Source organism: Leptonotus elevatus, chromosome 1, assembly GCF_054856555.1.
Source record: "Leptonotus elevatus isolate MCC_2025b chromosome 1, RoL_Lele_1.0, whole genome shotgun sequence".
Classification (NCBI taxonomy): domain Eukaryota; kingdom Metazoa; phylum Chordata; class Actinopteri; order Syngnathiformes; family Syngnathidae; genus Leptonotus; species Leptonotus elevatus.
In genome coordinates this window covers 17,762,988-17,907,166 of record NC_141239.1, presented here as the reverse complement: position 1 = coordinate 17,907,166, position 144,179 = coordinate 17,762,988, and the positions used below count along the sequence as shown (strand labels likewise).

Here is a 144,179-nt window from a genome sequence, read left to right as displayed (position 1 = left end):
GTGGCCAAATTTTGGACAGCATGAACAGTGCTCCCAATAAAGGCACACAAAATTAAGGTCAATGCAGTATAAATGAAAAAATAAATATATACAATCAATTTTGGGACATTTTTTATCGGGTTTGAATTATAGTAAATGAAAATCTCGATTGTTATGTGAATCGATTTTTTTGGGCACACCTCCAGTGTGAATGCTTGTCTCTCATATCTGCCACACAATAAGCATTGTCATCCAAGAATCAATGGTGTTTGAGAAGACAGGAGTTTTTGATTGTGTTCTGTTTTGAATGGAGTGTCTCTTGATGGCTTCTTGATTAAGCTGATGTCACCGTCACGCTGGCCGGGTCACACGGCGTGCCATGGGCCCGTCACACGATGAGCGCCGCCGACGCCGAGCTCTCCTGGCACATCGCACTGCGGACACCGACTGGTGGAACTACGTGACGTATTTTGCATACGATGGCACAGATAAAGGAGGAATTTGCGCGTGGGTGGCTTTAAATGTGCAAAGACTTCCGCAGTGACATTTTTTTCGCCATTCACTATGCAAGGTAGAATGAAGGCTTCTATTGCATGCATCATTTCAATTCCATAATAGCTTGCTGTTTGTAGCCATGAAAAAACAACTCAAACAAAAAGTATTCAAACTAAGGCCTTTTGCAATAATGACAGCATTGTGGTCGACGTCTCATCTAAAACAACAGGAAAAGCCTCCCTCGCCCTCCCTGTTTACTTCCTGGTAGGCTGTTAGGGCAGCTCTTCCAAAAATGAGCAAGATTGAACTAGTTCACTGTTGTCTTTGCGTGGTGCCTCTCGGACCTTTCTTTCTTTCACAAAAGGCCTTAACTCGTTCACTGCCATCGACTGCTATAGAAGTCAAAAATTAATTTGAACTATTTCTATTAGTTTAACAATTTTCCCACTTTTGTTAACAAGAGTATGAATACCTATTTTTTTTTTATCGTATTAGAACAGATGTAAAATGTGTGATTAATTGTGAGTTAACTAGTGCAGTCATGCGATTAATTACGCTTAAAAATTCTAATCGCCTAATTTTTAATAATCTTTTCTTAAAAAAAAAAGATTATTAAAATTTAAAAAGAAAAGATTATAAAAAATTAGGGGCATCAGGCGATTACAATTTGTAATCCTAATTAATCGCATGACTTCACGAGTTAACTCACGATTAATCACAAATGTAATATCTGTTCTAAATGTACCAAAAAAAATTCTAGGCTTTCATACTCTTGTTAACAAAAAGGTAAAAAAAAATAATAATAAATAAATTGAAACTAGTAGAAATAGTTCCAATTAATTTTTGACGTCTATTGCTGTCAATGGCAGTGAATGATTGTGACTCCCATTTCAGACACTAAATTACACTTGATTTTAAAATTCAAACGTCGACTCGATGCGTCACTTTTCCCCCAATTTAAAAGCGACAGTCAGGCAGCTAAAAACGAGTTGCCTGCTGTGTGATTCTACTATGATGACGTGACAAAAGCTCCATCCTCAAACATCTCCTCAGTGCAGACTTTGAAGCAAGCATTGTGCAAGTTTTACACAAGGGACGCGGCGTTGTTTTGTTCCTTACGAGTCAGCTGCAACGAGTCAGCGAAAGTAGAGGAAACAGCCGTTTCCTTGAGTCTCGACATCTTATTTCCCCTTGCTAAATTCAGTTGTACAGGGCCCTGCAATCCAATGTGCACTGACTGACCGCAACAGCAGGTACGCCATAGTGCAGAGTAGAGATCCAATCCAGTACCAACACAATTTGATTGGATCTCTGGCTACGCCCCCTGGCCTTAGGGTCTTTTCCCTTCAGGGGTCGCCACAGCCAATCAGTTGCCTCCATCCAACCCTGTCCTCTGCATCCTCTGCTCTCACACCAACAACCTTCATGTCCTCTTTAACTACGTCCATAAACCTCCTCTTTGGTCTTCCTCTAGACCTCCTCCTCCTTCCGCCCCTGGCCTTAGTGTAACAAATGCAAACCGTGACTTTAAAACCAAAGTACTGTATGCACCAAATGTGCAATTGGAGATTTGTGCGGTCTCATCATCACAACCAGACTCTTGAGGGCAACCATAACAACGATTCCTTGCGGCCAAGTGGGTTATATTACAACTTCATTGTGAACACTGCATCCGCATCATGTTTTGGAAAAATATATATTTGGACCACTCGATTGCAAAACTCGAACAATACGCGATTGTTTCTTCAGATTTTTGTTCTCACGCTCAGAGTCTTTGTCTCCGGTTTCATGCCAGTTTTTCTTTTCTGCTTTCTATTAGTCTCTATGCACCGATACAGCAACGGAACACTTGTAATCAGATAAGGTAGAGAACAGCAATAGAATTTTTTTATTTTATTTTTTGCGTAACAGGATGTTAAAATGAATAGCAGGCCTCAGATAATGAAATGCTTGAAGCAATCATGAAAAAAATAGGGAAAATATTGGAGTAATGAATCCATATAAATGACATATGATTTGGTGGATGGGGGGGGGGGGGTACTTTAAAAAGGTAATCATTACAGTTACAAGTTACTTGCTAAAAAATGTAGTTAGTAACGTAATCCAAGTACCATAATATTAAAGTAATGTAACTGGATTACTTTTGGATTACTCCAATATTGAGTATGCTCATGAAGACAAAATAAAAATAAATATCACCACAATATATATTCTATACAATGTGCTCCTGCTATTTGCGGGTGATAGGGACCTGCCTGCAAAAATCCTTGTGTAATTAAAAAGCATGTAGGCTATTGATAGATAGATAGATAGATAGATAGATAGATAGATAGATAGATAGATAGATAGATAGATAGATAGATAGATAGATAGATAGATAGATAGATAGATCCAACGAGGATGACGATGCGTGACATAAACTGCAAAATGAAATTTTATCCCAGTCACAAGTTTAGCCGTGTATATGTTGTGTATGATGTTTAAATCGTGAATTGGTGAGAGGAAGATTTGTTTGGAAGGTGTAACTCACATTATGGTTGTAGGCTAGCGGGCTAGCTAGCAAGAAGCTACAGCGCGTAGCATGCCGCTGGACTCTCAGCTCAAACTTTCGCTCCGAGTAAGTTCCAGTTGATACCGGTCGCCATTTCCTCCTCCCGTTCGTGAAGCGTTTTCAAACTGCCCGCGTGTGGAGGACACGACGAGTCAGTTCGTTCGTTCCCCCCTCCCCGACATGAAGCTAAATGTACATGTAATCTGATTAAATGTTCTCTCCCGTAACTGTAATGGAATACTGTTTAAAAAAATTGCAAGCCGATTACGTAACGGCGGTACATGCATTCCGTTACTCCCCAAGCCTGTCAACAAGCAAATGCAAAATGCAAAGAACATGTCTACCTTTTGTTGTGTTGTAAATGTTGATCTATTTACATTAAGTCCCTGGTGATTAACGGCGGTGAACAAAAGCTTCCCTTGAGTTACATAACCGGCTTTGAGGCCAACGTTTATCTTAGAAGTTGTGGAGCTGTCATATGGATTGTGTTAAGACCATCTCAAGAACATTTCTATGTTAATGTTCTCCGGACAAACTTTGAGAGAAGACGTTGCAAAGTGTACAAGCTCACGTGGCCATTGGGGGAAGTCGATGCATTAACATCATTTGTTTTTTGTGGGGGTGTCACAATGTGTTGGGTGCACAGGAACAATCAAACCAGCATGAGGGAGAAAAGGGCAAAGCGGACAATAACCAGGCTGTCCCCCCACCACCACCATCACCACCACCCCCACTGTCGGCCCCACGCCACATAAAGACCTGATTATCCAACCTCTTCTCTTTTCCTCTCCTGTTGGTTGGCCTGGCAGAGTGGACAGAGAGTGCTTGCAGTCTTTCCTGTCTTCTGTGGAGCAGCGGGGACTCTCATGGCGTCTCGGCATTTTAAAAGCTCGCTGCAGCATTGGCGAGCCACTGTGGGAAAGTCATTAAAATGTAGAGTGTCACTCTTTTTTTTTTTTTTTGTTTCTAAGGGATTCCTGAAAAAAGGCGTCCATAAAGGCAATGGATGCTAATGCTGGTAGCCGCTGCCATGGTAAACCGTCAGACTGACAAAACACTGAGCTGGTCGGCAGCTCGATACTTCCTCTTTTGTACAGGTGGTCTATACGTTCATGAGGAAGGACTTTTCAGGGCGACATGAGCAAATGTCTTAATCAGTCAAGAGATACTTTCTCCCTTCAATGCATGTTAGCTGCACAGCTCACTTAACAGTAGCAAAAGCAGCTGTTATTAACGCAGTGTTGGGCATATAAGTTACATCTCTGAAAGTCATAAGTAAGTCTCATATATATATATATATATATATATATATATATTAGTGATGCACCGAATATTTGGCCACCGAAAATTTTCGGCCGAAAATGGCTATTTTTGCCATTTTCGACATTCGACCAAAATAAAATTAAAGCCGAAAGAATATGAAATATAATATAAACTAGGTTGTGGTGACGCAAGCAAAAAACCACTGCAAGCAAGCATCTGTTTGAATTAAACAGCGAACGCGGGGGTGAGTGTCCCCTCGCTTCTCGCTGGCTTTTCACCGTGTGAGTTTGCACCGGTCGGTCGCAGCAGCTCCCAGGGTCATTGCGCACACCGGAGGAGAGGGGCGTCGTACAACATTTAAGTGGGTCGAAAAAAGACAGAACTGCCGTGTATTGCAGTACAGGTGAGCCACTCTTTCTCCTGCAGCGCCTTCCCTTTTTAAAAAAAATAATAAAAGCCCCTCAAACGCTTCCACTTTTTCACCGGCATCCCGTCGGCCGTGCTAATACTTTAGCTAATGCTAGCACTTTTGCTATCAAGAGCGTTTTAAACACGGAATCACTTAGCGCTATCTCCGGGTGGCGACACACCTGCACAGGACGCTGTGTGTGACTTTGCAGTTTGTTCCCGAAGACGATTAGCTGGTGCGAACAAATGTATGTTTATTTTTAAACGTTGGTGAATATGTGAATGGGTCGATTTTAAGTGCGCCGCACCTTGTCCCGCCGCACGCGTCCGGCCCCGCCTGCGTGAACTACATTGACTATAAAGTTGCAATCGCACCGCCAGAAAATGCTCAACCCTCGTTTGGTGTTTAATGTAACATTAGCCAACATGTCTGCGGTGTGGGCCCATTTCAATTTTATATTGTGCTTGGTTAAAATGCCAGTGCTAAATAAATCTTTTATAATAATATTATAATTTAAATTAATTATAATAAATGCAATGATAGTAAAAATTGGCATAGTTTTTTCCCCCCGTTTCGGTTTTCGGCCAACCATTTTCATTTCGGTGCATCCCTAATATATATATATATCCTGATTATCATGCCGACGCATAGCCCCTGTCTTGAATGCTGACATGACAGCCATATTGGATGTGGCAAAATGAAGGCATCTGTGACTGGACATGTATCAATGGTTTTACTGTGGTATGGTAAATGGACTTTCTCTTATATACTGCTTTTCTACCTTAGGTACTCTAAGCGCTTTAACACTCTTCGACAACCACCTGAGCCATGCCGCTCCAAACTCATGGGATTACGATTTAACCATTACTTTTGATTGTATTTTTACACCATTTTCCCAAACTATTTTGTGACTTATACTATGGGTTAGGGATAAAAGTAAAGGGGGGGGGGGCTGGGGAGGTTTGGGTTAGAGTTTGGCTCCTGTTATTTTATTTATTTATTTATTTTTAAAAAAAAAATTGTAGAAAACTGGCAACATTTGCATGGTGGAGTGTGAAGGATCCAAGAGCAAGGAAGTCGGGAGCAGGAGTAATCTCAATGAAGAACTTATTATGGCATGTGGAATAATAAAAATAATAATAATCAAAAGTAAGTAAAGAATTTAAAAAAAAACCTGACGAGACCACAAGGAACACCTGGACAAGACAATGGCTGAGGGAGCGAGTCAACACAAAGAGCATGGCTGACGAGAACAGGTAGAAACGAGTAAGACAAGACACAAACATGAAACAAAATTAAATACAATCTAAACAACAACAAAACATAGACCGTGACAAAAACTAGTCAGGTTGTATTTTGGAATGTGCTTTTAAAAAACAACAATAACAAAAGGTACTACATATCAGTTTTTGGACTCCCAAGTTAAACTAGACGATGCATTGCAAAGTATAAAATGTTGCATTCTCAAACAAAAACGACTCACATGGCATGACAGACCACCAGTGCAGAGCATAAAAGGACCAAGGTTCACTAAGTGGCCTATTTGAGTTCGATTGACTGCTTAAGCTGCTTCCTGTGCCACGCAATAAAACAAAGCTTGACATCATTCATATGCTGAATACGCATATGACCACCTCGATGTGGAGCAGAGAAACCAGTCTGAAGCAGTCTGCAGAGATGAGTTTCTCATTCTGTCACGGGGGCTACTGTGAGAAAGCAGAACCCTCTGCTGGCGATTACTGGCATGACATGTTGTTTACCAAGCCGTTACCACCAGGAGGGCCCAATACACTATTCAGGAGGGGGCTCGTTTTGTTCTGTAACGTGTGTCACAATGTACAGTACACGATGCACACGTTTTCACTCCACAAAAGTTACACAACTTTTACTTCAATGACCCCATGTCACAAAAATAACAGCGCTTTAAATATAGCTTCTATTTTTGGGTCTGTGTCGATTGGATAAACAAACCACAGGCTATAGACAAATATCATACAAGATAACATTCAAAGAACGGGTCAACGGCATCGAGTCAGGCTGGGGAGGCGCGTGCACAGCTGTCCGTGGAAAGCATTGATTTGATAAATGCTTGTCAACGGTCATTGATCCGTGCATCGCGCTATTAAAGCATTGCGAGTGGATCTCATGTGTGCCACTTCAATTCTCAAATATGGGGTTGCTGAAATAACTGAAGGCCCAAAATAAAACAAACATTAATCGAGGTTGAATAAACGTGTTGGGAGAATAAACACTAAATAAAAATGTTTTGATTTGCTACAAAGTTTGTGTACACTGAGTCTTTTCTGGGTCAAATTTGACTGGAATTTTGAAACTGTCATGTACAGTGAGGACGATGTTCATGGGGGAATTTGAAACAGTCCCAAAACTGACTTGTTGGTCAAGTGTATCTCGAAACAGTAAAAACAAACATTTTCTCTAAAACATTGAACATTTTATGAATGTCCAACAGATGTTGCATACATTATGAAAAAAAGCTATAGTTTCTAATGTGATGTAGACCAGGGATGGGCAACTGGCGGTCTGCAGTGGTCCCTTAATTGATTTCAAGGATCTTTGCAATGGTCTTTGCAGGGGTCCGCACACTCTGCTATAAAGGGAAGATAAAAGCTGATAGGTGCAGTCAGAGTAACACAGTCAGGGCTCTTCGTACTCATCTGGGCATTGGTGGAGCATGCATGATGTAGAAAAAGCTGTAATATTACCTTTTTAAACTGCACAATACACCTTTAAAAAATAAAAATAAGGGGGGGGGGGAAATATATATGTATTTTTCAAATTGTTATTTTCTACAAACGCCCAAAAATCTTTAAAAAACAAAACAAAAATGAAAACAAAACCGCTGACAAACATTCAATAGGCCTCCATGAAAATGGGGGGAAAAATATTGCAAAAAAAGCCCCTCCCTCCCTCCTCAACCCCGAAAAAATTGTGAAAAAAGTCTTGATGTATTATTTTTATTCTATAATTTTTTTTAAATCTGCGAATATGCAAATCCACGCATGCCTAGCTGTGAATATGCAGGGATCGACTGTAGTTTGAAGTTGTAATATCACAATTCACCACTAGATGGCAGATGTCTTAGTTGCATTTACCAGGTCTTATACCACCCTATACTCCAACATGAGTCTAATTTTTTTTAATCATACATAGCACCTCTACAATATTACAATTCTTAGTGAGTTGATCATTCTTGCCAAAATAAAAAATAAAATAAAATAAAAAATATATACAAATTATTGCACTTAAATGACAGTTTGCTGTTCAGCAGTTTTGTGCCATCGTTGAATAATAATTCTTATGCAAGACTTTGCACTGGGGGGGGGGGGGGCTTTATGTGTCTAATTTGTTCTTCCAAACCCTTCATTGTTATACATGCATAGAAAAATGCAAAATGTAAATAAAACATACAAGCATGTATTTTGCAAATATGCATACATTTTGTTTAAAGTGGCATTGTTGTCATACATATTTTGAGGAAGTGCGCGGTCCCCTGTGAACCCCCCAGTAGCACTGATTACAAATTGTGGCCCCCTCCAGCAAATAAGTTGCCCATCCTTGATATCGACAATTATTTTTTAGGATATTATTGGCCCACAAAATGAACCGTAAAGGGTTAAATATATCTTCTCAAAGGTTTCGTTTGTGAAATTGGTCCTACAATGTCCTCTGAAGAGTATTTTGGGGTCAAGAAATGTCCACAATCTTGAAGATACACTCACCGGTATCAAGCACGCAACGTGCGCTTTCATCATGCAATGCAACACGACACCTTTTGTTTGATTTGAATCCGACAGTGCATTCAGGCCTGCTTCATTTCAGTCCCATCACAAAGACTCATCAGCTCCTTCCACCCGCCCTCCCAGTCTGGCTGCAGAAGCGGAGTGAACTGGGTTAGGCTTATATAACCAGTGTCTGTTCTCATAAAGACCCTCAGCCACTCGTCTTCCCCTAATCTTTTCAGCTTGATTACACTCCCCATCCCTCCGCCCATCGCGTGTTCTCACACACACAGGAACAGTGCGGCTATGGCACCACACGAACTGAGGATCCGGTTGGGAGCGGATGGCGGTGGTGGTTGTTTTGGGAGCGTTTGGGGGAGGGGGGTGAGGGGTGGGGGGCTCGCACGATTGCGCAGGTGTGAGTGCAGTGGTTTGTCGTGACAAATATGGAGCAGGTATATCAGATCTGAGCTGTTCACAGAATATCTGTCGGCTTGTAATAGGGATTATGTAAGAAGAAAATAAAAGTGTCAATATTTACTACCACAGTTACGGCATATGTCATGTTGAGCTCGTTACTAGAGCCAATAAACACTTTTATGAACTGGACACCGACACTATGGCTATGTCATTTTTTCCCCTTTGTTTTCTATCTACAAAGATTAGTGACAGGTAGTATTTTTTTCACTTTTTCCCCCGTTTTTTTCCAGCTAACTAAAGTTGATTTAAAATCCTTTTTCGAGCATTTATGGCTCAGCCAAGCCAAGGCTATCCGGTTCAATATGTAGGGCGATGAAGTGCACATTTGACAGCAGCCTAATGGGACTCAGCAGGAATCATGTTTTTTTTTTTTTTATCGCCATTGTTCCTCTGATGCTTAACCACAAAAAATCCAATTATATGCCACTGGTATGTGACAGGCTCATTGTCTTGGCTGAGTTTTCCAACCTTGCTAAGCTAGTTGGAAGCCTCAAGCGTCCATCTGCTTCATCCAACTCTTTGTATTATGTTTTTATTTTTATTTTTAAGCAGCAATTTCCGATACCACTTATATGCACAAAGTATCGTTGGCTGATATTGACAGCCTTCACAAGTACCCAATACCTTGAAAGACATTGTCAGACTTGTACTGATACCAGTATTGGTACTCCGTAGTAAATTAATCTTTAACATATTCATACCTATGGACAACCCAAGACAATGTAGTGTCCTGCTTACTAAACTTAATATGCATGCTCTAGAAGTGCACCCGGAACACTCACACGAGCACGGGGACAACATGTACAGATAGGGAGGCCCAAATCGAGAATTGATGCCCATGAAACCGAAATAGCCAACACAAAACACACAGCTGGTGCTATCTGCAATATTTGAAAGGAAATAAAGCACATTTGTATTATTCCCTTGCGTCACATAATCGGTGTGAGATGTATTTTGTGTTGACAAAAAGGCAATTTGTCAGCAAACTGACGTTCCCACCATGATAATGTTTATTGTCTGCTGACATCTACAGGCCTGACCTAAAATAACAGCCATATTTGAGTGTCAAAGACGCAGCTCTGCCGCCCACTAGTGGTAGAGATGAATACAACCAGATGGCCAACGGGAAAGGTCGTCATTTACAAAACTGATTTTGGGACAGATTAAGACAAATATTTTATTTTACAGAAAATTAATCAAGCGCAAATTTGATTGATACTGTATGTATGCTTCTGCCTTACCTGCCTCCTCACACATTAAAACACACAAAACACTGTAATTTATCTTGTTAATTTTTAATAAGAAAACAAAAGTAACAAATTTTCACAATAAAAATAAATAAATAGTGCAATCTTGTAACATTCAGGATGTATTCAAACCCCCCCCCCCCCAAAAGTATGTGATTTTTGGTAGGCTACCATAAAAAAATAAAATAACCAATTACTTGTCACATTCAATTTGAAAGTAAAAAAAAAGAAAAGAAAAAAAGAAAAAAAAGAAGCATGAAGCTTTTTGTTTTATCCACCCACATTTTAAAATAGTGTGAGGTTTTGTAACATTTACTGTAACAATTTGTAATCTATTTTTATTGCATATATATATATATATATATATATATATATATATATATATATATATATATATATATATATATATATATATATATATATATAGCTTATATGCATCATTCATCTTTTAAAATGTAGGATGATTACATTTGTGATTTTTTTTTTACTATTTAAAATCATGTGACAAATGTTCATTTTATCCATAATTTAAATCAAACAGTGTGACTTGTAACATACATTTTTTTCCCCAGAATACACATTTAACAAAAAAAAGTGTGATCTTTTTCAACGTTTTAAGTTTTTCTCACAACCTTCTGATGTTTGATGACGACGATGTTTGAATATGCCGTGGGCCAATAAAAAATGTGCATCAAATGGCCCCAGTTTGTAGAGCCCTGCTCTAAACTGTCTACTACTACCCATCCACCCATCATCTAAAAATACTAGTTCAATTTGTTCCGTTTGGTGTTCATGAACAAAAAATGCTAGCAATAGCTCAACTTCATTAAAACGTGAAGTACACTGAAGACTACTGCAATTTTGGAAGAGATTTTAGCAAAACACATGAAGGAAATGTACAAGTACCTCATTTTTTTTACTCAAAGAGCATTTTTATTTGCAAACATATAACCATTTATACATACATGAGCTTGTTATTAGGATTTCCAAAAATTGAGCACTACAGCACTACTGTACTGTATATCACAGCAAATACAGATCACAAACAGGCTGCTTGCATTTTTCCATAAGAGTGAACATGCAAGAACATTAGCTATCGGCAGGAGCTTTTAACTCGAATCACAAATAGTGGTTCATTCACTGCCATTGACGGCTATAGACGTCAAAAATTCATTTGAACAATTTCTACTAGTTTAACATTTTTTTCCACTTTTGTTAACAAGAGTACGAAAACCTAGATTTGTTTTTACATTAAGAGCAGATATAAAATGTGTGATTAATCATGAGTTAAATATTGAAGTCACGCGATTAATTGCAATTAAAAAATTTAAGCGCCCGACGCGACTTAAAGATTATTATTATTATTATTATTATTAAAATGTTTAATGGTAATTAATCGCTTGACTTCACTAGTTAACTCACAATTAATCAAAAAAAAATTGTATCTGTTCTAAATGTACAATAAAAAAAATCTAGTCACAAATTTTACATCTGTTCTAATACAATACAAAATCTAGGTTTTCATACTCTTGTTAACAAAAGTAGAACAAAATGCTAAACTAATAGAAATAGTTCAAATGAATTTTTAACGTCTATAGCCGTCAATGGCAGTGAATGAGTTAAACGGGGAATGCTGGTATGTACAAGGCTGCGACTCCATATGCACCCACTGGACACTTCATTAGGTACACCTGCACAATCAAATGATCCTATTTTGTGACAATCAAAAGAGAATGATGCTTGGATACTTTATTTACATCACATGAGCATGACATTTTGACCGTGCATTTTTCCCCCTTTTGATAGTAAAGCAAAATTCATGGCATCCCAACAAAGACTTCCGGAAACAACGTGAGCGTGTCCTTTTGCTGTAAAATAGCCCTCTTTAATTGGATCCTTATAGCTCAATCTAAGGCAACGTCGCTTTCACAAGACTTCCAAGTCTTTGGGCAGTCAAGTGTGACAACAAGACGTCCCACGTCGTTTGGCTCACTTGTGTCAAGAAGCTGAGGTTTAACTCCAAAAAGTCCAAAGTCAAAAATCTGCCCTAAAAATGAATGCAGTCAGTATTAAGGCCAGTTATCATTCCATCTTTTTAAAGGAATGAAAATGCAGTAGACACAGTTTTATAGCATGGATATGATCAAAAGATGGCAACATCAATACATTTCTGTGAATACCAATCCTTTTACATGGTATTCAAAATGGCAAATGGCACTGCTAATTCACATCGACAAGGTCGCTCCTAACCTTTGGCTTCCAATCTTTGACATTTGCGACAACACAGACACGCGGTGGCAGTTGAACACTCCTTTCCGACAAAACACGAAACAGAGGTCCGCAGACCCCGATTGGGAATATATACGTCGGCACAATCCATGACGTCACTGTGTTTTGTAACCTGAGCTTGTGTTGCGCTGGACACGAGTGGCGCGAGCGGACACATGCTGCGTCGCCAAACACAGTAAGAGCAGTTTATGCACACTGGCTGATTTTCTCTCTGCCATGCTGGTTCTCTGACATTGTTTTTTCTCTCCAAATTTAAAAAATCGTTAGGTCTGTAAAGACAAAGTAACACTCAGTAAGCTCTTAAGAAGGTTAAAGAGGGGTAAGTCAAGGATCAATCCCGGAGCCACTACTTTTCCTTCTTTATGCGAACAACATTTTAAGTGTTTCTAAATTGTTTAAATGTCTCGTGTTTGCATTATTTTATGCTGGAAAAACTATAAACTACGTACTGCAAGTATCCGAGAATGAGTTTCAGAATATTGTGAAGTGGTTCAACGCTAACAGACTGAATGCTCATATTTGAAAGCAAGTGGAATGCTTTATTATAATAATAATAATGTGAAATGACATTGAATATAACGAATATTAAATAATTGGACAATGATTAAATAAAATTGAAAATAGACTAAAATCTGCTCCAATTAGGGGATTCGAACACAGATTTATAACACATGAGGCATGTGCACTGCACGATTGAGAACTTTAAAGTATCTGGGCACTTCCGTTGAATTTGCACGATGCCAAGTTGAATGAATGGATTTTGTCATTGAAAATCTGAAATAATAATAATAATTTAAAAAAACGTAACTCATTCACTGCCATTGACGGCTACAGACATCAAGAATTCAGTTGAACTATTTGTATTCGTTTAACATTTTTTCCCCACTTTTGTTAACAAGAGTATGAAAACCTAGACATTTTGTCTTTAAAAATCTTTTTTTTTTTTTTAAGAAAAGAGTATTAAAAATTAGGGGCAGAACAGATATAAAATGTGTGATTAATTGTGAGTTAACTATTGAAGTCATGCGATTAATTACAATAAAAAAAAATTATCGCCTGACGCCCCTAATTTTTAATAATCACTTAAAAAAAAAAAAAAGATTATTAAAAACAAAATGTCTAGGTTTTCATGCTCTCGTTAACAAAAGTGGGGGGAAAAATTTAAACTAATAGAAATAGTTCAAATTAATTTTCGACGTTTATAGGCGTCAATGGCAGTGAATGAGTTAATAATGTGAAATGACATTTAATATAATGGATGCTAAACAATTAGACAGTGATTAATTGCGAAATTGAAGTTGGACTGAAACCCACTCCACCCAGAATTTGAACCGCATTCGCCGCGGCGCAAGCCATGTGCTTGACCACGAAGCTAACTGACTTGTTAAAAGTCATGGCACGCTGCGTGTATACAAATTGAACAATGTGGTATAATTCAAAGCTATTGTTGAAGCTGAATGGGAATACATGCGTTTAACCATTTAAGTGAAATCATAATGCACTTGTCGATATGAGAGTCAGTTGGTAAACACGTACATCACTCAGCGGAAAGGCCATGGATACATCTGCAACGTACGGTCGGAGGTGGGATTCGAACCCACGACCTCCTGGTTATTGGACAATGCAGTTTCCCAACGCTGCAGCTCTCTCAAACCCATGGGAACGCTAATAAGTTGTAAGTAAGGGAATGGAAAATTGAACCGTCCCATTGAAAAATGGAAACAATTTTATATTTTACGTTAAATTGTGCAAAAACTACATTAGAGGAATGAGGAAAAATATAAGGCGGGTTGGTGTGAATTTTTGGAACAGCGTAAAAATCAAAAGTGAGGAGAATAATAAAGAATCCGAATAACACACAATTAGCCGAACCAAATGAATGTTTTGTTGGTGTATTTCCTTTTAAATAAATAAATAAATACATACATACATAAATAAGAGGAATGAAATGAAAGTTATGTACACTGCTGGAACTCTGTGGAGGTGGCCGCTTCTTCTCTTGGCAGGTTGAGCCTCACCTCTCCTCCCGAGGCAGCGGACGCCGAGTACACCGCGCCGATTGAACCCTCGTTCTCCATGGTGAAAAGCTTGCAGGTGCCAGGCAGGGACGTATCGGGAGCCTCTTTTGCAGGGCTCGATCCCCGCGACGACGCGGGCGAGGACGTGGGGCTGAGCTGCACGGCCGTCGTGTCCTGCAGAGTATGCTCGCTGGTCTCGATCTCGAACGCCGCGCCCCCTGCCAGCCCGCCGTTCCCGATCAGGTTCATGCCCGTCTTGGCGCCGTGCGAGCTGTGAGGAGGAGGAAGGCGGCTGCACACGCAACAGGCCCCGAAAAAGGAGACGGCTACGAGCAACAGTATGGGTCCGATGACGATGGACGGGTTGGCAGAAGGCACGAGGGTCCGGAAGGCGAACACTCCCACCAAGGTGATGTTGAGTCCGGCCAGCATGATGCACAAGCCGCAGGCGCAGCACAGGGCCGGAGAGGGCAGGCCGTGAGGACGCGATGCTCGCCGCTTTTTGTCCTTGGGTGGCTCCTTCTTGGAGGCAGAGCTGCCGGCGTTTCTGTCAGTGATGACCATGGCGTCACCTTTGGCCTCCCGCTCGGTTCTTCACGCCAATGTCTTCGCCATTGTGCTCTTTTACAAATCAATCCGATTCACGGTGAGGTAACACCTTGCGTAAATGACAAAACGTGACGAAAGTCAGATATTGTGTCGTGTGAAGGGTTAAACAGTTGACCAATAATCTGTGACAAGGCAAGGTAGGGGTGTCAAACATATGGCCTGCGGGCCAGAACCAGCCTGTAAAGGGGTCCAATCTGGCCCGTGATGACAGAACACAAACAGCAGCTTCTCACCTAAATTAACTGTTGTTGCGAATTCTGTCCATTGGAGGGCGCACTGATGACAACCACTTAAATGGCATTCAGAAATGTGGCCGTTACTGAAGATTTGATGCAAACAATTTCCGCACATTTTTGTTAAGCAATTTCAGATTACTCTGCAATAACATAATGAGAATATATTCGGAATGTACGTGTAATTATTTGCAGCAAAAAAAAATTAAAAAGAAGTTAATATTTGGAACTGTCGTGATTTATAGGTTGTTAGGCCACGGACATACTGGGTGAAAGTGGCCCCTGAATCAAAATGAGTTTGACACCCCTGATTTACTGCATATAGTGCACTTCTTACACAAATGTGCTGTAAAAGAATATATACTCAACAAAATTATAAACGCAACACTTTTGTTATTGCTCCCATTTTTTACGAGATAAACTCAAAGATGTAAAACTTCTTCCACATACACAATATTATCATTTCTCGCAAATGTCATTCACAAACCAGTGTAAATCTGTGATAGTGAGCACTTCTCCTTTGCCGAGGTAAACCATCCCACCTCACAGGTGTGCCATATCAAGATGCTGATGAGACACCACACAGTTGCATTGCTCAAGGCTCAGGTAACAACCAATCACGGATCACTTTGCAAATGTCACATGCCCAAGCTCAGAAAACAGGTGAGCTGTGATTGGTCGCTACCTGAGCCCTTAGCAACTCTGATGTCATTTTCACTTGACAACAAGTGGTAAAATGGCCGCCGCCTGAGATGGATAAAAATGGGTGGATTTTTGCTGCTTAATTCATATTCCACACAAACACGGCATTAATCAGAATGCTGTGTTTAGACTAGTGAAGGCACATAGAACGTATTTTTTGGGTTGACTTCCCCTTAAAAGCCTTTTTACACACATTTGTGACACCAGTCCTGGAACCTTTCTGACACATTTTGTGTAGCTATATTAAATTTTGCGTCTCTGAGAGTAAATGACTCTGTCACTGACTCATACATTTTGTATTATGTGACGCAGCTTCATAACATTTGAAAAGGTTAGTATTACCATTTCGTATTGTAGCCATTGATTCTTTTTTTTTTCTTTTCTTCTTCTTCTGGAGAGCTCAGTATTGTTCATTCGGTAATTTTACCGATTTGACATGTCATCTTCATTACTCTCTTTTTAAAAAATGTTTTTAAATTAATTTGTATTTTGTATGTGGGTGAGTATGTGCATGTGCGTGCGTGCGTGCGTGTGAGTGTGTATTCATTACCTAAAACCTATTTAAAAATCCCATACCGTTCACCTAAACCAAACACTTCAGAACCCAGCCAGAGCCGTGAGGCCGTCAGGAGACCCGAGGAAGGACCAAAGAAAAGAAAGGAAAGTGAAATCCAGCACCGACCAGACACCACCCACCGGGCCACCAACCAGAGTCCTTCACCAACCCCAGAAACATCTCAATTCCAACAAATCAGGGAGACCTCAAGAGACCAAAGGAGAGACTGAGGAAAGGAAGGAAGGACAGACGAAGCCGAGTGAGATCCACAGACACCAGCCTCCACCGATTCAACGACCAGAGGAAGAAGCAGATTGTGTCTGAGTTTCGATAGATGCTGGTGTGGTGGATCTGGCATGCATGAAAATCTCCACCAAAGAGGGGAGCCGTCGACCCCCGCCAGGACAGAGCAAGCGCAACACCTCAGGGCCCCCCAGGCCACGGCAGCGCCAAGGGACAACCCCCGGGCCCCGCAGGGGCCACCGGCCAGAGAGCAAACCCAGGAGCAGGAGTGCCCCCCACCCCAACACGGCCCGCGCCCCCAACCCAACGCAGCAGGACGGGGCACTGCAGGCCCGCCAGGCACCCCACCGGTCCACAGCCGGGAGCAGGTGAGCCGGAGCAGAGGGAAATGATATCCCCACGCTCCGATCCACCTGCCTCCCAGTCACGTTAGTGAGTGTACGTGGTGCATTAAAATAAATAAAAAATAAATGGGGGGGGGGGGGGGGGCGCTGCGGGGACACGGACAGGGGATCGCAGCACTGCTCTATACTGCGGTCTGTCCCAACCGATGCCCCCCCACCCCCCAGTTGTGTGGTTGGAGGGGAGTTGTATGGCGAAGACGGTGTCTCCACCCTACCCCAAGCCCCCAAAGTGTGTTATGTGCCCTATATGTCTATAAACAAAGTGTATTGTGCAAAACTAGTGCAGTGAGTTAAGAGGAGCGACCAGCGGGGGCCCCCCCCCCCAACTGGGCGGGGTCAGGAGGCACACCCACCCACCAAACCCCCACCCACCCCAGCCCGGTACTGGGGCCCGCCCGAGGTGCCAGGAGGTCCACCGGAGCGGGGTGGGCACAACACCAAGGGACCCACCCACCCAGGGACCCACCCACCCCCACCAAACCCACCCACCCCCACCAAACCCACCCCACCCACCCGGCCCCCGGAGCCCCGAGACCCGGGCCACGGATGGAGCCCCTGGCCCAGGGGAGGAAGGCGGACAGGGGAGGGGGAAGGGACGGGGGAAGGAAATCCATTGGTTCTGTATTTGGTGTCCATGTGAGGAAACGGCTCTGTCTCTGGCTCTTAATTGTATTACGTCTTGCATAATTTCATTGTGGGAGCTACATTACAGATGCAGCTGCGATGGGTGAAATATAGACGAAGAGATTAGACATTTCGCTTAAGGGTTACATTTTGTATGTAGCTTTTGTTCAAGTCAACAGTTTTGTTCCATTTTGTGTTTATTTGTGTTACTTTATTCACTAACAAGTCCGTTCAGCAAATCTTCCTCCCGTTTACGTTCTTGTGACCAATAAGAGATGGTTTGCTGTGACACATTTTGTTTCTTTTAGCAATATCAAGATAAACCAAGTTATTTTGGTCAACTGTATTTGTGATTTTCATGTAATTTTCACACTATTTAATATATAGTCACGTGATGATAACATATCTCAGAGCAAAAAGGTTCATACCAGGACACCAGGTCCAATCTTGAAGTAAGCATAAATTATTATTTTCTCTTTATGGCTACCTTGGCGGCAGGAGTCCAAAAAACATAATGCTAGGTAAAATGAAAGCCAAATCACACATGGGTTTAAATGATTTGTCTCTATGTGTCAGGAGTCAGGACTGCTGACCACTTGCTTTATATTTTGAATATTTTTTTGAATATTTATCCTGGCAGTTTTGCTGAAACAACTTGTATGTACTAGGATACTGGAGGTGGTCACAAACTAATGATGTGCTGATTTATGAAAACATTGAAAACTTCTGCAGTGCGTTTGAATTTAGCCTAAATTCGTCGGTTGTTATGGACAAGCAACATTAGACGCAGGGGAAAAAAACACCCCTGCTCTTTCCTCTGTACTGTACTCTCATCCCTGCCCTCATTAGTGGATTAGTCATTATAGTCAACATTTTCCTTATGCAGCCCTTACGAGAAGCACGCTGCATAAAGTATAAAAATCTGTCACATTGAAACCTTTTTTTTTTTGTCGCTGCATAGGTGTGAGCATCAGAGCCAACATCTGCTTACCTTTTATGTCCAATGACGCTCCATTCTTCAGCGATGTTTTTTTCCCCCCTCCTTCCCAATGCAGTCACCCGGTTTGAATAAATCAATCAATTTAAAGGATAATTGTATGGGTGAAGGTTCGCACATCGGATTTTGCGATGTTGGTTCCGAATGCTGCTCTTTGCCTGCAACTGTGCGGTCCGGTTGGGCGCAAGTCATGACACGCGGCTACGAGGCGAGCGGTGACCGGCTAGTGATGCGCCACATCCGAACCGATCACTCGAGCGCCGCGCGAATGTGGCTCAGCTCAACCTCAGAAAAAAAAAGGGAAGGGCTCCTGAAAATGTGGAGCATGTGCAACATATTCCCTCCTTCTGTCAACCTCTGGATGTGTGGAAGTGCGTGTGCAATGACGTGTTTTTTTTCCTATCTTTCTTTTTTGTTAAAGAGGAACGTACCCGGAAATTGAACGCGCATTCACCCGCCGACCACAACATTAGGGACACCTGCTTTAGAATGACGTTTTGAGTGCTGATAAGAGAATTGTGCATAATGTTTATACTTGTGTTTCTTTCTTTTTTTTTTCACATTTTTAACACATTTGGGCTACCTTTGAACAGTCACCTAAAATGTTAGTAAGTTGCCGAGGCACTTCCGGTGGCAGCGACAGGAGATGCCGGAAGTTGTACACGTACACCTGACAATCTGTTGCCATCCATGTCACAAAAAGTGAGCCAAAGAAGATGATTTATTTGTCTGGCATAGATAGGTGAACAAAGTTACATTACACACATATATAGAGCATTGTTATAGAGCACAACCCACTCCAGTACACTAGCAGGACAACCAGGTGTTGATCAGCTGCTCAGCATGCTGCCATTTATGTCAGGCGGCAACGATCCCCATCATGCCGTTTTCCATGACGTCTCCCTAATCTGCCTGTGATGTCCCGGATATCAATTGGGTGCGCACAATGGATGTCAGTCACTCTTTTTGTTTGCACGCTGGCTTCTGCACACAATACATCTGTGATGTGCGCGTCAAACATGAACCAGGCCATGTAAATATCTTGCATCATGTACTGACATCCTCTTCATATAATAACCGTAATGGTTTCTTAATTGTGGAATGAGAACACGATGTGATGAGATGAGCTGCAGAGAAATGGAACTACTGGGCTTAATTTGTTTTAATCAGCGTCAGGAAATCGAGAGGCACTGTTCTAGGAATCTTAATTTAACGCGGGGCCAGAGTTCAATTCAGGATAGGTTTATGAAACTTACATCAATAAAATGTCATGATTCATTTACTGTAAATGTAAAAATAAAACCACAACCCTACTTGACATTAAAGTTTAAAGGGGAAGTCAACCGTAAACATTTCTTGAAAATACAGTAATATGTTATATGTGACCTCACAAGTCTAAAGATTACATTTGTGGAATATGAGTTAAGCATGAAAATCCAGCCGTTTTATCCATCTTAGGTGGCGGCCATTTTGCCACTTGCCGTCGATTGAAGATGACATCACAGTTACTCAGGGCTCAGGCAACGACCAATCACAGCCTATCTTTTTTTCTGAAGCTGAGCTGTGATTGTCTCTCTAAAATATCACCCTGAACAACCATCCTAGCTTAAGTCAATTGATCACAGTAAAAATCACAACCGTTTGCAACCGTGATATAGTTAGCAGATAAGCTAACCGGAGAGCTAGCCTAGCTTCTTCTATTTGTTCTTCTTCTTCTTGCCTAGCTTCTTCTTCTTCTTCTTGACATTGAGAGTGTTCTTAAAATAAATGGTGGTCTGAGTGCCCCCTTCGACGTCCGGAGGGGGGTGAGGCAGGGCTGCTCTCTCTCGGGGATGCTTTATTCTTTGTCCATAGAGCCTCTGCTCCACAAGTTAAGGGAAAATTTAGACGGTGTGTACATCCCCCAGTGTTATATGTCTGTCTGCCTATGCCGATGATGTCGTAGTTTTAACTAAGTCACAAGAGGACATTGATACTTTCAAAAAAAAGTTGTGACAGAGTTTGGTATTATTTCGTCTTCGCGAGTGAACTGGGGGAAGAGCGAGGCTCTCATGGGGGGAGACAGGATGAAGACCAAGCTCAAATTGCCGGGCGAACTGGAATGGAAAATTGCGGGGTTTTAAATATCTGGGCATCTTTTTGGGGGATGAGACCTACAAAAAGAAAAACTGGGATAATGTGTTGGAGACGGTGAGGGGGAGGTTAAAACGGTGGAAATGGTTGCTGCCAAAAATGTCTTACAGGGGCAGAACCCTCATCGTCAACAACTTAGTCTCGTCTTCTTTGTGGCACAAACTAATGGTCTTGGACCCTCCAGCCTCTCTCAACGCATTTTAATTGATTTCAGGAGGCACTGGGTTCCACAGAGCATCCTTTTCCTCCCTAAAGAAGAAGGGGGGGGGGGGGCAGGGCTTGGTGCATTTGGCCAGCATGGGCGCTGCTTTCAGACTCCAGTTTATACAAAGGCTCCTGACTGGCCCCAAGGATGTTCTGTGGAGACCATTAGCCCGATGCACCCTGCAGCGTTTAGGTTTATGTGGGCTGGATTTCAGTTTGTTTTTAATGGACTTGTCTCGCACGAGCACAGCTTCTCTTTCCTGGTTTCTACCAGAGTGCTTTCAAAGTCTGGAACTTCCTGAGAAAACAGCGGGCGGAGCAGGCCGACTCACTGTACTGGCTCATGCAAGAACCTGTCCTGCAGTGAACCCTGCTGGACTACCCTAGCTGGGGGGAAGGGACCGACTCTGTCCAAGACCCTTCAAGCTGCAGGGGTCGCAACGCTTGGCAAGGTGGTGGAGCTGACCGGTCCCAGTCTCGAGGACCCCGCTCCGCTGGCCTCCATTCTGGGGATACATTCCTTGAGGGTCGTTAAACAGCTGCTGAACCACTGGAAAGGAAGACTGGCTGGACATGAGCGCTCCCTCCTCAGTCTGTACGGCAGTGGTTCCCTAACTCCGAACCCAGAGGACGGCTTCCCCCACATGGGGCTGCTCCCAGACTTGGGTGACTGCGGCGGCCCCCTGCTGGAGAACAATCCAGCAGTTTCTTTGGGAGCCGCGCCCGGAAAACAATTCTACCGAACAATGGTTAAAACCTTACATAAAAATAAACTTAACCGACGCTTGGACACTCCATGGAGGAGAGTTATAGGTGATGAACTGCTTTTCACAAGCACGCTTTTATTTATGGTTTCAACCACAAGGGCCAGATCAAGAGAGAAAGCCGGGTTTTAAACTTTGTTTTGAGCCAGGCCAAGATGGGCGTGTGGTTGTCCCGTAAAAGGAAAGTTGACGATGGGGTAGAAGTCGATCCCACGGTTCTATGCAAAAAGTTGATAAAGTCCAGACACTTTATTGATTTTAGTTTTTACAAGAGAGCAGGAGATTTGGATAGTTTTTGTGAGATGTGGACTGATGTAAAAGCATTTTATTTTTTTTATCTATTTATTTAATTGCTCTTGCCGAGCTGTGTGATGAAAATAATGTAAATAAGAGCGGTAAATAAATGTCATTTTTTCTAAATCAAATCTTCTTCTTGCCTAGCTTCTTCTTCTTCTTCTTCTTCTTCTTCTTCTTTTTATCTTGAAGGGTCTAAAGCCAACCTAGCCTCTAAAGCTCATTTTTACTCTATATGACTTAATGCTCATCGAAATACGACTTCTTCGTAAACACGCCAATATGTATGTTTAAATAATGGCGTGTATCAGATGTGGCTCTTCACAAACGTGTGGTCTCAATCCGGGGTTACCATGGTGACAACATCCAACGAGATCATTCATTGCACCTGTTAGAAAAAAGTCCCCATTCTCCTCTAATTGGGTCGGGCAGGCAACAAAAACGCTATTGTGCTGGTTGTTATGCTGCGGTATAAAGGCTGTGATTTGTTAATTATCCTTCTGTTATTATCAGCTCAACGAAGTTTCATAACTCACAGACATGTTTGGGCCATTAAAAAATACACTTGAGTGAAATTGGCTCCCAGTAAAATATTAATTTAAGGAATGATTTTGTTGTTGCGAGTGGAACACAAACTCAATTTAATCTCGCGCACAACCCGAGAGGTGGTCCGTTTTTCGAAATTGGGGCAGCACAGTGGCACAGGTGGGTTCAAATGTCAGTCTGTGGTAGAGTTCCATTCCCCCACGTTGAAGACTCGACAACCCTAATGAGGATTAGCAGTACAGAAGATGGACGGATGAACGTTTACCCCGCAGACGATGCAGTCAAATGACATACTGTGTGCAGATGGAATGTCAATTTGGGAATACATTCAGCATTCAAGTTCTGCATCCATCTGCTATTCTCTCCATTCAGAGTGCAACTGGTGCTTGTGTGACACACTCAAAGGCATTAAAAGTGTGTACCAAAAAGTGTGTTCTGTTGCCAATCGAGTCGAACCGGAACGTAATAGCAGAAGCGTTCGGGCCTGTGGTCCTCTCAGTGGCACTTGCCTCCGATTTAACACTTATTGATTCCTCCTTATGAGCGGCGCAAGCTGGCACTAAACCCTGGCAGGTCCTTGGAAAGGGGGCTGGGGGGAAGTGTGCGGGGGGGGGGGGGGGGGGGTTGCTGTGAAGCTTGCATCTGTTCAAAATGTCATGAAAGTAGTGAAGGAGTGAAAAGATTCTGCCAAGAACACTCTGTTCAAGCTCATTAGTCAGCTTGCGTGTCGGACGGTGTCATAACGCATGAAGCCCCCAAAAAAAAACACATCATTAAGATTGGCACAGTCAATATCTTGTCAAGCTGCCGCCTGCTTTTGAATCACCCATCTTCATATGCCATATTGAAATGTAGGCAGAACGACAAATGAAGCATTCACAGGATTTTAAGACGGAAAGCCCTGGTGACTCTCAAGTCATGTTGTGAACAGAAATCTTTATCCCCCAGCATTGCCATCATATGCCGTTATACTGTTACATGGTGTGTGTTTTTTTGTGAACGACAAATGGAAGATGTCACAGATGTCTTTTCTTTTTTTTCTTTTTAGCAGACTTTCATATAACGTTATACAAAAGTGACATCATTATGAAAAAGAACCATTGCTCTTTTTTGATATCATCGTTCATAGCTGGATGTGCAAATGAAACTTTTGAATGGGGTACAGTGTGTGTGTGTATTAGTGATGCACCGAGTATTCGGCCACCGAAATAAAATTAAAGCCGGAAGAATATGGCCAAAATAGGATGTTGTGGCAAAGAAGAAAAAAAAACGCTGCAAGCGAGCGTCTGTTCGAATTAAACAGCGAACGCGGGGGTGAGTGTCCGCCTTTTCTTCTCGCTGGCTTTTCATCATGTGAGTTTGCACCGGTCGGTCCCAGCAGCTCACGGGGTCATTGTGCACACCGGAGGAGAGGGCCGTCGCTTGGTGTGCAACATTTAAGCGGGTTGAAAAAAGACACAACTGCCGCGTATTGCAGTACAGGTGAGCAACTCTTTCTCCCGCAGCACCTTCCCTTTTGATTTTTTTGATTTTTATAAGAGCCCTTCGAACGCTTCCCCTTTTTTCACCGGCATCCCGGTGGCCGTGCTAAATACTTTAGCTAATGCTAGCACATTTGCTATCAAGAGAGTTTTAAACACGGAATCACTTAGCGCTATCTCCGGGTGGCGACACACCTGCACAGGACGCTGTGTGTGACATTGCAGTCCGTTCCCGAAGCTGATGAGCTGGTGCGAACAAATGTATTTGTTTATTTTTAAATGTTAGTGAATATGTGAATGTGTCGATTTTAAGTGCGCCGCACCTCGTCCCGCCGCACGCGTCCGGCCCCGCCTGTGCGAACTACATTGACTTTAAGCAAAGAAAATGTTCAACCCTTGTTTGTTGTTAAATGTACCATTAGCCAACATATCTGCGGTGTGGGCACATTTCAACTTATATTGTGCTTGGTTAAAATGCCAGTGCTAAATAAATATCTTATAATATATTATAATTGTAATTAATTATAATAAATGCAATGATAGTAAAAATTGGCATCATTTTTTTTCGGGTTTATATATATTTATATATATATATATATATATATATACTAGTAATGCCAAAGTGAAAGCCTTAATCACAAAAAATTATTGCATTAATCATGTATTAACGCAGATTAATCATGATGATCCTTTAGCTTGACAACGGATGTTTTTTTAAAGGTAGCAGAGGTTGTGTTTGAGCAATAAACATAACTACATGCATTAAAGTAAAAATATTTAATAAATGTTTGCGTATGACATTCAGAATATATGTCAAACTATGGGGGTCATTTTCCCCCCATTTTAAACGATGCAAGTAATTAACTGATTAGAAAAAAAGTAGGCTGAGCATGTGCATTGGATACATTTTTTTAAAGATGTCCTCGCAACATTAAACGTCGAAAAAATTAACACATAGCAGATGCTCTTTAAATTTGGCGGGCAAAAAATGTTGATAAAAAAAAATCATTTTTAATTAAGTGTAGTAGGTAAGGAATAAGTATAGTAAACTTAGTCCTATCTATTGTATAGAGGAAGAGCTACTGCGTATGTCAATCTTTTAATGACAGTCAGTGGGTTAAGATTAGCACGCCAGAGACTGGAAATGTGTCACAAAGTAATAAAATACCCCGTATAGTCTTATGCTACGTTTCTGGCGGTGCGATTTCATTATAGCCTATTTACAGGGGTGTTAAACAAAACAATCGATTCTGCAATAAGTTGTTATTTAAACATCGTTTTTTTGATGGAAATATTCAACAAATATATATGTGTATATATATATATATATATATATATTTAAAAAAAAAAAAAAAAAAAAAAAAAAAGAGCAATGATGATGACATTTCCGAATGAACAATACTGAGCTCTTAAAAAAAAAAAAAAATAAAAAAAAAAGGAAATATTCAACAAAACGTCTTACTTGGTTTCTAAATTTGAGTTAAAAAAAAATCACAATAATCGACTTATAGATTCGTATCGGGATGAATCGGCATCGTATTGAATCGTGACCTATGAATCGACATACAGATCGAATCGCCAGGTTTCAGGCAATTCACGTCCATACATAGTATATATTAGTTTTTGAGCACACCAGTCTGTCACTCGCCCCCCAGAAGAACTTGCTTGAAGCGGTCGCATTCTTTTACAATGCAGTTTCAGCCATTGAAGTTGCCATAGGAATAGCATATCCATGGCAACGGAGGACACGAGGCTAAGCAGTACAACCCCACAGTGAATAAGATGACAATTTATCAGGGGTCTGTTTCAACAAAGCAGGTTTAGTGAGAACCCTGACTGAAGAAATGTATTTCATAAAAAGAGGTCATTTAAAGGGGAGGTCTTTAGTTTTCACTTAGAAATAAACATTTCTTAAACACTGGATGTAAACACATGAAATCCTTCTCAATCAACACCTCTGGACTTCTGTTAATGTGTGGTGGTGATTTTGTCATCATCCACCACCACCCAAGCCTGTATTTTGCCATTTTGTTGCGTTTTGCCATGAGAGGGACGTTTGTGCCAATCACAGAGCGGTGGGCGTGTCACCGAAGGCAGGCGCAATGTTTGACGAGAAGAGTGGGGGTTGAGCCATGGGAGGAGTCAGTTTTGAATTGTTTTTTTTTTTACAAACAGGTTTTTCACAATCAACCTCGAGGTTTTCTCTGTCCCCGCCTCCATTCAGCCACACGCGACATTTCATTTCCTCATTCATAAAGTCCGTTGCGGCGAGTTTTTGCGTGAATACGCTTATATAGTCTATAGCGTAAAGTCCACTTTCGTCACGAACATGACATTTCTTTTTGACAATGACCCTATTGATGAAGGTGCCGCTTTATTGCGCAGAGAATTAAACATGTATCGCGTTATCAGACCGCGCATAGATATGCTGGCATTATCTTCTTGAGCGGTCTATATTTAAATTTACACATTGACCCGACACCCGAGCAGCAACGTGCCACCGCGCCGCCTTCCTCTAGGGTGAGCCTCTGTGGTGTTGCACTTTTTTTTTTTCTTAAGAAATTTGCCCTATTGATCGCATTAAGATTTCCAGTTGAGAGGGGTAAAAAAATGCGGAAGCAGAGGGCAGCGCAGCGCTCTGCTTCCCCGTTGCCATGGCGACTCGACGAATCGGGGCCCCATTGACGTGGTCTTTTTAGTGTAGTGGTAACGCAAGGTGAAACTACTCTGTGAACGGGATTATCATAAGCATTTGTAGAATTCCAACGCTCGTATCCTCCAAGTACTTCCGGGTCATCTCAATCGGATAGGATCACGGACTTAAATATATGGACTGTCCATAAGTTAGTCCGTGGATATGATCGGAAATGACATTTCCTCTGCAAAGACGAGAATCTGAAGCGGCCCGGGGTCTCCGGAAGACAAAAAAAACAAGCGTTGTCCATTGCCTGGTCAACGAGATTGCAACCAACACCGGAAATATTTTTGACGCTAGTGCCCCCTAGTGGTCGGAGTCACGCAACTCGCCACACGTATTTGTGACTCTTGCACGGCAGGACTGTAGCAAAAGTCACATGTGAGAAAACAGCCAATCAAGAGGCGCGGTGTTAACTGTGTGTTCATGCGTACAATTCAGTGTACGCATTTGCACACATTTGTGACTTCAGTTACACATTCGTAGATTCTCGTTACGTATTTGTGACAAATAGTTTTGACATATTTGTGGATCGAAATACGCATTTGTAAATCCTTTTGCTACAATAATGGCCCCATATCATGGGTAATGATAGTTGTTGATAGATGAATGGTTAATCTGATTGTTGGTGGACGCCTAACGGCATTAGCGCACAACAAGCAACGCGTCATTCCATTAGTGTTGCCAAATACTAATGGAATGACGCGGGACAACCTTAATTAATTTTCTTTTTCCTAGCAGCCTCCATGACAACAAAAAAAAAAGTGTTACGGGCAAATTTGAGACACTCAAAACACCCACTGACAGGCAACTTTTGCGGAGCATTGCATTTCGTCTGTCCTTCCTTCCTTCCTTCCTTTCCTCAGTCTCTCCTTTGGTCTCTTGAGGTCTCCCTGATTTGTTGGAATTGAGATGTTTCTGGGGTTGGTGAAGGACTCTGGTTGGTGGCCCGGTGGGTGGTGTCTGGTCGGTGCTGGATTTCACTTTCCTTTCTTTGGTCCTTCCTCGGGTCTCCTGACGGCCTCACGACTCTGGCTGGATTCTGAAGTGTTCGGTTTAGGTGAACGGTATGGGATTTTTTAATAGGTTTTAGGTGAACTAATACATACACACTCACACGCACGCACATGCACACCCACATACAAAATAAAAACGTATAAAAAATAAATACAATTTAAAAAAGAAAAAAAAAGAGAGACCAATGATGATGACATGTCAAATCGGTAAAATTACCGAATGAACTGAGCTCTCCAGAAAAAAAAAAAAAAAGACAACCATATAGAGGACATCAGTATGTTCTTTTTAATGACAAAAATGTTTCTGTCTCGTCTTCATGGGGAGATGTCATTTTCCCAGCGATGACCTTTAAGTTAACTGCACCATTCCCAGGAACGACAACCTAAGCGACAAGATCATTTAATTAAAGTAGCAATGGCAATTAATTAATTAATGAATTAAAATATGTTCGCGTGTCATGAGGGGACATCGAGAATGTACTTACATTGGGTTACTCTCTCTCTTCGGTTCACGCACGTTATTCGGCTGAAGAAATGAGGCCAGATGCACTGAACATTCCTGGTCTCTCCTTCTTTTACAAATATTGTTCCAGATTCTTGCAAATTGTAGTCGCTCTTGTACACATCAAGGTCCACTTGACAAAATGCTTCTGCACAAAGTAAAAAAGGACAAATTGTAGCAATTTCATTTATGCATGCAAGGACCATAACAGAGGTGTCAAACAAAGGGCCCGCGCGACACTTTGAGTCCAAGTAGAGGTCAGTCACCTTACCTTTGCATGTAGGTTGTTTTGACCAAGTTCCATTACTGTAGCACATCACTTTCTTGGGCCCGATCATTTTGTAAAAAGCGTTGCACGCATATTTGATAAACTGTGAGTTACTTTGCACAACATCACCATTTGGGACACGTGGCACATGTCCACAGTTGGCAACTAACGTGGGGGAAAGAAAAATCTTTAATCAATGATGGTTGAGTTGTCAAAAAAGGAAACAAAAAAATACATTGCCTCTTAATTCAGATATGTTTTTTTCATTTTTTTTTTTTTTAGCTAAAATCAAATTACTATTATTATTATTATTATTCAGGAACTGTCAAAATAAAGACGCCAAATTCTCATTAGTTACTCACAATCTTAAACAGAAAAATTATCAATGTACAGTATATGACTGTGAACGATGAATTATTTACCTGCTGTGACAAGAGGTGATCTTGTGCTGTCGGTCTTGTCAGAAGTGGTTTCAGATCCTTGATCAGAGAAAACATTTTTTTTTCCCAGTTAGCATCATAATGGCCCTAATTTGATCTTCAATACACAGTGTGGGTCAACACGTACAGCTTCGGAACTCATTTTTCAATAAATATTTTTCAGGTAAAGTGTATTCTTGACAACTTTCTACATTGAGGACGTACAGTCGATTATTTTTTTGGTAGTGATTTAAACAACAATAATCCCTGACAGTTTGAAGCGGATCGGCTGAACACTTGGCCTGGAAGGAACGTAGCGACTCATTTGAGCTACCGGGGCCATCTTGTGTAAATTCTCATTTGAAACGAATACAGATGATTAAGAGAATCATTCATCTTAAAAGCGTCTTGCAGATGGATTATATCAAAGCAGCTGGTCAGAGGGCCGCCCATGCCGTGCCACGGTTCTGAAAAGCAGTTCCATTGTAACCCGCTTGGCCCCGAAAAAAATTGAACGGAAAGCCAAGCATTTGGGTTGTTGTGAAAACGCCCTGTATATCATGATTTCAGCATATACTGTACTTTTGTGAGCTTTATTTCAATTATTTTTGCCTCAATAAACACTCATGTAAACAGCTGTCTCCCACAGATGTCTTGCCCGAGAACCTTTTCCGTCGCCTACCTGTTTTAATCACTTTGATTGTGCGAACATCAGTACTGGCACCAGTGGCATCCCCAGTATTAGCGCCACCACCTCCTCTGCCTGACAGGAAAGGGAAAAACATGCTCAATTTAGGAATGAAATTCGATGCATAATCAATGTCAAGATTTATTGGAATGTTTTAATAAACTACTTCCGTCAGCAGGTTTTGCAATGTCATCTGATGTGTCTTCATCCTCTCCAGGAGCTGGTTTGGATATTGCTTTGAAAAAAAAAAAAGGAGCTGGGAAAATTTGAACATTATTGGTTCAACTTGGGGCATTTTTTTAAACTTACTGCAGCTTAAAGGTTCTGACCAGACCCCAGCATCGCAAAAGATCGACTTCCTAACGATCGCTGTCTCAACACTATATCCGTCCTCACATTGATATTGGACCTCAGTACCGCCCGCAAATATGTCCTGGTATTTGTGAAGGATAACAGCATTAGGGATTTTAGGGGGCTCATCACAAGATTTTTCACTTCCTGGAAATAAATACAGCAAATATTAGCAAGTAAGCTATAAATGGATTTTGTCAACGTGATGGGACTTACGCTCACAAGGCGGCAAATCGGACCAAGCTCCCTTTTGACACGTGGCTGTTGCTCCCGAGGATTTGTGTTTGTATCCTTCGTCACACTTTATCCAAACGACTGCTCCGTCATTGTACCACAAGCCTTCAGGACTCGGATCGCATTTCCCATTTGGAATATTTGGCGGCAAGCAGGCCTTTTCATCTGAGGAAAGCAAACATCAAAGAAAACAACAACAACAAAATACTGTAAATAAATGTTAACATTCAACTTCTGTTTTAATTCTTCTTAACAAGTCACAGTGTCCCATCAGTGGTGAGATAGACCTACTCATGTTGTCCTTGTGGCTAACTAGTGCATGCTGGCACCTCAACATGTACACATTATTATTATTATATATTTTTTTAGCCCTAGATAGTATGGAAGCATGGAACTGCCAATGTAGAAAAAAAACAGTTTTGACTGGGCTGTTTTGTCTGGACGTACTGCAATGTTGTTCAAACATAATAATAATAATTACATATTGATAAAATGCCAGCTAAATGTTAAAATGTAACTATTAAATTAATTGCATGTTGTGCATACACAATTCAATACGTTGTGGTTTTATGTGAACAAATGTAATATTTTTTTAGCATTTAGCCAATGTTTTACCACATTTGAACGACTATCAATACGTTCATACGACTTTGAAAGACAGTCAAACAATTTATCAATACGTTCGAAAACTACCCACCGAAATAGCCCAGTCCAAAGTGCTTACTCCACACTTAAAATACTAGAGTAACCAAGAAGGATTTAAAAACAAAAAATCATTGTTGTATGTCATTTTTAATCAAATGAGTCATGACAACTGAGTCATAGTGAATTGGAGTCCATCCCAACTGATTTTGGCGAGGCGGGGGTCACCTTGGAGCGGTTGCCAGCCAATTGCAGGGCGTAAAGAAACTATTTACAACTCAATGACTCACATTTTTAATAAAGATAATTCAGTTACAGCAGCAAAGCGCTTGAATTGCAAATATGCAGTCTATATATAGAGTATAGAATACACTGAACCCCCCGTTATTCACTATTTGCTGTTGCCATGCCTCATATGAAATGATTACTTTGGCGCCATCTGGTGGCTATTTGGTGCCAAACACCTTCGTTGAACTGAAGGGAAGAACTTCAGCTCAGTCCCACTACACAGTTTATATCAAAGATTTTTAGCATGTTTAATCATTAACTCATTCACTGCCATTGACGGCTATAGACGTCAAAAATTCATTTGAACTTTTTCTATTTCTATTTTCACTTTTGTTAACAAGACTATGAAAACCTAGATTTTTTTAATTGTACATTTAGAACAGATATAACATTTGTGATTAATCGTGAGTTAACTAGTGAAGTCATGCGATTAATTACGATAAAAAAATTTAATCGCCTGACGCCCCTCATTTTTAACAATTTTTCTCTTTTTTTTATCGCGTCAGGCCCTTATTTTTTTTAAATTGTAATTAATTGCATGACTTCAATACTTAAATAAATTAACCAAATTTTATATCTGTTCTTAATGTACAATAATTTTTTTTCCTAGGTTTTCATACTCTTGTAAACAAAAGTGGAAAAATAATGTTAAACTAATAGAAATAGCTCAAATGAATTTTTGACGTCTATAGCCGTCAATGGCAGTGAATGAGTTAATGGTGAAGAATACAAGCAATTAAATAGTCGCTCGTATGCCCCCTTGAATCAGTTGCATCGCTCAAGAAGAGCAAAACCTGTTCATTTATTGCAAGCAAGTTTAACTTGTTGGTCTATGAATTTCTAAAATTACGAGAAGAAAATTATATATTCATTGTTTAAAATTTGCTTGCAAGTCCATTTATTCCCTTGTTAAATTTGAGTAATATAACAGTTGGACTTTTACTCTTTTTTTTTAAGATTACAGCTTTGAGAATAAAGTTGTCTTTTCAAGGATCAAAGGCGCAATATTCCGATTACAACATTGTTCTTGTAAAAAGTCAAGAAAAGTTGACAAACTGAAGTTTTCTCTCTCCGTGTTTAAGCACACAAAACAAGAATCAGTCCTACTGACGAGGACTTCAAAAACATTAATCAAGCCCTAAAAAAAAAAAAATGGATGTCATCATTACGGTGTCCTATGAGATAACGTTTATGCTAATACTAGTCGAGGTGACCCGGGGTGTTGCATTAGTCACACATTGTAAGCAGGAAGATAAAAGAGGTGATTTGACGCAGCACGGCAGCCTGCAAAAAAGAAGAAGCGACCAAACTGCATACTGGTAAGGCCCCTTAAGTTGAAAATATTTGATGCTTACTTACTTGTATGCATTACACTCACCAATACATTGCGGCGTGTGAGTCCATAACCCGTTGAGGCATACACTGGTGGCCCACCAGCTCTCAACTGGTGGTCTGTATCCGGTGCTGCAAGCGTACGTGAGACGGCTTCCATGCGAATAGGTTTCTAGTTGAGGCAGTAAAAAACCTCCTTCCAGCTGGGGAGCCAGACAGTCCTTGGCTGAGCTATGGGCTAAGAAATAAAAACAAGAAAACGGCGTGAAAAGCCAGAGGGAGGCTGCGAGTCATGTTGGAAGTCAACATACCATGACATTCTCCGGGACAAGACAAGACGAGGACGAATCCAAGAAACCTGAGAAACATTTTGTCAGGATTTGTAATATTCTCTGACAAAAGTTGAGAAAATACTCTCAGTCAGATCAGGATTAGTTAATAATTATTCAGTTGCCCCATCAGCCACTCAGAAAGTAAATACAGATCTCCTGCGTAAGAGATCTTGATGTTTACTTTGATGAGCAAAAGTGTAAAGGGCATTTTTCAGACATTTTAATCCTATTTATACTAGTACATCTTTAAGCACGATTTTGAAATCATACAAAAAACATTTGCAAACAAAATATTAAGAGAGCACAAAAAAGGTTGTACAGCGAACCGATCCCTAAAGAAATATATATATATTTTTAAACTAATTAGCTCACATTATACAGTAACTAAATAAATAATCATACCCAAACGTGTACATTATAATATGAACCGACAGCCGTCACTTTCTGTAGGCGTAATAAACAGGATGGAATAGAATTTGAGATGCAATAATCTTCAGAAAAAAATAGGCTAAAATGAAATACGCCCCATTTTCATTCTTCTATCAAATTTACGGTGTCAAACAAAAGTGTGCCACCATCTAGTGGTCAACACTGGAATCACACTCAAAATAAACAGGAGGCAGAACAGAACATGTTACGTGTTTAAAAGAAATAGGGCTGTCAAAGTTAAAGTGTTTAATACACATTGATTAATCACAAAAAAAATTATTGCATTAATCGTGTATTAAAGCAGATTAATCGCACTCGTATAGCCGTTTCTTGCTATAGGCCAAGTAGGCGGTTGCCTAGGGCCCCCAAGCCACCAGGGGGCGCCCAAGCCACCAGGGTCCCCCCTAAGCTCTATGTATAGTCTTACCTGAAGACAGAGATGGGAAGTACTTCTTCGTTTTCTCGTTACTGTACTTGTACTGTACCTAAATATTTTTTTATTCTGGTGACTTTTTACTTTTACTGCTTACTTTTCAAACGCAAATATCTGTACTTTTGACTTCTTACTTTTTGAAAATGCCGTCGTTACTTTTGGGGTGCGTGACGACACAACGTAAGACACACTCATGCGCCGTGCACCGGAAACCAGACGAGTTGCTCGTCAACGATCACACACGCATGTTTGTCAATATGCCGGCAGTTTTAAAGCGTCTCACAGGAAGTGGTGATCGTGTTCACTGGGAGACTTAATAACATTTACAAAGCATGTGAGCTGTCAGTCATCCCGAATGCTAGTTTTATCATCTGGGAGTTGGTAGCACATTTATTTGTTCAAAACACTGAACATTAAACATACAAAAAAAAAGAAAAGAAGTTAATTACCTATATGCCTTTTTCAGACTAAAATAGCAATAACATAGGCTGGCATTCACATAGGCAACATGGCAATTGTGTTTTTAAAGAATATTGAAGGTTTATAATAATAAATTTAGGTTTGTGTGAAAGCCATATGTGTAAGCTCTGAATCTTTTGGGGAATTATGTTTCTATCTGCTTCAGGAGCTGAGATATCAGTTATTTAGTAGGCATTGACAATATTGTTGAATATCCAGGGGGCGTGGCCGCCGGGAGGGGGGAGGGGTAACCGTGGCCATTACTGATCGCACTATTCATTTTGACCGCAGATGATCCTTTAGCTAAACAGCGGATGGTTACGTTAAAGGTAGCCCGCATTGTGTTTGAGCAATTAACATAACTACATGCATTTAAGTAAAGCATTTAATAAATTATTTTATAAATTTATTTAAAATTTTTTGTATGACATTAAGAATATTTGTTCATGTCAAACTCTTGGGGTATTTTTTTTCATTTGAAATGATGCAAGTAATTAACTGATTCGAAAAAGAGGGTGATCGTGTGCAGTGGATAAAAAAAATGTTGAAGACATCCTCGTAACATTAAATGTTGAAATAATTAACATATCAGGTGCTCTTCAAATTTGGCGGGCAAAAGATGTTGGTTAAAAGCCTTTTAATCGTAATTAATTCGAATATACGATTAATCTGATCCAACAAATTAATCGTTTGACAGCTCTAAAATAAATAAATAAATAAAAATTGTCCACAAACCATTTTTCTCCGGTTTCGTCCCACATTCCAAAGACATGCATGCAAGGTAAATTGAACACTCCAAATTGTCCCTATAGGTGTGATTGTGAGTGAGGACGGTTGTTCGTCTGTGTGTGTCCTGCGATTGGCTGGCAACCAGTTCAGGGTTTACCCCGCCTACTGCCCGAAGCCAGCTGGGATAGGCTCCGCGAACCTTATGAGGAGAAGCGGTTAAGAAAATGGATGCATGGATGGATGTCCACAAACCCTGAACTTGTGATAGAGGGGGATTACTGCCCGTTCATTGCCAAACAAGCGGAAAAGGTATCGAACCAGAAGCAAATAAATGACATCTCTGACTAGTAATACAGGTCATTTATTACATACATTATTTTTGCGGAAATTGGAAATTGCATTAGATTCCTGAGGATAAGGAATAATACAAATTATAAATAATTTACACATACATTATCCTGTATATAGTGTTTTTCCAAATTATGAAATAATAAAAGAATGCACTAAAATAGCAGACCGAATTTGGGACCATCAAGGACACGTATGTCGAGGAAGGACGCATCTGTACTTGCTCCTTTAACTACATTGCTGCAATATGCCTGGCGGAAAAAGAGCTGACGAAATTGAGGAGATAAAATCTTCTCTTGCAAAACTCAAAAGAAATGGCCACCGAATTACTTGAAATGAAAAAGAGCATCGAGCCACTTCTGCAGGAAATTCAGCAGTTGAAGAAAGAGACGAGAAAAAGATCGACGCATTGTCGGCTTGGAACAAAAAGTGGATGATTTGGAACAGAAATGTGATAGTTACAGGTATCCAGAACAAACCGCGCCGCGGCCCTCAAGTGCAGTTGATTCTGACCAAGCTCCAGCGAACGAGACTGTCGAACAGCAAGTGACAACTCAACTCAAGAGATTTGGGATTAATTGTGGATCCAGCGCACATCCAGATGTGCTTTTCGCGTCCAACTGGGGGGACACGACCACCGGCAGTTCTGATCAGGTTTGTTGACAGTCAGAAAAAGATTGCTCTCTTGAGAGATAAAGATAAACAAGTCTACGTCAATAAAAATCTCACAAAACGAAACGCTGACATTGCCAGAAGGGCGCGACAATTGAGAAAGAACGGATTTATCGAGAACACATGGACACAAAAAAGACTGCCGGATCTTCATCCAATCAAAAGAAGACTCATCTCCTCTGAAGAAAATACGGATCCTGAAGAGTGGAAGAGTTGGCGGAGTTTGAGAGACAATGACTGCTATCTAGGGGTGTGCCCCAAAAAATCGATTCTCATAAGAATCGCGATTGTCATTTAGTACAATTCAGAATCGATTTTAAATGTCCCAAAATCGATTTTATTTAAATTATTTTATACTGCCTTCCCTTTGTTTGTGTGTGCCTTTATTGGGAGCACTGTTCATGTTGTACCTGATTTGGCCCCTTAGGGGCAGTGTGGTTTTACGCGGTCAATGACTATCACAATCAATGTATATGACTGACGCGTATAGTAAGAATCGATGGGGACGGGTTACTAATAAGCCATGGCTTCTACCCGTCAGCCCTTCTTTCGGGTGCCAATGTTGCAAATGATATTATGTGATCGATGTAACCTGTAATAAAGTGTCCGAAAGGAAAAAATTAATAAAACAAGCATTACATTCGCCATTCGGTGGCGCTGCGCTACAACTTTGGTGTTCAAATGGGGGTCACGTGTTCCAGTGGTGACGAAAGCGCCAACAGCCGTCTTAGTTAGAACAGCGAAATATACTCAAAAATACAAATAATAGCCTACAACTTAACGTTTGAGTTAAGATTATGGTTATAGTTAGGTTTAGGCTTCGTTAAAAAAAAGAAAGAAAAAAAGACAGCATTGGAGGTCACGTGTTTCCGGTAGAGCTCCACTCACCCATGGTCTGCAGCTAGACCGGGGGTGGGCACACTCTGTCCTCGAGGGCCGGAGTCCTGCAGGTTTTGGATGCTTCCCTTCTCCAACACAGCTGATATATGATCATCAGCAAGCTCTGCATAAGCCTGATGACGATCCTGTTGATTGGAATCAGCTTGTGTTGGAAGTGAGAAACCTCCAAAACCTGCAGGACTCCGGCCCTCAAGGACCGAGTTTGCCCACCACTGAGCTAGACCCTTCTCATATGGAGTTAAACGAATAATAATAATAAAAAACAAGTTTGTCCAACAATGGACATATGGACGCCATCTTATTACCCTGCTGAAACAGAGTTGTCCAAACTCTCTCTATATGCGGCTAAAAACAGAAGTGAAGTCAGCCTCAGGTTAAAAACGATGCTATTTTTCATATTACTTTGAATAATATCTTTCAAACATTTTATAGAATCAATTTCAACATATGGTAATGTTGAAAAGCTGTACAGAATGGAGTGATTTTGCAGCACGATGGTATTATTCCTTCCTAAAAGGAATGGTTCCAAAGTGAAGCACCAAGACGTGAGGATTATCAGGACAGAAAAATATAGCCGACATTCATACCCGTCTTTTCTTTTGTGCAGTTGATCAGTTTTAGAGCTCAAAATGAATCAGTTGAACTTGACATCGAGACACTTTTACAGAAACCTGAATTCGAGCTGTGGATGGCTTACGAGTCGGCCCTTTTCTATTAAATTCTACGCAGTTCATAAACAAACAGTGGCACAAAGGTAAGTTTCTTATCGGCTTTATTGTCTTTTCAAGTGATGACTTCGGAAACCACATTTCCCCTCGGCCCTATGACGACATCAACAAAAGAAACTGCAGCTTGGAACGGGGTCATCGTATGGCCGAGGATCTAAAAAAATGATGCGTCAAACAGCCGACAAGAGCCTCCCTCCCTCTAAATTGTATTAAATCCATTTTGTCTCTGCTCCAAAGCGCTTCCGCTCCGTAGCCTTTTAGCATGTATATACACCAGACCGCAAAACAAAGGCGCAAACGCAGTGGCAATTGTGATTTTGCCAAATGGTTGAGTCACACAATTCCTCTTCACTGAGACCAGACTCAGTGTTTTTTTTTTTTGATGATTGATTCCACGGTATGTCATCTTTTGGATAGAAAAGCAATTTGTATGTTTGCCTACATTGGAACATTAAAAAAAACAATCCCAACACCTCCTGCCCACCTCCCCTTTTAAAATCTCCTCTTTGTGAAGATTTGCATTACAAGATGCCAGGCGATCCCTTGGGGGCTCCATTTTTCTTCTCCTGGGAGTATCGCGGTGGAATATGGGATGGCCGCTCAACACGGGTGGAGAGGAGTCGAGTGGGAGTTGAGTAACAGGAGCGGAGGTTTGATTGGGATTTCCTGGTTTGGGCCGGTGCGATCAGAGTTTAAAACCTGAGGTGGGATTTGTGTTTCACCATGTACCTGGAGGACAAAGAGACAAGAGAAGAAACGCTTGTGAGTTTGTGTCTCCAAATTACTGTTGAGTAGATAGGAGGGTCCCAAAATAATAGATTGCACTCTTGGTACCGTTCCAGGGCTCTCAAAACTTTTGGCGTCCAGGGAGAACATTTTTCAAGGACAGGGTCAGAGGAGCGAATGACCAAATAACAGATAAACAATTAGCTTGAGATAACCCAGGCATAGATTTGTCAAGTTAGACGGTAAGTAAAGTGTTTGCAATGCCACCGTTTCCCGGAATGCCTGCCCCCGCTGCAAAAAAAAAAAAAAAAAAAAATTCCAAGAGGAAGCGCTCTGGACTACAATATCATTAGTAGCTCGCAGAGTTGAGTAAACTTGCCGCCTCTTTGACATCAACTACCTCCATTTTCCCCCTCGTTCTCCTCAATCAGAGAGGGAACGGAGGAATGTAAGATAAAAAGAGAGTTACGGTTACACAGATGTCTTCTGATTCATGTAAATTGTCCTTAAAAAAGAAAAACAAAAAAACGCCATGTTGCCAGTATGTAGCATTTAGCCTCAAGGACAACATGAGTTGCCGACGGGTCCCTTCTAAAAAATTAAGAGAAGAATGTTGACATTTATTTATTTATATGTGGTACACATTGCTCAATGTACCAAATATACAATATTTTGTTTAAAAATAAAACTGAATGTGTGCAATGGTAAAACAATGCTGTTTTTATTTACTTAAATATAAAAAGTTTTGATTTGAGCTGTCATTTTAATACCATGATACCGTGGTATTTTTGCTCACTGTTAACATACTGTCAGAATCTAATATCAACCCCATGCCTAATACGAAGCTAAGAAGTTGCCTATTTGCGGGGAAAAAAAAAAGTCAGGATGTTGCAATGAATAATTTTTAAATGAGCCGTCTTTGAATCGTATTGCACCCCATGTATCGATATGCCCGGCAAATTGAAAGGGGCCTTTATTCATCTAATAATTGTCCGTTTGTTGTAAAAACAACAATTTTATTCATGCAGAATGTAAAGATGTGAAATGTCAACATAATATATTAGCGCCTTTAACTCATTCACTCCCAGCCATTTACACTGAAGCAACCCTCGTCGCTCACGGCTGTTTTAATGGATTTTGACAGGTTTTGCAAGGTTCACAGAAGCCTGTTGAAAACACTGGGGAAAAAGCTTGTTGCCGGCTGATCTCTTATACTCTGTTTTTTGTAATAACTACCATTGTTTTAAGCGACCTCTTCATGTCAGAAGCTGTATTAAAACCTTCTGTACGCTTTAGCAAAATAAAAATAAATGTATAAATATGTTTTTGGGAGTGAAGGATAAAATATAAAAAAAATATATTTATATGTTTGTGGGTTTGAATGAGTTAATTGGCCCAAAGATAAGTTGATTTGTTTTTTGCAAAATCAGTCTCCACATGCAAGTATGCACTTTTTTTTTTAAAAACACACCGAAATAATTTTTCTCAAATTATTACGTGGATCCCCGAGCTGCGGCTTACGAACCCCAGTTTGAGAACCTGTGCATTTAAATGGTTAAACGGCTCGTTGACCGGTCAGCAGATAAGTACGATAACCCTCCTCGTTTCCAAAAAGAAGCCATTTGACAAAAGCTTGACACCTGTCCAGGGTTTCCCAAAAGCGCAGGAAGACAGGCCGGTCCAGATGGCGCCTGTGGCGGCTCAGCTCCAGCACCGTCACGTCCCACTTCTGCACGTTGGGGTCCGTCTTGGCCTCATCATACTTCAGATGAAAGGCTCGAACTGATGGCGGCACGTTGAAATGGAGTTTGAGGACGGGCAGCTTGTGCGTTGCAGATAAATGAGATGGTGAACCACTTACTCTTGGCGAAGATGTCGACAGGAGAGCCATCAGGCAGTAGCCAGGGCCAGCCCTTGAACTGCCAGGCAGGACCCTGCACAAACACGGCCACCACTCGGTCCCTGCAGTGAAGAGAGAGAAAAAAAAAAGAAGGAGTGTACGCAAGCTGGTCAGCAAAACATGGCATGAAACGTGTACGAACATCTTACCAGTCCTGCGGTGCGAGTTTGAGAGGCTGGTCGATGACTCTGTAGGGGACGGTGACGGAGATCGTGTTGCCGCCTGGTTGGATTTGGTCTTTGCGTCTTTGAAGGAGAACCTCATTGTCCCGCTGGATGCCTTGCTTCTTCTTCTCGTCAGATGTGACAAACCTGGCGGGAGGAGATTTTTCATTTAACCTTTATTTAAGCAGGTTGGTCCCATTGAGATTAAAAACCTATTTTTCAAGAGAGACCTGGCCAAGACAGGCGGCAGCAAAAGAACACAAAAGTTACAGACATACAGTACAGAGTGGGACAAAAAAAACAAAAACATGTACAACATTTTGGATTAAATGATCAATAAAATTGTTCAAACAGCCAAGCTAAAAACATCGACACTGTATGGATCTTCTTCATCTTTCAATTTAGATTTAAAAACATTTAAGGACTAGTTGTTTGAGCTTTAAGTCATTCTGCAGAAGATTTCAGGCTGATGGTACACAAAAGTTTTGTGTTTTTGTTTTTTTACCAATTTCATTCCGTATGTTTGGGACAGAGAGCAGAAAGAGGTCCTGCAAACGCGATGAATACTGTCCGCTGCTTTTCTGCCTGGTAACAACACAAAGGGGAGCAGCCCAAGAATTGCCTTATAAATAAAGGTGTGCCAGTGAGTTAGTTAGTCTGCGGGTTGACAATGAAGGCCATCCGACCCGAGAACTCACAGTGGGGAGTCAGAGCTTTACAATTCCTAATAAAGATCCAACTGATTCCCCATCTGCCTCGTTTTGGCTCAAATGAGACCTCTTGGAAAGCTAATGCGAGTGTGAAACGTACTTGAGATCTTGCATTAGATCCTTGGCATTCAGCATCGTGATGAGTGAAGTGGTGGCGGCCGGGATGATGATGATGGGTGTGCGCGAACCTGTGGGGACAATAAGATTGTCATGTCATCCTAACAAATATTACACTCAAGTTTGAACTTTCTACCCATACAATTATTTATGTGAACAAAAATTGATCATTAGAAACCTCATGGAGAGTTTAATTGCATAGATGCCAAAGTTAAAAAAATATAAACTGTGCTTTTGAAATTATTTGTTCCATTTGTTGTCAATATTGCATATTAGAATTTTTCTTCTGAGCAATTTAATAATAAAAAAAAAAAAAGAAGACTATAGTCATCCCTCGGACCATCACCATAGCCTATCAATTTTTGTGGTCTCACGGTCCTGCAGTTTTTCTTTTTACATTTTTTTTCATCATGTTCAAAATAAACTCAAATCCCCGCTCCAGGCTCTGTTTTAGGAAATTATTGGGTTGAAGAAATTAGGACCGATACCCAGTCCCTGTAACTATGCCACAAAGTATGATCTTAAACAGTTTATTTTCCAGTGGCCTAGTGGTAGAGTGTCCGCCCTGAGACTGGGAGGTTGTGGGTTCAATTTCAATCTGGGTCATACCAAAGATGATAAAAATGGCACCTATTTGCCTCCCTGCTTGACTCTCAGCATTAAGGGTTGCAATTGGGGGGTTAGATCACCAAATGATTCCCGAGCGTGGGCCCTGCTGCTGCTCACCACTCCTTCAGGGGATGGGTCAAATGCAGGGAACGAATTTTGCCCCACTTAGGTGGGCGTGACAATCAGTGGTACTTTCACTTTAAATTGATTTGACAACATTCCCTTTAAGAATATTGACTGATTATTTGTTTAAAAACAACAACAAATGCACAGGAAGTGCTCGTGCACGTGCGGCAAAGGTTTATGACCATTTCAACAACTGAGACTAAGCTTGGCTCCTCCCACAGTTACATTTGCCAATATATAGGTAATACAATACTTCTACAAATGTAGAAATGTATCACTTCAATTAACGTAATTGAAAAAGATTACTGGACTATTTTCCTATATAAGCAGAGCTTGGCGGGATAGATTTCACAGAAAAAAAGACAAATGGGTGAATTTGTGAATAATGAACCACAAATAGACGCTAAATTGCTGTAGTGCATTGACAATGTTATTTTTTAATTACCTTTTTTCTGATTCGGTGGTGGTCTGGCTTGTGAAACTAGAAGACACACAAAAACAGATGCATTTATGAGTATTTAGCATTGCCTCAATCAAAACCAACAAAACCTGAGAAAGTGTGGAAGGGATTTGGGTTCATCAAGCGAATACATATTCCGTACTCACCCCTACCGCAAGGAATCGTTAGATATCGGAATATTGTACTGCTTTTTACCAATTTCCAAATTATTTTCTGGTCAATTTTGAAATGTTTATCAGATTTTCCCTGGTTCCATGTTGCTTAAACAGTTAACGGCAGCTTTACAGATGTCATGTCTGCAGCGCATTACCTTACACATTCATACTAAAAGGTAATTACAATCGCCTTGTGGCGAGTGATGTTTAATCCGCACATCTTCTTCATAAAAAAAGAAAGAAGCCTTGTATTCTGTATGGTGGTTTAATCTGAGGTGTAAAATGTTTTAATTATATATTGTACAATACAGTTCAAATGAGTGAAGTATCAAAAGTATCCATAGTTTATTTATTTTTTCGAACACTAAAAATGGCTGTTATATTGACAAACACTGAGCCTCCTCAACACAATAACTTCTACATGGGAACCTATTTAATTAATGCTGAAGGTCTACACTTAACATCATATATTGATTTTTTTTCCCCTCTTGAAGGAAAAAAAAATGCCACTATGGTGATGAGAGAATTGAAAGTTGAAAAACAGCATACACGCATCATCATAAGCAACGAGCTGTTGTTGCACATTGTTGAACTCACCTGGGCGTGGTACAGGCTGTAGTGCAGGGGTCTGGGCCTTCCGGGCAGATGCCCCTTCCTGAAAAACAATGCCAAAATCTCCTATTGTCATTGCCATTAAATGTGATAGTAGGCTTCAAAGATTAGGAACTGGAAATTTAAAGGGGAAGTAAACTTGAAACATTTCTTGACAATGATATGTTTGTTATATGTGACCTCACTAGTCTAAACATGACATTCTGATGTGTGGAATATGAATTATGAAGTAAAATCCAGCCGTTTTTATCCATCTCAGGGGGCAGCCATTTTGCCACTTGCTGTCGACTGAAGAAGACATCACAGTTGCTCAGGGCTCGGGCAACGGCCAATCACAGCTCACCTGTTTTCTGAAGCTGAGCTGTGATTGGTTGTTACCTGAAACCTGAGCAACTGATGTTATTTTCACTTGATAGCAAGTGGCAAAATGGCCGCCTTAACTCGTATGCTACTAACAATATTAACCAGAATACCGTATTTAGACTAGTGGGGCTGCATTAAACACATTGTTGTCAAGAATTTTGTTTTTTTTTGGGTTGACTTACTCTTTAAGCAAAATGTAACTTTCTTCTAAATAAAAGTTTAAAGAAAAACATTCTGGATGTCATGTTTGTGCTCTCAGACTGTGTCCTTGATGTAATCAGCAGCCTATGAGAGGCGACCACAGACTATAAAAGGGAACAGCGGAAGACACATTCTGTTTGTCGGACAATTTATCTGCTTGCCTCCACAAGCCAATGAATGATAGTTAGCTACCTAGCTATACGTCTCTTGATCCACAAACCCTTCTCGCCGTTTCTGGTCTAGTTTTCACTGCCTTCTCTAGTCGTGAGTTTTGCGCAAACTGCTTAGTTAATGACTTACTGGGCATTCCATGTTTAGCGTTTGGCCCTGGCTGATGCAAGAGCCTTTGTTCTCTTTGTCATGTCACTGTTAGCCTAGATGATGATTGCATCACCTTCAGTTGAAGCTTTGTTTTACAAATAAATGTCAAAACAATTATTTGTGTCTGCGTTTTGGGGATCCAACTCCTGAACATAACAGAATCGTTTGACCATATGGATCCCGCAGACTCAAATAAGCTGTGCGATGCCCTGGCCTCCCAGGGACAGTTGGTTGGACGTCATGAGCAGTCCTTGACTGATCTTAGGCAGGCGCTAAATTCATTAGCAACCCAGTTTGATGATTTATCCGTGCATGTTTTGTCCAGGGACTCATTGGGGGGCTCACCTCGCAAACAGTCTCCCACATCCGTCTCGCTATGGGTGTGCGGTGAATTCATTCAACACTGCTCTTTAATTTTTGACCAACAACCCTTTTACCTATTCTCGAGATAATACCAAAGTCTCGTTCATGATGAGTTTACTTTCGGGTAAAAGGAGCAACTTGGGCTATAGCGGTAAGCAATGCCAAACCTGTATTGCGCACTTCGCTCCCAGCTTTCCTTGCTGAATTCAAGCGAGTCTCTGATCATCCTGTCACTGATGGATTATGCCCAAGGAGGCCATTCTGATGCGGACTGCTCCATTGAATTCCGCATACTGGCAGCCAAAAGCGTTTTTGATGACACTGCTTTGTGTAGTATTTTCTGCCGGGCCTGGACCCGCTAGCTGTAAGGGATGAAACAATTGATTTAGAAGAACTCATCGCTCTTGCCATACGACTGGACAACCGCTTGAGGAAGCGGTGGAGGGAACGTCGCATGGAGCGTCCCAGGTACCCCTCGCGTATCACCGGGACGGTCCCAAAGGGATCCTGGAGGTAGTCCCGGGCTTACGACATCGGTAATAGAGCCAGTGAGGAGAGACCAAGTTTCCCAAGAGGAGGCCATGCAGGTCGGCGGAGGCCATCTCAGCCAGGCCGAGCGACTGCGACACATCCAGACTGGGACTGCTTCTACTGTGGTCAACTACGTCACCAAGTATCTTCGTGCTCGATCAGACCTCCGTGTTGAGCTCGTCCTGCTTTGGTTCTGAGGGCAACGACCGGTGGAGAACCAGTCAGCCAGTTCCAGCACCGATCACCAGTGTGAGTAGTTGAGTAGTATGAGGACGATACAGAACTTTTCAATCTGGTTACGGACGCTAATGCAAAAAGACTTGAACTGGCTGGGGAAGTATGGAGTTTTGGGCAGGTCATTAAGATAAATGCTCTAATTGATTCCGGGTCCGATGACTGTTTTATTGATCCAGGAGTTTTAAGTGTCCTTAACTGTCTTAACCTTCCGATTTCGAAAACCTAGACAAGTGTTAGATCTCGACGAATGCCTTCTGGCTGTCGCTTCTTGATCATGCCATTACAATATGCCCGTTGTTTTAGGCCTTCTGTGGTTAAAGATGCATAATCCTGACATTAATTGTGACATCCCTGTCATAGAGAATTGGAGTGTTTTATGCCATTCCCACTGCCTGAAGTCCGCAGAGGACGTCAGTCAACCATTAGACAAACCTAGTCTCGAGGTCATAGAGTTGAATAGCGTTCTTTCTGCGTATCATGACTTGAAAAAGGTATTCAGCAAAGACCGAGCCCAATCCTTGCCTCCACATCGTCCATATGATGCGATAAATCTTGTCCCGAATGCCACATTACCAAATTCCAAACTGTACCAGGTGTCCCAACCCGAACAGGAAGTGTTAAACGAGTACATAACTAAGTCACTAGCTGCCGGTTTGATGCGCCCTTTGTCTTCACCGGTGGGTGCCGGGTTCTTCTTCATTAATAAGGACAAAACCTTACGTCCGTGTGTAGATTACCAGGCCCTTAACAACATTACGGTCAAAGATAAATACCCACTACCGCTGTTGGATTCAGCATTCGCTCCCTTACAGACAACAACAGTGTTCACCAAATTAGATCTCCAGAGTGCATACCACTTGGTGAGGATCAAAAAGGGGGATGAGTGGAAGACAGCATTTAAAACTCCGTTAAGTCACTTCAAATATCTGGTCATGCCCTTAGGACTCTCTAATGCCCCAGTCGTTTTTCAACGGCTAATAAATGATGTGTTGAGAGACATGCTCAATCAGTTTTGTTTCATCTACCTTGATGATATCTTAATCTTTCCAAAGATCTCAATGAACATTGTCACCATGTCAGAATGGTGTTACAACGCTTGCTGGACAACAGACTATGTGAAGGCCGAGAAATGCAAGTTCCATTCTAAGTCAGTGCAATTAATGGGGTCAATTGTAGAGAAGGGACACTTAAGAGCACACCCCGCGACGTTCCAAGCAGTGATCGACTGGCCAAACCCAACCACCAGGAAGCAGTTACAGCGTTTTTTAGGCTTCGCTAATTTTTATCAGCGCTTCATACGAAATTATAGTCAGAGAGCAGAACCTCTGACAAGGCTCACGTCAAATAAGATGCAGTTTAAATGGAGCCCAGAAGCTGAGTCCGGCTTTGTCAAACTGAAAGATTTATTTACATGTCCACCAGTGTTGAATCATTCTAATCCCGAACTCTCTTTTGTTGTCGAGGTTGACACATCGGACTCCAGAGTGGGAGCAGCCTTCTCCGGTCAACTAGAGGCTCCACCCACCCCTGTGCCTTCTTTTCCCAACGCCTCAGTTCGGCTGGGGCTTATTATGACGTGGGTAACCACAAGTTGCTAGCCATCGTTCTGGCTCTGCAGTAGTGGAGGCACTAGCTGGAGGGTGCCAAGGAACAATTCACAGTCTTCACGGACCACAAGAACCTGGCCTACATCTGCACCGCCAAACGACTCAACTCCAGACAGGCTCGTTGAGCACTGATTGTCGCCCGGGTTCAACTTTACCGTGCCTTACAAAAATGGCTCCTCAAACACCAAACCCGATGCGTTGTCTAGGATGCATGATCCTGCCGTGGAGGACAACAGCGAGAGCATTGTTCCAAGAGACCGGGTGGTGGGAGCATCACGGTGGGAGATAGAAAGAAAAGTCCAAGAACCCCTCCACCATGCTCAAGTTTCCAGACGGAGGTCCGGAGGGGAGATTGTTCGTCCCCGATCATCTGCGCAGAGACGTGCTTCAATGGGGACCTGTTTTGCGGGTTGCTTGTCACCTCGGAGTGAGACGCACGCATTTCCCTATCGCTCAAAATTTTTGGTTTGCCTAGAATGTGGAGGAACATAGTCGAGTTCATCAGTGCCAGCTCAGTTTGTGCGACAAACAGGATTGCTTTGACCTTTACCCATTCCATCACGTCCATGGTCACATAATTCATTGGACTTCATCACTGGCCTCCCTGCTTCCCGAGGCAACACAGTAATACTGACTGTAGTAGATCGTTTCGCTAATGGCTCATTTCATTGCCCTGCCAAAGCGGCCATCCGCCCTTGAGATTGCAAACTTATTAACCCGCCACATTTTCAGAGTCCACGGAATCCCCATTGACATTGTCTCGGATCGAGTCCCCCAGTTCATATGCAGTGTGTGGACGAAATTTTGTGCAGCCTTGAGAGCCACAGCGAGCTTATTTTCAGGCTATCACCCACAAACAAATGGACAGACAGAAAGGGTCAATCAAGACTTCAAGGCCGCTCTTCGCTGTGTCACCGTCACTACACGTCTTGGTCCACTCACCTACCTTGGGTGAACTATCCCCACAATTCACTCGTCTCCTCTGCCACAGACTGCTCCCTCTTGATGTCAGTTTATGGATTCCAGTCCCCCTTGTTTCCCTCGCAGGAAGGTGAAGTGGCCATCTCATCGATACAGCATCACCTCCAGAGAGAGTGGCGGGAAACCAGAGCGGCACTTTCATGCACCGCTCATGCAATCAACAGATCGCTTATTGTCGGCGGCTACCTGCTCCCGACTACCACCCAGTTCAGGAAGTGTGGCTCTCCACAAGGAATATGAATATTGCTGGGGGGTCCAGGAAGATGGATCCCTGTTTCATCGGCCCATTCGATATCCGTGTCCGTGGTCAATCCAGTCTCTGTCAAGGTCAAGCTCCCACCACTTCTCAAAGTTCATTTCACGTGTCACTGATCAAGCCAGTTGTCTTTAGTCCACTGAGCTAGCGCACAGTGCCTCCTGCATCTCGGCTGATCGATGATGAGCCAGTTTATACAGTCAAGGAAATTCTTTATTCTAGGCCGAGAGGGCGGGGTGTGCAGAATTTGGTCGACTGGGAAGGCTATGGGTCTGATGAACACCAATGGGTTACCCGCTCCTGGATTCTCGATCCGTCGTTATTGTGCGACTTCCCCTTCCTCCAACCATCTAAGCCAGGTGGTCCGCCAAGGGGCGTCCTTTGAGAGGGGTTGGTGGGCGGTACTGTCATGTTTGTGCTCTCAGACTGTGTCCTTTGTTGTGCAACTGCTTGATATAATCGGCAGCCTGATTAATTGTTTTTATTTAGTTGATTAGTTAATTAATTACAGACAACAGGCTGAACTTTCAGAGACTTTTACTGCATCAACTACGGGGTATTTTTTCCCCTCTTTTTTTTCTGTTCAAATTCAATTAGCAAAAATCATGTTAAGTAAATTGAGATTTTAATACCAGTAATAAAACAAAGATGCTCTGGGGGGATCAAGTTGAAAAAATACAGTCATTTCTGGACTATAAGCCACTACTTTTTTCACTTGCACTCGATCCTGCGGCTAATACAAAGGTGCGGTTTATCCATCAGATCACAAGGGGGCACACTATAAAGGAAGCGCAAGAGCCTCAGGCAGAGCAAAACAAACCAAGTGAGCCCAAATACAGTAGGAGACAGAACAAGAGTGAGACAGTTTGCAATGAATTACGGAAAAGAAAGTAGCAGTAATATTAAAACACCCGCGGCTTACAGTTAGGTGCCGCTATGTATATGTAAAACAAACTTGAATATTCCCCAAATTTAGCTAGGGCGGCCTATTTTTCAGGTGCGCCTTATAGTCCAGAAATTACTGTAAATAAATAATTGAATAACATACATAGTTTCTTCCTCACATATACAGTATATATACTGTACATGCTGCTATTACATTTATATATATTGCATTTATATATGCCAAATTCTGAATACAGCATTACATTATTTGATGTGCTGAGTTTGTGGATCTGTGTGTCTTTTTTTTGTTTAAGTTATAAATGTTGAGAATAGAGTAAAATAATCTTTTTTTGTCATGTACAAACCAGGGCTGTAGTCAAATCCACCATTAGAGGCAAAGTCAAGGTTGGGTCAAAGTCCTGAGTCCAAGTTTAGTCAGAGTCAACAAAGTCCGAGTTTGGGTCCATGTACAGATGAGATGAAGAGTAAACCTTTAGACAGAAAAATGCTATTTTCACGACCTTAAAATTACAAATTTGCCTCTTAAAGAATAGCTTTGGGTGACGGCTTCTTTTTGTGGTGCCTCTGCAAGTGTTAAACAAAGTTTAACGTGATGCCGTCCATTTGTGTCCGAAATTGTCTTCTTGAAAATAATCTGCAGGTTGCTTCATGTTTGTTTGTTTTTTGAAAATGTGGCAAATACCGGTTCTTGATGGTTGGTAAAAGCAAATATTATCACCCTGCTTTTGGCTGACATGATTGTAAGAAAATCTTAGACTGCGTGGTGTCCGCAGTCAGGTTAACCATTCAGATGGCTTGCTGCCTGGTAGCCATGGTTACCGGGTGGCCAATGTCAATACTGGTCTATTTTTTATCATCTGATAAACTGCATTTCAAGTTTGTTTTTGAAGGAGGACCTTCATTTTCAGGAATAAAAACATTGCTGGACTTAGTCGAGTTGATAAAAATATTTGGCGAGTTTAATGGGAGAGTCCGAAACAAGTCCGAGCCAAATGCCAAGGAGTCCAAGTCGAGTCCGGACTAGAGTACAACAAACATACATGAAATTTGACCTCATCATTTAAGACATCGCAGCTAACATACACACACGGTTAGTGGCAAAAGTAAGCAAAAGGTTTCAATATGTTCCATTCTCTCTTGTCTCCCAGGTTACTACAAGACAGCCCACAATCAAACCTGCAACTCCAAAGTCAAATGACAAAGGATGACAATTCCTGGACTATCTCAGCACACAAGATAACTTTCAATAGTGATAAAGCCACAAACAACCATGCAGTTGAAAAGACGCCACTGTTGTAAACAGATTGCCGACCTCATCTTTTTTCTCTCACTGCTGGTTCTGCTGATCTTTCTGCTTCATCACATTTGGCCAAATATCACCGCAGGCCATCCAGGGCTGTCCCAGGATGGAGGACTTCATCCAGACAAATCACTCGTGAATACAAGCATTTCCATCTGGACAATGTTCAAAGGTGAAGAAAACATCACCTCCAATGGGAAGCAAAACCTTGCCACTATTAAGAGTGACACAGGTTTGGAAAAATCGAAGCAAGCCATGAGTAAGCAAAGTGAGGAGGAAGACTTCAAAGGCAGCAAAATCCAAAGCCTTTTCCCTTACATCATCAACGAACCGGACAAATGTAGTGAGAGTCTGGCAGCACCATTTTTGGTGTTTATAATAACCACAGTGGCTGTGCAGGTGGAAGCAAGGGACGCAATACGCCAGACCTGGGGGAATGAGAATTTGATCCACGGTGTGGCACTTGTCCGCCTCTTTCTGCTGGGAAAACATGAGGGGGAGGTGGGAATTCAGGAGCAAATGATGCTCCAGGAAGAAAGCCAAAAACATCATGACATAATCCAGCAGGACTTCTTGGATTCCTACAACAACCTGACCCTAAAAACCTTGATGGGACTGCACTGGGTGGCACGATACTGCTCACGGGCCAGCTACGTCATGAAGACGGACAGTGACATGTTTGTCAACACAGAGAATCTCATCCTGAAGCTGCTTAGACCAGAGATGAAGCCCAAGACGAACTACTTTACCGGAATGGTCATTCATGGTGATAAACCCATCCGGGACAAAATGAGCAAGTGGTATGTTTCCAAGAAGGAGTACCCAGAAACGAAGTATCCCACCTTCTGCTCTGGGACCGGCTATGTGCTCTCCGGAGAATTGGCTCTCAAAATTTTCATGACATCTCTGAGTATGCGCCGGGTGCACCTGGAGGATGTGCATGTGGCTCTGTGCGTGGCCAAGCTTGGGTTGAAGCCCGTCAATTTACCCAATGGTGTTCTGTTCAACCACTGGCGGGTGCCCTTCAAAGGATGCAAGTACAACTATCTGATAACGTCCCATGGCTTTCAGGCCAAGGAAATAATTCAATACTGGAAACTCATGCAGAGCAACAAGACAAACTGTACAACAACTTTTTAAGATATTAACACAAAATCCAGTCATAACTCATACTTTTGTATCATTTGGCTGATCAAAATAGTTTTTAAGTAATGAACAGACATGTCCAAGTTATTATTTCTAGGTTGGCAAGAGGAATTTGATTGCATTAACATATACTGCAACATGAAAAAACCCGTAGGCACACATTTAGGGATGCTCCGATCCGATAAGTGAATCGGGTATCGGCCTAGATAATGGGGGGAAAAATTGATCTGGTATCTGTCAAAGTGGTCCCAATCCACACCCCGATCCACAAAGGCTTATCTGAAGTGCGCGCACGTTCACGTCTCCAATGACGAGGTGAAACAGGGAATGGTAAGGTAAATATTTCCCCTTTGCTACGTTGGCGCAGTCAATGTCTGTCAAAATTGCACTGGGGGAACATCGGAAGCCATTTGGCAGGAAGGCGAGCCCCGTGTCGCCAGCTAGCGGAAGCCGTTCGGCTTCGCGAAAAAGAGCGGGTACTGGTTGGTCTCACCGCTGGTCAAGCGGTGACCTCCGCTCTTTTTCTCGCAAAAACATTATGCACATTCGAAACATTAACACCGCTTGAGTGTAAGAAAATAAAAGTGTACCGTCACTTAAGTAACAATTACATTCATTCAATATACATTCAACACACTTATTTAAAAAATATTGAATGAAAATCACTCCAATAAATGTTAAAAAAAATATTTCAAAGACATTAAAGAACATCTAAAAGGAAATTTTGTTTTTTGTGTGAAAATATATTGAATATTATTGGGGGGACTAGTGCAAAGACAATTTAGTATGGATCGGATTGGTATCGGCAGATACTGAACCCAAGGTATCGGTATCGAATCTGTAATGAAAAAAGTAGATCGGAGCATCCCTACACACATTCACACGCAAGTTGTTTGTAGATAAGTCAAATTGCAAAGGGGGAGGGCAGGAAAAGATATGCATTTGCCTCTTCTCGACTTTAATTATTTGTACTTTTTTTATATGAACTAAGTCATATCCTTCTATAGTCTTTACTTTTTGTGTTTTGACTGTTCGAAAATAAGAAAAATCAACCCATGATAAGGATGACAGAAAAACATACATTTGTACATTAAATCAGACAAAACGAATGTGAAGTCCTTGATTAGAAATCTGTTGTCATTTTTATAGAAAGAAACATTCATTGTGATGCAAAAGATCCAAGAAAGTTTCAAGAAGTTGTACGCAATGTCAGACTGAACGGTTTCTCCCTTAAATCAGCCTTTATTGTAGAAAGGTGAGAATATGTGCAATAGCTGCATGTTCAAATGTCAGTATGTCAGTAGTTGATGTAAAAAATAAATTCTTAGTTCTCGTTTTGTAAGATTGATATTCAGTTGGTGATCATCCAGTAACAGTGTGATAATGATGCTGAATGATGTTTTAGCTCAGACAGGATTAAAGTGAAGTTCCTTTCTAGGATTCCTGCAGATTGGCCCTTTCCATAGTATAGCAATGCAACTTCAGTTTTGATGGAATATTGTCATGTTTGCTGAACAGGATAAGCAGCATTACAAATAATTAAAAGTGTTCATGAGCTACATTTTTAGAAATGTAATGGCCAAACTTTATTGTATTTTTTTTTAATCCATTTTGAAAGATTTGTTTCCAAATGTCAAACTTTATTAAATTCAGTCAGCAATTCAGTGCTTAATTTTTAACTGGAACTATTATGCAAGTTAACCTGTATCACAACTAGGGCTGGGCGATATGGCCACAAAATGAATTCAGAACAATTGCGATTTTAATCCAGTAAACCCAACAAACATTTATTTATAGGTTTCATTTATTCAAAAATAATGTGTATTTATTCTAAATCGTTTTTTTACATAAACTTAACACTCATAGTTTGTGCTTAAATGCCACAGTTAAGTAGTTGGTAGCTATTGTAAACATGTCTTGTAAACCACCATCCAGCATTCTGTTGCTTGTGCAAAATTACAACTCACAATTTTTTTTTTATGTAACAGCATAAGAACAACAGCTTTTAATAATCCAGAAGACAAAATTCGATTTCATGATTTAGCACATTTTCAACGATTCGATTTTTTAAAATGACAATGTACCGAATTAATTCCATTTATTGCCCAGCCCTAATCACAACCACTCAAACATTTAGCTTTTCACAGGCGCAAACTTGATTGCACACACAAACAGATGTGACAGAAGTGCAGGCAGGCTACATGGAATTGGCCTGAATTTAACTAACTGGAAGTTCGTCAAATATGTTCACATGATGCAACCTTAGCCATTATATTAAGTGTGTTAAACAACTAACAGTTTCAACAGTTTTGGTATTCTGTCAAATTTGCATGAAGATACATTTGAAGATGTCTGTTCTTACCGTCACTGATTTCAAAGTCATTCCATGGTAGGTTCCCATGGTATCGATCTTGAAACCCTCAGTTTCTACAACAAACAATTACAAACAACATCATTGGTCGGCACCATTTCTTACACGCTTGCACATCTTAATAAAGTATTTCAGTCTTAGAAAAAAAAATCTGAGACATAGCCAGATCTCATATTTCTAAAACACTTTTGTATAAATATTATAAAACCTCCGTTTAAACTGCTGAATTGTGAAATGGAACAGAAAAATACCACGACATAATTACAAATGCATATAAAAACAAATGTCGCTGATTAAACCTTGAAAGGTACTTTTAAGGCAGGGAACGTGATGATTAAAGCACACACAGTTACATTCGATGACTAGCGTCACTACATTATGAACACTTGCACTTGCACTTTTAATTATCAGATTAGTTCAAGAACAAGTGAGAGTCAAAAATATTACGCACGGACGTCAGAATGAGATTTACCTTTTGACCCCATTGCAAACTCCAGTTACAATAATGAACATACTGGATAAAGAACATTATGAGCAGAAGATTTGATTGATTAATGCACGCACTATTAAAAAAAAGTTTAGAATTCAAATGAGTGAAATGCGCGCAAGTCCAAACTCACCCTCTTTTCCTTTGAATCTCTCCTGATCGTATCTGTTGTAGGCTGGTGGCACAGGCTGCTTGTTCCGTAGCGAAGGGTCCTGGAAAACATCGGCGGTCATTAGCTATAGTGACATGATATTAAAGAGGACATATGGAAAATGACTTTTTAGATACAGTCGCAGACCAGTGTGATATTACACAAACATGTACACTTTTTGAGCTGCTCATTTCCCAAAAATGTATTTGCATGTAAACCATTACTCTTTTGGCCTGATTGTGAAGTCGAAATTCAGGTTCATTTAAATTATACCGTCTCCACATAGAGTCTCTCTGCCCATGACTTGGCGGGTCGGCTGGCTGAAGAGCGTCAATTTAAGTACGTAGACAGAATGGGAAGTACCACTTGAGTTGTGTTCTGTGCTGGTCTTTGCTCTGGGGCTCGCCCTTCTTCTCTGGCTTTCACCGACTGAAGAATGGCAAAGATGTTCTTGGAGAAGTTCTAAAAAGATGAGTTGTGGCATGTTCATATTTTGGACAAACACAGAGGCTTATTATTTGGTCAATCACAAAAGGGAAACTGATACATATAAAATAATGATTTGGATTAATTCCCAAACTACTGGCAACATTCTGGAGACATGCATAATACAAATATGTTATATTTTTTTCCATATGGTTTTGTGGCTTTTCAAAAGTCTTGTGCAATGTCTTAAAGCAACACCAATGATAAAGTAAATGAATTTGTGTCAGTTAGCCAGATATTTTGTCTGATTAGACGTCATGCAGAAAATTAAATGGGATATAGAGGAACGATTACTTGGAAAGAAATCTCAAATAGATTTGCTACTATTATCTTGAGCATGAACTTCAACCTTTCCAGTGCTCTGGAGAATGGTTGTCCTTGTCCTCCACACCCGCTCTCTGCTGACAATGTCTCTGGTAACATCCACTTCAGCATCCACAAAGCTTCTCTGTTTCACAGTTATGTCATCATCCAGATCCGTTTTGATGGTGGACCGCTTTTTGGCCATAATCTTGGCTTTAATGGCTGCAATCTTCTCCACCGACATGGCCTCAGACAGTGATCTGCAGGAGCAGGAAGCATAGATTTTGAGGATCTGTAGTTGTTTATTATGCAGTGTTTAGCCCAAAAGTAGTACATATGGTTACACAGTACCTGATCTGGTCGGTCTGTACAATACCCTCTTTGTGTCCCTCCAAACGAGCGGCCAAGCGCTCCTTGTCCAGACGCACCCGCTCCTCATCCTGAAGGTGAAAGCAAGAACACACATAGAAGACAAAAATAAAACAGTGCTGTGCCATACGACAAGAATTCACCAAGTGAGCATTACATTACACGTTTTAGTTGGACAACCGACAATTATTAGAAATAAATCAATGATGTGGAATATATGGGATTTCATTTGCATTATGAAGCCCATGGAAATGTAGGAGGTAAATAGTCATGGTTTCCTTGACTTGTTTTGGGCAAGTGCATAAAACATCCCTCTTTCATTCTCATGTAAGGAGGATGCATTTTTGCAGCAGGGCTTTGTGCGCAACAAAAAAAGAAAAAAAATACCGGTACAATTAATTGAAGTCTCTGTGTCAGTGGTCTGTGAGGCAGGTACTGACAGAAGTTAACACACGTTTATGTCTCCTATCCGAGCATTGAGAAATTGACTTTAACTGGCAAGATTGCACGTGCAATAAATACCAAGAATGATATCACAATTCGAATGATCTGACTGAGATGAGTCGTGTCGCTGCATGAATGCACACAGACACATCAATGTCCAGATTTGCTGGCTGCTTTTTCCAAGGCACTGGATGATAAACACTGGCTCTACTTTTGTGTGACTGATGTGGCAGTTATGTGAAACTCTGTGTGAAAGGGGCTTCAAATCAGTGACAAATATTCACCTCAATTCTGGGTTTTTTGGCTTCTGAAGATACCTCATCGGCAGCTCTTTTCACTAAGAAACATCAAAACAATGTCAATTTGGCACTTTGCATTTAATTTTGTAAAAATTGACTTGAAAGGACACAGTGAACAACATGCGATAGGTTATTGCTTTCAACAATCAAGCACTGTGAGGCAACATGAATATATCTAAACATTCCAATTAGTGGTTCCACTATTCACAAATGTGCTGTTTTTTTCAGCATTGCAAAAAATAGCCTGAAAACTATTTAGATTTATTTGTGACATATTACATGTATTACTATGCACAAATGTTCTTCTAACCAACAAATACAGCAAAAGCCTGGCGGCTCGCCAGGCATATGCAATGTGGGGAAACCCTGGTAATGCAAATCCTTAGACGTTTCTTTTTAAGGCTACAGCAATGTGCAAACATGTGTTAAGAGGTTGAAATATATTTGGTATACAATTTATAAACTTTTTATTGTTTAGAGTTTTTTTTTTAAGAGTTCTTTATTTGCGTTTACCCCCCCTCTATTTGCGGTAGGGCTTGGCTCCTATTACTAATGCATTTTATATAAAATTCCCACTGACTGCAAATGCATGCACTAAAACTGAAGCAAAGTTACCTTGTGTTGGTCTTTGCAGGCCAATTTCTATGGGCGCACTTCTGTCAATGCTAGTCGATGTCGCTGTGAACAAACAAAATTGAAAAGACTCGATCAAACTTTCTTCCAAGAGAATACATTAATGTGTGTTGATCTTAGTGATAGTATAATCAAGTGAAACAAGTTCTTTATGTAATTTGCCAGGTGCTACTTACAACTTTCGCCATTAAGGTAAGAAAGCAAGCCCTTTCGATCAGGCCTTCGAACAACAGGGATGTTCTCTGTCTAGGAGAGATTGGGGGGGGGGGGGGCATAACAATCAATAGTGATTAGCAACTACAGATGAATCCAAAGAAACAATAAAGATAACAATACATAAATGGATCATTACTTCCCCATTAACATGACACGTAAACATTGACAAAACGCAGAAACCCTCAGTGTTCTAAAATACTTACTGCCGCTCTTCGCACGTAGGACGGATGTGGTAGGTGAACATTGTTGAGCAAGAACAAAATAGAGTCCAATGTATAGTATTCTTTGGGTTGGCCCTCTTTACCAGTTCTGGAGGGATAAAACACAGACGTAGTTCAGCAAATACGCCAAGCTACACCGTTGCAACTTTAAAATTGTACACAGCACTGACTAACGACTTTTGCCAAATCAACTAATCACTGGCCAGGTAAGCTACCATACATAAACAGATGGCTTTTTCCAATTACAAAGATGATTACCTAGAATCCATTCACGTCCCTGCAGAAACACAAATAACTGCCACTGTACTTAACAACACGCCGTAATTATCAAGTTTAGTGTTGCTTATACACCATTATAAGCAAGCGCACTATAAATGCACGCGTAATGCCCATTACAAGTGCCCATGGGGTCGCGGTGACATACAAAGCAAAGCGATGAATTTACCACAAATTGTATGAAGTATGAGAGTTTAAGAGTTATGTTAGCATCCTGTAGCTACCAAGCTATGCCTTACTCTAGCACAAGCTGCAGGCCTGCAAGATACATGAGCAAATACTGTAAAACAAACGCTGACGTACCCCCAGATGATATAGTTCGTCTTAACATTTTTCGGCCAGGAGAACTCTCCAAATATAACTTCATCTCCCTTTGCGACGATCTCCTTTTTCTGGATATTATATAGACGAAGAACACTCAACACATCCGCCATCTTCACTTGTCTGTGTAGAAGTGTGTTTGGAAGGCCCCCAGTTATCAACACGAGGTGTCCTCGCAGGATGCCTGATTGAAAAACTATATACAGAAGACATTAAAACATTATTAGAGCACCCTAGTCTGCTCTCCTTAATTTAAAATGCTTCTATTATTTTAATTTATATTATTTGTATTCTGTATTTAAATTTTGAATTCTATATTCTGTAATATTCGTATTTATTTTCACCTTTTAAAATTCATGTATTTATAATTTTGGGCAGTTTTAGTAACGACAAATATAGCTCAGAAGACTATCCTAGCCATTTTCCATGCTTTTCTTGATAGTAAGTTTTTACATCAATGGCATATTACTGCCAAAAACTGTGCTTTTAGACATTTCATGTTTTCTTTTCTCTTACTGACAGGATTCACCTTAGTGTGTCCCAAGCATTTAAAGTTAAAAAAAACCCCAATACATTTAAGAGAACGGAATGGGCTAATATGTTTTCCTTATCAAACTCTCTCTACCGCTATACGCACGCACTTTTTCTTCAGAATGCTAACCCCAGACACACATTGTTTACTGTTTTATTAAACGTTGTATAGTCCTGACAAGTCATAATAAGGTACACGCATGGAGACATTAGAAGATTTATTAGGCTTTCCACATTGGCACCACATTCAAATACTATGCAAATGTACACTAGAATCATTGGGAACAAGTTTTTTATGGACATTTTGATACAGTATTTAATATCATTCATTTTTACTTAGTTGTTTTAAACGCTCACCTTCCAAGGTTTGTGTAAAAATTTAAATGGCATTACAGCATCATTTAACACGATGACTAATTAAGAGTGTTGGTTGAAAACTTTCAGTTACATGGCCAGATGTTTATAATCACCAAAATGGATGTGTCAAAAGTGAATACATTTTGTATTATAAAGTAAAAGCACAATGTTCTGTATTACAGAAAAATATGCCTTAATGCTCACTTTCATACAGTAAAAACATTTTTTTTAAGTACATTCAGGTTTTTCTCCCTTATGGGTAGTATATTACGTTAGTAGCTATTCTCTCTTAATACAAACACTATGTAACGGATTCACAGAGATAAACAGGTATTAACTAACTACCATTTGCTGTTCCTGGATAAATTACAGTTAAACCACAAAAAAATATGATGCATACCGTAATTCTGACTAGCTCCAACATGCAGTAAACAGATTTAGCTTCATACAGATTACACTCAAATATGACACATGAAGAAGAAAAGAACAACAAATCTCCAAAACGCATCATTGCAATTAAGAGCACCAATGATCTTTTTCTTTAGCAAATATTTGACAAGGGGACATTATGATAAAAAGTCCCTTTTCATTATACCAACAGGACTTGCATTTGATCTATAGACAGGTTATAAATAGAAGATTGTTTTTGGGGTTTGACAGATCCCAAATCCAATTAATACTTTTTTGGTTCTTTTCCTTTCCAATAAAGGAAACATGTAACTCAAAATAAAGACAAGTAAAACAAAAAATGGACAAATGATGAGAGAAATGTATTTGTGGGTAATCATCAGCAAGGATAGGACATGATGATGGAATCCTTGGAAACATTGTGCAATCAGTACAAAAGATGCTACTAACAGCCAATCAAAAGTCATTGAATTACACGAGATTGTGTTCATCAGCTGCAGATGCTCACAAAATATCATCTGTCTTGATGTGGACAGCCCTTGAGTACCACAGGGTTCGAGCAGCAAATAAACAGATTAGTGTTGGAGCTTCAAACTTTAACAGCACAAAATGCAATCATGTCCTAATTGCATTTTCAGTTTGAAAAACATAAACGTTAGAATTCAAAAGCGCTGTCCAGCCTGCTGGACACTTTGTCAAATTTGTCAGCAATAAAATACATTAAAATGATGAATGTTGGATGACTGCATTTCAGCAGCACCCTATATTGTACATGGGCCCTGTTTGTCGACTGCGTTGCTTCATGTTACAGTCAAATGATGCCAGCCGGACACTGAACACTTTCATATCAGGTCCTGCGCCAAGTTACGAATGACGCGAAAGGCTCCAAGGTCAAAGCCGCAGATACTCAGTAGACCTCTGTCCTCTGTGTCAGCCATTGTGTGTCCTATGGATGTCAGCCCGCACATCACCAACTTGGAATGGCATCCTGATTTCTGTCCAGATAATGACAAAAAAAACCAAATAATAATAAATGGAGTAGATATCGAAGACTGTGACAGTTCAATCACATCGACATATATTTTGGGTGGTCATGGATTTGAGAAACTAAGTCTAATATTTAAAAAGAAAGAAAGAAAATTAGATAAATATGTTACTTGTCTGTGTTTCTTTAGTGTTGCCACCGGGCTTGCTGTGAAAGTCCACAATGGGTTGTTGGTCAAAATGATGAACACATCTACAGCTTTCCCATTTTCTGTGGCCCATTTGATGGGAAGAGAACAGTCTGTGCTTCCTCCAGGGATCTGGAACAATTCAAGGTCAAAGGTCACACTTTAAGAGTATGATATGGTCCAGCAACATGGGGCTAGTGTGCTGTAGAACTTGACTGATTTTGTGGCCGATGTGATATTAGCATAGAACTAATTGTTCAGTCTATCCTTACCTTTACTAGTTGATCAGCTGTTTGTGCAAGAGTCATGTCAGCAGATATAGAGCACAGCTCCAAAGCGCCTTCAGAGTAGGCCAGTACATGGCTATCTGCCTCTGTTCTCGCAAACACCTGGGGTGGACGCAAAGGTTAAATCGTGAAAACAGGTGCTTGCCTTCTCAAATAGCACAGCACATCAAAAGTATTGGAACGGCAAAAGCAATTCCTTTTGTTTTTGTTGCATATTTATGACAGATATTTGGGTTTCACACCAAAAGACAAAAGTTGAGAATCTAGCTCATAGTATTTACATCAATTTGTGTTAAACAAATCATCATTTTGTTTGACCTCAACTACTTTTCAAGTGAGCAAAAGTATTGGAACATGTGACTGATGGGTGTTTCTAGTTGCACAGGCCTTTTAGATTGATTGCTTAAAAAGATTGGGCTTGTTTTTGGCTTTGGGCTTCACCTGTGAAAACTGCATTTGCTGTTATGCAAACATGACCAAAGAACTGTCTTTGGGAGAAAAGGAAACCCTTTTGAAGCTGAGAGACGAGGCAACAATTCTAAATCATAACAATTTTAATAACAGTAAAGTAATAAATTACGGAAGCGTATTGCATTCACTTGAAAAAACAACAACTGTTTTTCTGACAATTTTTTTGGGGGAGCTTTGTTTTTCTGAATATTTTTTTTCTGAATATTTTTTTTCTGTCAAAAAAATTATTACGAAAAACAGGCTGAAAACAAATATTAAAAAAACAGGAGGAAAAAATGACTCAGAAAAACGGGGGGGGGGGGATTATTCAGAAAAACAGGGAAAAATGATGTAAAAAAACAGAAAGAAAAAAAAAATACAGGAAAAAAAACAAACAAAAAAAACAGATTTTTATTTTATTTTTATTTGTTTTAGCTTTTAGCGAGTCTGGAACAAGTCACTTGGAGTTCAGAGGTAAAAAAACCAACTGTTTTTCAGAGTAATTATTATTATATTTTTTTTAAATCTCTGAATTCCAAAAATTTGTCAGAATTATAATTTTTTTATCAAGTGAATGCAATACGCTTACGCAATAAATAGATGGTCTTTTCTAATTAAACAAATTGAATTAGTTTGATTAAAGTTACAGTCACAAAAAGGCACATATTAAAACACCAACAAATCTCACTGAATTTGGACCACCTACCATTTGGATCAATTGATTTAACTATTTTTTCAGTATCCCAAATTCATTCCTGATTTAAACACAGTCTACCTTAGAAAAATTGTGTTGTCCACTTTCGGGTTCTCATTTCGTATGACTTTTTTTCCAATTTAAAAATCAGACACTTCAAACTTCTCCATGTGCGCGTCTTACCATTAACCACTCCTCATATAAATGAAAATAGCGTCATAGTGAAGGAAATTCTGTAGGAATCCGCGGTATGTCCACAGACCAACTGTTTGACTTGACTGCCTCTTAAAAAAAAATAAAAATAAAAAACTGATGGCATACCAGCTGTTTCCCTTGTACACACGTCTTACCATAGTAATAACTGCAGCAGCAACTGCACTGCTGATTGCTGTTCCCGGGACAACGCTGCTCAGCGATGTGCTCACATCCACAGCCACAACAAAGCTTTTCCCGATTGGCTCAACATTCTACAAAATATATATTTTTTATTGTTAGCTGATGCATCTGGATGTTGTTGATTCATTCATTCATTCAACCTACCAAGAAACTCTTATAAAATGCAACGTCTAGAGCTTTGAGGATGCTGCCATCTGCTGCCCATTTTGTTTTACCCTGATAGCCTTGGCCGCTTTTGTAGTGTTCAGAAGCCAAGAGTATGCTGAAAGGGTGCAGCTTTGCCTAAAGGAAACAACACAATTGAAACATGATACAGAAGACATTTTTGTGTATGAGGAATTCCATAATTCATACCTTCTTTAGTGCTGCCTCAGTCTGGATTCTATCGCACAGGGCTTGGGTTTCCGAAATTCCAGGTTGAAGAACCTTTTTGGCTGTCATCTTCCCTAGAATCTGTAGAACTGATTGAAGCGGCATTTCCTTCATCAGCACCCTCCACACCTAGAAAGAACAATGGTAGGATTAAAAATGCACCAAAGCTGCACACCAAGATACAACAGGGTTTCTGCAGGTATCAGCAAATCTATTGGAATTATTTTTAATGCAATCTAAAACTAATTTAATGCCCACATCATACTGTATATAATCACAAGCGCATATGCACACCACACACTCATACATACATGCATATCGTCGCTGCTATGTGAAAAACACTTCTGTCCATTTTTTTCAATGTTTACATTTGTACGTTTTTGGGATGTTTTATCCCCACAACATAGAAAATGTAAAAAAAAAAGAAGAAAAAAAGACAAAAATGGACATAAGTGTTTTTCAGATAGCAGCGATGATATATATATTAGAACTGTCAGTCGATTATAATTTTAATCGCAATTAATTGCTTCATTTCAATAGTTAACTCGCAATCAATCGCAAATTAATTACATGTTATATCTGTTCTAAATATACAACAACATTTTTCAAGTTTTTCATACTAAAAATGGACAAATATGGTTAGCAAATACAAAAGTGGTTGGATCTTTTAGTTCAGCGATACAGCAATTTCACAGAAAGTAGTTCATTCATTCAAGGTATTTGAAGTTAAGACAGACTAAACAGTTAAAAGGAGTGTGAAATATTGACTCATAGATTTGTGTTGAGCTAATTTTCTGCTGTTTCATGTTGGATGCTGGTGAAAGGAACAGTACATTTCTCTTTTCAAAGTCACCAGTTCCCGTAAATACATATATTTTTATCATATTTATTATTGCTAAATTGCCTTATTGTAACTCCTTTGCACAACATATGTAAAAGAAAGCATCAACAACAATGTCAATTGTATTTAAATTTTGATGCCTTTAGACATTGTATTTAACTCATTCACTGCCATTGACGGCTACAAACGTAAAAAAAAAAAATTGAACTATTTGTATTATATTTTTTTCACTTTTGTTAACAAGAGTATGAGTGTACAATAAAAAAATTGTACAGTTAAAACATAAAATTTTTGATTAATCGTGAGTTAACTAGTGAAGTCATGCGATTAATTACAATTAAAAATTTGAATCGCCTCACGAGTTGATTATTAAAAATTAGGGGCGTCAAATTTGATATCTGTTCTAAATGTACAATAAAAAAAATTCTAGGTTTCCATACTCTTGTTAACAAAAGTAGAAAACAATTGTTAAACTAATAGAAATAGTTAAAATGATTTTTGACGTTTATAATCGTTAACGGCAGTGAATGAGTTAATGTTTAAATTTTTTTTTTTTTTAGCTAAATTAGTTTAATTACTTTGAAAGGTTGTTAATAACCCAGAAACCCTGCACAATCAAGCGGCATGAGGTGTATAAGATACTCAGAACACAATTAGTAATGACAATTATTTTGAATTTTGAAGTAACCAGTATGCAATTCAGTGGAATAATGACTCACTAATTTGGACTTGAGGTGGTCGGTAAGAAGCTGCTCCCTCTCCAATTTATGCTCCTCAATCAAATTGATGACCTCGGTTTCATCACAACTGTGCTTGGCCTTCTCCACCACTTCAAGATATGAAAGCACTTTGACAACCTCCTCCGTGTTCTCTTTATCAGCATAGGCAACTTGGACCTCTTTCCATCCTTTCGCAACATATTTGCTGATCAAGGCAATAGCTGAAAGAAACACAAAGAGCCTGTCTTACAAAAAAAACAACAACAACAAAAACATTATTGGAAAAGTACACAGTCCAAATGCAGGATTCTCAAAATTAATCTTGGTGAAGTGGATGTGGCTAGATGGACACAGACAATGTTGCTATGGAATATCAGAAAACTGTCCTGTATGGCACGCAAATTCAAAATTTAAAACAGATTTGACTATCTGGAATTACATTTTGAATAGTTGGTGTTTGTCATTTAACAGAGCCTGAGAAGGCGTGTGATTATATATGTTTTAATGGTTAATGTATTCAGTGTTCACATTTATCTGTGGCAGGCCTAACTGCCAGTAATAGATTTAAGAACTATCTGTCAATACTGTATGTAACATCTGCATTAGCAGTTAATTTTCAAAAGTTTCAAACAACATATTTATTGTAATTTTTTTGAAAGGCGACCATTTTATCACATCACAGTTGCTTAGGGCTCAGGTAACGGCCAATCACGACTCGGCTGCTTTCTGAAGCTGAGCCATGATTGGTCAATAGACGTATGTGTCAACAAGTCCACCATGCCACCAACACAAACTAATTGAGATAGACTCAACATCCCCATTGATTGTGATTAATTAACAATCAATTCCAATCCAAAGCAAATTCTTTATTAGTTAATTGATTATGGCGGTCATCCCTAATACGTTAAGTATGGTACATTTGTGTGGCATTACCTTCATTCGCTGGTTTGGTGTGAGATAGCCTGAGTACATCCTGGTGTGACCATCCCCCTCTCTGTTTACATCTGGTCACAACTGCAGCTAGACTCAGGGCATCCTGACCGTTGTACCAGTCGGACACGGCTTTCCTCAGGGCACGTCCCCAAATTCCACACTTCATGTCCTCCTTCAATTCCTTCTTATATTGGATGAAAGAAAATAGATGGGCGGGATCCTGGCAAATTTCCTTCACAGCTTTAAATGCTGCACGTTTGGTCGTCATCTCAGAGTGCTGGGAGCACAGCGCCAGCGCAAATATTGAGGGATCAAGTCTGACAGCTCGCCCATCTTGAGCAAACCTTTTGATTTCGTTCACCGCTTCAATACCTCGGCCCTCCTGAAGCATGGAAAGCAGGGCTTCTGCCTGCGCCACGCCGAGATCAGCCTCCTCTGTGGCAGTGTATGTGTCTCCCTCCGAGCCGTAGCACAGAAAGCGACGCAGTCGGACCTTGTCATTGACCTCCCAGTGGCAATTATCACCTGCTGCATTCGACATATGGTTACTTGGACAAGATGGAGGTTCCATTGTCACACAGGGTGCAAACCTGAAAAATTGAATGAGAAGTTAAATCAATGTTCAGACCTTTCCTATACAGTGAGCTCCTTTTATGAAGGGTGTCATGTCATGTCCAAACAAATTGCTTAGTCAGAACTGTTGGGATAATTTGCATAAAATGCATTATTTTATATATATATATATAGGTGTATTTTTCAGCTATGCAAGGCACTTTCCCCAGCTAAACTAATGCATTACTCCCAATCACGGTCATTTGGTCAGTGTCCCTTTTAAGTCATCTCACCTGCGACTAGGGGTGTGAATTGCCTAGTACCTGGCGATTCGATTCATATGTCACAATTCATAGGTCACGATTCGATACCGATTAATCCCGATACGAATCTATAAATTGATTACTGCGATTTTTTTAAATCAAATTTTGAAAATACAAATCAGTAAACTTGTACATGTACACAGTAAGATTTGTATGAAAAGGGTTAGGGTATTTATCTATCTGAAAATTCAGGCTTATAACTGAGCCACTGCATTTAACAAACAGGTTGCAGTCTGTTTCATGTTTGAACAGCACTGAAATTAAATATTAAGGCTTTATGTTCTATTGATATAACGTTCTTCCATGCTTAATGTGTGAATCCTAACCCTAAGTAAGACGTTTTGTTGAATATTTCCTTAAAAAATGTATGTTTTAAAATCGATTCGGCTGCATATTGAATCGATTCGAGAATTGCGTGCTGTAATATCGCGATATATTGCCGAATCGATTTTTTCCCTAATGAACACAAACGGTATAAAAAAAATTGATGGACAGCAGAAGTCACACATGTTGATTAATGTACATATTGAATCAATAAAACGAGCATATTTATTTTTCATAATATTGACATGGCATTGATCAAAAGGAGGAGAAATCAGTGACCAGCTCAAGGAGGAGCACATCAGATCCTGTTGGACAATTAAGTATTCTGCAAGCCTTGCTTGATTGTGTCTGTCACAACCCAACTTCAACGTCAACATCAACATCAACATCAACAGTTGGCGTCCATGCATCGACAAAAATAGATGCAAGCCGATTAGCAGTCATGATGACACACCAAGACAGATGCAACCACAGAAAACAGTTGACATTGACAATGAACTTAACCAATACCAACCTGGCCTACTATTTGTTCTTCATTATTATTTTCTAAGTTTAGTTTTGGTAACTAGGTTAAGAAAGCGGTTTAAGTCATTCGAATTAAGTTATCTTAGCTCTTTGCCCTGGTAGACATACATTGAACCCATCAATGAAGGATAGTGAAAACATCAGTCAGATAGTAAAAGTGATCCGGTGAATGAATTAAAAAATCTCCCGTGTAACGGAAGTCCAGGGTTGGAACTTTCCTTGACTGGACGCCAAGCTGGACTCAAGATTGGATGCTGGATGGACAAATCGTGACTTTGCTAACCTAGCTTGACTCGAATTCTGTTGACTTTGCTACAAAATAACCCGTGTCAGTGTCACACACATTGTCCTCCTAAATGCCATGACCCAAAACACAAACTTACCACAATAATTTCCCGATGGGTCGAACTTGTGCGGCTATCAATTAAGAGGCCTGCCTCTGTTTTGTGAGAGCGAACTGGAGAAAAGGCTGCAGTGAACGATGGGAAATGGAGTCTTCTTTTTCTTCTTCGTTTCCGGCAGATTGGGCACGTCAAGCGCATTGCTGCTATCCACTGGCCAAATGATTAGCACACACTATTGTTTCTCAAGTACAGTACTCCAAAACCAACTTTCCTATCTCACCTGGCGAGACTCCGTGTCCCAACATTATCATCAAAGATAACCCCCTACAACCTCCCAATTCACTAAGCGCACCGGCCATAAAGGCTTTTTTCCTTTGGTAACATTATCCTAAAACAGTTGTTTTCTTCACGCAGTAGATGTCAATAAACTAGATCAGTGGATCTCAAACTTATTATATATATATATATATTTTTTTTAATACATCAAGTACAACCATAATGACCAATATTGTAATACAAAAGTGTAGCGGGCCTCAGTGTTAAGATAAAAAAAAAGAAGCATAGGTTTTATTTTTCCAAAGTATTTTAATATAATTTGTAAGCAACTGTAACATTATGTAAAGTTTGTGCTTAAATATCAGAACATTAAAATAAATAAATACATAATGAATGAATTAATTAATTAAAATATATTCCACATAAAAAATGAATACATTTTTAATCTAAATAAATGTGTGGGGGGTGGGGGGATATTTCTAAATGATTACATTTATTGTGGCCTACCTAAAAGTTAAATGCAAGTAAACTATGCTGAACAAATACTGTATACTGTCCTGGATAAAAAAATACAAAATAAAATAAAATAATAATAATAATAAATGGAGTCCACTGTAACATTATGCACTTTGAACATTTAATTCAGCGATTCTTTCGAGTGCCAACAGAGGGAGCCAAAGTACTATTACCAAAACACGGAAGCCCTGGAGGATGACGCTGCCCGGCATCGGTTGGTCCTTCAGTTTTTTTGTGGTGCTTCAGATGTGGCGCTTCTTCAGAGCTCGCAACGCAAGGAGGATCGCCGCCGCGAAGAAAAGGACGATGTTTTATCGTTGGAAAGCCCTCGAGGCTATACACGCTGATAGCAGTGGGAGCGAAGAAGAAGAAGCCAAGCGCCAGTCCTGATTATGTGTCTGATTATGCTTTTGTATCAGGCAGATTAGCATGAATTCGATGCTTCAAGAGCTCTTCATCCTCAAAGGCTCTCTGTTGCCCCGTCGCTTAGAAATGCACTTAAAGAGATCGTTACAGTGTTCAGACTGAACGAAGCGAGGGAAGGATCCGTTCTCCATCAAACTGTAGATTTTCTTTTGCGCCGCAACAAAGCAGGTTGCAGCAGGCTGTTGGAGATTTCGTCTGATGACATCTTTAGTGTAAAAATCCAAGTTTACCTGTTAAGACATTGCAAGCAATACATAAGTCACACAAATGTCATGCAGGAAGTTTGTCCGGCATTCTGCAAACAAAATTTTACTAAGCACATGTGTTTTTTTCTACTGGCATTAGCTCATTCACTGCCATTAACGGCTATAGATGTCAAAAATTCATTTGAACTATTTCTATTAGTTTAACATTTTTTTCCACTTTTGTTGTTAACAAGAGTATGAATTTTTTTGGGTACATTTAGAACAGATATGAAATTTGTGATTAATCGTGAGTTAACTCGTGAAGTCATGTGATTAATTAGGATTACAAATTTTAATCGCCTGATGCCCCTAATTTCTAATAATCTTTTCTTTTCTTTTTTTTTAAATTTAATTTTCATAATCGTTTTTTTTATTTAAGAAAAGATTATAAAAAAAATATATTGTACATTTACAACAGAAATAAAATTTGTGATTAATCGTGAGTTAACTATTGAAGTCATGCAGTTAATTACCATCAAAAAATTAAATAGCCTGACATGATTTAAAAGAAAAAACAAAAGATAATTAAAAATAAGGGACGTCAGGCGAATAATTTTTTAAACCATAATTAATCACATGACTTCACTAGTTAACTCACTATTAATCACACATTTTATATCTGTTCTAAATGTACAATCAAAATAAATCTAGGTTTTCATGCTCTTGTTAACAAAAGTGGAAAAAATGTTAAACTAATAGAAATAGTTCAAATGAATTTGAACTCATTCACTGCCATTGACGTCTATAGCCGTCAATGGCAGTGAATGAGTTAATAAATATCTTGTTGTAGAATTTTACCTGTGAAGGAGAATCAGCGTCTATGAATTCTTCATAAATGCGTGATGCTCTTCGTTTACGCTCATCCAGTTTGTCCAAGGTTTTAAACTCTTGACAGGCAAGCCAAAAGTCCAAGTTTTCCTCACAGAATTCAGACTTGAGGAAGTCCCAAAAAGCTGATTGTCCAACTTGTTTTTTTTTTTAATTGAAAGAAGAAATAAAGGTTGTTGTGAAGATAAAAATCACAATATAACTTTTCAATTATTGCATATAAGTCGATTGAGAAAATACCTTTTTGGGAGAGAAGTACCTCAAGAGAAGTTTCCACTGGCACTGACCTTGTTTCACTTACAATCTGACTGTACAGAAAAAAATAATATTTTCTTCCATTTCTGCATTCTGTATAACATAGAGGATGAATAAAAGATAAATACCTGTTGATTTTAGCCCATGGTGAAGGATTCTGAATGAAGACATGTATTTTGTTTTTCCATGCTTTGTGTCTACAGGAAGCAAATGACCAAACTTAATCATGAAGCCTCTTTCTGTATTTAAAAAAAAAAAGAATCATGCAATTATGTACTTACATTCTTTTTGGGTTGTGAAGGTCTAGAGATGTTTGAGTAAGCCCATCCATTGTCACGTTTGAAATTGACCTCTTTATTCTAATTTGCAGATTGTAGCTGCTTGCATGTTAGTATATGAAATAATAAACAGTATTTTTTTTCAGAAAACAAACTTATATCATCACCGCTTCATGGCTAGATCCTGTCTGTGACTTCATAGAAGGCATGCAGAGCCAGGATGGACTATGACTGTGACGTCAAGACAACATCACGCTTCTCCCTCAGCCACAGGCCATTTACTATTTTTTCCCCCCTCTGTTTACAAGTGTGTCCAAAAAAAAGTTATGCTTCCCTGTTGATTAACTGTAGATCTACTATCGGACCTCATATCATCACATTGTTCCTAACCCGAACCCACTTAATGCATTAGAAAAGCTTCTGCATCATTTAACTTGCCATTAAAATGCTATTTTTAGTCAGCAGTCAAGTGGTCATGAGTTTCAAGAGGTCAAGATTTTATTGCCTATTCACCGAGAGTGTTTTCTTTGTGCTATTCATAATCAATAGAGAAACTTCAAGCATGCATTTTTTTTTAAAGAATGCACATATCTTTAAAAAAAGAAGCAATCTCATTTTTTTTTATGATTGAATGGTTTGCACAATTACATTTTTGACCGCAGCCCCAAAGCCAAGTCAGAAATGTTCTTTACAATAATATGCTCTATGCGCCGCCAGTAGACTAACCACAACATTAAGATTAATGTTGAGTTCATAGAATATGAATCAAGCAGCAAACTCCACCTGTTTTTATCCATTTCAGTGGGCGCTGGGCGGCCATTTTGCTACTTGTTATTGACTGAAAATGACATCGCAGTTACTCAGGGCTTACGTAACGACCAATCACGGCTCATCTGTTTTCTGAGCTTGGTCATGTGACATTCGCAAGGTGAGCCATGATTGGTTGTTACCTGAGTAACTGTGATGTCATTTTCAGTTGACAGCAAGTGGCAAAATGGCTGCCCCCCGAGGTGGATAAAAATGGGTGGATTTTGCTGCTTAATTCATATTCAACAAACGTAAAATTAATCAGAATTTGGGGTTTAGACAAGTGGGGGTGGGGGTTGTACAACATATTACTGTAAAGAACATTTTTGGCTTGACTATGTGTTTAGCTCATTAACTGCCATTGACGCCTATAGACGTCAAAAATTCATTTTAACAATTTCTATTAGTTTTTACAACATTTTTCCCACACAAGAGCATGAAAACCTAGAATTTTTTTATTGCACATTTAGAACAGATATAAAATGTGTTATTAATCGTGAGTTACCTAGAGAAGTCATGCGATTAATTACTATTCAAAAAATTTAATCACCTGACGCCCCTAATTTTTAATAATCTTTTCTTAAAAAAATAAGATTTAAAAAAAAAAAAAAAGATTAAAAATTAGGGGCGTCAGGCGATTAAAATTTGTCATCGTAATTAATCGCATGACTTCACTAGTTAACTCACGATTTTATATCCGTTCTGAATATACAATATAAAAAATTCTAGGTTTCTATACTAATGTTAAGAAAAGTGGAAAAAATATTAAACTAATAGAAATAAATCAAATGAATTTTTGGCGTCTATAGCCGTCAATGGCAGTTTTTATCCCTGCCAGTCGGCGGCCATTTTGCCACTTGCTGTCGGCTGAAAATGACATCACAGTTACTCAGGTAACAACCATTTATGGCTCACCGTGCGAATGTCACATGACCAAACTCAGAAAATAGATGAGCTCTGATTGGTCGTTACCTGGGCCCTGAGCAAATGTAAATGCCATTTTCAGTCACAAGTGGCAAAATGGCTGCCCACTGAAATGGATAAAATGCAACTTTTTGTTGGCTGAAAATGACATCAGTTGCTCAGGGTTCACATAACGACCAATCACAGCTTACCTGTTTTCCGAGTTTAGTCATGTGACATTCGCAAGCTGAGCCATGATTGGTTACCTGAGTAACTGTGACGTCATTTTCAGTCAACAGCAAGTGGCAAAATGGCCACCCACATAGATATAAATTGGAAAAAGGTGTGGCTTACAAATATTGTATTATTAATAAAGCCAAAGTAGTACATCTTAATATTTTGCATAACATATATCCTACTAATTATTTGATATCCAAATTTGTCGATATTGGCAACCTTTGTGCTTTTTGTGAAAATGAAGTTGAAACACTATCTCATTTATTTTATGACTATGTGATCACGAACCAATTTTGTCGTGATTGAGTGGCTTTCTTCTTTAAAACCTCTAAAATCCCTTACGATCTTAATTTAAAAGATGTAATTTGCTACTATAGTAACACAGAAAACAATCATTTTGAATATGTATTTAATTTTGTTGTTCTTTATGCTAAGTTTTTAATTCACAAACAAAAATCTCCCAAGTCCTATCCCAGATGTGTGTGCTTCCTTCTGGAATTGAAATCCATTTTCACAGCTATAAAATTAAACAACAATAAGAAAAGCAGTAAATTGTCAAATCTCTTGGATGTTTTTCTCCTATGATGCTTCATTTGTCTAATATCCAAAGATTGTTGACCTGTTTTCTAGTGGAATTTCTATTTAACATTATTATTTTTTCTTGTATTGTATCATCTTTAAAATGAACAAAAATGTTGTCAGGTATCTTTGCAAGACATGTTCGTATGTTCTAGAATGTAAAGTTGTGTTGCATTGTGTTAATAAAAGCATAAAAAAAAAAGGCCACCCACTTCCTGAGATGGATAAAAATGGGTGGATTTTTCTGCTTACTGCTAATCTCACAAACGCAAAATTAACCAGAATACTGTGTTTAGAATAGTGGGGGTGCAAAGGACATATATTACCATAAAGAAAAACAAAAAAGTAAGAAATCACCCATGTGCACAGTTAGACTGTGCTTTGCGCAAGACTTGCATCGGGCACAACATCAGGGCCCAAAGTGGTCAAACAACACCACACAATCCCCTCATGACCTCATTCATAACACCCTATGTGGCCAAAATGTGTTGCGTGACTGACACTATTTTTCAAGACACGAGATGGCAACAAGCATCAGGAAAATTTTTCACATTCATGAAAGAAGATCTTTGTCTGATTCATGTCCTCAAATTTGCCTTTAAAGGATTATTAGTCGATTTTCACTTCATTAGGGCGCCCCAGTTTCTTCTCCATAAACAGTTTTATCTTATGTGTTAATCATCACTGTGCGTGCGCAAGGGCGTGTGCAGTCACAAGGACGACAAGTGATATGAAATGCGGATGTGGGCTTTCGCGGTTCCTCCTCCTATCTGTCACAGAGTTAGCTTTTGTTTTCACATTTTTAATGATACAAATGCATGTTGTTCCTTTTCTGCCATAATGACTTCAGTTCATTGGTCAGGAGGTCTTGCCGGATTAGCTGCAATTAAAAAAAAGTTCAATTGAAATTAGGAAGAAGCCTGCAGCTAGTTGGAAGCTTTTGAAACATTTTTTTTTTTTAACACCATGAAGGTTCAATGACATGGTGAAAAATGCTCAATAAGTCCCGCATATTCATAATATTTCACACATGGTTTAAACAGAGACTTCTTTGTCCTTGTGGTTTTGCGCATGCGGAAAATCCAGTATTCCATCCAGTATTTTGTTTATTGGAAAGCATCACACAATATGAATGACTGAAGACAAGATGTCGTAACAGATCTCAAACACGCCAGTCATTTATGTAGTCCAACCTTACAAAGATAACAATGTTCAGTTTTGATATACACGGACAAATTAGGCCACCATCCAAATAAGTCAAACAAAGTATTGTGAATATTTTTCATTGTAGTGCAGTGCAGTTCTTATACTGTAATACAATAATGCAAAATTCTTGTCCACAATTTTGATTTACTCAAAAAAACATGACCTATATTAGAGCTCCACCAGGGCTAAATGTAATAATAATAATAATAATAATAATAATAATAATAATTGATGAACGGGAGAGGCCAATATGAGGTGGATGGGTTGCATTCATGTCAAAGTGATTCAAATGGGAAAAAACAAAACATGAAACATGGATAAATGTAAAGCTGGCCTCATGCACCGCCCCTCAACAAAGTTTAAATAGATTTTATTGTTCTTGCTTATTCATGTGAAATGTATCCGTCTTACTTAGACTTGCTTTATTGTCGTTCAATGATCACAGTCAGTGCAACCAAATGTCAGTACTTTAGCATACAGTATCCGATATGGATTTTTGAGACTGATGTCGATTTTTGGTAGAAAATAAACGATTACAGATTCATCAGTCAATTATTCAAACAACATAATGCATACATTTATGTTGCACTATGAGTTTTTTATTTTTATTTTTTTTAGACAAACCGTGACTTTAGGTTGTGTGTAAAATAGTGACATCCAAGTCAATTCCTAGCACATTTTGCATTGTTCACTCAAGCGTCGCTTGTAAAAATTTGAATTTGCTTTGTTTTGAGTGACAGGGCCATAGAATGACCTTATCAAGAAATGTCATCTTACAGTATATACTTAAGGATGCAAGACGTATGTGTAATAAATGTTGAGACCAGTCACTCGTCTGTAAATGCTCAGAGTACAAAAAGGTAAAAACAAATCAGCCATTTTGTTTAACGGGCCATAATTGGCTGATTTAATCATGCATAGAAAGAAAAATAAAACATACTAGCTTTTATGTTAAAATTAATGTCATGAAAAAGCTTCCAAATAAAAACAAAGCTCATCATGACCTAAAACTTTTGTACAGTACTGCACTTTCTAAAAACAGTTGGGTCAAAAGTAACCCAATTATGGATCACAAATGGACCGATCCCCTTTATGGGTCAATTTGACCCAACTTTCTGTGTTGTTTTATGCTAAATGACCCAATTTTTGGACCCAAGTAAAGGATCTGACCAATATTTATTTATGAATTGTTTGATGCTGAAAGACGCTTTTCTTGACTCAAAGTTGGGTCAAATCGACCCAAGTAGCGGATCTGTCTATTATTGACCCACTGTTTTTAGAGTGATTTCATTGTTCTCATTACAATGCGTCATCCTCTTGAAATAATTGCCTGAGACATTTCCTTGCAATGTTTCTTTTGCCAAAATCCTCTCCTCATGATGCAAATGGTTAATTTTTTTTGTGTTTCCTGAAAAATCTGAAACAAATATTATTTTAAGAAGGCGTCGAAAGGCAACATTTTGGATAAATCTCATTGTACCTATGTTGTGACGGGTGGATGTACTGTATTGTGCAAAAACAAGTATTGTTAACTCATTCACTGCCATTGACGGTTATAGACGTCAAAAATTCATTTGAACTATTTCTATTAGTTTAATTTTTTTTTCCACTTTTGTTAACAAGAGTATGAAAACCTAATTTTATATAACAGATATAACATTTTTGATTAATTGTGAGTTAACTCATGAAGTCGATTTTAATTGCCTGCTAATTTTGAATTGTAATTAATCACATGACTTCAATAGTTAACTCACGATTAATCATAAATTTTATATCTGTTCTAAATAAACAATATTTTTTTTTTTTAGGTTTTCATACTCTTGTTAACAAAAGTGGAAAAAAATGTTAAACTAATAGAAATAGTTCAAATAAATTTTTGACTTCAATAGCCGTCAATGGCAGTGAATGAGTTAAGTACATCAGCAGAACAGCAACTTCAGCCGAAAAGCATCACATTTGGGTTTGGTGCAAAAACAGTCACTGTCTGGCCCCCCCCGTGGGATGCTCACTTCCACACAGGTAGACAAGAATTTCGCTTAATACCCCCAACATATCCGTGAAGTTAAAAGTAAATTTCCATCATTTCTGATTCAGATCGAGTCCAGAAAAGCCCTATAGATGTCAGACCTGAGGAAGCGGGGGTAAGAATCTCTCTCCATTAGCCTGAAGACGGTCCTCTGGGCCTCATCAAAGCACCCCGTGCCGCCTGTCTTCATGTTCCGCCTGATCAGCTCTCTGGTCTTGTGATCAATGTTAATCTGGAGGACACACAACAGTTTTACAGCATGTTCTGCCATCTTCCACATCCATTAACAGCCAGTGTCAGTCAGTGTGGGGGCGGCGAAAGTGCGCGCACCTCTCTCGGGGCCTCGGCCTGGATGTAATGTTTGAAGATTTTTTCTGCCTTGCATGTCATCCTAAAGGAGGACCTGATCTTCTTGTATTCCTCGCATACCAACCAAAATTCCATGTTTTCATCGCTGAACTCGGACTTTAGGAAGGCCTGGAATACTTGGATTCCATCTATTCAAACAGCAATGTCAGCATTAAAGGATGGCGCAATAGTGCTGAGACACAGTGGAACGAAAAGAAAAAGACACGTACATTTCGATGATATAAGTTTCTCGAGGGAGTGTGACCACTGGGACAATTCTTCAAAACAAAGCCTTCAAAATGGTAAAGAAGTTACAACATGTTGTGTAATTTAGTTTTCAGCTAACTTTTACTCACTTTTTGTTGAGTGTGCCTCTCGTGCTTGATCCTTGAAATGATCTGCACTGCAGCCGAGATTTTAGACTTCCTTCTCTGTCCACATAAATACCAACCCCTTTAACGTTTATTTCTCATGCTAAAATATCAAATACGCTCTAAAAAGAGAATTCTTGAACCAATTTAAGATTACAAATTGAATTGTTGACCAACTTAAAAAAAAATCGCTTCAAGTGGTAACATGCCATTGAATTAGGTTAGTTCAAAGTGAATATATAAGTTTAAATAATTATGAGTTCATTAAACTTAATATATTCACCTCCAATCCAAAGTATTGAGTTTAATAAACTCATAAACTTAATATATTTACTTTGGACTAACTTAATTCAATCGTGTGTTACCAGTTGAAGCGATTAAAAAAAAAAGTTGGTCACTAATTCAATTTGTAATCACAACAATTCTCTTTTTAGAGTGTAGGACTGTTGCGGTAACTCACCTCACTGTTGCCTGTTTCTTTTTGTCGGAATCCATGCTGTGCAGTCTCTCTCTTGCTAGTGAATTGACCAGACTGGACATGTTGCATGGCACGGATGAAGAACTTCGGTTTGGTGCACGCATGTATGATCCTGTGTCGAGCCACTCCCAATAAAAAACACAAACTTGATCGGTATCATTCATCTACCACCATATCGACTTTTATACCAAGAGCAGAAGCGAGGTGCGAGCGTTACAGCGTCGTTCTGGGCAAACCACAGGAAAAAGAGGAAGTTGAGAATTACGCAAATGCAGCTGCGACTGTACGTACTGAAACCTACACCAACACGCTTCATTGTTCGATGTCATGTCTGGAGATGCAAATGCGGCAGATAGGCAAATGTTTGCCACACTTTTGTCACAACAAAGAACATATTTTCAGGTCATCTTTTAGAAGATGGAATTTAAGACAGAATTTACAGCATAAAATTCTCCTCACAAGCATGACTGTATTGTGGTACACTCTAAAAAGAGAATTGTTGAACCAATTTAAGATTACAAATTGAATTGTTGAACCATTAAAAAAAAAAATGCTTCAATTGTTAACACACGATTGAATTAAGTTAACCGAAAGTGAATATATTAAGTTTAATTAATAATGATTTAATTACTTAATATATTCACTTTCGATTACCTTTGGATTAACTTTATTCAAGTGAATATATTAAGTTTAATGAACTTTTAATTAAACATAATATACTGTATTCACTTTGGATTAATTTAATTCAATCGTGTGTTACCAATTAAAGCATCTTTTTTTCAACAATTCAATTTGTAATCTTAAATTAGTTCAACAATTGCCTTTTTAGAGTGTATTAGCATCCTCAACTTTGCTAACATGTAACACTTGATTTAAAACAAGCAAGAACCCCATCAGTGACATTCCGAATAAATGTTTGTATAATGCCATTTATTTCAATTATACTGTCCACTTGAATTAGGACCACGTGCTCAGTGGTCAACTTGTCATACCATTTCATCTTGGTGAGCCTGTTACACAAATGTAAACAAACAAAGTTCATTTAAAAGACATTTTTGGGCTACTTTTGCTTTAATATATGCAAATGTCAAAATCAGCTTTTTGGAACAAAAAAGAAAAGTAATGGTTTTAAATGCAAGAATGACATACTAAAGAGAGATTTTTCCCCCAGCAGTATTTTATCACTTTACTATATAAACAAAAAAATAAAATAATCTACTCGATCAATACCTTGTTGTCCCTTTGTGACTGTTGTGGTCAGTGTTTGACGTCAATATGAGGTGGAATGCACAAGTTGATCGGTTGCTGTGATACAAACTTATGTAAAACTTTTTATTCCACTTCCTCCATTCAATTTCACTGTCACTCAGGCATATCATTTTTCGTGTGTCACTCACTTCCTTCGCATCAGTGAATTTTATTTCACTCTGTCCTGTCCTGTTTTCATTAGTGTGGATCACGTTTTTTGTTTAAAAAAAACAAACGTTTTAGTGGTAGACTTCAAAAGAGAATTCATTGCTAGAGGAAATGTCTAAATGTCTGCACATGTCTGGGAAGTGTCTATCACACTGTGAGCAAATCCGGGATAATTGCAAGGAATATGTGTAGCAATCCTACAAAGAAAAAAAACTATGATGTGGTGCCATCTTCTAGTCTCAGACAAAACACATTATACTGCAAAAAGAACATAATCTTTTAGGCATTATATTTCTTTGAGGTTGTACTTCTTTGTTGTGTTTGCTCACTAAAAAAAATTGTCACGCTTCTTCATCCTGAGGGTTTGAGCAGTAGAGTAGCTTAAATTCAATATTGTTTTCATTTGCATTGGCAATGAGAACTATAACATAACAACACTAAATGTGTCCATCATTTGTTATTGGAATCGTCAAAAACAAGAAACCAAACAAAACTGGCTGTAAAAGAAAGGTTCCCTTTGAGATGTTTTAAAACTTAATACATAGTAGATCTGGGAGAAGGTAAAATTCTTCCTTATGTAACATAAAAAATGGCTCGATTGCCACGTTGCGCTCACTTGCAGACCTCAGTCCTTATTCATGCAATGCACCAAACAAATATAATAAGGTTCAAATAGGAAACCAGACAAAGGTTGTGGCTTTTCAACAATAATGGTCAGCTTTCAATGACAGTCAGGTATTAATTTTCATCGTTATTGTGGTTGCAGTTAGTAGTGGTGTGCGGGTGTGTGTGTGTGTGTGCGTGTGCATGTGTGCGTGCGTGTGAGAGTGTACTCATTAATTCACCTAAAACCTATTAAAAATCCCGTACCGTTCACCTAAACCGAATACAACCAATCCAACTAGAGTCGTGAGGTTGTCAGGAGACCTGAGGAAGGATCAAAGAAAAGAAAGAAAAGTGAAATCCAGCACAGACCAGACATCACCTACTACCCACCGGGTTACCAACCAGAATCTTTCACCAACCCCAGAAACATCTCAATTCCAACAAATTAGGGAGACCTCAAGAGACCAAAGGAGAGACTGAGAAAAGGAAGGAAGGATAATTGAAGCAGAGTGAAATCCACAGACATCAGCTTCCACCCATTCAACGACCAGAGGAAGAAGCAGATTGTGTTTGAATTTTGATAGATGCTGGTGTGGTGGATCTTGCATGCATGAAAACCTCCACCCAAGAGGGGAGCCGTCGACGTTTTCTTGGAGCCTACGAGTTTTGTTTTTTTATTTGAATTAAATTATACTATGTTGATAATACTTCAGTGGTGTTTTCATGATAGCGGTGTGAGCAGAAAAAATAAATCTCAGCTCACAATCTTTTCAAATATTTTTTATTATATTTACTTAATAAATAAAAGATAATGTATAATACAAGCTGAAAATGGTCTCATGTTGCGAGCGTCTATTGAATCACACATGTTGAGAATGTCAACATTTGCTACACTTGAACTGCGTTGCAGGGCAGAATCCAGATATCCACAGTGAAATCGCACTCAGTGCTACTACAGAAGAAAAAGGTGGGAGTGATTTATTTTGCATGTTTGCTGGCTTTAAAACAGTCACCTCAAGTCACTTTTCCTCAGGAGTCCTTGATAGACGTCGGACTTGAGAAAGCGTGGGTAGCAATCTCGGGCCATCAGAGAGTAGATGAGCTTCTGCGCCGAGTCGAACGAAGTCGATGTCGGCTGGGAGATACTCTTTGTTATTTTTTCCCTGGTACCACAATCTATGTTGATCTGAAATCAAACCATATTGGACCGAGGCATTGTAAAGCAACACTTCTTTCAACTTGTCTGGTAATTGTAAGACATCTCGCACGATCCTGCATTGAGACCTAACAGGCATAAACATTCAGAAAAAGTACAGCATGGTGGGCTGTATCTGTAGGGCAGTATCTTCAGATTAAAACCTTCAAATTGAACATTTCTGGGGCCCCTGTCAGTCATGAGCCCTTCAAATCATCATCACAATTCTCCTCCTAAGAGTGTGTGTTTGGGTGGAGTTTTCTTTCCTTTGGTATGTATTTCCGTAGACTTTGCACCGGTTGAATTGGGTGGAAGGGTGCTTTTGTGTCTTTTTGGGATGTAATGCAGCCGACGCCCGACCAATTGAAGCGGCTCCATTTATTCTCATTAACTCATTCACTGCCATTGACGACAATAGACGTAAAAAATTCATGTGAACTATTTCTATTGGTTTAATTTTTTTTTCATTTCATTTCATTTTTTTTATGAAAACCTAGATTTTTTTATTGTACATTTATAACAGATATACAATTATTATGTGATTAATTACGATTAAACGGCCCTTATTTTTTTCAATATATTTTTTTAATTAGTCAGGCGATTACATTTTTTAATTGTAATTAATCACATGACTTCACTTGTTAACTAACGATTAATCACAAATTTTATATCTGTTCTAAATTTACAAAAAAAAAAATTCTAGGTTTTCATACTCTTGTTAGCAAAAGTGGAAAAACATGTTAAACTAATAGCAATAAAGCAAAAAAGAAAAGATTATTAAAAATTAGGGGCGTCAGTTGATTAACAAATTTAATTGTAATTAATCGCATGACTTCACTTGTTAACTAATGATTAATCACAAATTTTATATCTGTTCTAAATTTACAAAAAAAAAATTCTAGGTTTTCATACTCTTGTTAGCAAAAATGGAAAAACATGTTAAACTAATAGCAATAAAGAAGAAAAAAAAACGATTATTAAAAATGAGGGTCGTCAGTTGATTAAAAAATTTAATTGTAATTAATCGCATGACTTCACTAGTTAACTCACGATTAATCACAAATCTCACAAAAAAAATTAGAGTTTCATTCTCTTGTTAACAAAAGTGGGAAAAAAATGTTAAACTAATAGAAATAGTTCACATGAATTTTTGACGTCTATAGCCGTCAATGGCAGTGAATGAGTTAAAGGTGAAGTTAACCCCCCAAAATTATTTTGACAATAATATGTTCTATGCAGCCCCACTAGGCTAAATAAGGTATTCTGGTTAATATTGCGTTTTTTTTAATCCTTTTTGGGGGGGGGGGGGGGACTTTCTGTCAACATCAATGTTGCTCAGGTCTCAGGTAACAACCAATCATAGCGCAGCTTAAAAGAAAACAGGTGAGCTGTGATTCGTCATTGCCTGAGCAACATTGATGTCATCTTCCATCGACGGCAAGTGAAAAAATGGCCGCCCCTCTAAAATGGATAAAAAGAGTGGGATTTTGCTTCATAACTCATTTTCCATAAATGCAATATTAATCAGAATGTCAAGTTTAGGACTAGTGAGGTCACATAATTGTTACATTTTTGAACAAAATACATCCACCACACATGTCCGCGGAGCACTGAATATGCCTGCACCTCGATCAAATCCACCAAACTCACATTACACCACTTGCGCCACTAGACAGACATATTTTTTGCAAGTCTAAAATCGAGTCTAAAATCTATCACCTTTTTTTTTTTTAGACAGTCACTAGCCAATCGGCTCACAAATGGACAATTTACAGTAGAGGAGACTTACTCATGAAATCAACATAGTCGTCATGTACCTGTTTTGGTGCTTCAGTTTGTACAAACTCAGAGTAGATCCTGTTGGCAGAAGAGATCATCTCGGGAACATTCTTAATTTTTTTATACTCCTCACATGCAAGCCAAAACAGGATGTTCTCCTCACTGTGCTCCGACTGCAAGAACTCTCGGAAAGCTAATTGACCGTCTGGAAAGAAAAGGCGACATGCGTGAAGCAAAAGAGCATCCAAAAACAACCTGAATGAGCGTGAGAACGTCTTCTGTGATTGATCCACTAGAATCAATAGAGGCACTCACTTTTACAAGTGAGGACATTGTCCACCGACTCACTCCAAGAGCAAACGTCCTCCAGTGGGTCCTTGGGAAAGCAACATAATCTACCCTTGAAAAGAGCAGATCAATCACTAGCTGACTTATCTGATAATTATTCTTATCGATGGCTATACTATGCATAAACCTGTAAACACTCATTTTCAACCTTTGTTTAAAAATGAATATGCTGTGCAAAAAATATCACTTACAGACAGCGAAATCCGTCTTGTCATTTTCCACATGGCTGCTGTAAATGATTGTAAATGGCCTAGAATGAAATGTAGAGAAACTCACTTTATCGCCATCTCTTAGTCCAAAAAGCAAGGGAGATCGAGATAAGACCCTGCCAGACCAAATGATGTGATTGTGATTGTTTGGAAATGCGGGAGACAGGTGACTGAATAAATCCAAATTCCCCTGCCCAGCTTGAATGGAAAGGTATGAAAATGTTTATGCAAAGTGTTGTTTTGTGATGGGGGGTGATCCCTCCTCGTCTGCCGCTCCTCAGAGACAAGAAGGCTTGACAGTGATTTAGCATCACCGCAACTCTTGACCTACGTGTACTTGTGCTCAATGGGCTCTTTCGAAAGCGCCTGATGGCAAGAGCTTGGAGCGAATGAAGCATATACATTACATTACATTTGCCAACGAGGTTGTTAGTTAAAAAAAAAAAAGTGTGATCTACACATTATAATACATACGTCAGTCCCTGTATAGTGACAATAAATGTCTTGTGAATTTGATACTTTAAGAAAGAGTATTGTTCGCACCCCTGCCAAATTTGACCGCACGACTTGCACATTGAGCGAGTGCAGTGTGAAAAGGGCTTTAAAGGAGAAGTCAACCTTAAGAATTTCTTGACAATAATATGTTATATGTGACTTCACTAGTCTGAACATGACATTGATTAATATTACATTTGTGGAATATGGGTTATGCAACAAACTCCAGCCGTTTTTCTCCATCTCAGGGGGCGGCCATTTTGCCACTTGCTGTTGACTGAAGATGACATCACAGTTGCTCAGGGCTCAGAAAACGGCCAATCACAGCTCACCTGTTTTTTGGAGCTGAGCTCTGATTGGTTGTTACCTGAGACCTGAGCAACAGTGATGTCATTTTCACTCAACAGCAAGTGACAAAATGGCCACCTTGCAATTCAGTAGCTGATGAACTGATGCTTGTGAACATAATACAATAACATATGTGAACATAAGCTCATGACTCATGTCATGCTCCAATAGGACGCCCAAGCAAAATTCCATGAAATCATTGCCTACGTACATAGTTAACACAATAAAAAAAAATAAAAACTGTAAAAAAGATGTGTGTGACTCAATGCAATGTGAAATTAACTCATTCACTGCCATTGACGGCTATAGACGTAAAAAAAAAAATCATTTAAAATATTTCTATTCGTTTTACATTTTTTCCCACTTTTGTTAACAAGAGAATGAAACTCTAGATTTTCTTGTGAGATTTGTGATTAATCATGAGTTAACTAGTGACATTTTTTAATCAACTGACGACCCTCATTTTTAATAATCTTTTTTTTTGCTTTATTGCTATTAGTTTAACATGTTTTCCACTTTTGCTAACAAGAGTATGAAAACCTAGAAAAAAATGTTTTTGTCAATTTAGAACAGATATAAAATTTGTGATTAATTGTGAGTTAACAAGTGAAGTCATGCGATTAATTACAATAAAAAAAATTTCATCACACGATTACATTTTTTAAATTGTAATTAATTGAATGACTTAAATAGTTAACTCACAATTAATCACAAATGTTATATATGTTCTAAATGTACAATAAACATTTTTTCTAGGTTTTCATGCTCTTGTTAAAAAACGTTAAATAGAAATGGGTAAAATGAATTTTTGACATCTATAGCCGTCAATGGCAGTGAATGAGTTAAAAAAGAAAGAAAGTTAAAAAGACTTCTACTTACATTATAAGTCAAACAGCCAAGGCAGAATCAACCATGCATTTGCACTTGGAAAGCTACACTCCATTTTTGAACATTAGCCATTATATGTTCATGCCTTGCTCTGATACTGGTTTACTTTTGCTGTTGGAGCACACACGGGAATTTTTCATCATCTTCATATGAGCATTTATGTCATCATTTCATATTCTTTGATATAGAATAGATCAAAACAAGCAAGATGCTGCATATCTCATATGTCTTTTCACGGCAACTGAGTGACATCATCATGATGTTCCTCACTCTTATCTTATGTTGTTCCTCTTGCATCACAGTCAATCACCAAACACATCGTTTTTTCAACCATGCTCACCTTCCTGACCACTGACCATGAATGTAAATCTGAACAGGTAATGGAAAATACCACGGCTGCCCTTATTTGCATGGGTGTACACTCGCTAGGGTGGAGGAATTTGATTTTCAAAAAAGGCACAGCCTGCAAACATGATGGCCATAGTAATGAATATTGTGTCTAGTTCGGGGATAAACGTAGTAAAACTATTCATAGCTTTGAGAAAGAATAGCAACACAACAATTAATTAAATGCTTGATTAAATATAATTATTTATGCTTTCATACATATGCAAAGAACTGCTATTATAATTTCATTTCAGTTTACAATTCCCTAATCCCACACATGAGGGCAGTCTAGTTCTCTGCAGTATTTCTACCATCTTTCTCTCTTACTGCTTGCTGTGTTCTAGTGTCAAATGTGATTTTATTCCACGGCTGGTCAACCTTGTGTTTTAACTCCATTAGGGGGGTCAAAGTTGACCGCTAGGATTTTCATAGCCTTTGACAGCAAGTCATTTGACAGGCATCTGATGACTTTTTCTTGCATCTTATTTCAAGGGAGGGATGAGTAAACAGCACACCTGAAGTCGGTCTGTTCCTGCAGAAACATACCAAGCCATATTGTCCAATGAGAACCACACACTGCACCATTAGTAATCAAAGCATGTGAAGCATATATGGTTGTCAATAGTAATACACACGAACCTCTACAAGTCCAATGTAATTGAGCTTTTCTCACAGAAGTGTTTTTTTGCCTAGAGCTTGCAGTTGCTGCAATATCCTGACATATGTTCATTGATGGTGTGAAGTCCCAGAGCTGTGGCCATTATTACTGAAAATCTTGTTCCTGGTAGGGTGTATTCATTCCTATTTGTTTGAAGACAACATCAACTTTGTCTGTGAGGCATTTTGTAAATCTAAGGCCCTTGAAAAGGTAGCCTACAAGCCATGGGCTCAATAATAAGATCTATAGGATGATGTCAACAAATTTCATGGACCGTAGATACAGAAATAGATCTTTCCAGTACAAATGTATTTGTTTGGGCCAAGTTTCACAGCCCAATATCCCAGGCTGTGATTTAGCAAGACCTCCCGAAAATTTGGATCACGTAGCAGCTGACAGCTTAGAGATGGTGAACAATTGGTTCCTAAAATGGGAATTTGCCGAAGGGCTGGCATACAAAAGCGAGTGAACTGAATTGAAGTGATATTTCATCCAAGATTGAGTGTTAACGTTAAAGACAATCTTGGTATCAAGTATTTGGACAAATGTTCTGTCTGACGCAGCCATTAAAGGGGCAATCAGATGAACAAGTAGTAGTAAACTGCACTGCTCCAAAAAATAAACATATCAACCTGTCCAGTTTGTGAGCATTAATGGTGTGAATCAAAGCACATGCTGTTTTGCAAATGGGACAGACAACAGGAGGAAATGAGAGATAATTAGAACAAAGACAACCCCCTGTAAGAATCTTATGGTATGGTTTTGCAGGTGGTGGCCACGGCTCATTACATTCTCCACATCTTTTCTGAAGCAATCCTGAATAGTTTTGCATTTTTTTCCACTGGTGGTAGCAGGAGGCAGTATCTGCAGCACTAAGTTGCTCAAGTCATGGATCTCAAGGCATAATACTCGAGGGCACAAAGTACTCAGAGAAAAAATAAATAAAATAATTCTGGTCATGAACACATGTATTCATGATATTTGTTCTCGATGTTTAACTCATCACAGTAGTAAACACACATAACGCAGCCACTATTATTGGTGACATTACAGTAGCTAGCTACATACAGCTATCTAGGTAGCAACATAGATAAATAGAGTTAAACAACTTTTAACCCACCCACTTTTCAAGTGTGCAAAAGTATTAGAAAATGTGACTGATGTGTGTAGTTGCTCAGCTGTTTCTGTCACGGGATGTAAGCCTCGTCAGAGGTTCCGCTTTCATGCTATAGTTGCGGATGAACCGACGGTAGAAATTAGCAAACCCCAGGAACCTCTGCGAGTGCTTTCTTGACGTAGGGGTTGGCCACTCGACCACGGCCTGGATCTTGGCCGGGTCGGCTCTCAATTGACCATTCTCCACAATATATCCGAGGAACTGGACCGAACTGGTGTGAAACGCACACTTTTCTGCTTTCACGTATAGCCGGTTTTCCAGCAGTCGCTCCAAAACCAGCCGAACGTGTTGTCGATGTTCTGCTAGGTTTCTAGAGAAAATCAAAATGTCGTCAAGGTAAACAAAACAAAAGTGGTTAAGCATGTCACGCAAGACATCATTAATGAAACACTGAAATACTGCAGGAGCGTTTGAGAGGCCAAAAGGCATAACCAAATACTCAAAATGCCCAATGGGTGTTTTAAATGCTGTTGCATTCGTCGCCCTCCCTTATCCTGACCAGATGGTAGGCACTGCGAAGGTCTAATTTGGTAAACACCGTAGCAGAATGTAATGGTGCAAATGCTGACTCCATTAGTGGCAATGGGTATTTGTTTTTAATTGTTACGTCATTCAGGCCACGGAAATCGATGCAAGGGCGTACAGTCTTGTCTTTTTTCTCAACGAAGAAAAATCCTGCCCCTAGCGGCGACTTGGAAGGCCGAATAAGCCCGGCAGCCAGCGACGTTGTGACATATTCCTTAAGGGCTTGAAGTTCCGGCTTGGCTATTTGGTACAGGCGTGTACTAGGCAGCGGTGCGCCAGGAACCAATTCTATCGCGCAATCATAAGGTCGATGCGGAGGGAGAGATAAGGCCCGGTCTTTACTAAAAGCTTCCCGTAAGTCGTGGTATTCTGCTGGCACATTTTCCAGGTTAATCGGTTCCATTGTTGCTTTGGCTGGGCCACAGTGGTAGTTTACCGCTGACTGCAGGCAATGTGAGTGACAAAACAAACTATCTCTCTAACCTAGGCATGCCCCAGTTTATGTCAGGGTTGTGCCTAGCCAGCCAAGTCAGACCCAGGACCACTGGGGCTGACCGGGAGGGCATAATGAAAAACTGTCTAGTCTCCACGTGATTTCCCGATAAACGCATGTGTAGACTCTCCGTTCTATGCGTAATCACCCCCAAGAGGCGCCCGTTGAGGTCATACATTTCCTTGGTTTTCTCAAGTCTAACCACCGGACATTTCAAGGTGTTGACAATTTTCGGGTCGACAATACAATCATCCGCCCCAGAGTCCACCAAAGCCGTCATCTTTACATTCACCCCACCCAATGTCATTTCTCCTGACAATTGTAGCCTTTTAGTGTCCAAATGGCTATTTGGGTCACATGATACCGTGGACTGGGAGTACTCACACTGGTTGTTGCGGTGGGGTTGAACAGTTGTGGCTGGATCGGGTGCGACGTCCCGACATCTATCAGGCCGCCTCCGACATGTGGCCGATTGGTGTCCGGGCCGACCACAATATCGGCACGCCTGATTTCTCCACTGGTTCCTGCGTTCCGCCGCAGAGAGCCGTCCTCCCTCGAGCTGCATGGGCTCGATGCAGTCTCCAGCAGGAGGGCGTCGCCACGAAGCGTCGGGGGGAGAGGCGCCGAAGAAGCGCCCCGCGGACGTGGTTGAAACCGGCTGAGCAGCCGTGTCTGCTGCCTCAGGTCGTCGCTCCTCCTTCCGTTCCCGCTGCCGCTCCTGCAACCTGTTGTCCAAACGAATGACCAGGTTGATGAGTTCCTCCAGACCGGACGTCTCGTCCCGTGCCGCCAGCTCGTCCTTGATTCGTGGGCTGAGTCCCCGCCGGAAAATCCTGCACAGCGCCGCTTCGCCGTAACGGCTCTCGGCGGCCAAAACCCGGAAGGAGATAGAGTATTCCGCCACGGACACGTCGGCTTGCTGGAGGTCCAGCAAGCTGCTGCCCGCTTCCTTCCCTTTTACTGGGTGGTCGAAGACGTTTCTAAGTTCCGCCAGGAAGGCAGAAAATGAAGCTCGGAGCTCCGGATTGGCTTTACTGACTGCCATCGCCCATAATGCCGCCTGGCCGGAAAGTAGGCTCATTACGAAGGCGACCTTGGCGCCATCGTTCGGGAAAGTGTGCGGCTGTTGATCGAGAACCAGGCTACACTGGTGAATGAATTGGTCACACCCACCAATGTCGCCAGAGTAGCGGGGAGGATGGTGGATATTGGGTTCCCGAAGAACAAAGTTACCAGCTGATTGGGACGCGGAGGAGACAGGTGACGCCCCGGCTGGTCGTAAGTCCGACCTCCGCTCCACCTTCAAGGTGAGCGACCCGATCTGGGCGGTTAGCGTCGACATTGCCTCCTTCAGCTCGCGGAAGTATTGCTCGTGCTGTCCAAGTAAGCGCCCATGGCTGGCCATGGCCTGGCACAGGCTGTTGGGGTCTGCGGGGTCCATTCTGGTCGGGTTATTCTGTCACGATCACGGAGTGGAGGACCCAAATGCAGGAAGGTAGGAGAGCCACGGCAGGGATGCTGGTAACTTAGTTTTAATCAAAAACAGGAAAACACAAGATCACGCCCGAGGGCGGATAAAACAGCGAGTAGTGTGGGGTACCGAGTAGATCCATAGAGAAATGCTACTAGTCAAAACACACGTGGTGTCCACAGCACCTGGAAAGATTGCACCTAGAACGGTAGCAGAATCACAACGTCAGGTCTGGTGAGTAGCGTCACAGAGTAATAACCCGACGCTCCTTGCTGTTTCTGCCAGGCTTTTATTTTGGCCTGATGAACTAATGGGTAGCAGGTGCGTTTGGCAGGATCCGCCCTCCAGCTGTTTCCCCAGCAACTGCAAGGGAAAACAGAACCAGCTGACCCCAATCATGACAGTTTCTTTTTAGATTAAATGCTCAAACATTAGCTGGTGTCTGGTTTTGGCTTTGGGATTCACCTGTGAAAACTGCATTTGATAAGCAAACATGAAGACCAGAGAGCCGTCAATCCGAGAAAAGCAAAACATGTTGAAGCTGAGAGAAGAGGGAAAATCGATCAGAGCTTATTGCACAAACATTGGGCATAGCTAATACAACAATTTGGAATACCCTGAAAGAGAATCTACTGGTGTACTAAGCAACAGACATCCAGGTCGGCCGAGGAGGGTAACATCAGCAGTTGATGACAGAAACATTATGAGAGGTGTGAAGAAACACCCAAAGACAACAGTCAGTGACATCACTTTGAACCTTAACAGGGCAGAGCTGAATGTATCACAAGCCCCCAAAAATATTATCCTTGACTTTTGATTTCAAAACTAGTGTTCAATTAATTTGTTGTGTATACGAAGAGACAAATAACTTAAGTACTTATTAGGGTTCACCCTCATTACTACAAAGTGACAAAGTGACAAAACGAGTTTGACACCCCTGAATAATACACAAAATGACTGTTTGCATCTCTAAGCACCAAGTCTGAAGGCAAGTGCAAACTAGCACGCAAAGTGTTGCCAACATAACACAGACAGAAACTCAAACAAAAATTGCAACATACCATCTTTTTAGAATTGCACTTTTGGGAGCTTCTGAATGATGTAGCCAGGTCACTTTTGCCCAAGAGATTGTAAATCTCAATGAGTTTTTAACCTGGTTGAATAAAGGTCAGCAGACAAACAATTGAAGGGCTGATTTGGAGTCAATCACAAGAAGGAGTCATGCCTTACTGCCTGACAATTAGTGCTGGCCTCTCTCAGGGAAGTTTTTCGGTTGTGCTGTCCCAAGTTTTAAATGCAGCATTATACAGCACGGGCAGACATATCGACTGTAATTGCTAAGCACTCGAGAGTCCAGTTAAATCAAATGAAGCGCAGCACAACTTACCTACTCATAGCACACACAATCACTTAGAGTGTACACACAATTTAGCACATTTTAGCAAATCAGTGTGTTATTGCGTGAAAAGTCTTCATAGTTCTTTGATCCTGCTTTCCAGTTCTGACAAATCTGTTGCCATGATAATATCATTACTAATCTCATTGGAAATGAATATTGATTACAAGCTCATAGATGTTGTTTTACACACTTGTATCAGTTTATCAAAATAGATTTACGAGCTTACATACAGGTACGTGTACTCTTGTTAATCCATCTGTCTTGTTAGGGTGTATGATATACTGATATCAGTATGTATTCCACATGGTAAATGACCGTATGTATTGTACACTCCTCATATACTGCATCAGTATTCACAATTAATCACTTTCTTCGTGTGATGATGTTTTGTTTTCCCTCAACGTCTGCGCAATTTGTGGGCGATTTCCTAGGGCTGTAGTTGCCAATCTAAAAATAAATAAAATAGTCTCAGCAGGCAACTAATCTTAAATGGTGATGAATTTGGCACACCAGTAGCGCCCCCACCTTTGTTACCGTATCATTTATTATTAAACCCCCCCACCCTTGTTCGCAGACTTTCAGAGAAAAATAACACGAGAACTGCAGTATAGGCATGCCTGCCTGTAACATCTCAATTGATGAATAATTAATAGGAATTGTGAGGTATCTCATTCAGGTCTTTGCGAGTTCCTTAAGTTGAGATGGGCTTTGTAGGATCCTTGAAATCTCATCTTCACCAGTTAATGGGCTGCAGCAGTGTTTGTGTGTGTGTGCATGTGTATGTTCTGAATACAGTCATACATATATATATATATATATATATATATATATATATATATATATATATATATATATATATATATATATATATATATATATATATATATATATGTATATATATATATATATATATATATATATGTATATATATATATATATATATATGTATATATATATATATATATATATATATATATATATATATATATATATATACATATATTCTCCTATATGCATATTCACGAGGCTGGAGAAAGAATCCCATTGGCTTACTGACAGTTTGTAATGAATACGTATTTGTCTCTGAGAAAAAGCATAGCTTGTGCATGCATACTGACATAAATTATTCTGTGCTTGTGGTGCGAGTTGATAAGGTCTATTAATTTTTCAGGGACTTGAAAAAGGGAGCTCCATAACGTTACAATTTTGCTAGCTGCGATATGTATGCATGATGGTTTCATATGTCTTCTTTAAAATTGGTCGTTGAAACAATCAGACATGCCTCATTAAAACTGTATTTAATTGAGGGTGTCTTAAATTTCACAACAGTGAGGCAAAACATTGGAATGATGTGTGTATATAATGGGTCCAAACATAAACAGCACATCTTTATTGAATCAAAAAGCTAATTAATTTGTGTTGCAAACCCAGCATACGTGTTCTGCCACTGATAATGGGATATATGTCAATTCAAACAAACATAGAGTACCGGTGCGTTATATGCGCAGTCTCATTAAGAAGTTTCTGTGCCCTCATGTCACCATATAAGCAGACTTTTCACTTCCAGTTAGTTTGGAGACGGTTGGACACCAGGAGGGATAAAATAATGAATAATTTTTGGTTAAGAAACGGTCAAACGAGCTTGTAACTCATATCAAATGCATTAAAGTTGCATAAGGTGCTATTGCCAGTGGAAAGACAAATCACCAGCAATGCAGCATGCCTGAATTCAGCAGAATAGATGGAGAACAGCGGGCTGGACACATTCCCACTCACAGACAGGGATCGCGGATGCAGCGCTTCCATCCACACCATTGTCAACTGGCTTTTAACAAATAAAGCAACGGACAACAAACAGCCTTGTTGCGAAGCAGTCTTTATGGCGTAATCTTCTACAAAAGCAGCTACTTAAATGGCGAGGTATTGTCAATGCACTTTATGGTTGGCAAGAAGCATGCACACAATTAAGATGTAGTGGCATTGCAAAAAAATATACTGTAAATACAGTAGGCAATGGTACTAAGAGCAAAATTTTATATTTGATGTTGGTGCAATAAACTGCACGTCTGTTTTATGTACACAATTTCACAATCTCCTCACAATTTTTATTGCATATTTTCAGTGGTAGTTGTCATCTCCTGCGGTGGATAATTTGTCATTCAACCACCACTTCAACCGAGAAAACCACGTATTGCATACTCTCTATTACACATTGCATACTCTATATTGTTGAAAAAATACTGCCAAAGTCAATAAAAACTATAGTTTCTACACAAAAGCACAACTGGGGCACGTCTAGTCTACCGTGCGGTGCTTCGCTGGACGTTCTGGCGGACAGAGCTGCAGCATCCCCAGTGCATCTGGCAATTTGGTGACAAGATTTTAGACTCGGTAAAACCAAGTCCAACTTGTGGTGCAATGACTTTTAGGGCGCACTCACACTACACTGTTATGCTTTGATTACACCAAATTATTTTTGGGGGATACATAGTTACTTAGAAGCTTTCTGTTACAGCAACTCAATTATTCTCAGTTACTAACTTGTAAATGTTATAAAACCACTGGATTAAGTTAACAGAAGTCTTAACCATAAGCGCATTGTGTGTCCTCACGAGAATCCTGAGAATGCTGGAGCCTATCTCAGCTATCTTCGGGAAGAAGGCGGGATACACCCTGAACTGGTTGCCAGCCAATCGCAGGGCACACACAGACAATCTAGGGACAATTCAGTGTTCAATTAACATAACATGCATATTTTTCGGAATGTGGGAGGAAACTGGAGTACCCGGAGAAAACCCACGCAGGAACGTAGAGAACATTCAACCTTCAGCCAGGAAGGCCAGAGGGCCGGATTCGATCTCACGACCTCTGGACTAGGAGGCAGACATGTTCACCAGTGGGCCACCATGCCGCCTGCTAATGAGCATATGTTTATAATCCAACATAAATTATTAATTTATTTAAATCAGGTAGTAAACTGAGAACAAATGATCAATTACAATGTCAACTATAGGGCTAAAATAAAATGTGGTTAGCGTAATGTGAGTGCGGGCCGGAGAGGGACAGAGGAGGGGGTGATGGTGGGGGTGCAATCAGGCTTCAATACTTTACGGAAGAAATGGCCCCAGTGTGAGTGCGCCCTTAGAATGACTTTTGTTGGTAATTCATTTGTTCGTGTGATTACACAAAAAAATGAGGGCTGTCAACATTTAAGTGTAAACTCTGGAAATTAACTTAAATTCATTAAATTGTTAAAAATGAACTTGGTTAACTCAGTGTGAGGCCAAACTTGTAGGAGCTACTTAGGGGCGTAGCCAGAAATTTTTCATCGGGGTGGCCAGGGTGAAACCATGACTCATATAGGGGTGGCCATAAGTTCATACCTGAAACGTCTGAATAAGTGGTTCTCAACCATGCAGCCTTTACGTTCGTATGCCAACCTTGGGCTGCGAGCGCTGACGAGTGGGCTGCATAAAATAATATATTATGAATTCAATGCATTGGAGCTGTTACAATTGTCAATAAGTTGCTCAGTTACAATAGCGCTTTCTGCCACTTGGCGGCGATAAGGCAAATGTCAGTTACTGGCCTGTACACAATAAGTAGCAAAAGAAACCGAACAGCGACATTCACGACTAAGTATTAAAAACAAAAAACTATGTTGATGCCTTACCTTACCAATAGACCACTTTTTTTCCATTGTAGTTATTTTCGTGTTAGTTTGTTGGATGTCAAAGTTCACACATTAATAAATGTATTTTTGATGATCACATTGTTTCATGTTATTTGATATTGTTCATTGATTTTTTTTAAAAAGTGGATTTGATTTCATAATTGAATAAATCACAATATCTGAATGGACCATTTTGTACAAGAAATACAGGTTAAAAAGAACCCTTGGTTTGTTTTTACTATATTGTTTTCTGTAGTTCTTATTAATTGTTTTATTGTGTCCTATTAAAATATCAGCTTCTTCCTACTGTAGTACAAGAGTGATACATAAAATTTCTTCTTTTTGTGTCTGATTTTACACACATTTATTTGTTCATAACACTGAACATTAAACATACAAATAAATAAATAACAGCAATAACGGGTTGGTGGCCGTACTTTGTATTTGATGATATTCCATTGATTCCAAGATTTTACTCAAGTAAACATCTGTTTCAAGCTTTGAAGAAAAGAGTAGAGGCAAGAAGTAGAAAATGTGATTAATTGCGATTATTCGCACAATTAATCGCATTTACGGAAAATTGCGCGGTTAGTTATAAATTTGTAATCACTAAAAAATACTTCACCCATTGAATCTTGTGCCCGGTGATTAACTCATTCACTCCCAGCCATTTTCATTGGAGCAACTTATTTCGCTCCTGGCTGTTTTACTGGATTTTGACTGATTTTGCAAGGCCCACAGAATATTATATTCAATTGCTATAAAAACATGGAGCCTACCAAAAGAAAGATTAGAGTCTCTTCTTTCATCAGAAAAAAAAGTATATTTCTATCTGTTTCTGTTTTGCAGCAATTAGCATTAGAATATAGCTAAGTTTCATCATTATTCACAAATCAGTTTGAACTGTGGGGAAAGACCTTTTTGCAACATGGCCCTGGTTGATATCTTATACTTTGCCGCCACCTGCTGGCCGTTTTTGTAATAACTACCATTGCTTCAAACGTTCTCTTCAGTTCAGAGGTTGCATCAAAGCCTTCTGTATGCTCTAGCATTAAAAAAAAATATATATATATATAAAAAAAAAATACATATAAAAAAAATAAAAAATAAAAAATAAAAATATATAAAACGTATAAATACGTTTATGGGGCACCGGTAATATTTAAAAAAAAAAAGAACTTAGGCTATTTATACGTTTTTTGGTTCACGTCTGTTTTCTGCACATCAGTGGGGTTAAATGCACAAATTGATTTTCCGCGTTACAGTCCACTTCCACTGGAGCCAAGTGGTGCAGTGAGCAAACAGATCCAGCAGATGGGGCTAATCCTATAGGACTGGACGAACAGTAAAGCCTTGCACAACACGAGTCTTCAATCAAACAGCTAATTATTTGGACTCAGTGGGCGTGGTCTGTACCTTACCGAGCGCATTTTAATTAGTTTCTGCAAGACCAGAAATGTTGATAAAGCTTATTATAGTGTGAAAGTGTATCGAATCAAGTGTCTGGTGAATGTACAAATCCTGGAACTGTGATGTCAGGTTTGCTATGAAAATGCCTTTACACTGTTTGGCATAAATCCACCAAAAGCACTCACTAAATTCCAAGAAATGGTCGGTTCACGTCTGGATTCTGCACATCAGTTGGGTTCCAAAAATGAACACAAATGATCACACTTTGATTTATGAGGTGGAATATTATCAAGCGGTGGTTTTAGTGAGGATTAGGATCTTGCATTAGTTGCTGAACAGATGAAGGCTGGAGCTACATTAATACATAAATACATAGTCATAGTATCTAATTAAAATGGCATATTCCTCAAAATATCCCCTATTTGTTTGGCTCAATGGCTTGTGGCCAGGCTCCAATACTGGTTGAGTAATCCACTGTGATTGTAAAACAAAATTATTCATTTCGGAGACACATCGGATGATTACAATCTCAAACACAAATTATGCAATTAAAATTCTACAGCTCGCCACTGATTATCACCGATGTAATAATCGTTTTTACGAGTCAGCGGCTATGTCTGAAATGTTATTGCTACCAAGGCGAAGGCTCGGCGGTGCCACCGCCTCGCTCGTTGAACACACATGAGCGTGACCTTCTGCGTAACATTGTGGCTCCTGGCCTTCTCTTCTTGGCGAGGCATAAATAAAGGTCAGAGTGCAGGAATCGGGGATAGGAGTCTTTTTTCATCAGGCTGTAGACTTTCATCTGGGCTGCTTCGAAACAGCTCCTTGTGGGATGCGCTAAATTTGTCTGGATGTCCATCTTGGTGCTGTAGTCAATATTGACCTGAGTAACAGACAAACGGACAAATTTACTGTAACTGGAAATTGTATTTCCTCAGATATTGCATGATTTACGAACGTTCGCAGACATATTATATTATTAAGTGTGCACCACATTAAACCTTACGGTACTGTAGTTCCCTTTTCTGCCACAACACCGCTACACACACATCTCAGTTTTCTCTCTCTCTCTCTCTCTCTCTCTCTCTCTCTCTCTCTCTCTCTCTCTCTCTCTCTCTCTCTCTCTCATCCTCCCTCCCTCCCTCTCTCTCACTCTCTCTCTCTGTCTCTCTCCCCCTCCCTTCTCTCTACCTCTCTTTCCCTCTCTCCATCTCTCTCTCTCCCCACCATTTCTCTCTCTCTCTCTCCTTCCCCCTCCCCCCCCTCTCTCTCCTTCCCCCTACCTCCCCCCTCTCGCTCTCTGTCTCTCTCTCCCTCCATCCCTCCATCCCACCCTCCCTATCTCTCCCTCCCTCCCTCTTTCTCCATCGCTCTCTCTCCCCCACCCTTCTTTCTCTCTCTCTCCCTCGCTCCATCTCTCTCTCTCCCCACCCTTTCTCTCTCTCTCCCCCCTCTCTCTCCTTCCCCCTCCCTCCCCCCCTCTCTCTCTCTCTCCCTCCATCCCTCCCTCCCTCTTTCTCCGTCTCTCTCCGTCTCTCTCTCTCTCTCTCTCTCTCTCTCTCTCTCTCTCTCTCTCTCTCTCTCTCTCTCTCTCTCTCTCTCTTATATATATATATATAAAGAATCTTTGGATTGCTGAAGTTCGAGTTCTAACTCACGATAGGGATACATAATACATAAAATGTTAAATTGGATATTTCCATTCAACACAACTGCTTCTGGTCGGAATGTTGAGGTGCAGGTATGGGAGGATGTCTATCCATCCATTTTCTATCACGCTTATTCTCGCAAATGAGCTAGAACCTAACCCAACTGGCTTCAGATGAGAGGTCGGATTCACCCTGGACTGATTGCCAGCCAATCATATAACAAATGTAGAACAGCCATTCACACTCACATTCACATCTAAGGAGTTGGAAGTTTTGGATGTTTTCCTTCTCCAACACAGCTGGTAAATGATCAGCTCATCAGCACGCGCTGCAAAAGTCTGATAACGATCCTGTTGATTGGAATCAGCTTGTGTTGGAAGAGGGAAACCTCCAAAACCTGCAGTACTTTTTGCCCACTACTGATTGACTGAGTGATTGAAAAAACAAAAAACAACAACAACACAATATCATTCATTATCAGTCTCAGAAAAGTTTTAATAAATCAGTTGCATCCGTCCACGCCTCTGTGGTGATGTGATAAGGGGAAAAAGTAAGCCCACAAGCTAGCAACAAGGAGTTAAAAAAATGCTTTTTCATAAAGTGAGGCTTCATAATGAAACAGATGAAGAGGATCTGACTATTTGCTATTTAAGGTACGCTTTTATTGCGAGTTGATTCACAAACACCAAACACCCTCTGTGTAATATAGCGCATATGAGGGAGGGAAAAGAACAGGCCCAGACTACGCTCCTGTTTGGAAGGAGCATTGGAGCATGGATTTTGGAGGGGGGGGAAAAAACCTCAGCAAACAGCCACATGAATACACAACAAACAGTGACTCTGCCCATGTGAAAGTTGTGTAGGGGGGTATCGCGCAAGGAACATTAAAGCCCAGACACAGTGAGCGGGTGATCGCGGCCTTAGATATTGTAGGTGCCTGCCTCCTTCCCAATACAGCTCAACTGAAACCGACATTGATAGCAAGGTTGAGTATTCTATTGTGTGTAGACTGTCCGTGTGTGCGTAATCTGTTTCCTCAGTCCTGGCCAGAAAGTAGGAAAGATAAGAAAACAGAGTCAAACGCATCTGCCACAGCCGACAGCCAAGAAGAAAGACTGGTGGTTATTGTTAGCGCAGCAGACATTCAAGAAAAAGATCCAGCAGAAGTTTGGGCAGAACTTTATATGGCGCAAACAACAGACAGTGCATGTGTTTTTGAGTTGCGCTGCTGCTGCTGTGACAGATATACAGTATACTAGAGCAGGCTCACATACATGGCGGCCATGTTGGTAGGGGCGACCGCCCCATCAAAGGTGTGCATGGCGATTATCTTAGCGTCGCAGTAGTCACGCACATAAAATGATTGTGTTGTCCACAAATTATCCTTTAGCTGACAGCGGATGGTTACGTTAAAGGTAGCACAGGTTGTGTTTGAGCAATAAGCATAACTACATGCATTAAAGTAAAGAATTTAATAAATGTTTTCGTATGACATTCAGAATATTTGTTCATGTCAAACTATTGGGGTCATTTTTCCCCCCATTTTAAATTATGCAAGGAATTAACTGATTAGAAAAAGAGGAGGATGTGCGTGTGCAGTGGATACATTTTTTTGAAGATGTCCTCATAACATTTAGTGTCGAAAAAAAACCCCACATAACAGGTGCTCTTGTTGATTAAAAAGCCTTTTTAATTCAGTGATTAATTGTGATTAATCAAAATCTGATAAAAAAAAAAATTGTTTAACAGCTCTAATATCAACTCAAAATAAAATGTTTAATATGGCCGTAGGGATTTAGGAACACAACTTTAAGTGCAATATAAGGCAAGATACATAATTATTTTATACATGGTCCATGTAGAAAATAACAAGGTATCCTGCCTTACGTTATATTGCACTTGTAATGCACTTGAAGTTGTGTTCCTAAAATCCAAATGGCCTTATTGAACATTTTGAGTTAAATGTTTGTTTTGTAAAATAATTATAAATGAAGACAACTTTCTATTTATCTTCTTCTTTTTTTCTTCTTCTTCTTTTTTTAAATAAATGAAGAATACCTGTAAGTGCAATTTAAGGCACATTCCCTTTGTTTAAAAAAGGAGAGTGAATTACAAAGTAGCATAGGCCCACAATATTGAAAACAAAATAAAGAAAAGCAAGCCAAGTAACAGCTGTCAAACTAAAGTACTGTTGCCAGCCAGGCACCCGATGCTAACGCTAACAGCTAGTTGCTAGCCACAAACGCCGCAGACTTGTACCGTATCATACAATGACGGCATAATTAGCTTGCCGTTTCTTCACGTCCTAAATTAGCTATTAATTATACTTTCAGGGAGGCATTATGATCATGATGGTAGAAAATACGTAATTTCAGTAAAAACGTAGATAATGCAAGCCGAAATGTCAAAGGGAAGTCAAGCTGGCGTTACTTCAACGTAAAATCCGCCAAGGCTGTTGCGTTGGTGTCAATGTATTATTTGGTTAGCTTTATTTTGAAGTTTGCCTTAGCGTAGGCGGCGTGTGTGTGCAGCTTCCCTAACATGTCTGAATGTCAGCCCAGCTCACACACGCACACACACGCATGCACGAGTAGACATCGAGAAGAAGTCTTTTCAAGTCAAAGGGCTCAAGTCCAAGCAAAAGTCACAAGTCATTGTTGTCGACTTGCAACTCTTTTAACATTTTGTCAAGTCTGAAGTCGTCAAATTCATGACTCGAGTCCACACCTCTGCTATCTACCGAACAGAGTTTTCTTGTTCAAGCCCTTTTCTACGGAATTCAATTGTAACGGAGGTAGCAAAATGCCCCTCCCCTCTCAAAGAGTTTCAAGCTTTATTTACATGTATTGCAATAGTGTTCTTCTGTGCTATGAAACCAAAATGGTGTACTGTATTGTGTGTCTTATACCACAAATAAATAATTTAACTTGATGTACTGTACAAGTTCACCTTGCAGACAAAAAGTACTGTATAATTCTGAAACATGCGTTGAGAATACACTCATCTCGAAAAGTCTCTTCCGTTTCGTTTTTTTTTCCGTTGAGTGAATACCCCCTGCCAAAATGAATGATAGTAGCTAAGTAGAATGTACAATGGCAGTAGTGTAAATATTTATCTCTGAGTAAAGTTTCAAAAAAGAAGATATAAAATATGCATATGCGATTCTGGATTACAGTTTTGCGAATAAAAGTAAAAAAAAAAAAAAATCTTCATTACTACCAATTGTTGAAAAGTTTGATCTAAAAAGGTTATTATGTGATGCAGAGCCTGACAATAGCAACCATTGAGAGTAATGCAGCTGCATTCATTTCTACAAACCATTCAAGCGAGTGCAAGCAGAAGCAGCAAATAAAATATACATATTGAAGGTGACAATCATCCTCTACAGAAAATGCGTGGGTGCTGCTCTTTTCACTTTTTGCAAGCGAAGAGTCACATCCACAAAGCGGCCGCCTGCTCTTAACGGTCAGATGCGGTCAAATCATCATTCACGCTGCAAAAGGAAAATCTTCTAAACCGCATTCCTCTCTCAACCGCTTGTACTTTGTTGAGATGCATGACCAAACTGTGCTTCTGCGGCGAGCGTTCAGAAAGGTCGGCTGGTTCTTGACCCGATAATGATTCAGAATTCATCCGCCATACCTTATCACCATGCTATGAATATTCTCAAACTCCAACAGCTCTTAGTGACAGGTCAAAGAAAAACATTCATATCCTTCAGCAAATGAACATGAAATACCTCTTTAGGCGCATCCGACTCAATAAAAACTGTATACATATTTTTGGCCTTGGACAGCAGTTTCTTCTCAGAGTCATAGGTCTTGAATTCTTCACAAGCCAGCCAGAACTCTAAGTTTTCCTCACTGAACTCCGTGCGGAGGAACTGAGAGAAAGTTTCCACACCATCTAATATAGAGAAACAAACACGAACACACAGCTAGTTACTAAAGAAACATAAATGGAAAGAAAATTTGTGTCCATACCATTTCTTCATTCAAAAGCCAATAATGCGTTTAATGTATATTTATATTCGGCAATATCTGTTGCATTTACAACTGTTATTTTCATTGTACCAAACTCAGTAAGTACCTCCTCAAGAGCACAAGCAGTTTTTCTTTCACTGTGACTCAAAGGGGCAATTTTGTTATGAGGAAGTTACAAAAAAAGGGACAATGTGTATTGTTTAGCGCAATCTAGTTGTGAACTAATAATTAATTCATTTTACTTACTCAATTAGTGGTGTCAGGCGATTAGCATTTTCAATCGTAATTATTCATATGACTTCAATAGTTAACTCGCGAATAATCACTAATTTTATATCTGTTCTAAATGTACAATATTTTGTACAATAAGTTTTCATACTCTTGTTAACATAAAAGTGGAAAAAGTGTTAAACTTATAGAAATATGGCTGCATCTTTTAGTCATTGATACAGTAATTTAATAATAATTCATAAAATTGAGTTAAAATTAAAAAGACGCACTGTACTGTAAACGAGTGTGATATTGATTTGTGTTGAGGTCATTTTTCTGCTACTAGATGGCATAATTGCATTTGTAAGACATTGGTGAAAGCTCAGTGCATTTTTATTTTCATATTAAGAGCTATCTAATCTTTAACGTGAAGTAACTTGTGAAAGGTACAGTAATATACTTTATGCGCCCTCAATAGTCTAAAGATTATATTCTAATTATTAGGGGTGGGAATCTTTGAATGTCTCACGATTCGATTCGATTCTGATTTTTGGGTGTGCGATTCAATTCAGAATCGATTTTCGATTAAGAGCGATTTTTGATTGACAATGATTTTTGCTTCAATTTATAGATGTTCAAGGGATCGTAATGATCTACTCCAGTCTGACTCGCAAATGCTAATTAGCGCGCTACTTGCGGCACTTTTAGCACTCAAAAGAACGGCTCCACGCTGCAAAAAAAACAACTTTTATTGGAATAACTTGATTGTGACTTTCTTTTCTTCTACTCTCTAATGTGGCTACAACTTAACAGTGTATCAGACCGCGTGAAACCACACTGTCCCTAAGTGGCCAAATCGGGTACAACATTAACAGCGATCCCAATAAAGGCACACACAAACAAAGGGAAGACAGTATAAAATAATTTAAATAAAATCGATTTTGGGACATTTAAAATCGTTTCTGAATCTAACTAAATGAGAATCGCGATTCTTATGAGAATTGATTTTTTGGCACACCCCTACTAATTATAATCAACCCGGTTTTATCCATCTAAAAAATTCACCTTTGCCACTTGCTGTCAACTGAAAATGACATCACAGTTGTTCAAGGCTAAGATAACGGCCAATCATGGCTAAGTTTACGAATGTCACATGACCAAAACTCAGAAAACAGGTGAACGTGATTAGTCGTTACCTGAGCCTTAAGCAACTATGATGGCATTTTTAATTGACATCAAGTGGCAAAGGTGAATTTTGATATACCACAAATGCAATTTAATCAGAATGTTGTGTTTAGACGAGTGAAGTTGCATACAACATAATATTGTAAAGTATATTTTTGGATTGACTTATGCTTTAATAACAATTTTTTTTTTCATATTTTGAATTGGGGCACAACTCTGACCTGCATTTTTCATCAGTTCTTCAAATGAGTTACTCCACTGCAGAGCTGTCTCTGGTGAGATGCTGAGAAAAGACGAGGAAGCTGTCTTTTAGTGACTCAGCAGCAAAGTTTTAGCTTCTTGTGTGTTTTTGCAAGGGGACGACTCAGGTCAAATATGATTAATCAATCCAAATATTCGCGGCACGTGAAATCAGTGGCGTTAGCCTCACTTGCTGGATGTGGTCATTCTCTGCTGACTGACATTTTCGTGAGAGCCAGACCTGGTGAGACTTGGTCGGCTCTTCCGCTCCTTGTCTTGCTGTCTGCATATGAAAAAAAAAAAAAACCATTAAGGTGTGTGAACGTGCAGGCATGTCCCCTTTCAAAATCTCCTCTCTGACATGTTTCCACTTGTTTTACATGTATGCACAATAAATTACATTTCTGCGTGGGGCGGTAAACATTCCTTGTAACGAGTCAGACGTGCACATCTATTAACTTGCAAAAAGGGATTCATGCTGCAGCTTAATGACACACACTAGTGCTATAATGACAGCTGTCAAGACTTTAAATCACAATCTGGCTCCTGAGCAGGTCCGTTTTTATATAATGCGCATAAAATATGGTGTCTCTGTATAAAGAGATGATGGCTGAACCATAAAGACTGTCTGACAAAAGCTGCAGGAGGAATTCAATTCAAGTTTGAGCAAATCATTTAAGAGGCATACACCAACCTGCTGCTATCGGCCTTCATTGTTGCCTTTTGCCCGTCTTGTGGATCAAGCCTTTTAAAATATGCTTCCTCCTTCTGGGCCATGAAGTTAAATTGAGGAAATAAGAAAACAAGCGTTTCCATGCTGTTCTGTCTGCATCTGCCGTGTGAGGTAGCAGGCCACAAATAGCTCAGTGAACATTTTTTAACCCATCATCATCGTTCTGTAAACCACGTTTGCATTCCATTTCCCATACCTTTGCTCAGACTTCCTGTAATGTTGTCACCCTTTACTGCTGACGGCTCTCGTGTTAGAGAAACCCCCTTGTGTTCAACATCCTGTTGAAAGTTTGTATACGACAGCTTTTTTTTTTCTTTTTTTTTTACATTGAAACCCACCAAAATTACCATAAATTCTAGATTTTTACTCTAACAATCAATCGGAAAATTCTGGGTATAATTTATCTACCTTTTAATATTTAGCCCCTTTCAAGGAGCTAAATAAGCAACCAAATAAAAATAGCAATTTGAAAAAAACTGCATGATGCTATAGTATACAATACAAACTAGTGTTAATTTTATCCACCATTTTTTAATTTAGTCTCAGTTTTAGTCCAGTTTCAACCACGCTAGTTAGTTTTTAACATAGTCAACCTCATCCCGTTTTTATTTAGGCCATTTTTAGTCGACTATGAATCTAGCATTTTAGTCTTTATTTTAGTCCAAGAAAACATAATTTTTCTTCATCTAGTTTTAGTCAACAAAAACTGTCAACATTTTAGTCTAGTTTTAGTCAGGACAATCATTTTACCCCTGTTTATTTATTTATTTTGTCGACAGATAATGTTGAACATTTCAGATCTAAAACTGTCACATAAAATGTTCTCTCATCTTTTTGATGAAAAACAACTCACACACAATTACAGTATATCAACAAGTGGCTACTATGGTTCCATGCTGTGAGCTAGTAAGCTAGCAAGCATTAGTTAGCGGTCGGTTTAACACTATTGTTGGAACGTTATAGCCGTTGGATTAATGTTACGTTATAAATATAATTGACTTATTTTCTTTTTTTAACCTATCACAGTGAATCCACTTCCTGTATGTCCCTTGTGTTTGTGCATTTTGCTCGCTGCAGATTTGAAAGGGGGTAAATCAAAGATTAGCAGAGACAAGATTTCACAAAATAACATCATTTTGTCTCGTTTTTGTTCATGAACTAAAATGTCCATAGATTTTAGACCAGTTTTTATTAAGTGAAGTACATTTTCGTCTCGTCTTCATTAGTCAACAAAAATGCAGACTGATTTAGTCCCAGTTATTGTTTAATAATGAGGGTTTTAGTCTAGTCAGTCCAGTGAAAAATGTTTCAATTTGTTTTTTTAAATGTTCATAATTTTCCCTCCTTCAATTCCTGTCTTTCATGAGTGGACAAGCTGATTAATCCAGGTGTGCCTGACCTCAGTAACCACGACGACAATGGCCAAACACACCTGAATTAATCAGTTTGTCCACTCATGATAGACAGGAAACAAAGGAGTGGTGTTAAGTTCAGGAAGTAGTCGAGCTGTGCAAAGAGTCCGTTATTGTTTTAATATTGTTAAACCGTATTCTACTATTTGAGCTCATATCCCATTGAGGCGCGAACATTTGCGACACTAACACAGCGTTCGTTCAAGGTTGCAGCGTTTCCTTAACATTCTCTAAACAGTCTTAATTGTCGTTCTGTCACAAGGAAATTTTAAAATGTTCAAAATTTTCAGGGTTCGTTCAAGGTTGCAGCGTTTCCTAAACGTTCTCTAAACAGTTGTAATGCTTGTTCTTATTGCAAGGGAATTGTAAAATGTTTAAAATTTCCTTGAAGAAAGGCCATTAAGATTGTTTAGAGAACATTTAGGAAATGCTGCAACGTTGAATTAACCCGAACGTGAAATCAACATTTATTAGTGTTGCAAACGGGCTTTAATGCTTTTTCTTGCCACAAGGAGAAAAAAAAGACAGTTGGTGAATGTTCTGAGAACATTTCAAGAATAGACATTGAAAGAACCCTGACAAACCAAGCCATGAAATCAACATTCGCTACATTCGCAAATGTTCACCCTTCAGTGGGATACGGGCTTTAGCGATGACCGAAATTGGAGGATCTGGACAATTTTACGTTAAACAATGGCCGCTTACTCCAGTGGTGTCCAAACTATAGCCATTTGCGGCCCGCCAACCATTTTTCAGTGGCCCATGGCATATACTGTACTAAAAACTGTATTTGTACAGTTGATGGAAACTACCAATACTACTAATGAATTCCTTTTACATTCTATAGAGATTTTCTAGATATTAAAAGATACAATTGAAGTAAAGTAAAATGGGAACATTTATCTTCATAACGCTGTGGTAAATAATGGATAACTCCTTTTTAAATGCAGAAATAGTTTCTGCTGCCTTCTGCTTTGTGTCAGTATATACAAATTGTGAACATATTATCTTAATTATTAATTAATTAATTAATTAATTTCAAAGTAGCCCTTGCATTCTTATTTTTTTCTGTATGCGGACCTTTTTGAGTTTTGACATCCGTTGATTACTCAATTATTAAAATAGTTGTGAATTAATTTGGTAATTAATTAGTTATCGATTAATTGATAAATTTTGACAGCTCTAGTTCAACAATCAATAATCAACAATCAACAATGGTGTGTCAGGTACTGTGGCAAATTGACATACTGACATGGATGGTGGGGTTTTATTTCATATCAAAATTGTCAAACACCTTTTCTTCTGTTTTAAAGGGAGGACACTCTTACTATCGTGTCATTACTGAAGCATTCCTTCGTTTTATTTCCACACACCTGGAGCAGGAAATGAGGTGTGAATGTCGGCTTGACAAGAGATTGATTTCAAATTCACTAAATTGCAGGCTAGCGCCAACCAAATTTCCATTTCTCACGGAGCGTTCTCTAGAGAAATGTTGGGAATATAAAGCCCCAGAGCACAAACATTTGTACAGACACAGCAAAGTGAAAGTCAGCGACACCTGTGTAACTTCAGGCCCAATCAAACCTCTCTCAAAGTCACATTAAAAACAACACATTGATTACAAGAGACACACTGTGCGCTGCAAATGTATGCAGCTACGGCCCAATGATCCAATAAAGTGAAAGTGCGCTATCCTTTCCCTTCAGGTAAACAACGGACAGCTGAATCACTAAAACCAAATTGAATAGCAGTCATTTAGTTTAGCTGTATGTATTTGCCTGCTGTCAACATACCAGATGAGAGAAGCAACAAAATCAATACGCAGAGCACTGCCCCGAAGGTGCTCCCACCAGCTGGGTGCAAAAGATTAGGGATGCTCTATTTTATCATTCTGAAATAATATTCCCATTTGCACTTTGAATTCTGTAACTATTCCACCAACATAGTTTTGTTGTTGTTGTAGTTGTTCACCCGTAAAATGAAACTGGGCAAAGGACAAACAAAGGCAAGTCTGTGCTTCTGCCTTATAGACACATTTGTCTCAAAGCGATTCGTCCCAATGAAAACCCCGTCGTCTCAAATGTCTCACGCTAAGCAGCACCTGATGTAAAGTTCATGTAAATGGCAATGATCATGATCATAATATATGCAAATTGGTTTTTAAAGAGTGAGGCTTTTGCTGAAAGGGGAAGCGACGGAAGTGAAACTGCTGCACTCACATGGTTGAAGCAGGAAGGTGGGGTGTTGTTACTTCCTGTCTGTCCTGTCCAGTCTGCCTCTTATCAACTGCTGGCCTTCTGGTTTTGTCATATGCGGCAGACCGAATAAACAACTAGAAAAACACATACACTACCAACACATATGAAAAGAAACAACATGAAACCTATGGGTCATTTTTCACATACACTCTAAGTTAACAAAAAAAAAATAGTTAGATAAATGGATAATTAGAAAATGGCATACAGATACTTTATTAAGCCTCAAGAGACTGCTCACTGCTCAAGTAGTCTTCACAACAGAGGTGGCAAATCCAGGTCCAGAAAGTAAAAACCCTGCCACAGTTTGGCTTTAGCTCCAAGTGCTAGCTAGCTCACTAGCTTGTTTATGTGCTAGCGAGCTAGCTAGCTAGCATCAGGGGCTAAAGCCAATCTGTGTCAGGGTTTTTACTTTCTGGACCTGGATTTGCCTGCTCTGCTCCACAAAGAAAGCAACTTAAGGCAAAGCAGGCATGCCGTATTTTTAATATTAAAAATAGTAAACATTGCATCTATACAAGTCTTTTCTTTAATAGAATAAAAAAAATAGCTGTCACAATGGCTAAGCTTCTTTGGGAGTGTGTTCACTGGACATTCAATATAGCCAGCATATCATTCTATGTACATGTGTTTATGTTTGTATTTTATAATATCCACTAATTACCAATAGTCTTGCTCTATAGTCATACAGTTCAAAGAAACCTGTCCCAGACATCAATTTAAATTCCAAGCTCACCTTAAGCAAGGTAAACAGCTGTCAAAACATGCCAGAGACAAGATTGTAGACTTGCATATGGATGAAATGGGTTACAAAATCATCAGCAAAAGGCTTTGTCAGAAGTCGAAAAAGAGACACACAAAATGGCCGCCAATTGTCTCAGCCTGGAGATTCTTGCTTGGTGAACTGGGGCTGGCCATGAGACAGGTAAGGGAGCAGCCTCAAAATACATGGAAGGAACATGTTATTAATTTGAAGGCAGTTGGGACCTCAGGCCCTCTCCAGACAAAAGCAAAGCGGGCTTCGTTCCTCAAACAAATCTCGTACAGAGAGAAGCCTTTCAAGACTTGCGTGTGTCCCTCAAGATTCACCTCCAATGGGCACTATGGGTTAATATTCGGATTCACTGCATGGCAGTGGGTTAATTCTATAGGTGCTGTCCCCCCCTGGCTGGGCGTAGGCGGGGCTCTGCCCTTCTGTTGGCTGCTGGGTGGCGGCTGCGACTTGGCCGTTCCCTTGGTCTCTTGGGGGGCGCTGCGTTGCGGGGCTCTCCCTGGTGTCCGGGGCGGCGCCGCCCCGGCGCGGTCCGTCGCTCTGGGCCCGGCGACACGGTTCGTGGCCTGTGGGCCGCCGGGGTGCCCTGTGGTTCCCTCTCCCGTCCCCCTTCCTCCCCCTTGCTGCCTCTCCCTCCTTGCCTCTCCCCGCCCGTCTTCCGCCTCCCTGTCCCTTCTCCCTCGTCACCCTTCCTCCTCCTCTCCCCCTCTCTCTGCGGCCCTGCCGCTGCCCCTTGCCCTTCTTGTCGTCTCCTCACTCAGCTTCATCTGTCCTTCCTTCCTTTCCTCAGTCTCTCCTTTGGTCTCTTGAGGTCTCCCTAATTTGTTGGAATTTAGATGTTGGTTGGTAACCCGGTGGGTAGTAGGTAATGTCTGGTCGGTGCTGGATTTCACTTTCCTTTTTTTTCTTTGATTTTGACAACCTCACGACTCTAGCTGGATTCTGAAGTATTCAGTTTAGTTGAACGGTATGGGATTTTTAATAGGTTTTAGGTGAACTAATGAATACACAGTCACTCACTTTATTTAGCGTGGTGAGTGACATGAATATAATGTATTTTATTAACCGTTTAAAGTTAGAAGCAAAAATGACGTCTATTTCTGCCATGATGGTGTCCGTCCTTCACCCCCTTACATTGAGTTATTCTAAACGCCATGTATACGGGGGTAACTCTGTCAACTTGCGCATGTAATCGTGTTATTTCGATTGTTCCAGAAACCCGAATTCTGACCATAACCCGAATATTGCCTGTATGTAAACGTAGTCTGTGTTTCGTTATGTTATGTTTTGTTTTGTTATGTTGTCTTTGTGTGCCTCCCTAGTCTCGTCAAGCATTGTCATGTCCACCTGTGTTTGTCTGCTCTTCCTCATATGTCAACCAATCAGCACCCTGTGCCACTTGTGTCCTGCCCAGGTGTGTCTCGTTGTGTCAATTAGTGTGTGTGTGTGTGTGTGTGTGTGTGTATTTAGGCCCCGTCCAGACGGAAGCAAAGCCGGCTTTGTTCCTCAAACAAATCTCGTACACACAGAAGCATTTCAAGACTTGCGTGTGTCCAAAAGAAGACGCTGAGGACGTCTGTCATGTATATGCCAAGTCTGGAGTGGCGCTGTAGCGCAGCCACAGGGAGTTAACGGAAAGCGTAGAAGAAGAATCAGCGAAGAAGACAAACTTTTTTTCTAACTTTATTGCAATCTACAGAACAAACATGGCTTAGCATGTATCAAAACAACATGAAAAAGACGAACACAGGAGAAGTGGGAATAAAGAAGCAAAATATTTTGCTGCGAAAACATAAGCAAGCTAAGGAGGCTGCGCAAAATGACTACGACATGATTATCCACCATTGTTGTTGACAGACTGACGGTTCGCGCGCAGTCACGCGAGAATTGGCGCATACGTCATCAATCTGCGACAATGCGTCCTCACCGAGCTGCGACCATTACGTCATCACTGGAGGAGTATCCTGCATGTGGTGTCCAGACGGACGCGTACGGGGCACGTTGTGAAATCTTTCCACGCTGGAGCCCGGTTTCAAAAGTGAAAGGTTTCAAGCTCCGAAACCGCGCCATCGTGTGGACGAACGGCCTAAACGGTAAGAAACTTGTGCGGATATATTGAAACTGGCTTTCGTGTGGACGGGGCCTCAGTGACCATGAAAACACTTGGTAACACTAATGGGCTGAAATTTTGGCAGGTGCGGATCATTACCAGGCTTTTCCAGAGTTTGCTGATGAGCTGTCATTGGAATCAGCTGTGTGGGAATAGGGAGACATGGAAAACAGGCTGCGCCCCGATGACCAGGGTTGAGAAACATTGGCCTACAGTACAGGCTCACCATTAGTTTGCCACCATACATATGCCCAAAAACCTCTAAATTAGGGTGACCAAACGTCATCTTTTGCCCGACGTGGCCCTTTTTTACATCCTGTCCAGGTGTCCGAGTTTTATTTTTTATAAATTCATGAAAATGTCTGTTTTTTATTGTGAGACAAATGGTGTGCATCGTGGTGTTACTGTGACTGGTAGACCGTGGACTGCTCCCAACTTGATAGCATGGGCAGGTGGGGAGATAAAAGACAGGATTTGTGTGTGTGTGTGTGTGTCTTATTATTGTTATATATAAAAAGTATTTTAGTATTTTAACTCTTTTACTGCCACACGTTATCCAAAAAAACAACCCTGACAGTTTCGAGCATATTAACTCACCTTTCAAGGCAAACTGAATATTGTGTGCTCTGACTACATACACAAGGTTGGCACATGAAAGATCGCGTTCCATTCTTTCATTATAAAAAAAAGGAAGTTTCTACTTTATTCCATTCTTTAGTAACCACCATTTGAAAATAGGTTATTTGAGTGACATTGAGCGAAAATTGAAAAGATAAGGAGAAAATAGGTTTTTTTGTGAAAAGATACATTTTCTGCACAACTTTGACTTTGACATTAATATTTTAGTTTAGTGACGCTATGTGAATTTGATTTAATGCGACAAAGGCTTTGATCATTCACGTCATTCTTGAAAACGTTCTACTTCATCAGATTGGTCATGTTTCAGTGTAATTCCATACTATTGGGAGCCCATTGAAAAGAGATGCAATGCTGCCATCTGCTGGCCATAGTTAGTCTGTGTTTTGAGATTTTACAACCCCAATGACAAGGCAGCGCTGCACAGACGTTCCCCTGCCCATTGAGAAAAAAAAACCCATAGTAAGTAAACGTCAATTAACGTTTTTGGCGGCATTCATTTGGATTTTAGTATACGCCATTAAACGTTTTTGGCGGTACAAGAGTTAAAAGGACAGCTTTTTTATGTACCTCACTTTCTCAGCGTTCAAATAAGGGCCTATAAGTTATTTTGGTGGCCCAGAGTTTTAGCTCACTGGTCGTGCTTTACGCTCACAAAGCGGAGACATGGTTGTATTGCAGGTTCGTTTGTTGCAGTTCTTAACTTAGGGAAATATTGAATTAAATTTGTAGTGGTCGACTGGAAACTTGACAGGAGGTACCTTTTGGGGTTGCAAAGTAAAAACCAAAACATATTGGTATCACTCTCGCGATTGACAAGGTACAGGCTACAGGTACAGGCTCTGCCCCCCTCCTCTGCCATTGTCTCCAGCTGCTCGCTTCCCATCCTGATGTGCTGTATTATCAGACAATTCACAGTCATGTTTTAAAACTCGTTCTCGTGCAGATACATGTATGTGACGTCAAACAGAAGAGATGCATTTAAGGTTTAGAACTGCCCATGGAAATATAGGTTCTATACGGACGCTACTACAGTATGGATCACAAAAGTAGCATCACAACTGAAAAGCAGTTTGATATTGAATAGAGCAACATTACAGACACACAACTGACATAAGAGTCATGTCATTTAAGTAGTAATGTTCCTACTAGCTATCACTGCCGGGAACATCTCGTTTTTTTTGCAAGGGATAAAGGCGACTTCTTCCGTCAATGAATGAAGCCATGATGTTCACAGGTCATAATATCTCCACCTAATTCTCAAAATAATGACTCATTTTAATTCTATTACTTTATTCTAGTGATGCACCGATTAATCGGCCACTGGAAATTTTCGGCCGAAAATAAGAAAAATATGCAATTTCAGCATTCAAAATAAAATTGGAGCCGCATTTTTTTTTCCGAAATAGGATGTTGTGGTAACGCAAGCAAAAAAAACTAATGAATTAAACGCCTCAATGTTAATTCATGAGCAGTAGCCAAAAGCTAGCGTCTTGAGGCTAACCCGGTCGATGCTATCTCAAATCAGCAGAGAGGAATAATGTCAACGGCACAAAGTGTTAGCGGAAAGCAGTATCGCGATCTCCGTATGGTGTGTGCGCCAGCGAGAGAAGAGGACGCGGAAGACAACACAAGGCAAATGTGTGCGTGTCGCAGCTACGCGCTAGCTTACAGCGATCGAACCTCTTATTCTGCAACTGTGTGTCGTAGCAAATTGTTTGCTGCTTCTTATTATAATAAGGTTCATGAAGAAAATCCATCTTTTTTTTCTCTCCACGTAGTCCTTATAAGGTTCGAAAATTACAGTGAATTATTTTGTTGGCCCTCTATAAAAGGTTCATTTATGCATTTTTTAGTAGTTAGCATTCCACCTGTATATTGACTCTGAAAAAGTCCGATTATGTGCCTTCTCTCGGGGGCTGCTAATGAGGCAAAGCCAAAAGGGTCCTTGAGGCACAAGTGGGTCATTTGATGCACTGTGTTTGCGAATTATTGTCTGACTTAAAAAAAGAAAAAGGAGAAACTGCCAGTTCCACCACCACAGCACACTTGGTTCATTTCCAAGTAGTGTTTTTCAGCTGTGGCCGTGCAGTTGTGTGAATGTTCCTCCTGCACTAATGATGACTGGATGGCCCATGTGCCTGTACAAGAAAACAAACAGAAAACTTTTTACTTTATAAACCTGTGGGCTCCACAAGAACCATTGTGACTCATGAGCCCAATTAAAGCGGTACAAAAGCTTCCCTTGTATGCAGATCATCCCTAAGAGGTTGTAATATAGAATAAAAAAAGAAAAGAAAAGAGACATAGTGGCGCAATGTGTTTTGGGGGAAAAAGAAGGACATGATAATTACACCAAAATAATAACTAGATTCATGGAGGAGGCAACAGCCCCTAATGAAGAAAGTTGCCAAGATGAAGTCAAAGTCCTCGACGTCAGACTCATCCATCCTGTCACAGATGTGTCTATCCAAAAGGCTGCAAATAATACACACACGCTAAATAAAACATGAAGTGCATGACAGCTCATTTCAAATGAGAAATTTTTTGGCAGATCAAGATTGTTTTAAGTGTTGTTCTCTTCGCTTATTTTTCAAGAGATACACAGAGATGATCAGTGAACAGTCCGTTTTCAGAACGTGGTGAAGAGGCTGCTATGGGGAATATGAATACAGTACTTCACATGTGAAATATATTTAATGTTACAAACAAAAAAAACTTATAAAGATTCAATTGAATATTGACATATACAAATTTCAAACAGAAAGACGTGATTATGTAACGCAGTGTCTTCTCCTGAGCTCAACATTAAGATTCATTTGACAGTGGCAGACAAACAAACTCTTGATTTGAAAAGAATCACTATTACACTACAATAGGCTCATTGCAGGGATTAATCCAATTAATCCGAGTGATTAATGTATTCTTATTTGTCTGAACTAGATATGTAGATTATATAGCCTACTGTACAATATATGTATATGCTCTAATGAACAACCGGCCCAATGAGGGAAACCCCAAGTCTGATGTGTGAAATCACACTTTGACAACCAAAAGAGAAAGAAGATGAAACATCCATATATATTTCTGGAGGTGAATTTTATTAAAAAATTTTTTTACCACAAACTGAGAAAGAATCGGCTTGTCCCTCAGCAAATCAGTTCTATCTGGAAGTGAAAACTGTGCTTGCCGGTTCTCAGATTTTCAATCAGCTGTGGGATCTCCCTTGTTGTATTTTACAAGAAGGTTGAGAGTTTCCAGGAAGTCAGCTTCACTTGCAGCTGGCGTGTCAGAAAAACGACATGACTTCGCATCAGTGGCATCATAAGTGATGCAGGTGACAAGTGTAAGACGCGTTAGATGACGGCATGGTGATGGAGCATTGTGTTGGAATGTTGTATAAGCGATCATTTGAAAATCTAAAAACTGACAGTGATTTATAGAAAATATGTTGCATATTGATGTTTATCTGTTTCCCCCCCTTCCAAAATTCTTTATACAGTTATTTCATATGTTCTCTGCAGGCCCACTAGTCTAAATACAGTATTCTGATTAATATTGCGTTAGTGGAATATGAGTTAAGCAGCAAAATCCAGCCGTTTTTATCAATATCAACAAGGCGGCCATTTTGCCACTTGCTGTTAAGTGAAAATAACATCACAGTTGTTCCAATCACAGCTCAGCTTTAGAAAACAGGTGAGCTGTGATTGGCCGTTGCCTGAGCCCTGAGCAGCTGTGATGTCATCTTCAGTCCTTCTTCATCGAAAGAAGGAGGAGAAGAAGAACGGAGCATGCGTACAAGGCAAACCATGCAGTGCTCCGTTCAATCGAGGTATCCCAAATACGTTTATATGAACTCCGGTTCCGAAAGGGGTAACCCAGGGGTCTTATTCTGATTTTTGAGTGTGTTTACATGGCCATTCAAAACCTGAATAATGGCAATATTCGGGTTTAAAAAGGATTATTGCCTGCATGTAAACATACTCTGTTATGTAATTTTCAGTTGCCAGCCCAGTGGCAAAATGGCCGCCCCCAGAGAAGGATAAAAACGGCTGGATTATTCTATCATATTCTGAAATCAGAATACCATGTTAATAATAATAAATCAGATTTATATAGGGCTTTTCTAGACGCTCTACAAGGGAACGGATACATTATTCATGCACTCACACATTCATTGTTGTGCCAGTAAGCTACTTAAGTAGCCACAGCTGCCCTGGGGAAGGCTGACGGAATGCGTGGCTGCCAATGTGCGCCTACGGCCCCTCCGACCACCACCAAACATTCGCACCTTCCATACACCAGTGTGAGTAGCATTAGAGGCAATGTGTGTGAAGTGCCTTGCCCAAGGACACAATGACACATGACTTGGGGAGAGCGGGGATCGAACAGCACACCTTCTGGTTACTGAACGACCGTCTCTACACCTTGAGCCACGGCCGCCACAACACATGTTTAGAGAAGCCATATAAAAGCAAAAAAAAGCGTCTTGACTTATCCTTTAATATTAACACAAAGTTGGATGACTCCTGGGCTAGACTATATCACAGGTATTGATCGAAAACCAGTTTTGACCGGAAAAAGCATTTACATATTGGAGTAATCCAAACGTTATTTAAAGCAATCGAGTTTCATTAATATTATGGCACTTGGGTTACATAACTGACTACATTTTTAAAACAAATAACTAGTAAATATGGCAGAATACATTTTAGGGCAGTATTTTATTTTGAAATGGCTTGGTCAGAACCGCCAAAAAGCCGAAAACGGGTCACAATACGGCTTAAGGGTATGTAACCCTCCCAGCCGTGATATTTGAGCCTCCTCTAAACATCATCCTTGAATATGGTGCAGGTTCACACTCATGAAACTATGCTGCAGACTATGCAGCGACTTTCTATTGATTGATTATCCTCAAGCAGGTGGAAGCTCCATTGATTCTGCTGAACATTCCGAGATTTACCGCAAAAGAAACCAAAGTCGAAGAGAGGCATGCGTTTGAGTTTGTGTGTGCAAACATACCAAATGAGGTAGACAAAAGAAGCGGCGAGAAAAATAAGTTTATCACTTTAAAGTTGGTCTTGCGTCCTGAGATGTCTCTTTAGGCTCATTACCTCTGGCGAGGAAACAAAACGTGCACTTCGTCCACCTAAGTGCATGACGCTTACTTCACGAAAATGTGAAATTGTAATTTCGGGTTGAAGAATTGTATTATTCTCACTTATATGACAAGACTGTAAATAGGATGGATCTTTTGTTTGTTTGTGTCTACTTGCTCCATGAGTCAGGAGTTTAGTGAGAGTGGGCTTTTCTGCCGACTGTTGCAAAATGCTAAAAGATTCCTGATTACCATACCCATTGCAGGAAAGGTAATTTTTCACATTTTATTTGCGTTTCTTGCCAGAATAATATTTCAAATCAAAACAAACCACCCTATCTGCTATTGTTATCGCATTCAGCTTTGCTACTGAAGCTTCTTCCAAACAAGTCTCATCTCAAAGCTCTTCCTCTCCCTGAAGTCGCACACTTGAAGACATTCATGTCGTGATGTGGTTTCGCTGGCAGCATTGATCCATGTTAACGTGACGGTGTCAAGAAGAGGGCAGTAACGTGAACGTGAGGCCACATCGTGACTGATGTGTTAGTGAAGAGGCCTGGACAGAGTTCTTTATCATGGCTCTTTGAGACTCTCGAGTAATCAGGTCCACACGCCAATAGTGATGGATTCCAATCAGTCGATGCTCTTTACCCGACAACACAAACACACGCAAATCTAAATTTACATGACCAAGCTGTTTTTGATCAATAAACATTTAGTCTTGAAAAGACATTGAACATGCAAACTGCTTTTTTTAATAATACGATCAAACCTTTCCATTGACATCCAACTAAATGCACAAAACTATTGTTTACGTCTGCTAAGTGTTTTTTGTTTTGTTTTGTTTGTAGTATTACACCAGAACAACTTGAATTATTTTTTCTGTTTTTCTAAATAATTTCCCCCTGTTTTATAAAATAATTATTTTTCTGTTTTTCTGAATATTTAAAAAAAAGGGTTTTCCCTCATAGATTAGAGAAAAAAACACAAATATAGTATACACATTCATTCCTTTATTGAGAGCTAGTAAGTAAACATGACCATCTTATTGCATATGGAACTATGCGGGAGAGTTTAGAGGTAAACAAAAAAAATACAGAAAACCAGCTCAGTTTTTTTCGGAATAATAAATTTTTTCTGTTTTTTTTGTGTGAATAATTCCCTCCCCCTGTTTTTCTGAGTATTTTTTCCTCTTGTTTTTCAGAATAAAATTTTTCAGCCTGTTTTTCTGAATATTTTTTTTACAGAAAAAAATTTCTGGCAAACAGAAAAAAAAAAAAATTCCCCCCAAAAATTAGTCAGAAAAACAGGAGGTTTTTTTTTTTCAAGTGAATGCAATACGCTTCCGTAAAATTTAAATAATGGTGTAAATTAAATCATTTAATTTGCACTGTTTGCTGTAGTCTGTTGCATTGGGGCCAGGTTTTAATTTTTTTTTTTTAATTTGCACTCACACACACACGCACATATACAAACATGGTCTCCCAGGCGGAGAAGCAAACCCACCCACGCCAACCTGCATCATAGGCAAGTGACGGTACCACACCTGAAGCCCACATTGCGGCCAAGTAGACCTGTGTTCCACCCATTTTGTATTGCATAGTACTGCCACCTACTGGAATGTAATTCCACATTCTATCTGTGGCTTTTATTGTGTCTGTGTGGCAAGTCAACTGTCCTACCTTGAATTATAACGGATGCATTAGGGATGTCGCAAATATTATTTGTGCACATGAGGCCGAGTCACTTATTCACTCATTTTGTCTATTTGCTGATACTGATCAAATACCTCAGTAATGTATTTTGGAAAAGACCAAAAATAAAAACAGAACACATTCAAATTGTCTGATTTGGTGCGGGGTAACCTGCTGCAACCTCCCCCAGATTTTGACAACGCACACTTTTCTTTGCAAATGTTATATATTAAAAAAAAGAAGTGAATATGGTCCCCTGCCAGTCACCACTTACACCACTCTCTCCATACACTTTCAAACTGTCCGCTTTTGGGAAGCCTAGCACAGCCAATTCCTGATGTCATTTCCGGTGTGCGATGTCATAACCCTAATGCTCTTATTCAGGTTTCTAAAAACCCGAATAAGTGCCTTGGTACCCCTTTCATAACCAGAATACTGGTTCATATAACGCAATACCTGGAATCAACGGGGCCTTGCTTTTCGCTGTGCGCATGCTCACAACCTCTTCTCCGTCTCTTTTTCCTCTTCTTCGCTTATTTGCACTCGCAAGAAATCTTGGTCTTTGTAGTAACGACTTGTTGAGCTCCGTCCTACACGGGCCACGCTTAAATACATTGATTTCTCCGCGGCGTTTTCACATTATATTGTGCCTCTATGGCGAAAATGCCACAGTTTGTGACACGTTAACTATTCATGTGAGACAGACGCGACATCACCCGTAATGCTTCAACAATGTTTATCTCCAGCTTGCAGTGTTCAACAATACACGTCCGTGTAGGAACATTAGATGACACACACATAGTTCCGCTTTATCCAAACAAAGTAAGTCCGTGCTTCTGGCGTGTACCGACAAGAACCGTACTTTTGGAGCGAGTAGGAAACCGACTACTTTATTTAGCGTGGTGAGTGACATGAATATAATGTATTTTATTAACCGTTTAAAGTTAGAAGCAAAAATGACGTCTATTTCTGCCATGATGGTGTCCGTCCTTCACCCCCTTACATTGAGTTATTCTAAACGCCATGTATACGGGGGTAACTCTGTCAACTTGCGCATGTAATCGTGTTATTTCGATTGTTCCAGAAACCCGAATTCTGACCATAACCCGAATATTGCCTGTATGTAAACGTAGTCTGTGTTTCGTTATGTTTTGTTTTGTTATGTTGTCTTTGTGTGCCTCCCTAGTCTCGTCAAGCATTGCCATGTCCACCTGTGTTTGTCTGCTCTTCCTCATATGTCAACCAATCAGCACCCTCTGCCACTTGTGTCCTGCCCAGGTGGGTCTCGTTGTGTCAATTAGTGTGTGTGTGTGTGTGTGTGTGTGTGTATTTAGGCCCCGTCCAGACGGAAGCAAAGCCGGCTTCGTTCCTCAAACAAATCTCGTACACACAGAAGCATTTCATTGCGTGTGTCCAAAAGAAGACGCTGAGGACGTTTAACGGCTGTAATGCATATGCCAAGTCTGGAGTGGCGCTGTAGCGCAGCCACAGGGAGTTAACGCAAAGCGTAGAAGAAGAATCAGCGAAGAAGACGGACACTTTAAAAAAAAAACTTTATTGCAATCTACAGAACAAACATGGCTTTGCATGTATCAAAACAACATGAAAAAGACGAAACACAGGAGAAGTGACAATGGCGGGTGATTCAATTACAGCACCGCTTGGTGAACGTGGGAATAAAGAAGCAAAATATTTTGCTGCAAAAGCATAAGCAAGCTAAGAAGGCTGCGCAAAAAGACTACGACACGGCTATCCGCCATTGTTGTTGACGGACTGACGGTTCGCGCATATGTCATCAATCTGCGACAATGCGTCGTCATCGAGCTGCGACCGTTACGTCATCACTGGGGGAGTATCCTGCATGTGGTGTCCAGACGGACGCGTACGCGGCGCGTTTTGAAATCTCTCCACTCTGGAGCCCGGTTTCAAAAGTGATCGGTTTCAAGCTCCGAAACCGCGCCGTCGTGTGGACGAACGGCCTGAACAGTAAGAAAGTGAGGATACGTTGAAACTGGCTTTCGTGTGGACAGGGCCTTAGTCTCTTGTCTCCCCTTTGCCTGTGTCATTGTGTTTTCCTCCTGCCATGCTGCCGTTTTTTTTTGCCCTGTAGCTCCCCCACGTTTTGCCTTGCTTGTTTTTTTGGATGTTGTTGTTTTGCTTTTCTGCCAGATCCTTGTTTACCTCGTTTTTGTTTAATTAAATCCTTTTTTTTTTTTTGTACTTTACCTCTGCCTCCTCGCCCTGTTTCCCTGCACCTGTGTCCTCATCCCACCACATCGTAACAAACAAAGGATAGCAGGTCTGATTTCAGATGGCCTCGAAGGCACAAGCCCCAATTCTATATGATAGCATAAAGGCCGGCATGACAAAATAAAAGTGACAAAACAAACTTAAAAGTGAATAATAACTGCAACTGTCAAGATGGGACATAGCAAACGCATAGCAACTGACAACATCAACGTTCTAAGAACACAATGACATGACTCAACCCAAGACAGTAAAAAAAAGAAAATAAATTCTCACAATAATTAGGAGACAGATGCTGAGCTATTTTTAGCACAGGGCACCACATTGGCGATCCTTGCGCTACTTAACACTGTTACATGTATTGTGTTACTCCCCAAGCCTGGTTACACGTGCACACTCCATCCCAAATGCATGTCAGTGGAATATATTTTAGTCATACTTCTGCACCCTGCAGTTTTAATAATAGTAATAAGTCAGAATTAGTGCAACACTCAGAAACAGTAGGATCATGTAATTATGCGTTTTACATGATGTAAGTAATTTGCCCAATACTGCTGAGGAAATGCTTTTTCCTCGGTTTTCAGTGTGTTTCTAACATCAGATGCAAATCAGCATCATCTAAACTCAAGCCCAGCCAGAAAGCATCCTTACTGAATTTGGTGGTTTCTTAATATAGGCTCAGTCAAAGAGTCAACCACGTTTTCTCAGATGTTTGCGCTTTTAGATGCGCACGTCACTCTGAGAGGGTTGTGACACGTTGTCGCGTTCTCTCCGCAAGAGCCTCTTCATATTGAGGCGCGTATATCTCCTCAGAAAATCCCATCAAGCTAATCACACCCACTTGGATGTTTAACCGCCCCCCTGATGATTTTGTGTTAGATGTATGTGATTCATCTGAACATCTCATGTTGTGCAATTTCTGTACAAAATAGAGGATCCAGAGCATAGTTCTAATTTCTAAGGCTTCTTTGATAAGGAAGAAGCATTTCAGGATAGCTAAAATGCACTTTCTGTGCTTTAAATTGATAAAGCCGTCTTTGTTTTTACAAGTACATTTTTAGATTTCATTTGCAGGAGCTGCCAGTCACCATATGTATGCCTGCTACTGGCTCTACTTTATTACTTGGTTTCTAAAATATATGCTCATTACCTGCATATCCATTTATAAATAATTTCCAACAAGGCGGGGGAGGAATCGCGGGATCACACTTTTTTCCCTCCAGTTCCCGTGATGAACCTTGTTATCTGCTTTCTATTGATGACAATTTCTTATATCTCTATGCATGAGCGATGCTCTGGGTTAATTGAGCTTAGAATGGACTGAACTTTTTTTGTTCTCTCTCTCTCTCTCTCTCTCATCTGTTCTGAAAGCAAATCCTCCGCTCAAAGAGTCAGCCCAGAGTTCCGGTTCACACTCAGCTTGTTAGATCTGCTTTCCAAATCCTAGCAGTGCTTGAATTTAGTCCAAACTCCTACCAGAGTAGGCAAGTAATAAAATCAAATACTAGAAGCTTGTTAATAAAGGTAGACAACACAGCCATCTGTGGCTGCCAAAAATCATAGGGCTGTTCATGAGATTCCTTCAAAGACAATTTTAATCAATGATATTATTAAACAACAAAAGTATGTACTTTAATATGAAGTTAGGTACCTTGTTTCCCTATAACGGACGGACGGGATTGGAAGCCTGACGACTACTAAAATATACTGTAGCATATATATTGATATTTCACATTCAGGCACCCTCGGACTCCATTGGCAGAAATATATTAACTCAGTCACTCCCAGCCATTTTCACTGAAGCAACCCCCTTCGCGACTGTTTTACTAGATCTGGCCCACGGAATATTGTGTTCTATTGCTATAAAAACATGGAACCTACCAGAATAAAGATTAAAGTCTTTCATCTCTGTTTCCGTTTTGCAGCAATTAGCATTAGAATGTAACTAAGTTTCATCATTATTCACCAATCTGTTCAAAACACTGGTGAAAAGAGCCTTTTTGCAGCATGGCCCTGGTTGATCTCTTATACTCTGCTGCCACCTACTGGCCGTTTTTGTAACAACTACCATTGCTTCAACCATTCTCTTCAGTTCAGAGGCTGCATCAAAGCCTTTCTGTAAGCTCTGGCATAAAAAACATTTTTAAAAACAAAAATAAAAAAACGTATGAACATGTTTTTGGGAGCATGGTACTATTAATAATAGAACATATTTATACGTTTTGGGGAGCAAACGAGTTAATGTTTGACTGCTGGACAAAACAGTGACTGTTTCAACGAATCAAAAACCTGCAAGCGTTATGCAAGCAGTGTAAAAATTAGCGTGTGGATAAATGAAAACGATTTTGCTGGTGATAGTGTTAGTAAGGCTAACGTGAAAAGGCCAAGAAATTGCACAATGATTTGGAAGCTAAACCCATAAAAATATGGTAAACATTACTTGGTTCTGGGACTGGAATCAATTAAATCTATTTCCAGTCATTTTAATTGGAATAATTGTGTTGGTGAGCCTCGGAACGGATTGATTTTGTGAAACGAGGTACCGCTGTCAACTTAATGACCTTTTTTTCCTCACATATTTACCTAGGCTAGATGTCTTGTTTATTGAACACAAAGCCAGTATTCTATTGTATGAATGACAACAGTTAGATGCAGAGGTTAATTATACCTGTGCCATCTAGTGAATAAGAAATGAAAGCATGACAAAAGCATAATTCCATGTTTCAGCCTTGAAAATATGTCTGCTTAAAGCCTTTGTTGGATGGAATATATCACACACAGGACAACTTTTTCCACGCAGTGATGAAGCGATGTAAAGTGGGCATGCCAGCATAAAGTCATGCTGGACTTTTTTGGTAACACTTTATAACAACTGTTATAACTAGTTAATAGATGATTGGTAAACTGTGAATTAATGAATAATTAAGAACTGACCCTAATTTTTTTTTAATGTGTTGTTTGTTAAGGATTTATAATGATTGTTGTAGATAGTTAATATATCATAAAATAATTCAAACCCCAAAAACGCGAAATTACGTTTTTAATACTTTGACCTTCACTCCCAAAAACATATTTATACGTTTTAATGGTTTTTTTATGCTAGAGCATACATAAGCTTCTAACCTGAAGATGTTGCTTAAAGCAATGATAGTTATTCCAAAAAAACGCCCAGCAGGTGGCAGCAGAGTATAAGAGATCAGCCAGGGCCATGTTGCAACAAACTCTTTTTTTCTCAACAGGTTTGTGAATAATGATTAAACTTAGCTATATTCTAATGCTAATTGCTGCAAAACGGATGAAAGAAGAGACTCTAATCTTTCTTTTGGTAGGTTACATGTTTTTTTGTTTTTATGGCAACAGTAATAACCAGTTATAACGGATAGTTATTATAAAGTGTTACCCTTTTTTATTTTACCCCATCTTTAAATTTTTTTTTTTTTTAGAAAAGAACACTGTATTTACTGTGAAATAGCAGGATCACTTACATTCCGTGGCTGCATCTTCATTTTTGTGCCAGGGCAAGTGTAATTTATGGTGTTTGGGAGTACGTTGTGCCTCGCTGGGCATTCCCGATGGCTCTGGCAACTTGGTGACAAAAAGCAAAGTCGATTTTAGACTCGCTAAAACCAGGTCTAACTTGTAGCGCAGGTGATGCAAAATGATTTTGGTGGATTTGATCTTGGCGCAGGTAGACAAATAAGGTGCTCCATAGACGTGGATGTTAGCATTTTTCATTCATAAATTGGACAAAAACACGAAATCATTGTAGGATTCAAGTGATTGAACAAACAGGGCAGCAGGGCAGATCTTGCAGTTTAACTCATGAGTTATTTTCTGCTTCCGAACATTGTGCGCTTTGACCACCCTGATTTTAATGGGAATGATGGGAGCCGCTTCAGTTGGCTGGGAGTCAGCTGCAATCCATCCTACAATGGTGCACAATGTTGCATAATGCCCTCATGCATTAACAATCACACTAATATTGATCATGTTCTCTGCTCTCAGTGTTATGATTCGGGTGTTTATCCCAAAAAACGTGGACAGCAGAGCAGTTGACAATATTTATTTACACAAAAGACACAAAAATCCAAACAGAAATCGCTAGCAAGGCAAGGATTAAAACGGTAACAAAAAGCACACGCAACAACGCGGAAATGACTTTAACAAAAAGTGCTTGCACCAAAATAGCAAGGAGAATAACTTAACATGCTTACACAAAAAGGCAAGAGGCAGAATACAAAAATCACTACACTAGAAAACTTTCAAGGGCAAAGGCAAGATCGTAGTACAAGGCGAGACGAGAATCGATGTCGAGAAACAGTCGAGACTAGGCTTGGGCTGGCAAGCGAATCGTCCGGCAACCGGTAGCTGCTTGGACCGCCTCTTAAATACGCCGACTGATCACATGAATGAAAAGAGCCGTGTGAGTCGCGTTGGCGCCCCCTCGTGGTCAACTGGCTGCAACACAACATCAAACAACAACTGAGCGCAGCCTGACGGCTCAGATCATGACACTCAGGAAGTTCCAGTATCAGAGATGGCTCCAGGCCAGAAGGCCTGGTGAGCAGTATCAGGATTTAGTTTAACTTAAAGGATATTTCAGTTTCTTGCTGAGTACAGCTTGTCATCCTGTTGCCAAATGTTCCGATTTATAGCAAGACAAGAAATAAGATTAAAATCCAAGCAATTTATGAAGCATTTCGTCGAACGAGTCCTGCTGGGTGTGAACTTACTCGGAGTTACACAAAAATAATGGATGGACGTTACTATCCCAAAGCAGCAATTTGAAATCAATATGTGAACCGCGGAGCCTTTTCGAACCGTTTTCGAAAGCTCCCTTGTGTTACTGGATCATTCGGAGGAAGTGAGTCGTAGTTCTCCAACTTCATGCTTTTGTAGCTCTAATTACTTAGGGTTCATGCTTATATTTTCATTAAGTCTATTTATGCTACATCATGAAACATCTCCGCAGTTCCACCTGCTCCCTCGTCTTCTGCTCGCTCTCTGTAATAATGTGAGGGTTTGAATCTTTCACAAATCATCACCGAGGATTACATTTCTATTTCTCTTTGTTGCTCATCTCCAACAAACCAAGCACAATCTCTCCAAGTTCTGTTCTCCCGCTCGCTATTGGTATCAGGCAAGTCTAATTAGAGTGAATTATTTGGCTGTCGGTGTGTGAGACATATTGCTCCAAATATCAGCGTCCTATTATCTGACAAACCCTAATGTCTGGAAGCAGACGACAGATGGGGGATTAATATCCAATATCGGTGGTTTCTTTTCATTTTTTGTTGCTGTTCAACTACGGTAAACTTAAATAAATTCTTCCATTTTATACATTTATTCTGCAGGACTGTGTGCAAAATGGGGAACGAGATCAGAAAGAACGTGAAGGCAAACGTGCATTTAAGAAATAAAGATGAACTCATTCACTGCCATTGACGGCTATAGACGTCAAAAATTCATTTGAACTATTTCTATTAGTTTCACATTTTTTTCCACTTTTGTTAACAAGCGTATGAAAACCTAGATTTGTTTTATTGTACATTTAGAACAGATATACAATTTGTGATTAACTAGTGAAGTCATGTGACTAATTACAATTAAAAAATGTAATCGCCTGATGCCCATAATTTAAAAAAAATTAAAGATTATTAAAAATTAGGCGCGTCAGACGATTAAAATTTCTAATTGTAATTAATCGCATGACTTTAATTGTTAATTCATGATTAATCAAAAATTGTAATCGCCTGCGCTCCTCATTTTTAATCATCTTTTTTTCAAAAAGTTTTTTTTTATTTTTAATAATCTTTTCTTTTTTTTTAAGAAAAAGGAAAATATAACAAATTAGGAGCGTTAGGCGATTATTATTTTTTTAATCATAATTAATCCCTTGACTTCAATAGTTAACTCACAAATTTTATATCTGTTCTAAATGTACAAAAAAAAAGGGTTTTATACCTTGTTAACAAAAGTGGGAAAAATGTGAAACTAATAGAAATAGTTCAAATGAATTTTCGACGTTTATACCCGTCAATGGCAGTGAATGAGTTAAAGATTGATCGTTCTGTCATTTTGGTTTAATGAGACCGGAATTAATGACAAAAGTATTCTATTTATAATGGAAGCACTTGATGCTTCTAACATCTCGTAACCGAATGGCTCACATTGTTTACATAATGTACTATACAGTTGGCTGTTTTTCCTTCTTCTAATAGCTTGTGCTCCAGTTAACACAATACATCGGAGTCTCATTAAAGACGTTTTAATGAATAAAGCACCAAGTTAATGATATCAAAAAGTGGCCTGTGATGATTTTGAAGATCATTAGAATAACCTGCCTTCAAAGTGTCGGCGGATCTTTGCTGATTACGAGGAATGTGGACAAAGCAGTTTTAGAACATCAAACTAAACATGGTTTGTTTACACTGTGTTCAAATCCAGTACAGTACATGCAACACAAATTGTGTTGATTATTGCATGGAAATAATTCCGCATGAGTAATGAGCATGTCCACGCGTGTGTGTGTTTGAGAGGACGGCTAATCAGCTTCCATAGCGTAGCGAAAACTTAGTATACAATTCTTGCATCAAAACGAAGCGATTGAAATTAGTTGGTAAATGTAAAGAATTACATTTTTTTCCCTTTCCATTCTATACAATTCTCAATATGATAATGAAACTACATATAGTAGATAACAGGAAGCCAAGTGTTTTGGAACCTTGCACTTCCCATATGACTACATCAAGCAAAATATGAGAAATGCCTCTCAAAGGGAAAGTACAATTATATTACATCTGGACGCTGACGGAAGATAGAAGCACATCTGGAATATGAAAAGGACAAAGGCCTAAGACAAAGCCCCCCAACCCCCCACCCCCCCCTCTGCTTCATTGACTTTCATGGGCCTGGGAAGAAGGCAGGTGCAGCAGGACTGGAATATTAGAGAACTGACCTGAAGGCAACTAAAGTTTCCAGAGGAGATTGCCATTACCAGACATACTGCTTCTGGTCCCAGAACGCAAAAAAAGGGGCCCTAATCGAGCTGACACAATCCTGGGAGGAAGCACATGAATGTAAGATGGGAAAACACAATGATAACTTGGCTTGGTTAACAGTTGAATGCAGATTGAGCTATTTCTTAATAACATTTATCAGAGATATTATTTCAACAAAAACGCAGGAAATTCATCCATCCATCCATTTTCTGAAACGCTTATTCCTCACAAGGAGGGAGAAGGGGGTGCTGGAGCCTATCCCAGCAGGCTTCGAGCAGTAGGCGGGATACACCCTGAACTGGTTGCCAGCCAATCCAGGACGCCAGCAATTATTTATGCCAAACTTTCTTTTTTCCCCCAGATTATTATGGTTATGGAACACGCCAGGTTAATGGAGCAAGGTGTGTATTGTTTTCATGTAGAACAAATCCAAAGCAGCGAACTGTATTTTATCGAGCTACGGTTGCAGGGAATTCATTACCTGGATTTTTGTTATTAGAAAATAACAGAAGTTTTAATAAGGAGTTGATCCTTCTTTTGTTTACACAATAATTAATATGAGACTATATAAATATGTGAGCATTGTGATGAGCAGCACTCATGAGCAGCAATGAGTGTTGGATTTGCAAATTCATCTATATTGGGGATAATTGTTAAATAATTGGAGCAGATTCATTTTGATTGTGTTACAATTATTATGTATGTATTGTTTAAAATTATTTTACTGCATTGACATTAACCTTTCATTTATTTTTGTTGTTGTTTAGTGTATGTGTGTGAGTGTAGGTGCGCATATGTTTACATGTTTATTTGAAACGATTGTAATGAATTTTGAAAAAGACCCCAGGTAGATTAGCTCCTGAGATGTGTCATGGGGGTCTCAATAAACAAAACGAAACAAAACCAATCCCCTTTTTTTTTAAGAGCCAGCAGAGGATGTGAAGATCCTGGAATCTACCAGTGGAGGTTGGTTGCAGGGACTGTCTTTGACCGCCAATCAGGAGAGCACTGGGGTCGCTTGGGGTCGAGAGGTGGACAGGCCATTGAGAAATTTGGAAATTTTCCTGAATGGCCAATCCATTTTCTGGCCGGTCACCGCCCCCCCGACGATAAGTATCAATCAACACATGTCAAAATGAGTTACTGGTTGTCTTTGAAGCAGAGATATCAGTAAGATTCAGCTTCATGGTGTTTTATACAATGTTTCAATGTATTTGTACGTTAACTCATTCACTGCCATTGATGGCTAAAAACGTCAAAAATTCATTTGAACTATTTCTATTAATTAATTTTTCCCCTCTTTTGTTAACACGAGTATGAAAAGCTAGAATTTTTTTATTGTACATTTAGAACAGATATGAAATTTTCTGATTAATCGAGAGTTAACTAGTAAAGTCATGCGATTAATTACGATTTAAATTTTAATCACCCGACGCCCCGACATTTTAATAATCGTTTCTTTCTTTTTTTTAATGCATTCTCTGCCATTGACGGCTATAAACGTCGAAAATTCATTTTAACTATTTCTATTCGTTTAACATTTTTTTCCACTTTTGTCAACAAGAGTATGGAAACTTAAATTTTTTTTCATTGTTCATTTAGAACAGATATAAAATTTGCGATTAATCGCGAGTTAACCAGTGAAGTCATACGATTAATTACGATTTTAAAAAATTATTAATCATTTTTTTAAATGAATTTATGGCAGTGAATGAGTTAAACTTATAGTAGGACTCAAAAGTATATTTATATTCAAGTTAATTTTGAAAAAAATTATCCGCTCACTCATCGGTTATCTACATTGGCACTTTCTTAATCATTGGTTTAGCGTATCAGTTGAAAAAAGCATTACCATGCATCCCCATTATTTAATATTTTAGAACTATGGTAACCAACACACTTTTTGTGATGTCACAATTACCCTTCTGTAGTGGCTGGAATTCCAAACTATATCATGTAATTTCACCAATATTAGTTATTGGGCCCAATAAAAGTTCTTGATTAAGAATATCTTTTTCTAGAAATTGTGCAACTTTTGGGCCATTTAACCATATTTAAAGTGGCCTCTCATGTAATCTGTGTCCGTTTCAATATTTCAAGTCCATTTGCCCATAAGCCAACACTCCACAAAAAAAAATGTTATGTTTGAAGCTATTACAGTACAGTATGTTATGATAAAATCCCGACATGCGCTTGCTTCGAGGCACCTGCAAGCCAAACAAAGATGAGCACACGCTGAAGTAGTAATGGCTAGTAACCACTATAAATATTGACGTGTACACAGGCAATTCTGTCTCCCACATTATCTTATGGAACACGGTGTTTACAAAAGGTACAGTATCATATGCACAGTGTTCACAATGTTCAATTTAGCATGAATAGCCAACGTGATTACAGATGTATACCACATGCAAATCCATACGGTGAAGGCACTCTCTCTTATCCTTTTCATTTTCAATGATAGTAGAGATTGGTATTTTTAGGAACATACTGTAGGGCAAAAAAACCCACAATAGATGTGAGATTTTTTCTTCTTCTTCAGCTTACAAAAAACTACACACAGCCTGCAGCAATAAAAAAGAAGATGTAATATTTTAAATCATACGTGGATAAATATGGTCTGTGAAAAAAATAAAATCAGTCTTCTCTGGCCCTATTTTTTGTTCGTAATTTAATATTAAAGAAACTAATGAACAACTTAGCAGAGAAAGGTGTGACTTACAAGGTCAGAAGAAAATAAAACTTCAAAATCAATCAACATTTTTGGTGATAGTAACACAACCAAAGGTTGATGCCTCATAAGTAACGCCTTCTGTTTTCTGAGCTGCCTCAGGGTTAAAGCTTAATAAATCAAAATGTGAAATGTTACTGTACTAAAACTGATGTAAAAACTTTAACCTAAAATGTGCATCTGATATATTGGCGGCAACTTCTCTGTCATCGTCATGTGATGGACCAGTATTCAAAAGAAAGTATTTATTCTAGAGCGTCCACCAATTTTTTTAAAATCAGATTAATCACATTTTAGAATTTTGATTAATCATGATTATTGGCTTAATTAAAACTGCTTTTTAATCAACATTTTTTGCCCGCCAAATTAGAAGAGCACTTGTATGTTAATTTTTCGACTTTTAATGTTACGAGGACGTCTTCAACATTTTTTGATCCGCTGCACACGCTCATCCTCTTTTTCTAATCAGTTAATTACTTGCATCATTTAAAATGGAAAAAAAATGACCCCAATATTTTGACATGAACAAATATTCTGAATGTCATACACAAATATTTATGAAAAGCTTTACTTTAATGCATGTTGTTATGTTTATTGCTCAAACACAACCTGTGCTACCTTTAACGTAATCAACCGCTGTCAGCTAAAGGACCATCGGTGGTCAAAATTAATAGTGTGATTAATCTGCGTGAATACATGATTAATGCGATCATTTTTTGCGATTAATTAATTAGTTAACGCTTTAACTTTGACGGCACTTATTTATTCACATAAACATGCATTAAACTCAAAACTACTGGAAACATAACCAGACTTGGTTAACATGGCTACACAATAACGACATCAACAATGAACCAATACAGACTGAAAGTAAACAGGAGATCGGGACGCCAAGTACATTTATTAATAACTACAAGATAATCTCCACTTGGAGATGATGTGCAGTTCGCCACAGCATGTGAATATTATACACTGCAAAAAAAAAAATTAAGGAACAAAGAGTTCCCTTAAAGAGATACTTGACTCATTGAGCCATTTTCAGCAGTAAAATGTTAATATTTTGTCCACAATGAATATATTTCAAAACTAATATTTCCACTTGCTGTTGACTGAAGATGACATCACCTGTGCTGAGGAAGTAGGTAACGACCAATCATGGCTAACCTGTTTTCCGGGTTTGGTCAGCAAACTGAGCCATGATTGGTCGTTACCTATTTCCTCAGCACAGGTCATGTCATCTTCAGTCAACAGCAAGCGGAAAAAATTGTATTTTAAGGTAATAATTGTACATGAAAAATAATGAAGTTACCAAATTAATTCTGGACAAAATATTAACTTTGTGCTGATGAAAATGGCTCAATGAGTCAAGTATCCCTTTAATTGTTTAAATATTTTTTAGCAGTATATACTACTACTACTACTACTACTACTAATGATAATAATAATAATGATAATGATAATGATAATAAATAAATAAATAAATAAATAAATAAATAAATAAATAAATAAATAAATAAATAAATAAATAAATAAATAATGATAATAATAATAATAACAATAATAGTGCATTCACTGAATTTAATCTGCAATAATTCAGAGGGTTCGATGCACGCTGCTGTCATATTCATAAATTAAATATGATGACATCCACCGGACATATCAGTAGAGAGCAGAATCTGTCCGCCTGCACCTGCGCCACAATTTAGACCTGGCTTCTAAAATCTCGTCTACTTTCTGTCACAAGTTGTCAGGTGTGCCAAAACCCGCAGTGAGGGACAGTGCAGTCTGTCAAATTCCTACACAGCGATAAACTCGATTTGTACCAGTTTTTCTGCCGAGTGTGCGTGCGCCTGTCGATCAAAATAGGGCCCAATATACTGAAAACAAAGCAAAAGTCCACAAACGCGGCTCACGAAACACTACACTTCCTGCGGCTCATATAACCTACTGTATCTCTCAGCCCATTCCCTGACTTTTAGTCAAGTTTGATCATCACTGGAGAAATCATCTCTACACATTATTTTCATATACTACACACTCACAGATCCAATTTAAATTCCCGCTAGATTCTACAGACTGCAAGATCGGATTTGGTGGGCCTGTTTCTTTAGGCGAGGGCACCTTGACAGTGCAGTGGGAGGCTCACTAGTCACACTAGTAATTTCCTTATTGTTGCTCCAAGCTGGATTCAGATCTTTAACCATCCTATCCTAAGTCCTAACTAAGAGACCAAAAACTATTTAGTCCAAACCTCTTCACATCTGGCAGTGAAAAAGAATAGATTGACATAAGACGTCAATGTTATAGAGAGCAGTATTACAAAAAATGGCAAAAAAAAAAGTGTACTAAGATCCTACCACCCATATGGTATTTTTTGGGACACATTTGTGGCTTGTGATGAATTATACATTCAAACATTGTTTGTTTGTTTTTTCTTTGGAGCTTCCCTCAAACATCTTCCCAGTAGTGAGAGAAGTGGAGCATTATCCAGCATTTTGAACATTTGTGTGTGTGTATGACCTTGGGACATAGTTAAAAGAGTAAAACTCCAACTCTCTGGATGGTTTACCAGCTTTAACTGAGCCACGAGCAAGAGCGAACCTCAGCATTTTCTTATGAATTAATGACTTAAGCATCACCAGCCAGCTTTTTTATTTGCTTTTTGTTCCTTTTGTCTACGTGGAGGGACAACTTGAGGGGTGTAATGATTAGCTCTCAATGGGAAACAAAACAAGAAATAAGATAGGTAATTCATTCATTCCCATTTCAAAAAAATCTATTTTGTATTCATGGGAGACCATGAGAGACCTGTGGCGGTACCTCCTTCCCAATATTCAGGGGGATTAGCGCAGGGTATGATAGAGGACACACTTGCTTTCACACATTGCCACTATAATTAGCAGGCAAAGAAAGCCCGCTAATATTAAGTCTATTATTCCAGAGACTCCTTCATCATAAAATTGCTACTCCCCAATAAAATCAAGGGCATAGTGAATTATTATTTCAAACGTCACATCAGTCATATGTTTGCCACCTGAAGATGCTTTGCGTTTCTTCAAATATGTCCTTATCAATAGCTAACAGAGAGAGTGAGAGCGAGCTGACGACTTATATCAATTAGTAAAGTTTGCAAGATTATTTCAACTCAGTCAGATTGATAAAAATAAAATTTTTCCTGAGGCTAGCTTGTCAGAAATTAATTGAAATTTTAATGTCTTGTCTGTTTTCCGAAAAATTTACTTACAAGAAAGTATTACAATAAAATGTTAAATGTGTCTTTAAACGTATTCATATTTGAATCATCAAAGTCTCCTTTGATTCATAACGTATTAGTCATTCCTTTGTGGTTTTCACTTTTCCTTCTTTTAAGCACAAATAAGCACAGAAACTTCTTACATAGTTTTGTTGGTTTCAGAGCTTTTCACAGACATTAATGTCAAACTCAAACCAATTTTCCTGAATTTTTCTGATTTAAATAATAATAATTGTCTTTATGTCACGAAAGGCGCTCATTGAATAATCGCCAGATACTATTTGTTGAATTCATAATTGAACAAATTCTTGATTCAAATATTTGGCAGACTTGCTGACAACACTCTTCTCTGTGGTCTGTCAAATTTATATTTTGTCTATTTTTATTTTGCACTTTAGCGCAGTAAAGTAAAGGTTGACCCTAGGGAAAAAGTTTTTTGTTTTGTTTTTTACCGTTGCCTACTAGAAAAAAGTGTAATTGCACATCCACTACAGTAGGTGGCAGTAGCACATGCACAAGAAGTATTAGCTCCTTTGCAGAGGAGTACCTACAGCAATTTTATAAACAAATGATACTATGTATAGTCACGGTGGAGATTCGCCAGTAACAGGGTTAGTTTTCACCTTTCCCTACTTGGCCTGGGGTCCGGGGGTGCCGCCCGTCTCCCTTTCGGTGCTTCCTTCTCCCCTTCCGTCCCCAGTGTTCCGCCCCACCCACGCGGCTGGAGGTGGGGTGTGCGCGGGTGCCCTCGCTATTCTGCTGTGTGGGATATGGGGGTCTGGATTTGCGGGTCTGGCAGCTTGTTGGGAGGAAGGGGGGTGGGGGGGGGTAGTACGGGTGGCTGGGCTTTTGGGGGCTGTGGGACGGCGGGGCTGGGTTGTGATGGGTGGCGGGTGTAGGTGAGGTGGGGAGGGGTCGGATTGGGGGCTGTGGGCCGGCGGGGTGCCTGGTGGGCCTGCCGTGCCCCGTTCTGCTGCGTTGGGCTTGGGGTGCGGGCCGTGTTAGGGAGGGGGGTGCTCCAGGCTCCTGGGTTTGCTCTCCGGCTGGTGGCCCCCGCGGCCTGAAGGGCCCCATCCTGGCCGGGGTCGACGGCTCCCTTCTTTGGTGGAGGTTTTCATGCATGCCAGATCCACCACACCAGCATCGACCAAAATTCTAACACAATCTACATCATCCTCTAGTCGAATCTGTGGAGGCTGATATCTGTGGATCTCACTCTGCTTCATCTATCCTTCCTTCCTTTCTTCAGTCTTTCCTTCGGTCTCTTGAGGTCTCTCTAATTTGTTGGAATTGAGATGTTTCTGGGGTTGGTGAAAAATTCTGGTTTGTAACCCTGTGGGTAGTAGGTGGTGTCTGGTCGGTGCTGGATTTCACTTTTCTTTCTTTTCATTGATCCTTTCTCAGGTCTCCTGACAACTTTACGACTCTAGCTGGTTTCTGAAGTCTTTGGTTTAGGTGAAGGATATGGAATTTTTAATAGGTTTCAGGTGAATTAATGAGCACAAAATCACACACACAAAAGAGAGAGCAATGATGATGACATGTTGAATCGGTAAGATTACCGAATGAACAATACTGAGCTCTCGCTCTCTAAACAAATACATAAATAAATAAAAATAAAAATAAAGTGTATGCTATTATGGTGAAATTCTTCCCGCAAACAAGTCCCAAGGTGTGTACCTCAAAATTGGCCACACGCAGAAAGAAACTCTGCTTGTGGCAGGTTGTGGCTGCAGGCAGGCTTTGATTTTTTTCTTGTTGAAAAATGCCTTTCATTTTTGGCCCAAAGCAAACAGCATGCCTTCTTTTAAAAACACTTAACAGAGGGAACAAATCTGACCACCTTTTCATTGTTGGTCTATCTACAACAGTGCTAAGACCAGAGAAGTGTTTGGAATGGTTAGCTCAAGAAAATGCAAGTCCTCTAACTGCATAATTGCTCTTGATGCAGTGTATCCTGAGCTTGTATTTTTCTACGGTGGAGGTGTTTTTTTTCTTTATCTTCAACTTGAGTATTTACTCCTGCGACTTGTAGTGCCTCCTGGTTCTCGTGTATGAGTCTATTACTGAGCTTCTTCTTTTTTTTTTTGTCCATTTGGCCCACCATTCTAAAACGACAATGGTGTGGGGAGGTGACGTCATGTTTGTGGCATTAAGCGTCACACTGTTCCACACACACAAATACTGGAGACAATTCAAATATTCTAAGAACATATTTGTAAGTGTAGGGCCCTATTTTCATAGATGGCGCGCTTGGCACAATAACGGGCTTATCTTCATTTTCATGCTGGGGCAAGTCTCGTTTAGCGTGTTTGGGAATTTGGTCAACCTCACCATGACTTGATAGGCACATCTGGTAATTTGGTGACTAGATTTTAGACTCACTAAAACCAGGTCTAAGTGGTGACGCAGATGGTGTAACGCAATATTTGGTTGGTTTAATCGAGATGCAGGCAGACAGATTCAGAGCTATGCAGGCGTGTGTGGGGGCACGTCATTACATGTAATTCATAAATATGACAACAGTGTGAGACAATAGTGCGGGCCAATAGTGGGTGGTGGTTTTGGTTTGGGGGAATGAGGTTGTCACACAAATCCAGTAATAATATCGGGAATTCAAGGCGGTCAGGTCACATGCACAGCTGACTACATCATCTGCAAGTGTAAATCTTCTTGCAGTTTCTTTCACTGTAAATGCACTTTGCACACTCCAATCTCCACCACGGACTCCAGCAAGTCCTTACATGCCTCTCTCTGCTGAATTGAAATGGATTAAAAAGGGAGTTGCTCCGATTGGCTTGCTCCCACAATGGCGCACACCAATTGGAAACAATATCTGCGCTACTCTAGCAAAATACCAAAAGAAAGAAAACTCCGCCAAGTCAACCCCCCGTAAAATTATTGACAATAATATGTTCTATGTAGCACCACTAGTCTAAATAGAGTATTCTGGTTAATATTCTGTTAGTGAAATATGAGTTATGCTGCATTCGTGGATGGTCGGAAGTCTGACTTTTCCGAGTTCAAACCAGGAAGTGTGTACGGGAACGCCCCCTTGAACTCGGGAATTTCACCTGCGAAGTCGGAAAAAAAAAGTACCCGGACTAAAATGTGACTCTACAATGGCGACCCCTTTGGAAACACAGACCGTGAATGGTTAAACACAATTTACTCGTGTATAAAACTAGATAGCTTTCTTTATTCATAAATACTCGACATGACTTCACGTAATACAACGTACGTGACAGTATGCTGCTATCTCCATGCATGAAATTACATGGTGAACTACTGAACTGTATGGAATGCTTATGAAATAAGAGATTTTAAAGACAAAACAATAAATGAAGCAAAATTGCAAAAAGACCCGTTTGCTGGCTGTCAAAATGAGTTTTGAGGACCAAAATAAAAAACTATTTATCACTATCCGCCATTTTGGTTGTTTACTTTCGCCTCGAACACTTTCAGGTTGGAACTGGGGGAAAAAACAATTCGGATATATTTGACTTCTGACCATCCTCGAATGCAGCATTAAGCAGGAAAATCCAGCAGTTTTTATTAATAATATCAAGAAATGTTTACAGTTGACTTCCTGTTTAAGTGGCGAAAATTCATATTTGAATGTTGTTTGTTCTGATGTATCATTTATTGTCCTCTCAGTCATAATGAGCAGTGTTTTTATGATATCATTACAGTCCGTAGGTGATCTAAAGCCATATAGCAACTAAAATGTAATAACTAAAATATATATATATTTTTTAAAAAAGCATGAAAGCATACAGTGCAAATAAAACAGAAAAAAAAGTTTGTCCCAGTTAAATTCTTATCTTCTATCGGCCACATGCTCTATAATTTTTCAAATACTCTCAAAATATAAAACAGACCTAATTTTCACAAATGTTAAAAGTTGATTGTAGAATCAGGCCCAGTTTGTTTAATTATTTTCTCCTCGAAGGGGAAGAGTTGAATGAAAAGTTTTTGCTGCGCTTGCTATAGGGCCAAGTGGTTGCTGGAGTCTTTTTGATCTCGGGAAGAGTGTGCGTCCTAGAAAGGATTTCCACTGGGAGAATCGTGAACGCCTCATGCTGGAACACAATATCGCGACTAGATAACATTGTGCAGACTGATGGGCGCCTAGAGGTGAGATTGCAGAGATTCAAATAACCGCTCCAACTGTCAGTGCATAGGCAAATGTGGGCTAGGAAAATAATGACGGCTCGAGCCACTCATGCCTATCATTGAAGCCTCATCCCATCTGCTAATACAATCCCATTTCATTTTACGCTCTTGTGTCACTGTCATACTCTGAGGTGCCATCTTCTCGGCAGCAAGTGATGAATGCTTTGAGCTGAACTTAAATGATGCAACTGCCTGTCGCTTATGCTCAAATGTGGCGAGTCGTGTAAATGAAATCGCCATTCAGACTTTTCAGATGCTTGGGCGGGAGGGCGAAACAAGGATCTCTGCTGACATTATTGTTACAACACATCCGCTAAAGTGCCTTAAATGTAGCCTGGGTTTCAATGACAGCCACCAACATCTCTTCTCTCTGCTTTAATATGATGATGGGTCATCCACCGATGACAGGGGAACATTTACACGTCTGTCACTTTCGCTGTAAAAGGGGCCGATCATGTTGTCACGTTTTTAAGGCACAGAATCAAAAAGCCTTGAAACTAAATTTACGTCAACCAGTTGGGAGTGAGGTATTTGCAATTCATGGGGGAATCTATAAGCTGTGTGCAGGCAGAAAATGAAAATTCACAGTTTCCGAATTCCACGCAGAAATCACCTGACATCAGTCATTTGCACTTCTACTGCATCAACGTCAGGGAGTGGACATTGAAGACAGCTTTGCTTTCAAGGATCGTCCAATTAAATTGGTTCAGAGCACATGGAAAATCGTCCTTTTATCAGGCAAGAAACTATATTTGGGCACACAAAATAGATCTTCAAAGAGCATGTGCTGAGGCAGAAGAAACCTGTGATGACTCCCACTCGATCGGGAAAAAAAAAATCACTTTTGTTGCTATGATGTACATAAATATAGAAAGTGAACAGGGTTGGGAGGGTTACTTTTAAAATGTATTCCGTTACAGTTACAAGTTACCTGCTAAAAAAATGTAGTTAGTAATGTAATCCAAGTACCATAATATTAAAGTAATGTAACTTGATTACTTTGGATTACTTTTAAATTACTCCAATACCGAGTATGCTCATGAAGACAAAATAAAAATAAATATCACCACAATATATATTCTATACAATGTACCCCTGCTATTTGCGGGTGATGGGGACCCGGGCAGCCTCCAAATAGCAAAAATCAATTGTGTAATTAAAAAGCATGTAGGCTATAGATAGGTTGATTGACTGATTGATTGATTGACTAATTGATTGATTGATTGATCGCTTGATTGAAGGCCATATGCTGTTTTCAAACTGTCACTGAAAGCAACCACACCTCACAGTTCAGACAGACATACAGACGGATAGATAGATAGATAGATAGATAGATAGATAGATAGATAGATAGATAGATAGATAGATAGCCGTGTATATGTTGTGTATGATGTTTAAATTGTGAATTGGTGGGAGGAAGATTTGTTTGGAAGGTGTAACTCACATTATGGTTGTAGGTTAGTGGGCTAGCTAGCTAGAAGCTACAGCGCGTAGCATGCCGCTGGACTCTCAGCTCAAACTTTCGCTCTTTCAGCAAGACAAGTAAGTTCCAGTGAATGCCGGTCGCCATTTTCCTGCTCCCGCCCGTGAAGCTTTTTCAAACTGCCCGCGTGTGGAGGACACAACTTGTCAGTTCGTTCGTCCCCACCTCCCCGACATGCAGCAACGGTCCCACTCGCACACTCTCTCTTCCTCTCTCTCTCTCTCTCTCTCTCTCTCTCTCTCTCTCTCTCTCTCTCTCTCTCTCTCTCTCTCTCTCTCTCTCGCTCTCTCTCTCTCGCACTCTCTCATCGTAGAAATTGTAATCCCTCGGAGTAATCCCCATTTTTAATAAATGTACCTGTAATCTGATTACATGTTTTCTCCTGTAACTGTAACGGAATACAGTAGATTTAAAAAAAAAATCTGATTATGAAACGGCGGTACATGTATTCCATTGATTGCGGCAGGTTGGGGCAAAAAATTTGGGTTTAGAACATTATGTTGTTATTTATTCTATTGTTAAGTAAGACTTCAAAAGACAGGTTTTTGTTTTGTCTTATTTTCTACCCATGCAGCGGAGGCATATGTTAAAATAGTTCAAATGTACAGCATCTTTGAGTATCATTAACTCTTTCACTCCAAGCCATTTTCACTGAAGCAACCCCCTTTGCTCCCGTCTTTTTTACTGGATTTTGACTGATTCTGCAAAACCCACAGAATATTGCGTTCTATTGCTAGAAAAACATGGAACCTACCAAAAGAAAGAATAGAGTCTCTTCTTTCATCAGGAAAAAATATATATATTATATTCTGCTGCCAATTTGTGGCCGTTCTCTGCAGTTCAGAGGCTGCATCAAAGCCTTTTGTATGCGCTAGCACTGGGGTGTCAAATGTATGGCCCGCGGGCGGATTAGGCCCGCAAAGGGGTTTAATCCGGCCTGCGACAGGATTTAAATTATAATTTTTTAAAATGGGTAGTGCCGGACCAATTACTCAGCCGGACAAAATCAAAACATATAAATTTGTAATTACACAAGCAATCCTTAGATGAGCAATGCAACTTATACACATAATTGCCCTGGATGTCATTATTTTATACACAACCTAAAGTTACGTTTAGTTTAAATAAAAATAAAAAATAAACGGGAAAATACATAGGCCACCATACATCAAACATAAGCATGCGAAATATGACACACATTCAACTACTGGTAACACAAACACATCTGACAAGGATTAACTTCATTAACTGTGCCACACAACAACATATATGCAAAACGGGTAGATAAAACACACCAGAAACTCATATGGCCAAAATGTTCAATCACCTGATTGTTAAAACTTTACTTACTGATGAAGAAAACCATTTATCCAACAACAGACTGAAGAAAGATCCTTTAGATTGGGAGCAGTGAGACATTATGCAAAGAATTCTAGGACAGCAGTCAGGCTGAAGTTCACCATATTTTTGTTTTGTTTGTTTGTTATAATGAGCGGGTCTTGAATACATCTCACCATTTCAGCTGTTCTTCAAATTGGAACAGTACCTGGACCACTAATTATGACGCAAGAATTCAAACCAAGTCCCACAGCTTTCCTTCTGTTTATCATTTTTTTCATCTGCCAATGTGGATGAAAAATTTCCACTTTGAAAGAAGAAAAGTTTCATTATTTTGTCGTCCTTTATTCTGACTCACTCAAAAGAGCTCAAACCGTACAGTCGACGCACTGAAAGACAGCAAAAGCTAAGATTTCTGGGCCAAGTATTTCTATACAACAATGGTGGTCTCATTTTCTTCACCATTACAAACTGTCTCTCATCATTTATTCAAATTCTACATTTATGTCACTCTAGCAAAGAGTAGCCTGACTTCATACGAGTGCAAAAATAAATCTTGCAATACTAACCTTGGTCAATACTGTATCGCAAAAGTATAGAACTGAGATAACTCAGATCACTTTGCTTGTAACCTTGATTTAAATTTGCTACACAACTAACTTCGGGCTCGGCTGGATAAAACGCCTGCAAGTCTCTCTAGGCTGCCTCTGTACACGATACTGCAACACCAGGAAGCCCAAAAAAAAAACTCTTCTCTTTCTTTGCTTTTGCCTTTTATCTTTGCTCATTAAAAAAAGACCCTTTTAAGAATAAAACCCAAAAGACAACTCCATTCCTCAATACACAACCTCCCTGTAGTAGTAAAAAAAGAAGAAGAAGAGAATAGTGTTTTATTTGATCAAATACTTTGGATGGCGCAAGTGTGTTGACTCTGTTGCCCCGATATGAATCCCTGGCCTCAAAAACATGTCACCTTGTTCTTGAGGTGAAAGGAATTTAATAACCTCTAATGGACCTCCAATGACCCTATTAGGAATGGGAACAAGATGGAGAGGTGAGAGTGGAGGCACAAAAAGCTCTCGGGGCTTCAGCCGCCAACATCACACCTCTTATGGAATCAAAATGTACGTCAGGGACAAACTGTATCTTGATCTACGCTGCTCTAAAATGACTTTACAGTTCTAAAACACGATCACGCCGCTCGCGCGGCCATTAATGACACGGGCCAACACAAAAGCCTAGATTATAAATCCATGAACAGTGCTCGTACTGCTGCATCGCCGCCATTATCAGATGACGTGTCACTACTTTGCCTGTCCGCTGCAGCTCTGAGCAATGACAGCTCCCGGTGAGTTCAAAAGTACAAGTTCTCGTCCTGTTAAATGGCTGGCTGGTGCACAAATAATCCATGGGAGGCAGGTGAAGGCTTCCCGAGGCTAGTGTGGCCTGCATGCTTACAGTACAACAAATGACTGGTACATTACAAACAAATTTGTCACATCTAACATTTATACAGTAGTAGTTGTGTTGAGGTCATATGGACAAGTTAACAAATTAACTTCGGGACAAAACATTGAGTGACTTGATTAAATTGACACAAGCAAACACAAACAATGGTGGGCAGTAGGTTTCGGACGACATTTAAGTGACTTAATCCGCTGTATCGTCAAGGCTGTCATGTTTCGATTCTGTGGGGGTTGGGGTTTTGTTTATTATGGGTGTTCTTGTTGTTTTTGTCTGTGTTCCTGGATGCTCTGAAACCGCGCCATCGTGTGGACGAACGGCCTAAACGGTAAGAAACTTGTGAGGATACATTGAAACTGGCTTTCGTGTGGACGGGGCCTAAGTCTGTTGTGTTTGTTCAGTCGGTGTAGGTGCATTTACCAAGGCAAATCGGGTCCTGTCACGTCACGCTCGTTTCCGTCATGGCGACCAGTCTATTCACGTCCTCTCAAGTCATGGTGTCCACCCTGACAGAGGCGATATGAAAGTATCACTGTGCATCCGCAAAGCGCCACGTCTGCCCCTCACGGAAACCCGAAGCACTTGAGCTTTTTCTCCATGCATTAAAGTACTCTATTTGTGTATTTTAGTCATTTAGCTAGCAATACTATGATGAATACAACATATTGTGGACACGTATTGATGTTCTATCCTGATCATTGATAAATACATCTGGAATTTTATGTTATGTATCGCCTACATTTCTGACGGATCATGCCGTCGAGAGGAGCTAACGATATACATTGCTGCACATGCGCAGACTTGTCGATCTTATTTTGATGATACACCGCCTCTTAATAATATCGTTGAATATTGCACAGAAAAGCTATGTAATTTTTCGTGGTTTTAAAGAGGACACAGAGGCATTTTGCGTATTTGAGGATGAATGTACCACTATTACTAAAACACAGTTTCTGCACCAAACAATTGTTAACCTCTACACTACAATATAGCAGTTCAAAATCAATATTTATCAATATAAGAACTTGAAATAAAATACTGTACATTGTACTCACCAGAGATGCTGATGCAGACACTTGAGACCTCTTTTCTTTGCTCCTGCCAGTCTGTGCAAGCTAACTTTAGCACTCGTACATACCGTTCTGAAAGTGGCCAAAAAACAAAATCAATTTCAGGGTTGAAATAAGCCATCTAGCTAACAATGGTGGTTGACCACTGATCTGAATATATGACTGTATAGCCGATAGGCCAAGACTTTTGAAGTCGCGAGGCCGCCATATTGCTCCTCCCAAGAAACGTTTCTCGGCATACGATCCTATACATTTACAGTATCGAAATTGGAGAACACTTGAGACAGTACTGAGTAGAAACAGCATGATTTATGATGTTTTAAATTTGTTAACCATAAACAAGAGAACTTCAGACATTTTACAACTTGCCTTAAATACATGTATATGTAATTATATGCCTAATGATGTTTACAGGAGGAACATTTTATATTTTTTATTAAAGAATTATAACTGTAATTCAACAAAAGATGCCTCTGCCAAATCTAATATTGGGGTAAAAGAAAAAAGGTGTCTTCAAAGCCGCACATAACATCCACTTGTTCATTTTTTGTTTTACTTGTTAAAAAATAGTGACCATCCCGCACAAACCACCCGCCCCCGGCCCCCTACTAACCGCCTACAAGCTGTATATGTCTAACCCGTACATATGCCGTATAGTTTATACAGTAGTCTGCTCGCGAGATGGGAGCAGCAAGATGGCCACCCTGTCGCTTCAACGGCTCGCATGGGCGTGCATGGGCTATCGGCTTTCCAGTCATATATTCAGATCGCTGTGATTGACGTAGCCAGCCTCATAAAGTCTGTTTTGTTTTGTTTTTTAAAGTGCAAAATTAATTTTTACCATGTCTGACAGTCATAGGTGGAGAACCTGGTGACATTTTAGCTCAACCAATCAGAGGGACAAGCAGAGCTCAACCAACCAGAGAAAGTAAAAACATTTGTTTGTGTTGTTTTTGTTGTTGTTGCTGTGAATCTGAAATCTGAGTAGTCAACAAAGTTAACTGGAACAGGATAAAATAAAATAAGATAATGCTTTATTGAGCATTAAGTGTTACAGCAGTAGAGCACACCGGATAGGCTCCATCTCCACACCACCATAAACTGAATGCAATATTACAAACACAATACACTACATTTTTACTAGTGCTGTCAATCAATACATTTTTTGTAATCACATTTCAACCCTGTGATTAATCACATTAAATTGCAGTTAAGTGTTTTGTTGATGAAAAGCTGCAAAACATTGGACATTGTTACCACCAGTTGCCTGGCTCACTCGTGCTATTCCTGCTTTAGTTGCAATTAAAGACAAGGATTGCTTTCAAAACCCAGCCCAAATTGCTGTTGTTTTGTTTGGAGCACAGTAGTGGGACCGAAAAAAAGCATCCCGCTGGGGGTTTTTAAATCAAATGAGAAACTATTTACTCAGTCTGCACAGTCATTATAGCAGCACCACTGATTGGACATTACTGTAGTTATTTATAAATTTTTTGTTTGTTTGTTTGATTTTTGGGAGGGGGGACTTTTTTAATCTGTGCCGATTTAAAAAAAAAAAAAAAAAAAAAAAAAAAAGTCAGGTAGGTTACTAGGTAATGTTTAATTTGGTAAACTAGCACAAAAAAAGGGCAAATGGAAAGTAGGCCTATTAATGTTTTGTAATGTGTTGTTTCGGCATTACTTCTTAAAGGCCATTGGTGTATTGTACAATATTACTTTTAAATGAGAAAAAAAAAAGCCATTTATTTGATCAAATTAACGCAAACGTAACCCAGAAGTGGTAAAGTGCATTCCAGGTCAGTGAGTAACATTCTAAGCAGTTTTGTATAACATGTTCTTAAAATATGTAACTGGACCTGAC

The 144,179-nt window shown here is 39.7% G+C and overlaps 8 protein-coding genes and 1 long non-coding RNA gene across 13 annotated transcripts in view; 1 reads left to right on the top strand and 8 right to left on the bottom strand.

The window, feature by feature from the left end:
- Positions 1-8,587, bottom strand: part of LOC147181145 (uncharacterized) — a 9,816-nt gene extending 1,229 nt beyond the window's left edge. Inside the window, exon 1 of the long non-coding RNA XR_015095596.1 lies at positions 8,438-8,587. This is a non-coding gene — a long non-coding RNA (uncharacterized LOC147181145). The remainder of the gene's footprint in view (positions 1-8,437) is intronic.
- A 2,523-nt stretch (positions 8,588-11,110) lies between these two features.
- On the bottom strand, positions 11,111-19,225 carry tmem275a (transmembrane protein 275a). Its single transcript, XM_086076344.1, has 2 exons — positions 18,834-19,225; positions 11,111-15,129 (listed from the first exon to the last, which is right to left on the bottom strand). The coding sequence occupies exon 2, from the start codon at positions 15,033-15,035 to the stop codon at positions 14,409-14,411; it is 627 nt and encodes a 208-aa protein (XP_085932470.1). The 5' UTR covers positions 15,036-15,129; positions 18,834-19,225; the 3' UTR covers positions 11,111-14,408.
- Positions 19,226-28,235: 9,010 nt separating this feature from the next.
- Positions 28,236-35,103, bottom strand: LOC147181143 (complement factor H-related protein 1-like). Its single transcript, XM_086079387.1, has 11 exons — positions 35,085-35,103; positions 33,008-33,088; positions 32,743-32,934; positions 30,417-30,599; positions 30,159-30,347; positions 30,016-30,084; positions 29,844-29,924; positions 29,165-29,221; positions 28,746-28,907; positions 28,458-28,622; positions 28,236-28,355 (listed from the first exon to the last, which is right to left on the bottom strand). Exons 2-11 carry the CDS (start codon positions 33,063-33,065, stop codon positions 28,327-28,329), a joined length of 1,185 nt encoding a protein of 394 aa, XP_085935513.1. The 5' UTR covers positions 33,066-33,088; positions 35,085-35,103; the 3' UTR covers positions 28,236-28,326.
- On the top strand, positions 32,579-53,181 carry LOC147181142 (beta-1,3-galactosyltransferase 2). The gene is made up of 2 exons (XM_086079399.1): positions 32,579-32,683; positions 50,220-53,181. The coding sequence occupies exon 2, from the start codon at positions 50,342-50,344 to the stop codon at positions 51,509-51,511; it is 1,170 nt and encodes a 389-aa protein (XP_085935525.1). The 5' UTR covers positions 32,579-32,683; positions 50,220-50,341; the 3' UTR covers positions 51,512-53,181.
- On the bottom strand, positions 37,754-58,217 carry cdc73 (cell division cycle 73, Paf1/RNA polymerase II complex component, homolog (S. cerevisiae)). Its single transcript, XM_086079375.1, has 17 exons — positions 58,077-58,217; positions 57,480-57,585; positions 57,237-57,306; positions 57,043-57,105; positions 56,413-56,465; positions 55,667-55,755; positions 55,362-55,575; positions 54,890-54,988; positions 54,509-54,587; positions 53,880-53,944; positions 43,291-43,348; positions 42,524-42,559; positions 41,327-41,414; positions 40,502-40,663; positions 40,314-40,414; positions 40,093-40,234; positions 37,754-38,455 (listed from the first exon to the last, which is right to left on the bottom strand). Exons 1-17 carry the CDS (start codon positions 58,205-58,207, stop codon positions 38,419-38,421), a joined length of 1,593 nt encoding a protein of 530 aa, XP_085935501.1. The 5' UTR covers positions 58,208-58,217; the 3' UTR covers positions 37,754-38,418.
- A 611-nt stretch (positions 58,218-58,828) lies between these two features.
- Positions 58,829-67,473, bottom strand: ro60 (Ro60, Y RNA binding protein). The gene is made up of 9 exons (XM_086099113.1): positions 67,362-67,473; positions 65,255-65,844; positions 64,322-64,542; positions 62,744-62,890; positions 62,534-62,671; positions 62,344-62,460; positions 60,835-60,951; positions 60,548-60,694; positions 58,829-60,385 (listed from the first exon to the last, which is right to left on the bottom strand). Exons 2-9 carry the CDS (start codon positions 65,823-65,825, stop codon positions 60,233-60,235), a joined length of 1,611 nt encoding a protein of 536 aa, XP_085955239.1. The 5' UTR covers positions 65,826-65,844; positions 67,362-67,473; the 3' UTR covers positions 58,829-60,232.
- Positions 67,474-69,853: 2,380 nt separating this feature from the next.
- On the bottom strand, positions 69,854-77,420 carry LOC147181139 (regulator of G protein signaling 13-like). Of its 3 annotated transcripts, XR_015096450.1 has the most exons (7): positions 77,084-77,420; positions 76,609-76,683; positions 76,483-76,544; positions 76,235-76,401; positions 76,006-76,136; positions 69,997-70,107; positions 69,854-69,921 (listed from the first exon to the last, which is right to left on the bottom strand). XR_015096450.1 is itself a non-coding variant. In XM_086088708.1 (6 exons), the coding sequence occupies exons 1-6, from the start codon at positions 77,263-77,265 to the stop codon at positions 73,549-73,551; spliced, it is 621 nt and encodes a 206-aa protein (XP_085944834.1). In that variant the 5' UTR covers positions 77,266-77,419; the 3' UTR covers positions 71,797-73,548. The 3 variants fall into 3 exon arrangements, 2 of the variants coding, with proteins under 2 accessions (XP_085944834.1, XP_085944821.1); XM_086088708.1 differs by lacking the exons at positions 69,854-69,921; positions 69,997-70,107 and adding an exon at positions 71,797-73,552 and having other exon boundaries at positions 77,084-77,419; XM_086088695.1 differs by lacking the exons at positions 69,854-69,921; positions 69,997-70,107 and having other exon boundaries at positions 73,835-76,136; positions 77,084-77,412.
- A 2,473-nt stretch (positions 77,421-79,893) lies between these two features.
- rgs1 (regulator of G protein signaling 1) lies at positions 79,894-84,486 on the bottom strand. 2 transcript variants are annotated; one of them, XM_086073978.1, is made up of 5 exons: positions 84,377-84,486; positions 82,637-82,695; positions 82,413-82,497; positions 82,136-82,302; positions 79,894-80,309 (listed from the first exon to the last, which is right to left on the bottom strand). In XM_086073978.1, exons 2-5 carry the CDS (start codon positions 82,667-82,669, stop codon positions 80,133-80,135), a joined length of 462 nt encoding a protein of 153 aa, XP_085930104.1. In that variant the 5' UTR covers positions 82,670-82,695; positions 84,377-84,486; the 3' UTR covers positions 79,894-80,132. The 2 variants fall into 2 exon arrangements, with proteins under 2 accessions (XP_085930104.1, XP_085930097.1); XM_086073971.1 differs by lacking the exon at positions 84,377-84,486 and having other exon boundaries at positions 82,637-82,950.
- Positions 84,487-94,572: 10,086 nt separating this feature from the next.
- Positions 94,573-103,787, bottom strand: rgs18 (regulator of G protein signaling 18). 2 transcript variants are annotated; one of them, XM_086073949.1, is made up of 6 exons: positions 103,778-103,787; positions 103,543-103,680; positions 103,039-103,131; positions 102,830-102,891; positions 100,970-101,136; positions 94,573-96,464 (listed from the first exon to the last, which is right to left on the bottom strand). In XM_086073949.1, the coding sequence occupies exons 2-6, from the start codon at positions 103,662-103,664 to the stop codon at positions 96,210-96,212; spliced, it is 699 nt and encodes a 232-aa protein (XP_085930075.1). In that variant the 5' UTR covers positions 103,665-103,680; positions 103,778-103,787; the 3' UTR covers positions 94,573-96,209. The 2 variants fall into 2 exon arrangements, with proteins under 2 accessions (XP_085930075.1, XP_085930085.1); XM_086073959.1 differs by lacking the exon at positions 103,778-103,787 and having other exon boundaries at positions 103,090-103,131; positions 103,543-103,757.
- Positions 103,788-144,179: the final 40,392 nt, after the last annotated feature.

Bases quoted from the DNA above. Each gene is read 5' to 3' on its own strand.
- tmem275a (XM_086076344.1), bottom strand. From the start codon at position 15,035: ATGGTCATCACTGACAGAAACGCCGGCAGCTCTGCCTCCAAGAAGGAG.
- LOC147181143 (XM_086079387.1), bottom strand. From the start codon at position 33,065: ATGTTTCTCAGGTTTCTTGGATTCGTCCTCGTCTTGTCTTGTCCCGGA. The intron at 30,600-32,742 runs GTGAGTGTAATG...TGCTTTCCTCAG, and splicing joins TCACACGCCGCAATGTATTG to ATGAAAAGGCCTGCTTGCCG. The intron at 30,085-30,158 runs GTAAGTTTAAAA...TTTTTTTCAAAG, and splicing joins GTCAGAACCTTTAAGCTGCA to CAATATCCAAACCAGCTCCT.
- LOC147181142 (XM_086079399.1), top strand. From the start codon at position 50,342: ATGCAGTTGAAAAGACGCCACTGTTGTAAACAGATTGCCGACCTCATC.
- cdc73 (XM_086079375.1), bottom strand. From the start codon at position 58,207: ATGGCGGATGTGTTGAGTGTTCTTCGTCTATATAATATCCAGAAAAAG. The intron at 56,466-57,042 runs GTAACTTTGCTT...GATGTTTCTTAG, and splicing joins CCTGCAAAGACCAACACAAG to TGAAAAGAGCTGCCGATGAG. The intron at 55,576-55,666 runs GTACTGTGTAAC...CTGCTCCTGCAG, and splicing joins GTACAGACCGACCAGATCAG to ATCACTGTCTGAGGCCATGT.
- ro60 (XM_086099113.1), bottom strand. From the start codon at position 65,825: ATGGAACCTCCATCTTGTCCAAGTAACCATATGTCGAATGCAGCAGGT. The intron at 62,672-62,743 runs GTATGAATTATG...TGTTTCCTTTAG, and splicing joins CTGAGGCAGCACTAAAGAAG to GCAAAGCTGCACCCTTTCAG. The intron at 60,952-62,343 runs GTAAGACGTGTG...CGTCCACCCCAG, and splicing joins CTGCTGCAGTTATTACTATG to GTGTTTGCGAGAACAGAGGC.
- LOC147181139 (XM_086088695.1), bottom strand. From the start codon at position 77,265: ATGAATGATACCGATCAAGTTTGTGTTTTTTATTGGGAGTGGCTCGAC. The intron at 76,545-76,608 runs GTGAGTAAAAGT...ACCATTTTGAAG, and splicing joins AGAGGCACACTCAACAAAAA to GCTTTGTTTTGAAGAATTGT. The intron at 76,402-76,482 runs GTACGTGTCTTT...CTGTTTGAATAG, and splicing joins GAAACTTATATCATCGAAAT to ATGGAATCCAAGTATTCCAG.
- rgs1 (XM_086073978.1), bottom strand. From the start codon at position 82,669: ATGTGGAAAATGACAAGACGGATTTCGCTGTCT. The intron at 82,303-82,412 runs GTGAGTGCCTCT...TTTTCTTTCCAG, and splicing joins CAATGTCCTCACTTGTAAAA to ACGGTCAATTAGCTTTCCGA. The intron at 80,310-82,135 runs GTACATGACGAC...GTTTGATTTCAG, and splicing joins AAACTGAAGCACCAAAACAG to ATCAACATAGATTGTGGTAC.
- rgs18 (XM_086073949.1), bottom strand. From the start codon at position 103,664: ATGGAAACGCTTGTTTTCTTATTTCCTCAATTTAACTTCATGGCCCAG. The intron at 102,892-103,038 runs GTGAGGCTAACG...GTCTTTTCTCAG, and splicing joins AGAATGACCACATCCAGCAA to CATCTCACCAGAGACAGCTC. The intron at 101,137-102,829 runs GTCAGAGTTGTG...TCTCTATATTAG, and splicing joins AGAACTGATGAAAAATGCAG to ATGGTGTGGAAACTTTCTCT.